At 45.2% G+C, this 130,295-nt stretch overlaps 1 protein-coding gene across 1 annotated transcript; it reads left to right on the top strand.

The window, feature by feature from the left end:
- Window positions 1–30,046: 30,046 nt before the first annotated feature.
- Window positions 30,047–110,731, top strand: LOC148522898 (growth/differentiation factor 2-like). Its single transcript, XM_088473555.1, has 2 exons — window positions 30,047–30,365; window positions 109,577–110,731. Exons 1-2 carry the CDS (start codon window positions 30,047–30,049, stop codon window positions 110,479–110,481), a joined length of 1,224 nt encoding a protein of 407 aa, XP_088329681.1. The 3' UTR covers window positions 110,482–110,731.
- Window positions 110,732–130,295: the final 19,564 nt, after the last annotated feature.

Genomic DNA, 130,295 nt, shown 5'->3' with positions numbered 1-130,295 from the left:
CATCATCACTTCATTTTTACAAAAGTAGGTGAAAATGTTGATTTTAATTGTAAAAAGTTATCGGGCCATTCATCAGGAAGGTAAAGCAGGCGATATCACAAATATCTCCTGCTTACCTTTCTCGGGCGGAATGGCCCGCTGTCCCCATACACTAGTATCACAGATATCTCCTGCTTACCTTCCTCTGGCGGAATGGCCCGCTGTCCCCATACACTAGTATCACAGATATCTCCTGCTTACCTTCCTCTCGCAGTATGGCCCGCTGTCCCCATACACTAGTATCACAGATATCTCCTGCCTACCTTCCTCTGGCGGAATAGCCCACTGTCCCCATACACTATTATCACAGATATCTCCTGCTTACCTTCCTCTGGCGGAATGGCCCGCTGTCCCCACACACTAGTATCACAGATATCTCCAGCTTACCTTCCTCTGGCGGAAATGCTTCATTGTCCCCATACACTAGTATCACAGATATCTCCTGCTTACCTTCCTCTGGCAGAATGGCCCGCTGTCCCCATACACTAGTATCACAGATATCTCCTGCTTACCTTCCTCTCGCAGTATGGCCCGCTGTCCCCATACACTAGTATCACAGATATCTCCTGCCTACCTTCCTCTGGCGGAATGGCCCTCTGTCCCCATACACTATTATCACAGATATCTCCTGCTTACCTTCCTCTGAAGAAGTGGGATCACCATTCAAATATCCACTCCCAGGGGTAAATTTACTAAGAATCGAGTTTGGGTGAGTTTATACTCCCTAACACATTATACCACACAGTAATGCCCTTTGCAGATTATGCCACATAGTAGTAATGCCCCATATAACACATTCCACACAATAGTAGTGCCCCTCACACATTATTCCCCCCCAGCAACTCACCTCTCGTGTCCCTTCAGCAGCCACTTGCCTGCCCCTATGTGCCATCAGCAGCCAGCAGGTGTGGATTTAGGGCCGGGTTGTCAGGTAATTACAGCTGGCACAGCGACAGACATGGACAGCGTGCAAATTTTTTTATCTGGCTCTGCTCAGGAGCCAATCAGAACTCGCGGACTGGCAGCCAATCTGGAGCCACCACTGCTGATTGGCTGCAGGTCCTCGAGCTATGATTGCCTTGCGAGCCAGTGCTCTGTGCCTCTATGATTGCCTGCCAGTGCGCTAGCTGTAATCAGCTGTCGGGCCGGCACCACAACATCATCGCTGACACCCAGGGCCCCCTCGGTTGACCTGACTGGACCTGCCCACTTTATGTGCGTGACTGGGTGCAGGAGGAGCGGCGGACCACAGAGGCAGCTCGGGCACCATAGCAGCCGCAGCCCTTACACCCACAGTAGTTACGCCACTGTTTGCATGCATATTAGCAAAACAGTGGGGTCCTTATCACAGATATCTCCTGCTTACCTTCCTCTGGCGGAATGGCCCGCTGTCCCCATACACTAGTATCACATATCTCCTACTTATCTTCCTCTGGCGGAATGGCCCGCTGTCCCCATACACTAATATCACAGATATCTCCTGCTTACCTTCCTCTGGTGGAATGGCCCGCTGCCCCCATACAGTAGTATCACAGATATCTCCTGCTTACCTTCCTCTGGCAGAATGGCCCACTGCCCCCATACACTAGTATCACAGATATCTCCTGTTTACCTACCTCTGGCAGAATGGCCCGCTGTCCCCATACACTAGTATCACAGATATCTCCTGCTTACCTTCCTCTGGCGGAATGGCCCGCTGTCCCCATACACTAGTATCACATATATCTCCTACTTACCTTCCTCTGGCGGAATGGCCCGCTGTCCCCATACACTAATATCTCCTGCTTACCTTCCTCTGGTGGAATGGCCCGCTGCCCCCATACACTAGTATCACAGATATCTCCTGCTTACCTTCCTCTGGCAGAATGGCCCGCTGCCCCCATACACTAGTATCACATATATCTCCTACTTACCTTCTTCTGGCGGAATGGCCCGCTGTCCCCATACACTAATATCACAGATATCTCCTGCTTACCTTCCTCTGGCGGAATGGCCCGCTGTCCCCATACACTAGTATCACAGATATCTCCTGCTTACCTTCCTCTGAAGACGTGGGATCACCATTCAAATATCCACTCCCAGGGGTAAATTTACTAAGAATCGAGTTTGGGTGAGTTTGCAATCTCACGTGAGTTTAGGCATGTTTTTCATCTCGCAAATTAACTGAAGACAAACTCGAGTGAGTTTGGAAGTGAGTTCTCTCTTTCCTTGTTAAAACTCATGTGAGATTGCAAACTCGAAAAAACTCACCATCGGCCAAACTAGGAAGTACTTTACATGAAAAAGATGCAATTCGCAAATTTACTAAGAATCGAGTTTCCAATCTCGTGTGAGATTGTAGCAAACTCACTGTGAAATTTAAATTTCAAATAAACCACCTCCTGAGCTGCAAGTTTGTCAGAAACATACACAGATCAGTGTGATTTGTGTATGTTTCTGCCTGTATACCTAATATAAAGTGTTTTTATAGAAAAAAATGACATAGGCCCCCCCCCCTTCCCCAAAGCCTAACCAGCCCCGGACTTGCCAGCCAGTCCTGGTTCCTAACATTATGGGGAAAAAACTGAGTAGAGTTCCACCATAATTTAGGTACCAGCACCAGGCTGCAGGGCCAGTCCTGGTTTTAGTTATAGGGGGGAAAAAATGCGTAGGGGTCCCCTTATAATTAAAACTAGCACCGGACCCAAAACGACCGAGGTGTAATGCCACAGCCCGGAGACCCTATTACCAGGTCTCCAGGGCCAAAGCATTCTCACCCCAAGTCGCTCAGGCCAAGCCGGGGATCTCAGGGGAGGTGGGGACCCCCAAGAAAGGGGTCCTCCCTCTCCTGAAACCCCAGGCTTGGCCTAAAACACGGGTCTCTTCCCCACACCCCTGTGCTGTGGGTACAGGGGTAATAAAGTGCAAAACCAAAGTAAACTATTGTATACATACACCGCTAACCGGCTCCCGACTGTTCAGTGAGAACTGTCAGGAGCCGCCAGCCAATCATTATGCTAAAACCTCTATTTATTTATTGCAAACTTTTATTGCAAAGTGTAATATATATAATTAGTAATGTTGGAGTAGTGCACTTGTACTTTTTCTTTCTGTGTCTGCAACATAAGTCTCAGCAGGTAGCACCTCCCATTATATATATTCAGGGTGTGCAGTCTAGGGCTCTATTTACTACAATCCGCATAGTGAATGCAGATTGTAGTGTGATATTAACGGCTGAATTCGCATTGCAAATTCAGGCAATATCACAGGGATTTACTACAAATCCCTTGCAGGGACAGGGCTTGCGATAAAGCTCTGTCCCTGCGAATCACCCCGCACACTAGTCACGGTATTTTCGGAAAAAATACCATGACAAAGTGCCCGCGCATGCGCCGACCGTCCGCCGCTGCTACCCCTCCCAACACTAAGCCCCAGCCCCCGCGATTGCGGACCCCCACGACCCCCCCTCCCTTAATTATACTTACCTGCGTGATCCGGGCCTCCGGTGATGTCCTCCATGCCTCCGGTCAGGTGATATCCCATACTGCACTGGGACCCGATCACCTGATGACCGGGCCGCACTGCAGCATGGGAGACCAGCTGACCAGAGGGAGGACATCACCCAGAGCCCCGACCACCGGTCCCTGGAGTCAGGTAAGTTAATTTTTTTTTACTATTTTTTTTTTGCAGTGAATCAGCTTGCAGTCTGTTTAGACCACACAGCTGATTACTGGTACCGACTCCCGGCTCTGCTCTCCCCGTTAGAGCAGAGTAGGAGACCCTGGATAACTCCACCTCTAGATGGCGTTATTATCACAGGGCCTCCCTAGGTATTGTTTTCACAATTTATTTTTAGTAACTACCAGCCAGATCACATTTCCCATTACAATTATGGGAAATGCGATCTGATTACTAAAAATAAGTGATACTTAGGGGTTGGAGTAGAAGTTTACGAATTCTACTCCAATTGCCCTGTAATAACTATAGGTGATACTAAAATTATGTGAAAAGGGTGTGAAAACACCCTTTTTCACTTTATTTTAGTCAAAATAATGTTAATAAATAGAGCCCAAAGGCCCTTCTCCACACGCCTCTCCATATCAAACTGGGTTTAATTAAACAATTTGTAAAAAGCATTGGACAAGTCATGCGATTATTTCACGTATATTTGTCGAACATTTCCATCTCTCAAATTAAAGGCAGGAATTTCTGACGGCCCACAGATACGGAAACTGGTGAAGGATCCAAATTTTACCACATCTATGACTGAAACCGAATCTGACGCATGGCTGAGTTATGTGTCTGTCATTCAATATTTTTAGGCAATCACAAGGCAGACAACTAACATAAATTAGTCCACAACATGCTAAAATGTTTTGAGAAAGTAGGTGCCAACATGAGTATTAAAGTACATTTTTGTATAGCCATTTAGATCACTTCCCGTCCAATCTAGGAAATTTAAGTGAAGAACAGGGTGAACGGTTCCACCAGGATATTCAGGTAATGGAAGAAAGATCGTCACATGATGGCCGATTACTGTTGAAGTCTGCAGAGGGACTGCCCGCAACAAGAATACAAAAGAAAATCCTACAAAAAACAGTTCTCATAGTATCCTAACACTTGTTGTCTATGTAATTATCCTGTGTGTTTTTATAACATTTTACGAATCAAATTTAATCAGAGTAAATTTTTAACTATTCTTAACATTGTTTTATTTAATTTTTCATAAATAAAAACATATGCATATCTCAAAAACTAAAGCCAATTGAAAAATAAGCATGGCATATTCATGATCAGGACCACAAAATTAATCCAGCAATTGGTGAGGGAGCCCACTCGGAAAGACGCAATATTAGACTTAATACTTACAAATGGAGACAGAATATCTGATATAAGAGGGTGAAAACCTGGGATCCAGTGATCATCAAGCAGTATGGTTCAGAATAAAGACAGAAACTGACTCGCCCCATACAAAAACAAAGGTGTTAAATTTTAGGAAGGCTGATTTTGCAGGGATGGGAAGATGTGTAAGCGAATCTTTGGCAGAGTGGAGGAACTTGAAAGGAGTGCAGGAGAGGTGGGGAAATTTAAAAAGTGCAATAGTAAAGGCAATAGACCTTTGTATCAAAAGGGTGTCGAAGCCGGATAATTGGCTGAGACAGGATCAGTTTAAAATTAGATCTGCGCAAAGCCATTTTGCGACTGGCCGGGCTGGCCGCCCAGCGTCATTTTAGTGAAACTCGCCACTATAAATACATACGGCGATGCTATTTAGTGTCGTGCGATTCCCACGCAATAGAAAGAAGTTAAAAGTCCTCACCACATAAATACAGACCGTCACTAAAACATATAAACTAAGTATCCCTGCAAGACACGCACCATAATGTACTCCACAAAACACATAGTCGCACAACGCTAATTAGCGTCTTTTGCCAATTCCCAAATACTTACACACTGCACACTTACATGAAAGGTTCCCTAGCATTAAAGTGTAATATTCAAGGTTTATTCAGTGATTATTAATGTTGTGTAATAAAGGTTATTTGATATCTAAGGTTTAGTACATGGTGAGCAGACCGTGTCTGGTGTTGTACTGATCCACTGTGTCTCCACAGATTTCCGGTACCATTGATGAGAAGATCGGAACAGACCTCTGCAAACTATGGACTATAGAGAGTTAAAACATTAAAATGTACTCTGTAATATTAGCAGCCTAGATTTGCATGCAGCGGGAAAAAGGATACAAAGGGCGGTTGGAGGCCGTTTGTGTCCATTTGAAATTGTCCAATAAACGATCCTGTAACCGAGACACCTTTAAGAAGAACCAATGGAATCATGCCAAACTTGCCTATTGTATTTCCAATTCCTGAAAGAGTATATAAGTGCGTTCTCTGAACCCAGTCTTGAGTCTTCTTGCTGTGCTGTTGACGGAGGTTTCTATTGCTGATGCCGGTATCTGGGCCCAGAGCGCGTGCGTATATAACAACTGTACCTTTGGGTCTGTATGATTTATTTGCACTAATTGTCTTTAGATCACAGTGTGTAACCATCTGTTTTTTGTGGAATAATAACTTTTTGTGCTTTGGAACCACATTAAAAATCTGAAGGCATTTATTTACTGTGCGACTCATTACGCTAAATTGCAACAATTCTAGACGGTATAGGCAGGATCGCATAGAGGTTTAAATTAGGTGTCGATAGTTGGGGTGGAGTGTGAATCACGCCACTGGTCACTTGGTAACACTCGGTAGCGATCTCTCAGCAAAAGGGTGGAGGCGCCTAACAGGAGAACGCATTGTGCCTTCGAAATCTGTTGCCACTGTTGTTGCTGAGAGTGCGCTACCTGTTATTGTGACTTTAGGAGCGCTGATTGAGAATCCAGGGACGAGGGAGGAAAAAGTTTGTGTTCCTTCATCGATAGATTTTTTTTGTATTTTGTTTTGTGTGTTAAAAAGGGGAAGTCGCATTATTGTGTATGCGGCTAAGTCGCATTATAGCGTAAAAGTCATAATACGTGTTGTGTAGTAGTCGCATTATTGTGTATGCGACTAGTTGCACAATAGCGTATACGTATTTCCGGTATTGCTGCCACGTTTTTTAAACAAAGCCGTTGAGATTGCATTATCAAGTGTTGCCAATAACTGTGTGAACGTGTATTTTTCTGCGCCGGAAAAAAGTGTGTAACAGTGAGCATTTGTTGGTTTAGGGTGTAACACGGTTCCTAAATGTTAAGGGTATCATAGGACCCTTAAGTGCTAGGTGTAAAAAGCGGCCTAGTGACTCGGTAGTAGCTTACCATTTACTATACACAGAGCAGGTGTATGGGTTGTCATTTTTGTTAGGGTTCGGCTCTCAGTGTGATTACAGTATTCAGTAATCGGTTAGGCTTATTTGAGCACTGGAATTGAATCGCATAGTTTTGGCTAAACTGTGATTGTGAACTGATGAGAGGGTGGACGAAATCAACTGGAACACAAAGGGTAAGTATTACCCCCTAGCAGTTGAAAGGTAGTCAAAATGGATTCTGCGTGGAAGCAGCTTCTTCCATAGGTGCGTGGAGGTATCTAAATATTCTTCCATAGGGTTTGTGGATACGCCCTTTTTCCAAGACGTCCACAGGTAAGTGAAAGTATCTTGAGTGTCTTTCACCAGTTTAAATCTTTATTGAAAAACGTAGGGGTTTTCCCAGGATGGGAGCCACGCAAACAGTAGAGATGTTAGACAATGATGTGCTGCTAATGGAAGCGCCGCTTGGGTCGGCACGCCGTATTATGCATACTAAGTACGGTGCTTATGCAATTAGGTACTGTGATGTATGGTTTAAGATGACGATGAAGAGTGTTAAACCGTTTCCCAGAATTGGTAGCTTTGATAAGGATGTATTGAACAATGTCCGAGATAACATCAGTATGGTGCGTTCTCGAGTGAAAAAGGTAAAATATAACGAATGTTTAAAATTATGGCAGCATGAAGGGGATGCGTGGCTTAAAGGTGTGCAAGCGACGCAAATTAGCCTCATGAGCACGTTACTGGAAAGTACACCCGCAGCGCTAAATTGCGGTGCGTGCGCGCCACGAGATAGCGCGCACGTGCAGCAAGGTAGCGTTGTGGAAGGTGCTGCCAATGGTTCACGCGCACCACCGCCGCCCTATGCGAATGGGGGTGCAGGTACAGTTGTTGAAAAAACCCATGAAAATGTAAGAAGTAATTTGTACCTGCTCTTAAAAATGTTTATGATGCGGATGATGAGCCTATTGTTATGTCTGCCATTTCCCATGCTGTACACATGTTAGATGCTCCACCACGACAAGCACAAGTGGTGCCGCCATCTTCATCAGTGATAGTACAGGAAGTGTTAACATCCACTGCACCCGTAGAGGAAGTTGTTAACCCTATACGTAGCAGTAGTAGACTAAACCCCCAGCCAGGTAATAAGGTCAAAAGTAGCAGTGCGGCCGGTCTGCATCTCATCCGGACAATAACTGTTCCGAATGGGAATGCGGATGCGAACGGTGTAGTTCCCACAAGGGAGGTAGCAATGCATTGTCCTTGGACAAGAGCGGAGACAAATTCCATAATGAATGATTTCCTCGATTCTAAAAAAGAATTAGCCAAATGTCAAAGATTTTTGAAAAATTTGGGTAGTTCTCACGAGCCAACCAATAAAGATTGGCGAGTGGTGTTAAGGGCTTGTCTTCCACGCAATACCGACGTGACAAAATTTATCACGGATTGTGTATTGGATGGAGATGTTCCCTTAACAGACGAAGTTAACCAGGGTAACATTTCCCGCATTGTAACTCAATTGGGTGAATATTTTCCAGTAGTAGTTAACTGGAGCAAAATTTTCGCCATAAAACAAAAAAAGAGCGAATCTGCAGAAGATTATTGTAACCGAGCTCTGCAGGCTATCACCCAGTACACTGGGTTAGAAGATATTAAAGATAGCACTCACCACAGGGGAATGATTGTCACTGTACTTATGGATGGTCTAAAAGAGAACCTAAAGACCCGAGTTCAGACCTCACAGCCTGGCTGGAGGGGAGTCACTCTAGACACCCTCATAGAATCCGCTATTGAACATGATAAGAACATCTCTAAAAAGAGAGAAATCCAGAGCGAGAAACTAATGGCTGTTAGTATTCAAGCTCTAGAAGGAATGACGATAAAATCACAGCCAGCAGACACACCCGCACCTGCACAGCTACACATCCTCACTAATCCTACACCACCGCAAACATAGCCCTACCCCACTTATCACACACAACCACAACACCCAGACTACCCTCAACCACCATATCTCCCTCAATATTCTTACCCACACCCACCGCCTTTCCCTCCCGCTTAACCCACACAGCAATCCTTTCATCCACCCCACTCACGGAAGTGCTTTAATTGCAACCAACTGGGACATGTGAGTAGGAACTGTACGGTGAAGAGGGTAGGACCCCCTAACCAGGGAGTACCTGGATATGCCCATAAGGGATATACACAGAGACCAATAAATGATCAACAGACACCAGCTCCAATTGTGGCCGTTAATGCTTTATTGGAGAGTGGGAGTCAACGCTAGGGGTCAGGTCACACCTGTAGTCTAGAGAGAGTCGGGAAGTACTAGGGAAGAACCAGTAATGATGGTTGATGTAGCTGGTACTAAATATCCTTTTCTTGTAGACACAGGGGCAACCAGGTCAGTGATAAAATCTCCAGGTTAATTTACAGGTAACCAACGAGACAGTACCAGCAATGGGCATAACGGGTAAAGTGCAACATTATCCTTTAACAAAATCCACAGAGGTCACTATCGGGCCATTGCATACCAGGCATTCTTTCCTCCTGGCAGCAGCGGCTCCTACTAACCTACTGGGAAGGGATTTGTTATTTATTTTTATTTTATTTATTACCAGTTATTTATATAGTTACTTATATAGCGCACACATATTCTGCAACGCTTTACAGAGAATATTTGGCCATTCACATCAGTCCCTGCCCCAGTGGATCTTACACTCTATATTCCCTATCACATGCGCGCACACATATACACTAGGGTTAATTTTGTGTTGGGAGTCAATTAACCTACCGGTATATTTTTGGAGTGTGGGAGGAAACTGGAGTGCCCAGAGGAAACCCACGCAAGCACAGGGAGAATATACAAACTCCGCACAGGTAGGGCCGTGGTGGGAATCAAACCCACGACCTCAGTGCTGTGAGGCAGTAATGCTAACCATTACACCGTCTGTGCTGTCCGGTCCTCGCGCATGCGCACAACAGAGCCAGCTCCATCGTGCACATGCCCAGTGTGCAAACATAGACCCGGTTGCGAGTGCTCAGCGCTTGCGACCGGGTCTGAATGAGGCCCTTAGTCTTTTCCTCAAAGCCCGATCGTGTCATACACACAGAGGAATCAGAGCAGGCTTTCCTTAATCTTAAGGATAGTCTGACAAAAGCACCTGCATTGGGAATACCTGATTATGAAAAACCTTTTGCTTTGTATTGTACGGAAGCTGAGGGGTGTGCAGCAGGTGTCCTCACACATAAACATGGTGATGCCAGTAGACCCGTAGCATACTACAGTGCACAATTGGACACTGTGGCTAGATCACTCCCAACGTGTTTAAGAAGTGTAGCAGCAACTGCTCTATTGGTCAGTGAGAGTGAGGATTTGGTACTAGGCCATGATATGATTGTCTATACTCCCCATGCTGTATCTGCTTTGCTAAATTCTGCCCAAACCAGACATGTCTTCCTCAGCTAGGTTCACAAACTGGGAACTAGCCTTAATAGCACCTGCAAACATCACCATCAAAAGGTGCAGTACGTTAAACCCAGCTACGTATTTACAATATGTGCAACATGATGCACAAAGGGTGGAGAGGGGTGGAGAGAGGTGAGCCGCTGGCAACAGGTGAGTTCTGCAGGTATATTGATGCACATGATTGTATGGAATATCTGAATCAGACCTTTACTGCAAGACCTGACATACGGGATACACCTTTAGAAAATGTAGATGTGACATTTTACACGGATGGGAGTTGTCATAGACAAACTGACACTGTAGAGTTATGTACAGGTTATGCTGTTGTAAATGACGAAGACATCATAGAAGCCGAACCTTTAGGACCACAGCACTCAGCCCAAGTGGCGGAACTGGTGGCACTAAAGAGAGCGTGTGAATTAGCGAAAGGTAAATCTGCTAATATCTATACTGACTCTAGGTACGCCTTTGGAGTAGTACACAATTTTGGTGCCTTATGGTGTCTGAGAAAATTTATGACAGCAGCAGGCACACCAATTGCACATTCCAAACATATAAAAGGACTATTAACAGCAATCCAATTGCCAAAGGCAGTGGCAGTAATAAAGTGTAAATCCCATACATGTGAAGATGACCCGGTGTCACTGAGCAACAACAGGGCAGACGAAGCTGCAAAATGGGCAGAGGATTAAAAATGAATGTACCAACTGAACAAATCATGACTTTCCAAACAATTGATATGCTGAAATTAATTGAGATGCAAAATTTGTGTTCTCTCCAGGAAAAGTCAGTCTGGAAGTCCAAGGGATGTGGGCAAGAGTCCTCTGGACTCTGGAGAGATGGACAAGGTAAGCCAGTAGCTCCGAAGGCATATTACCCAAGCCTGGCTGAGGCAGCACACGGTCTGACTCATCTGGGAAAGCAAGGTATGTGTAAATTGGTGAGAGCATACTGGTGCACACCGGGTTTTTCTTCCCAAGCGGAAAAGAGAGCAATGTCCTGTCTGACCTGCTTGAGGAAAAACATTGGGAAAACGATCCCTACCGAACCATCCCACATTCCCCCAACTGATAGACCTTTCCAGGTAATACAAATTGATTTCATCCAATTACCACCCTGCAGGAATCTCAAGTATGTATTAGTGTGCACTGATGTGTTTTCCAATTGGGTTGAGGCATACCCAGCTGCCACTAATACTGCTGCGTTTACTGCCAAGAAAATTCTTCAGGAGTTTGTATGCAGATACGGTATCTCTAAAATTATCGAGAGTGATAGGGGTACTCATTTCACAGGTGATGTTTTTCAAAATATGTGTAAGCTGATGGGTATTAATAGTCAACTTCATACCCCCTACCGACCGCAAGCCAGTGCCAAGGAGGAGAGGATGAACGGAACTATTAAAAACAAACTAAGTAAAATTATGGCAGAGACTGGACTAGGATGGCCAGAAGCACTACCGTTGGTCCTACATAGCATAAGGACCACTCCTAGACCCCCTCTAAATCTGTCCCCCTTTGAAATACTGTTTGGTAGACAACCTCATTTGATTATAAGTCCGCAGAAAGATTTGAAAGGTAACAACGAGGTAACTGTAAGGTATCTTATATCAATGAGTAAGCAGTTAAAACAGCAACAGCAGAAACTGAAATTGTTGTCACATGATATGCCAGAAACAAACTGTCATGATGTTGAACCTGGAGAATATGTTATGATCAAAGATTTCTTGCGTTCAGGTTGTTTGACTGATCGTTGGGAAGGTCCGTACCAGGTGTTGCTGACGAGTACCACATCTCTAAAGGTGGCCGAGAGAGATACCTGGGTCCATTCTACTCACTGCAAGAAGGTCAACCAACCGGTGGAGAAACAAGGTGGAAACGAGGCTGATAACATGGACCTGTCGATCACGAGCTTGTTCCGGGAGGGTTAAAAGATTGCAGTGAGATATCTGAGCTAAAGAAATTTTGCAGGTCCTTGCTGCGGCGATGGACTGGTCTGCTGTGTTCATTTTTATATTCTCTACCAGAGTTTCCATCATCCTGATTTGTTCGGGGATATCTGGTGTCTGTGACGGGGGACCAATAGAGGAGATGGGAGCTGATGGCAGTATTGATGGAGTGGAGTCGGAAGGAGGAGTGCTATGCCAATCAGAGGAGTGTTTGACCAATCTTAGTACTGTAATTGTTAAGAGAGCTGCTATATTGGATACTCGGGGACAGTGTGAAGGTCTATCATCTGAGGATTATTGTATGTGTGAGTTCTGTGGGTCCGTAATTGATGAAAGATGCATCCAACGTTGTCAACCTAAGTATAATCAGTATTGGGGTGGGTATCCTCTAGAATATCACACCAATGGTGGGCAAAATTTTGAACCAAACTGACTGTTGGGTGTGCTCTCACCTGCCCCAAGGAGAGCATCATGTAGGATTAGTGCCCTTCCCGTTAAATATCTCTGAAATTTTAGAATTGCCAACAGGGAAGACACTGGATGGAAAATTTCTTAACACCAAACCACCCCATTTTAAGCTCCACCAGTACCAGGCAGATAAAACACTTTTATGTTTAAACATCACCAACTCCAATAATCCAGGAAGTTGGGAGGTGACTGGAAATAATCAGACGATGACCTTCTCAGAAAGAGCTGACCGTGAGCCTATGAATTATGAACTATTACGCAAAATTAGGTCAGGTGGAAGACACTTCCGGTATAAATATACACTAAGTAACACCAAAGAAATGGTTGGTAGAATACCAGAAGGGTACTGTGCTAATATTATACAACCAGAAACATGTATTTGCCAGATGGGAGAACCTGAGATAGGATTATTCGTGAGGGAAATGTGTTTAATGATCATGATGCATACTATTCCTTATGCTCTCCCCGAGGATGTATATTTTATATGTGGAAGGAAAGCGTATAAGTGGCTCTCTCCGAGTTCCGAAGGTTTGTGTTATCTGGGAAGAGTAGTCCCAGAGGTTATGACCCTCACACATGATGAAATGCTTGGTATTCATAAAAACACACCATCACCATATCTTCACACACAGTATGAACACAGAGGCAAAAGAAATTACCTGGTGATGTGCATAAAGTCACACAGTTAATTAGTGAGACAACTGGCTTTCAAGTTTTAGTAGCACTGGATCCCACCAGGATCGCTCGGGGTACACAAAATTTTAGATATATCCAAGATCTTGCTAAATTGATAGATAATATCACCGAGATGTATGACGACACATTCAGGTATACAGGTAGGGAGTTGCAAGCGTACAAGAAAGAATTGGTGCAACACAGACTAGTGTTAAATTATTTAACAGCTGTCACTGGAGGGTATTGCGTAACTTTGGCCACCCAATTTGGAGTAAAGTGTTGCACTTATGTCACAAATGATACCAGCGACCCCAAGGAGGTGATAGACCAGAAGATGGATGAAATTCTGCAGCTAAAATGGGAATTTCGAAAGAACCATAATGCTTCAGTGGCTGAAGTAGAGGAGAAGGTTGAGGAATGGGTTTCATGGTTGAACCCAGGGAAATGGTTCTCAAGTCTAGGGGAATGGGTTCAGGAAATGATTGCAAGTATAGGTAAACTCCTGATCCTCATACTGGTTGTCATCATAGTAATTGGCATATGTTTCAGGTGTATTTCTACTGTGTTGAAGTGTGGAAAATGTAAAGATAAGGTAAACCGGAAGAATGAAATTATGATGGTGGTCAGTAGTGACAATATGAATACTGAGGTAAATGTAGAACTGCATTACAACCCTGAACTAGGAAATACCATCGTATAATGTATTATATTTAGACATGCATAAATGTATTAATAAAAATGTTATTTTAAAACACCATAAATAATGTTAGTCCCTATTCCCCACTCAAGACTTCCTTTATAGGATTGATGCATCCCCATATCTTTTCCATGATCTCCCAGGATCCACGGTGTGCATATAAGGGTAGTTTTATGTTCCCTCCTAGAGACACATTATTTATGGATTAAGAACCACCTTGTGCCATCCCATAATATAACATTAAATAATATGTCATAATGTAAGCCTAAAATTAATTGTTAAATCAGAGTTTGATAGCATGTTGTTTGCTATCAAAGGGTGGACTGTCGAAGCCGGATAATTTGCTGAGACAGGATCAGTTTAAAATTAGATCTGCGCAAAGCCATTTTGCGAATGGCAATGAGACGCCATTTTGCGACTGGCTGCCTAGCGCCACTATAAGTACATACAGCGATGCTATTTAGCGTTGTGCGATTCCCACGCAATAGAAAGAAGTTAAAAGTCCTCACCACATAAATACAGACAGTCGCTAAAACATATAAACTAAGTATCCCTGCAAGACACACACCATAATGTACTCCACAAAACACATAGTCGCACAACGCTAACTAGCGTCTTTTCCCAATTCCCCAGTACTTCCACACTGCACACTTACATGAAAGGTTCCTTAGTATTAAAGTGTAATATTCAAGGTTTATTCAGTGATTATTAATGTTGTGTAATAAAGGTTATTTGATATCTAAGGTTTATTACATGGTAAGCAGACAGAGTCTGGTGTTGTACTGATCCACTGTGTCTCCACAGATTTCCGGTACCATCGGTGAGAAGATCGGAACAGATGTCTGCAAACTATGGACTATAGAGAGTTAAAACATTAAAATGTACTCAGTAATGTTAGCAGCTTAGATTTGCATGCAGCGGGAAAAAGGATACAAAGAGCGGTTGGAGACCGTTTGTGTCCATTTGAAATTGTCCAATAAACAATCCTGTAACCGAGACAGCTTTAAGAAGAACCAATGGAATCATGCCAAACTTGCCTATTGTATTTCCAATCCCTGAAAGAGTATATAAGTGCATTCTCTGACCCCAGTCTTGAGTCTTCTTGCTGTGCTATTGATGGAGGCTTCTATTGCTGATGCCGGTATCTGGGCCCAGAGCGCGTGCGTATATAACAACTGTACCTTGGGTCTGTATGATTTATTTGCGCTAATTGTCTTTAGATCACAGCGTGAAACCATCTGTTTTTATGTTGAATAATAACTTTTTGTGCTTTGGAACCACATTCAAAGTCTGAAGGCATTTATTTACTGTGCGACTCATTACGCTAAATTGCGACAATTCTAGAAGGTATAGGTAGGATCACATAGAGGTTTAAATTAGGTATCGATAAGGGTTAGGAAAACCACAAGGAAAAGGAAGCCAGTGTGGTTTGGGAAAGAGGTAGCAAGTATTGTGAAAGCAAACAAAATGGCCTTTAGGAAATACAAGCAGATGCAAAGTAATGAAGACAAAGAGTTGTATCTTATAATACAGAAGGAGTCTAAGAAAGTAATCAGATGTGCAAAGGCAAAAGCTGAGGAGAAAATGGCAGTCAGTGGGTAAAGACGGCAAAACTTTATTTAAGTGTATAAGCGAAAGATGCAATAAAAAGACTAAAGACAGAAAGAGGGAGTCTTGTTGAGGGAGACAATGTAATAGCTGATCATCTTAATAATTATTTTTGTTCAGTATTCACTACTGAGAGAGAGGGGAAGGGACCAAAAGTTGCAGATGTGATCAGAAAAATGAGGTAGGAACAAGCACATTTAAAGAGAAGAAGATCCTAACAGAACTCTCAAAACTGAAAGTGGATAAATCAATGGGGCCAGATGGGATACATCCAAGGATACTAAAAGAGCTTAAAGGGGTGCTGCTAACACCATTAACAGAATTATTCAACCAGTCACTAGCTACTGGAGTAATTCCAGAGGACTGGAAAAAAGCTAACATTGTCCCACTGCACAAAAGTGGAAGCAAGGAAGAGGCCAGTGGCATAACTATACTTTTTGCTCCCCCCTGCCAAAAACATTTCTGACACCCCCCCCCCATGGCATTTTGGTAAAATAATTACAGGGCCATTTATACGCAATTTGGCTCCCAGTGCTAAAGTTAAAAATGTGGCCCACCCCCCTAGACAGTTTGCAGTATTTTTCCTCCTTGTAGTAATGCCCCTTACACATTATTCTACACACCATAATGCCCATTACACATTATGCCGCACACTGTAATGCCTATTACCAAAGTGCCACTTACATATTTGCCCCCTGACACCATTTCTACCCCACAGTAAGGCTTCTAATTACTTTTACATTACCTGCTAGTTGTCAGGGGTCTTATACAGTGCCCCCAGTAGTGGCCCCCTATGCAGTGCCCCTTATATAGTGCCCCAGGTAGTGGTCCCCCTTTCCATGTCCCTTATATAATTTCCCCAGTAGTAATCCCACCAGTGCAGTACCCCCAGTAGTAGCCCCCCCCAGCAATGCCCCCAGAAGTAGTCATCTCCCCCTCAGCAATGCCCCCAGGAGCAGTCCCTCCAGCAGTGCACCCAGTAGTAGTCCCCCCAGCAGTACCCCTAATAGCAGTCCCACCCAGCAGTGCACCCAGTAGTAGTCCCACCCAGCAGTGCCCCCAATAGTCCCCCCCAGAAATGCCCCCAGTAGTCCCCCCCAGCAGTACCAGTAGTAGTAACCCCCCCAGCAATGCCCCCCAGTAGTCCCCCCCAGCAGTACCAGTAGTAGTAACCCCCCAGCAATGCCCCCAGTAGTCCCCCCCAGCAGTACCAGTAGTAGTAACCCCCCCCAGTAATGCCCCCAGTAGTCCCCCCCAGCAGTACGAGTAGTAACCCCCCCAGCAGTAGTCCCCCCCAGAAGTACCAATAGCAGTAACCCCCCAGAAATTCCCCCCAGTAGTAGTCCCTCCCCCAGCAGTACCAGTATTTACCCCCCCAAGCAATGCCCCCCAGTAATAGTAACCCCCCCAGCCAGCCAGACACACACAAAAAAAAGACCTCCACTTACCTTGATCCCCACTCCAGCATCAGCTCCTCCGTCTGGCATCCTCCCGGGCCGACCCACTCTGCATGATGGGAGAGCCAGAAGATGTCCAGCTCCGGCAGTGGGCGCACCAGCCTATGAGTCTGTTTGACTCTCATTGGCTGCTAAAACAATCACACAGCAGCCGGCGGCGGCTGTGTGTTTGTTATGCTAATAGTGTAGTGCGGACGGCACTTATGTACTGTCCGCACTACCGCCCTGCCTGGGTGACTAACAGATGCTAGAGGTCCAGTAGGACCTCTAGCATCTGTCTCCTCCAAGGCGACGGCCATTTTTGGAGGGCCTTTTTCTGCAGATTTCATGCGGACGGCTTGTCCGCATGAAATCTGCAGCCACATTGCCCCACAAGCCCCCGCGCCCCCAAGCCACTGCGGGGTCTGTAGTTACGCCACTGGAAGAGGCAAGCAACTGCCGACCAGTGAGCCTTACATCAGTAGTTGGGAAATTGATGGAAACACTCTTAAAAGAAAGAGTCGTAGATTATCTCAAATCCAGCAATTTGCAGGACCCCAAACAAAATGGATTTACATGTCAAACAAATCTTATTGGCTTTTTTGACTGGGTTACTAAGGAAATAGATAAAGGAGGGGCCATAGATATACTGTAGCTTATCTAGACTTAGTAAGGCTTTTGACACTGTTCCACATCGCAGACTTACATAAACTGGAAAGCATGAGATTGGATACAAAGATAGTTGAATGGATAAGATCATGGCTGCAGGATATGAAACAGAGAGTTGTAGTAAATGGAGTGCAGTCTCAAGAGGGAAATGTTACCAGTGGAGTACCTCAGGGATCTGTACTTGGACCAGTGCTTTGTAATATCTTTATTTGTGACATTGTAAATGGTATTGAAGGGAAACTATGCCTTTTTGCAGATGATACAAAGGTATACAACAGGGTAGACACACCAGGAGGGGTAAAACAAATGATTGATGATCTCGGTAGACTAGAGGAATGGTCAAGAATGTGGCAACTACAGTTTAATGCCAAAAAATGCAAGATCATGCACTTGGGTCTCATAAATCCAAAGGCTAAATATAGTATTAATGGCATTATACTGGAAACTACTGAAGAGGAAAGGGATCTAAGAGTCACTATTTCAGGTTACTTAAAGGCAAGCAAACATTGTAACAAAGCAATGAGGAAGGCAAGTCAGATGCTTGGTTGCATAGGGAGAGGAATCAGTAGCAGAAAGAAAAGAAGTGATAATACCACCGTATAGGTCATTGGTATGTCCTCATCTCGAATACTGTGTTCAGTTCTGGAGGCCATATCTCCAGAAGGATATTAATACATTAGAGACTGTACAAAGAAGGGCAACTAAAATGATGCGGGGTCTACACCACAAATCGTACCAGGAAAGACTAAATGATATTAATATGTATAGTTTGGAGCAGAGAAGGGAAAGGGGGGGACATGATAGAAACGTTCAAATATATAAAGGGTTTTAACAAGGTAAAGGAAGGAGACATTCTTCAAAGAAAGAGAAGTATTAGAACAAGAGGACATGTTCTGAAACTGGAGGGTGGTAGGTTCAGGGGAAATTTGAGGAAATATTACTTCACAGAAAGGGTAGTGGGCAAGTGGAATAGTCTCTCATCAGAGGTGGTAGAGGCTAAGACAGTAGAGCAATTTAAACATGCATGGGATAGACAGGAGGATATCGTTCAGAAGTAAGGATCAATAAGGGTTCAGGTAACAGTATGTTTAAAAATGAGGCAGACTAGATGGGCCAAGTGGTTCTTATCTGCCGTCAAATTCTATGTTTCTATGAAATCGTCTCTTAAATTCCTGGGAACAGATTGACTGTTCCCCAGTGTTATTCAAATCCTGCTTTATCACAAGTGTGACAAGTAGTCTAAAAAACTATCAGAAGATCTTACATGTCTCATGAGTGTCCAAAGTCAACATATCAATTCCAGACTTGGGGGTATATTTACTAAAGTGTGGGTTTTTAGAAGTGGAGTTGTTTCCCATAGAAAGTTAGCAACCAATCATATTCTAGCTATTATCTTCTAGAAGGTGCTAGATAAATGTTAAGTGAATCTGATTTGTTGCTATGGGCAACATCTCCACTTCTAAAAACATGAATTTTAGTAAATATCCCCCTTGCTGTCTATTTGACAGACACACCCAGCATGATGGATGCAGAGTTTGATCAAATGGAATCCTTGTGTATGATGTAGATACGTTCATAGGAAAAATTCAGAAGGTGGATGCACAGTTGGTCGTGTGCATCAGAAGGTTATCAAGATAGCACATAGGAAATAAAGATATACATGTCAATAAAATGTTTGTAAATAAATATAGAAGCAAAACAAACAGAAATACAGCTCCAGTTTGTTGGTAATGGGACTAGGCAATAACGTTAACTGGTGTATTTCAATGTAAAATCCGTACTTTAACAGCCAAACATCTGCTCTTATTTCTGTTTTCATGGTTGTATGTATGTGTGTTATGTACCCTTGCTGGGAATTTTTTTATATATGGCTTACTGATTGATGAACGGCTGTAAGATTGGTTCTAGGTTGCAAAAGCGTGTACAGCATACATACCGACTTTTTAGGAATCCTTCCCGGGAGCAGCCCGGAGAGGACCTACTGCTTTCAGCTTCACGGGGGGGCAGACTATAGCCGTAAGTAAGCATAACCTAACCCCTAACCCTACTCCTCCCTCCCCGCAGCCTAAACCTAAGCTCCCCCGCAGCCTAAACCTAACCCTCCCCATAGTGCCTAACCCTAAACATAATCCTAACCCTCCCCCTAGTGCCTAACCCTAACCTTAATCCTAACCCTCCACCTAGTGCCTAACCCTAACCCTAATCCTAAACCTCTCCCTATCCTCAGTGCTTATCTTTCAGGATCCCTGCGGTCGGGATGCCGGTGCCGTTATTACTAATAAGTGTCCAGTTTCCGGCATCGGTATTCTGAATGCCGGAATCCCAGCGGTCAGGATTATGACTACATCCCCTGGTTCTCCTGTCTCTGTCCAAGGCCCTTTACTGGCTCCTTCTACATTGCTGGCTTTTGCAGGCGGAGCCCTGAGGAGTGACTCACAAGCTTCAGGATACAGTGTGTTCTGCCTTTTACGTAAAGTACACATACACGGTACGATAAATAAGCCGATCCAACAGATTGGTGCGATTTGGCTGCTTTATCGTACCATGTATGGGCATGATATCGGATAGTGCGCGCACCCGTGGGGTCGTACATCGCATCCCCTGATCTTACTGCAGGTTCAGTCGATCAGGGGATGCGATGTGCGATCCCATGCAGCGTTGTGCAGGTGGGGGAGCCAGCAGTCGGTGGGGACTGCCCGATATGTCGGACGTCGGATCCCCTGTCACGTCACATGTTGCATTTCGCACCGCGTATGGCCGGCTTAAGTCTCTTGACAAATTCCAGGCATACAGTATAACCACTTTTACTTTTCAATAATTCCAGTCAGATGTGATGATCTGAAGAATGGTGTTTTTATTATACAATAGAGGAAATTGGTAAAACTGTGAAAATAAATGATAGAATGCAATTACAACATGCACTGATGAGATACTGCAATGCAAACATGCAGGATGCATACACATGAACACAGCAAACATGCAGGATGCATACACATGAACACAGCAAACATGCAGGATGCATACACATGAACACAGTATACAAATATTAATGAGTCACATTAGCAAGAGTATGCTGGATTACATACTCCCTGTCATTAGATCTATGGGCCTGATTCAGACCCACTCGCAAGCGGGCGCACGTACGTTAGGCGTACGTACAAAAATATTTAAATTCAAGGGCTCGCTCGTATTTTCGTTCGCATCTAAAAATCCTCCCCAAACTCAGACGACCCCTCCTCTAACTAACGAGCGTGCGAAATAGCGAGCGTACATCCCCGAAATGGCTTGAAGGGAACGCACGCACAAGTATAAACCGGAAGTGGCCATGTCAGATGTCGATTACCTGCTCCTTTATTCTGCCTACCTCCCTCAATCGTATCATGCCAATCAATGTATCAATTAGCTTAATTGTTTTTTTTTTTTCAACACAATGCAAGAAACTTTACTCTTGTCCGTGTTTGTGTTTACCCGCAGAATACGTACGGCTTAAACATTCGCTTTTATTGCTCAAAAAACATGTTAGCCACAATGAAACAATTGTTCTATTGCTGTGGATCCCCGCATATTTCCCGGGGTTCATTTCTTTATTTAAATTTGCTTACGCATGTCACTGCATCAAGCCTATCATAACTCTCCAGAGATTTCTGGCCCTGTCGAACACATGACTCATACACTAACCAATAAAATTGCTCCTGTTAATTTCCAAGATACATTAGCCAATCAGAAATTTTTTGCACACTTTATCAAAAATGATTTGTAAGAAAAACACCATTGCCATCATGAGAGCCTCCGCATTCACCAGGCGCGAGCTGCTGGTGCTAACGGAGGTGATGGATCGGCGTATCACCAGCCAGCCTCCACCCATCACCAACCGGCAGAAGCGTTCCGCGTATGCGGAGGCACGGGCCCGCCTGCGCTCCTTCGGCTCACGCCGCAACATCGGCCAGCTGGAGCGCAGGTGGTCTGACCTGCAACGGCGAACGCCCCGCTTGCTGGCATGCTTTCGCATGCAGATAGTGGAAAGTAAGTGTTATGTATTGTGGTTTTCATGTTTGTCTTTGTGGGGCAAACTGCGTGTGCATGTTTTCATGTCTGTCCTATTTTTTCATTCTCCTCATATCTGCGTGTGCATGTTTTCATGTCTGTCCTATTTATTCATTCTCCTCATATCTGCATGGCCATGTTTTCCCTCTATTTCTGATATATTCATTCTACTCATATTTGCATGTTTTTTGTTGATGGTGGGTGATTTTAAAATGTTATTTGGTCAGGATTTGGCCAGAAACTAACCACAATTTGTTTGACATCTTTTAGGGGGACAGCCAAGACTACGCCGTCACCGTCCGGCCAGACGGCGTTCCCGCCCACTCTAACCAACCCCCAGCCAACACTCCACCCCAAATAATTCCCCTATTCCCCCCTCCTCCCAAGCCTTCCAAGACCCTCTCCCGGAACTGTCGGGCCTCCTTCCCCTCCGTCCCCCTTCCCCCTCTCCTCCAACCACCCCTCTTCCAATTACCCCCTCCCCGGAGTCCGTGATAACCCCGCCCCGTTCTTTGGGGAATGAAGGCTCCTCCGAGGATGAAGATGGAGGGACTTCCGGATCTGCCGTTTTGGCTACCGGTATGTTTTTCTTTCGCGTTTTTTGTAACCACAAACTGTTTGTATGTAATCATGTGTCGTTCCTTTATTCGTGATTTTTGGGTTGTTTTTTTGGTGATTTAGCAGTTTGCCTTTACCTCTTCCTGCTGATTTCAACATACACATATCACACCTGTGGGTATTTCGACATAGGCCTTGTAATTTTTGCAGCACCCCTTTTTTTTTCATTTTTGGTTTTGGAGTGATTTCGTTGTGTTTTTGTTTTTTTAATGTGGATTCCCTATTGTTTTATTAATCCACACACTTTTCTCACCCACAGAGGAACAGAGGCGTCGGCAAGAGGTCGAAGAATGTGTGGCACACATGCGCCAAAATGTAATTGGGGTGCTTGTGGCCCTTGACCGGCTGTCTGGCATCCTTCGGCAGTAGTTTTTTTTTTTTTTTTATCTTTTTCAAAATAAATTGTTTATTTCTAATATACGTTCAGCCTCATTCGTTTTTTCAAAACCAAAGATAGTTAACCCTGACATAAGTAGACTGTTCCTGCAAGGTTTTGCATTTTTTTAAAATTAGATTGGGTTTTGTATTTGTATGTAAAACACCCTCAAGAAACACATAACAGTAACAATGTCATTTCCCTTTTTGTGTGTAGTGTCAATTAGATATTTCTACATTTTACAGGTTCCTAGTTGGTGGGCAAGCTGCTTAGGCGAATCTTACAAAGCCAAATGATTTGACAGGCTTCCTTTTGGTGTGGGTTGGGAACCTGAAAACATATTTCATTTTTGCTCAACTGGCGTCAGTACTGGATTACCCCTTAGTCAAATGTAAGGTGTGTTAACCTGGTTAAACGTGCTGGTAACATCCAAAAAAAGGAAGAACATTTAACTCTCCAAACATTTATTCACAACATAACTGAGAAATCAAAGTGGTCACTCACAAAAAAAACACACAGTGATAATCTCAAATACAACACATACCAATAAAAAAAAAAAAAAAATCAACAAATCAAGAACTGGTTGAGGAAGGACCATGCCAAAATGATTCCACAAACATGGCGTTACGATATGGGTTCCAGAATATATTCCCAAAATGACCAGATCCAGGTTTGGTAAGGGTAGCATGAAGTAGTGAGCGTTGTAGTGCCAAAGATTATGTGAACAAACCGAAGATGGTGAAAAAAAGAAAACAAAATTAGATGTTCGCAAACAAACACAAACACATTAGGTATAAACACTGTTTTGTTAAAACTTACCTAAAAAATCTGGCCACCACATCATCGCGTATGGCCCCCCCACATACTGACCTCCGACCAACCTCAGGGGGGCCATCCTCAGGTAAGGCATCCTCTGGCTGCATTGGGACACCACTCCTTATGGCGATGTTGTGAAATATCCCACACAGGACCACAATTTTCCACACCATATCCGGCAAATACATGAGCTCGCCACCAAAGCGGTGGAGGCATCGGAATCGGCCTTTTAAAAGGCCGATACAGCGCTCCACCACTTGCCTGGTGGCTGTAAGTGCGGAATTAAATGCACTTTATGGGCCTGGTGTGGGAGCCAAATAAGGAGTGAGCAGCCAGGACATGCAAGGATATCCACTGTCTCCTATGAAAAAGAATTGACAACATCAGGAACACTGTGTATCAAGCTTAACATTGTTATGTACTAAAGGTCTCCACTTACCCAGAAGCCACGCATCACCAGCTTGTAGGTTGGTTAATTTGTGCCATATCCCTGATTGCCGGATGACGAAGGAGTCATGTGCACTTCCGGGTAATTTAGCATTCAGGGACAGGATCTGGAGGGAGGCATCACATACCACCATTACATTCAGGGAGTAATAGTGTTTCCTGTTTCGAAATATGGCCTCCAGCCGTGCTGGAGGCTGAAGTGGTATGTGAGTACCATCCACAACCCCTATGATGTGTGGGAAGCCAGCTATTTGGTAAAAATTGGCCTTGGCCACACTAAGGGCACCCATATCCAAAGGCATTTGAATAAAATGATGGAGGTGCTTGAAAAGTGCCTCCATCACTGCCCTCAGGATCCGGGAAAAGGAGGATTGGGAGATGCCCGCCACTATTCCCACCATTGTTTGAAACGATCCTGAGGCACAGAAATGTAACACCGCCATAAATTGCGTAAGTGGTGGTATTGCTGTTGGACTGTCAATTTGCCGCTCAAGATCACTTCCTATTAATGAGAGAGTGTCTATGATGATTTTGGGAGGTAGATGGTAACGTCTTAAAAACTCATCATCGGGCATTCCAAAAAGGGTGACACGTGTTCGAAATATCTGGGGCCTTGCATGCCTACGATGCCTACGCCTGGGACGAGATTGAGGTTGGTCGGCTTCCGGGAGCATGGCCAGAACAATCCGCCCCAGATCAACCTGAAATTCAAAGATTTCAAAGTAAGGCTTTTGACCCACCCCAAAACTATATTAAAACAACTTAGCTTGATGATACCATCCATTGCTGCTTACATGCCGGGGTATTGTCATGATACGTCCAAACTGAAAATAAACACCAAAATTATTTGACACATTTCACTCTGTGCATTTTTGTTTATAAATTTTGTGCTAGACCAAAATTAAAATATGCCAAACACCCATTTAGCAAAACAGCAAAGCGACATTTAACACAGTACATCAAAATGGGTCGAAATGTTGGCACAAAAAGCGAAAGAGAAACCACCCAAAAGTTAGAATGATTATTAAGCAGTTAAAAATGCGCAAATTAGTTCGCTAATACAAGTCACAAGAGTAACTACTAAAAATGTGCTAATTAGTTAGCTAATACAAGTCACAAGAGTAACTACTAAAAATGCGCAAATTAGTTCGCTAATACAAGTCACAAGAGTAACTACTAAAAATGCGCTAATTAGTTCGCTAATACAAGTCACAAGAGTAACTACTAAAAATGCGCTAATTAGTTCGCTAATACAAGTCACAAGAGTAACTACTAAAAATGCGCTAATTAGTTAGCTAATACAAGTCACAAGAGTAACTACTAAAAATGCACTAATTAGTTCGCTATTACAAGTCACAAGAGTAACTACTAAAAATGCGCTAATTAGTTCGCTAATACAAGTCACAAGAGTAACTACTAAAAATGCACTAATTAGTTAGCAAATACAAGATAAAAAATGGACTTACCAAGAGCAAATATATAAGAGTCAAAATCAAAAGGTCTTTTGGGTCGAAAATAATCAAAATCTAAAATAGAAGAAATTATGGATCCAAAAATTACAAAAAATAAGAAACACAATGAAACAACAATTGAACAAAAGTTAGACTTCACAAAACTTACCAAATCAAGAAACGAGGTCCCAAAAATATAAACCAACAAAGATAACGGAAAATAAAAACGTAAATCTAACCAACAAACGAATCTCCAACCGCCAACTCCTTTCTACGCAATCAATAAACTCCAGCCAGGATAACCTCCAACAATCCAAAAACGCCACCTCGACTTGAGACACACCAAGCCATAAATAGTGTTTCGTTTCCCGCACAAATTAAGGAGGGATCACATAGGGCCGCACAATCAATGATGCGGCCGCAAAATAAGGACGCATGTATAAATACGTCACGAAAACACATTCAAATTCTGGTGTATTTCTTGTTTGGACCTCAGACATGGCGACAGACCAGGGAAAAAATGCCAAAGAGTCAGGCGGTAAGTCTTTCATGCATTTTGGATCAATGATTAATTTGAAACATAAGATTAGGCAAGTTGTGATTTTGTGAGTTCTGTAAATTTACACAAATAGGTGAGGAGGATGACATGGAAGAGGCTGCTGCGCCCAGTATTCCGGCCAAAGCGGCCAAAAAAAAAAGGCAGCCACATTTCACAAGAAAGGAGATGGAGGTTTTGATCCAGAAGTGTGTGGACATCCTGCCACAGGCAGACAGGAATATGAGTCTAAGCCAGAAGTGGAGAATGTGGGAAGAGGTAGCCGTTGCTGTGAATAGGGTGGGTGATTATGTCCGTCTAGCCCGGGATGTCAAACGGCGGTAAGTAAACCCTTGCCCCCCCTAAAAACAAACCCCATTTTAAACCAAAGGATAATGGCTTCCATTTTTACCCACAGATGGGCCGACTTCAAATATCGCCTAAAACAAAAACTCGCGGACAGGGCTAGGCATGCAAGGGGGACAGGTGGGGGTCCCACCCCTGTGTCATTGGAGTTGACGGATTTAGAAGAGCTGGCACAGGGGTGTGTGCAGCCTGTGGAGGTGTTTGGCGTGTCCAACATGGATACGGACATGCCAGACTTTGCGGCTCCTCATGTTGTCCCAGGTAAATCTTTGGATGTCATCAACTCTGAAATGTTATTGTGCCAATATGTAGATTGTAATGTGAGGCTTTTCTCTTTTTTCCTAACAGAGACACAGGCGGATGAGTCTGCTCCAGAGGGGAGCCTTGGCCGCCGAATTTCTGCTGGCTCTGCAGGGGAGGAACCAGTACATCCGGCTGAGGACCCTGCAGAAGCCAGTCCAGGGCAATCCCCCTCGCAGGCAGTGGCCCTCCTCACAGAACTCAATTTCAAATCGGATTCCCATACGGAGATTCTGCAGAGGATGGACGCCAGTCTGCTACGGGTGGCTGAGGCCCTGGAGCAAAATGCTGCGGCCAACGTGACCATTGGTCAGGCCCTGGCGGAAAATACCAGGGCCAACATCCGCATCACCAATGCCCTGGAGCAGCTCGTTCGTCAGCACATGGTGGAGCCGACCTCCCTTCCTGCCGGAACATCAGGATCCTCCACCTCTGGCACAACATCAGCCAATCCTCCAAATGTGCCTAGCCCTGTGCCTAGTCCAGAGGCCACAACATCTGCCTCTGGACAGGCCAGTCCGATGACATCCCGGACCCGGTCTGGCGCCCTCCCTCCCCCATCCAAACGGGTGAAAAAACGGTGACAGCAATGGTGACTTTTCCCACAATCCTTCTGTGCTTGGCTCATATTCCTTTCTGGGCCAAACTTCCCTCTCCTTTCTTGTGAAATGTTTTTATTTTTTTGTTGTATGTTTATGTCAACAGTTATGTTGGGCCAATTTGTTTGAGTTTGGAACATATCTTTGGGCAAAAAAGATGTCCCCAAAATTTTAAAATTAAGTTTTTTTGTTTGAGCAATAAATTGGAAATTAAAAAATGACATTGGATTGTGAAATTATTGTACAAATGGGTTACATTTAATCCTGGGCCAAAAGGCAAAAACTCGCCCAAAAAAAAAAAAAAAAAAAAAGGGCTCTTTAAGGAACGTTTAAAAATTCATATAATTAGGCAAATTCAAGAGGCACAAATAAAATGGTGCAAAACTGAAAACATGATGACATTATTGTTACAATAGGCCCTAACCACCAAATTGCTGCCCAAATAAACCCCCACAAATGTACGCAAATTGATTGTGTCATCCTGACATTAGCAGCTCTGAGTTCCACCTGCGTACGGTTTTGTGCTATCCCAAAAAACTGATTTCAAAACACATACCAAGCCGGTTCTCAATCCAACACTAATTGCTTTTCTGCCCTCCCGCGATTAATCGCAACAACATCGTGGAGTCCCGGGACGGAGGAGAAGGCCATCGCCAATGTGGTCGAGTAATCCAGACCCTAAGCTGTGCGAGCATTTGGAAGGGAAAGAGGATCATCCAGTGACGTAGGAGTCGGTCCGTACACATTTTACGCTCGCATCTGCTAATGTATGTACGCCCCAAAAACGCCTCGCCACGCCTGCGTTTTTCCATCTCCACCCTCGTCAACACCCTAAAACGCCCTGTTCTGTCAATCACATTTGACATGTCACTTCCTGTACGCTATTTTAGGAACGAGTCCAAAAAAACTCGCAAACTGCAGTACGCACATGCGCAGTGTTACACCGACGCATGCGCGGTTAGTCAACATCGGAACGCAACGAGCGTACTGCTGTTAACGAGTGGCTCTGAATGAGGGCCTATAATGGCAAATTAAGGGATGAGAAACTCACCATCGGATGCTGGATAAGAGGAGCACATGTATGTAAGTATGGACATCGGTGGTTGATGTTTGCCGACCATTGATGTTTTTCTTGTGATGGTAGTGTTTTTACCATTCGATGGCAGCATTATTTGATGGTGTTGTGATGTTTTTTCTTTTTAACGCTGAGCTGCACTGTCCCTGTCTGCAGCTCTCAGCATCAGGCATCTTGCCCCGCCCCCAATTCCACCCCCTCCAGGTTTCTATGGAAATATTGTGAACAGGAATGCAGCCTCAATATGTCCGTGGCGTCCAGAAGTCTTGACTGCGCATGTGCAAGCTCTTTTGAAGTCTTTGAAGTTTAACCATGTTAAATACATGACCCGGAGAAACAAACAGCACGGCGAGTGAAAACGCTAATTAGCATAGCACAGCAAGATGTTTGATAAATGGGGCCCTAAGAGATGTAAAGGGACAGAGCCGGATTAAGACTTGTGGGGGCCCCGGGACAACTAAGTTGTGGGGGCCCCCTCCAATAAATTGTCCCTTTACCTTGTCCCCTCCAATATGGCCACAGTGCCGCCCCTCGTGACCTCCTCACAGGCCCCTATTGTCTCTCCAGCCCAGTGTTCCCCAACCACAGTGTCTCCCCAGCACCCAGCCCCCACACTTACCTTTTTCAGCTGCTCGCCGCGGCTGCTCTGTCTGCCTTTCAGTGGGTGCAGCGCTGCGTGACGTCACGATGTCAAGAGCGCTGTGCAGATTAAACAAAATAAACTTTATTGCCCCGAGGGTGGTCAGTGCAATAAAGTTACAGCGGCTCCCCGGACGGTATACCTGTGCCTCTAGTCCCTCCTTCGTCGGGCCTGTGTATATATACAGGTCACTAAAACCAGTGGTTTAGGCAGGAGCAGGGTACTGAATATGGAAAGCCTAAGGGCCCATTTATCAATAAGTTTTATCATACGCAACGAGTAATAAAACTTGTGTGTATGATAATGGTGCTCCAGCCAATCACCTCCCAACTGTCTTCTGTTTGAAAAATTACATTTGGGAGCTGATTTGCTTGAGCACCATTTATCATACACAATGAATTTTAGAAATGGCTGTATATGATAAAACTCGTTCATAAATGAGGCCCTTAGTTACAGTGAGGAGTAAATCCAGCTACTGTAGGTGCAAAAGTGCCAACGGAAGTGGCAAAACTTATAGCCATTATAAATAACACAGTGTGTGTTTATATCCGGCCACTATCCTTTGTAACAAAAATAGAAAGTCAGGCTGTTTTATGCTTTTTTTGGGGGGTGGGGATGGAACGGGTACAGTAAATAATGATTTGGGATATTTCACAAATCAAGAATGTGCATGTTTTCTCAGAACAGTTAATTAAGCAGTCGCCCCATCTGTACAATATATGGAGGCCCTCCCTCAAAGCCCTACACAAGCTTACCATGTTTACAAAATCATCATTAACTAAGGACTTCAATGTGATAAGCTTAGTTGATACATTGCAATCCAAGACCTAGATAAGAGGCCATGAATATTTTGGTCTGGTTCATAACTGACAGGCTAGTCGCTTAAAAAAAAAAAAAAAACTCAAAAGGAGAAGCCCTTGCTTTCTTATTCCTGCCAAATTTGTGCACAGGGCTTACAAGAACCTTTCATATCTTAGTGTTATTCCTTAGGCACCTCCAGGAAAATAAATGACAATGTGGTACTCTAGAATACCAGTGTCCTGTACTCTATTTGTTTTGCTAGCTAGGCTCGCTCTCACCAAACCTTTGCCGGATTGGAAACAAAAAGAATTTCTTAAGAATTATGAAGAAGCAGAACTGGTTCTGAACTCCTTGACGGGAAGGATGAGAGAGGAAATTATCCAGAGTCTGAACTTATCTGCTGTATGGCTCCCAGAGAAACCTACAATGAATCTTTCTCAGTATATGATTGATCTTTATAACCAATATGCAGATGACAGATCATCCTTTCCAATGTCCAACGTAATACGCAGTTTTATTGCTCAAGGTAGGACACTGAACATTATTAAATGCTTTCAAGGCATCTACATTCTTTTTGCGTGGTTAGGTAATTACTACATTGCCATTCTATACACACACACACACACACACACACACACACACACACACACACACACACACACACACACATATATATATATAATGTACCTCAACAATGTTGTCTTGTGAATTCAGAGAGATCTTATTACTATTGTATTTATGTACTGGTTTGGGTGCTACAGCGGATCATGCTTCTATGAATTTGAAGGAACTTACTTGAATACATATTATGGTTGCCATATCCTATGGCTAGTGTTGGGTAAATCAAAAATGTAATGCGACAGTGTACAAATATTTTCATAATCATATTTTTTTTATAGGTTATGAACGACCTACAAATTACAATTACTATTGTATCTGCTGTATAGTCGTCTTATATAAATATATATATATAATGTAAACTTCAGCTTTAAATATGATTCATTTTTCTTAAATTTGCCATTTTATTATATTAAAAGAAACACTTAAAAATATATAACGTGAGGATCTTTTTTTTTGTTTGTTTTACTTTAAAACTTTTATTCAATTGAATAATTTTGGTTATATTTATCATATTTGTCACCATGTCCAAGAACGGTCAGGGTCATAGATATTCATATAAACATCTTACTGTTGTTGTTCTAGTGCAAAAGCCAACTTTTTAAGTGACAGTCTAATGCTTCAGCTCACTAATTAATTATCTTACATAATAGATAACATGACATATATAATTGTATAGTCAACATCATTATTTAGATTTAGCCTTTCCTCATGACATGTTCTTGTCAGTTTATCCAAAGTAAAGCAAAAAAAATTAAATAAAAGATTCCATTGTCCTGAAAAGATCAATTATTTCTTGTCTTTATATAATTTTATGTGTTTATTAATGCCAGTCAGAGCTGGGACAAGGTGTTATGGCCCTAAGTCAAGAATGTTAACCTGGCCCTCGGGTCCCACCCAACTCACAATGCAGACATTCCCATGCATGCTCATAGACCATGAAGCTCATGCTGCATATAAGTCGCATACGGTATGTCCAGGATATGGATTTAGGCATTTCAACTTGCAATCCACCAGTGCATAAACAGAAAACACATTTGCTATTAGATTTGATTTAAAAACAGATGTAGGCCTGCATATTTGGTTGGTGAGAATGCGCAGTACAAACTTCAGCCCAACTCAGAATGATCCCTCATGACTCAAAAGCATTACAGACATTAAATGAGGTGTGTAACATAGTAAGGTACTATGGGGCCTATATATCATTGGTGGCAGTGCAGGTACTGAAATGTATCAGTACTAAACACCACACAACACAGCAATAAGAAAATTCATTTTGTGGCTATATATCACTGCTCTTGTCTACTACGCAGATCCCTCTCTTTCCGATTATCCCATTCCGGAAAAAATTGCAATTATGTAGCCTATAGGCAGGTGTTTCCCAACCTCAGTTCTCAAGGCACACTAACAGTCCAGGTTAGCCATACTTAAGCACAAGTGACTTAATTATTTTAATTTAAACATAAGTGCTCAAACATGGATATCCTTAAAGCCTGGACTGTTAGTGTGCCTTGAGCATACCTCCCAACTTTTGTAGTCCGTGAAGAGGAACCCTTCGCACGTGCGTGCGCCCAAAAAGGGGGCGTAGCTTCCCAAAAAGCGGCGGGTCATCTGGAAAACGGGACAGGGCCTTGCGGTAACCCCCGTTTATGTCACTATAGGGGGCGTGCCCAGCACTCCCCGAGATGCTGGGCAGCTCCCCTGGCTCTCCCTACACTAGTGAACAGATGCCGTGCGCATGCACACGGCATCTGTTCACCTTCTGCACACCCGCTGCTCTGCTATGCAGAGCAGCGGTATGTGCTCTCCCCAACTTCCCCCGCACTGCGGGACACTGTGGCCCACGGGTGGGACAGCGGGACAGTATTTAGCTTTTGGTAAATAGCAGTGATAATTAATGTGGAAACAGCAGGGGTGATATGTTTAATAATTAGGCCACAGTGAGACACCTCGTCATATTGTGGATGCCTGAACCACTAAGGTAATTTACGGAAATGTAGTGGGAAAAACAATAAAGGAATGTAAAAAGTGCTGTGAACCATAGACCAATTATAGATGGACCAATTTGACCCTTATCTGATGTCAATATCCCATGTTTCCATATATTAATAGAATTAATACCTAGAAAGTTAAGTGATTTGTTCCTATGAAGTACAGTATGCCAATCAAATTTCCACAAGTGTTTATTGATGTTACATTTTTCACACTGTATTTTGGGCTGCTGTGCCGGCAGTCGGTGTCCCGACAAGGTTAACATAATGACACTTGTTGTTCGGTATGCTAACCCTCACCCTCTCCTAACATTAACCCTCCCTCTTTGGTGCCTAACCCTAACCTCTCCCCTAGTGCCTAAACCTAACCTCCCCCTCCCCGCACCTTAAACCTTACCCTCCTCCCTTAGTGCTTGAGCCTAGCCCTCCCCCTAGTGCCTCACCCCTATACCTAACCCTCCCCCAAACCCGGCTACTTACCTTCAGCATCCCGGCGGTCAGGATGCCGGGCCGGTAATGTTTTGCCAAACGCATCACCTCCTTACCTGTTGTTTTCATAGCTTCAAATTGCCTGTTTTCCCCCCACTGTCTGGTTCTGTGGAGCACTGTGGCTAATTAAAGATCCATAATAATAATACTAATAACTTGTAAAATGGACCAACCACCATTTAGCTCCGGCCCTGCTAAAATTACCCCCATTGGCAGTGCAACAATCTTCCTTTCTACTCCTGATGGTCTTTCCATATTTGCCTACTCTCCCGAAATGGTTGGGAGGCTCCCGAAAATCCGGTGGATCTCCCGGCTACCCAGAAGAGTAGGTAAGTCTCCCGGAACCGTCCGCTGATGGCCCGCATCACTCCTGTTCCTGCCCACACCCCCTGTGGCTTCCCACTTCCTGAGCAAAAGTGGGCAGTGCGGGGGGGCGCTGACATGATTCACACTGAATTGCATCATCATAGCCCCGCCCCCTGCTGTACAGTGCCTATAATATGGGCTCTGTACAACAGGGGGCGGGGCCACGATGACGCGATTGAGCCACCACGCCTCCCGCAGCCAGAAAGTAGGTAAGTGTGGGTCTGTCCCATCTCTATCGATGCAGGACGAGCTGTTGGATGGGACACCTTACCTGTGTATATGTAGGATGGGACAGATCACCGTTAACTTTGTTTTACTGATTAATAGTGATTATGTAAATGCCATATTTTTTAATCCACACTGTACATTGATTATGTTGGAAATTATGTGTTTACAGGTGTTGATATTGTAGGGTTATGTAGGGACACTCCAGCAGATGACTCAAACTATGAACAGCAAATTTATTTAACCAATGGTGTTGGTTTATTGATAGATAGCAGGTGCAGCCGTACTCACTGTTACATGCACACTGGTGATGGAGCTGAGCTTGAGCAGAGAGGAGTTTCATAGAGCACACCAGCCGGTGAATGTACGTTGCTTGCAGAATGCTGGAACAATGTTATATGCAGGTATTAACCGGGCCAGTCATAGGAGCTACAGTAAGTAGGAAACTTCTGTCTTCCACATAATAAAGACAAGATGGACTCTGCACATACTCAGTAGTGACCTCTGCGGCCATCTTGGAACAGGTTATGTAGCCTCCTTGGAGGGTCAGGAAGACTGGAGTCTGCGCAGTAGCACACTAGTTTCAACGGGTTAATTTTTCCATTAATTCAAATTTCAAACTGAGGGCAGACACATTCTGCCGTCAGACTTACAGTAACACTGGACATCTAGTGAAGGTTCCGCGGGGATTGCTAGGATGACAATGCGCGCACCCCAGTTAGACTTGGTCGACTGTCTAGTTGCACTGCACAAATTTAACTAATACTGTATATCTACATTGTCTACAAGTAACAGTTATTTTCTGAGTGTATACTAAAGTTTAACTGCTGTGACTTATCATAACCCTTGTCACAGGATGACCTTGTGTGCTTTGTGAGGACCACATACTGAACAAGTCACAGGAAGGTGTTTTACTGTCTTTACTTGTTTTCATATACAGGACTCATACCATTTTGCAGTGCATGGTATATACCATTCGTTATCGCTTCCGCTCACAGTGCTAGTTAATAGCACACCACTGGTATTTACTAGGGATGTGCAGGCTCGGATAGGTTTGAGCTTGCACGCTGAGTTCGGATTTTTCCCTCCAAAAAAATGGAAATCAGAAAGAGGCAAAACGTCATCTTGCATGGACAAACATCATCATTCCTGGACAAAAGTCTATAGATGTTGTTGTGATTTCAACTGAGGCAGGGATTCGTGCTTACTGCTGATAGAAACCCGAGTATGGGTAAGCGAGAATTCCCACCAAGGGGCGAATTTAATTAGAGGAAAAAAGTCGCGTCCAGCGAAATGCATTCGCAGTGTGGAAAAATGATCTAAAGCAATTTCTTTTGTGAAAAAGAATTGCTGTAGTTAAATTGGGGGTACATTTAAATGGGTGCTAGTATACTTTTGGGGCTTTGAAGTGCTTTTTAAAAAACTTAAAAAAATACACCTGCTGTAGCATCCTGCAATCCTAAAAACACCTGTCCCATCCATACAGCACCCAGTACTTTAGCCCCAGTTTCAAACACTTTTTCACCCCAATAATGACATGACTTTTTTAGGTGCAATTAAGATCTTTTTTTTATTGTTTTTGCCTAATTAGTCATCAGGGGGTGTCCAAAAGGTTCTGAACCAAGGACCTCATTCAGAGCCGTTCGCTCTGAATGAGGGCGGCCGCTTTTCTTTTGAAAGGCGGCCTCCTGGCCGCTCGCTAAGCTGTGGGTTACTACCCACAGCTTTGGCGAGTGACTAGGTGTTGGTCGCGATGGTCGAGACCATCGGGGCTTGCGGTAGACAAGACTCTACCGCAAGGGTCTCCTCGCAAGCCCCGATCTATCAGAGCAGGAAGCTCCCTACTGACATTCCTTCAGGAACGCCTCCGTTTGTCCGGCCACCCCCCCACCCTGCCTACAAAACGGGGCAAGCTGTCGATCAACATCGACAGCCACCCCTTTTGCAGCGAGCCCCGCAGCGAGTGCATTTGTCATTCATTCCGGGGCTTGCGCAGGCCCTCACCATCGACCCGCTTGTGAGCGCACAGCGCTTGCGAGTGGGTCTGAATGAGGTCCCAAGTCCCCACATTCTTAGCCCAAAATAGAGATTTTGCACAACTTTTCTCCTGCCTCTGGGTGGAGAAACTTTTACGCATGTTTTTGCCTATGGACTTTTCATACATGTGAAAACGTCATGGAATTGAATAGGGCGATACGCAGAAATGTGGCGAAAACATCGCAGCAGGCGAGCGCTTTTCGCCGATCGTGGCTTTTCGCCTCTAATTGAATCCGGCCATAAGTAGGGGGACCACCTGAGATATCTCAGCGGAAACACCCTTGATAAATTACACTAATCCAGTGGTTCCCAAACTGTGCGCCGTGGCACCCTGGGGTGCGTTGGGACACTTGCAGGGGTGCCTCAAGTTGGTGGTCCAGCACCAAATCAAATTATTTATGGTGAAAGTAATGTAAATATGTGGACAAACAGAAGCATAAACCTGTCCATTACCACATAACTGAACCTAAGGATGACAGGTAAGCACAATTTGCTTCACTTTACTACTTCACTACAATTTCCCTGAATTTCTCAATAATACATTTTTGGCTTAGGGGCGCCATAAAAACATTGCTGATGCACTAGGGTGCCGTGATTCAAAAAAGTTTGGGAACCACTGCCCTAATCTGTGATATTGTGAAAAATAGGGGTTATCCCGGGATAAATAGACCCGACAGTGATCATACTGTATTTCCCTAAGGCAGCAAGTTAACCAAGTATCTGACATGTATGTACAGCTGTGCATCACTGAGCTGAATAATAGTAGTACAATGACGTGTTTATATCTAATTAAGAATTATCAACATTTTCTGTTTCACTTCGCTGCAACAGGAAATGCAGATGGTAAATGGTATCATCAGTTCTCATTAAGTCTAGTTATATCAGTGTTCCGCAATGGGTCGGGTGGGTAATAGCGTAAACAGAAGTTTGAAACAATGTTTGGTTACATGTATTTTACCGTTTCAATTTATATATGAACATTCCAATTTTGTGTTGTACTTTTCCTTTAAATGTTGTTTATCTAGGCTAAATAAATCTAGCTTAGGCAGTCTTTCTTCATAACTGGGATCCTCCACAACCTAGAAAATTTTGTAACCAATTTGAGTACATACTTTTTGTACATTTATGCCTAAACAGTTATGCACATTCAAAACAAAATTTTGATAGTGTAGTGCAGAGCTTCCCAAACTCGGGGCCTGATTCAGAGCCGGATGCTCTTTGAGAGCGCTCGCTCTGAATCAGGGCGTCCCTTTTTTTTTTTTTTTAAAGACGGCCTCCTGGCCGCTCGCATAGCTGTCGGTGACCACCCACAGCTTATGCAAGCAGCCAGGTGATGGTCCATCGGGCTTGCGACGAGACCCTTGTGGTAGGGTCTCGTGGCCGCAAGACCCAGTGGACTTCCTGCTCTAATAGAGCAGGAAGTCCACCTACTGACATCACAAGTGATGTCAGCAGGGCCGCCCACAAATGGCAGGCATTCCTGCAGGAACGCCTCTGTTTGCCCAGCCACCCCCCCTGCCCGCCCCCAAAATGGGGCAAGCTGTCAATCACCATCGACAGCTGCCCCGCTTTGGTGCGAGACCCATAGCGACGGAGCACCTGTCGCTGGCCGGGTCTCGCGCATGCGTACGCCGGCTCCAGCGTGCACAGTGGGGGAACATCGACCCGCTTGCGAGCGGGTCTGAATCAGGCCCTCCTTCCTCAAGCCAACCTAAAGGTCCAGGTTTTAAGGATATCCATGTTGACCACAGGTGACTTAGGGGTCCATATACAAAGCCTTGGACAGAGATAAAGTGAAAGTACCAACCAATCAGCTCCTGTCATTTTTCAAACACAGCCTATAGAGTGACAGTTAGGAGCTGATTGGTTGGTACTTTACCTCCGTCCACTTTATCTCTCTCCAAGGTTTAGCACATAGGGCCTGATTCAGACCTGGACCCTAAGCCGCGGACGTATGCTATGGGCGATTGTCGGCCGTCTGCGCATGCGTATGCATCGCAGTGCGCGAACCAGTCATTGCGATCGGGAATCGTGCGCTCTTAGCACAAAGACTGAGTCCATTCCACGGACTTTTGTCCAGAAATGATGATGTTTGTCCATGAAAGATGACGTTTTGCCTCTTTCTGAGACTCGATTTTTGGAGGGAAAAATCCAAACTCGGCGTGCAAATTCGAACCTATCCGAGCCTGCACATCCCTAGTTCTCGATGGTTCTAATTAATCATACACTTCCTGGAGATGATGTGTGCTAAGAAAGTAAAGTGGGCGTCTTTACACCGCAGTGCGCTCACTCTGCTGTCGCTCTCTAAGACATAGAGGGCATCCTTACACCAGACAGTGCGTTCTCGGAATTTGCATACCCGGCCCCTTATGGCAGTGAGAGAGCGCAGCTTAGCGTCCATGTCTGAATCGACCCCATAGTACCTCAGTCAATTTTATATAACCACTTGTGCTCAACCATGGATATCTCTCAAACCTGAACTGTTGGGGTGCCTTGGGGACTGTGGGCCTGATTTAGCAAGGATCGTAGTTGCAAAGACGGACGCAATCGGTCCATTAATTCACATTGCGCATGCATCGCCGTGTACGTGCGCAAACTAGCAATTGTGATGGGGAATGTGTTTGCAGAGGCTACGCAGACCCCGAGAAATTATCCACTGCAATACCATACGCAGCCTGAGGCCTCATTGCGAGACCTGAAGTTAGCAATTCCTGAGTGAGGTCTGACCTGCCTTAACTGTGCGTATGGGTCCGATGTTACTCAATGTTACCGATTATTTTACTATGTTGCCCAAGTATATGGATGTGTGTAAGGGGAATCTTCAGGCTGTGTCCCATTTAACACAACATAATATTCTGGTAGGGCGAGATGCTGCAGGCTGATATTGCATGCTAGTGCCATGTCTTTGAGCTATGACTATATATAAATTTATTTTCAGTATGGAATCACTTTGGGGCACATGCTTAAATTAGATATAATGGGGGAAATGTATTAAAGCTTGGAAAGAGATAAAGTGGGGATAAAGTACTAACCAATCAGATCCTAACTGTCACTTTACAGGATGAGTTTGAAAAATGACAGTTAGGAGCCGATTGGTTGGTACTTTATCTCTCTCTGAGGCTTAGGACATATAGGGTCTATTTACTAAGCATTGGATGGATACAATGTGAACGAAGATAAAATACCAGCCAATTAGCTCCTAACTGAAATGTCACATGCAGTGTTTGAAAAATTACAATTAGGAGCTGGTTGGCTAGTACATTATCTCTGTCCACTTTATCTCCACCCAAGGCTTAGTAAATAGACCCTGAAGTGACAACCATTCAGCTCCTGTCATTTTTCAAACACAGCCTGTACAATGACAGTAAGGAGTTGATAGGTTGGTACTTTATCTCTCTCCACTTTATTGCTCTCCAAGTTTTGATAAATATCCCCCAAAATATACTAACTATAAGAAAACGCAATTATGCACATATGCTAATTTGGACTAATTGCAACTGCACAAGAGAAACGCAAGTGTAGGATGCGTCTAAACTAACATATGGTTGTTCTACACTAAACAAAGAGACATACTGTATGCCCACCTCAGCAACAGCTGCCTATGGTCCAATTTATTGTTATTATTTCTTATAATAATAATTAGCTAATCAACCGAACATGGGCATTATTAATCATAGTGGCCTTTTTTACCATCACGGTACTGCAGCAGATTCATAGACATCTCCAATCACATACAGCTCTATGGGGACTGCGAAAAATAAGAGATATGGTAAGAACTTACCCTTGTTATCTCTATTTCTACGAAGTCCATAGCGTTCCACAGGATACCTTGGGGTATAGGCGATGGCGGCAGACATCCGGGCACCACAGAGTTAAGTTTTTCAGCCTCCCAGGATGCACTGGGGTCCCTTTCCTATACCCCGCCCCTGAGCCTCAGGCACTCAGTTACGTCACAAGCCATAGGCCGGAGGAGGAGAAAAGAAAGAGAAGAAAGTCTGGAACACACAAGAAATCACATTCTCACCAGAAGGAGACGGAAAAACCGGTGACCAGAGCAAAGCCCATCTGCAGTACAGGTGCGACAGGGCGGGAGTCCTGTGGAACCCTATGGACTTCGTAGAAATAGAGATAACAAGGGTAAGTTCTTACCCATACTTGCCGACATTCAGCTCCCTCCTTCCGGGAGGGGGCTGAATGTCAGCTTACAGCAGGGGGCGTGGCCGCACAATAACGCCGTTGTGGGGGCGTGGCCAGTGCGGGCCGGGGGTGTGGCCGCTAGATCGCGTCATCGCGGCTCCGCCCCCTCATCATAATGCCGGAGTAAACGGCATTGTAAAGCAGGGGGCGGGGCCACGATGACGCGATTCAGCGCGAATCGCGTCACCGGGCCTCCCCGCTGCGGGGGTTTCCCTAGTAACTCTGCAGGGGGGTAGGGAGGGATGGCGGCTTGCGGGAGGCTTGCCTGCCTTCACGGGGGGCCGGGAGCGGCACCCGAAAATCGGGAGGCTCCCGGCCAAATCGGCAGGGTAGGCAAGCCTGTTCTTACCATATCTCTTATTTTCTACTGCAGGGTCCATAGGGTATCCACAGGATACCTTGGGGATGTCCCAAAGCAGTATCCTTTAAGGGTGGGGACGCTCCTGTGCTGAAAGGAGAATCCACCACCCGAAGGAAGCATCCTGAGAGGCATAGGTATCAAAAGCATAATACCGGACGAAAGTATGGACAGATGACCACGTGGCTGCCTTGCAAGGCTGTACCGCCGAGGCACCATGTCAAGCTGCCCACGAAGGACCCACAGATCTAGTGGAATGAGCCCTAACAGAAGATGGAACAGGAAGGCCTTCATGAACATAAGCTTCAGAAATAGCCAGGCGAATCCATCCTGCCAACGTTTGCTTAGTGGCAGGCCAACCCTTCTTTCGGAAGCCATAAAGGACAAACAAAGAGTCGGACTTCCTAAAAGAAGCAGCGCGGTCAACATAAACTTTTAAGGCCCGCACCACATCCAAGGTGGCCTCACCAACCGAAAGGTGCGGAGAATTAAAGGCCGGCACAATAATTTCCTCGTTGATATGGAAACTAGCCACCACTTTCGGAAGAAAAATAGGACGAGTGCGAAGCACCACCCTGTTTCTATGAAAAATGAGAAATGGAGGGCGACATGACAGGGCCCCAATTCCGAAACCCTCCTGGCCGATGCAATTTCCAAAAGGAAAACTGTCTTAAGCGTAAGCCATTTCAAGTCCACTGAACCCAGTGGTTCAAATGGCGGTCCTTGAAGAGATCTTAGGACCACAGCCAGATCCCAAGGCGCCACAGATGGAACAAAGGGAGGCTGAATATGCAGTACACCTTGCATAAAGGAATCGTAGCAATCCTACGATGAAACCATGCAGACAGTGCCGACACCTGCACCTTCAGAGAGGCAAGGCGAAGACCTTGATCTAATCCTGCCTGTAGGAAAGCCAGCACCCTGGATAACCGAAAAACCCGAGGAGCATTACCTCTAGGGCGACACAACTGAAAGAAAGCAAACCATACTCGTTGGTAGATGCTGGCAGGTGAAGGTTTCCTAGCTCGTAGCATGGTGCTGAGCACCGAGCTGGAAAAACCCCTGGACCTCAAGAGGGCAGTCTCAATAGCCACGCTGTCAAAGACAGCCGACCCAGGTCCGGATGATGACAAGGACCCTGAGATAACAGGTCCAGACGTTGAGGCAACAGCATCGGAGTGTCTACTGAGAGACTCCGAAGATCTGAGTACCAGTGGCGTCTGGGCCACGCTGGAGCTATCAGTAGGAGCGTGCCTCCTTCTTGCTTGAATTTGCGTATCACTCGAGGAAGAAGGGAGAATGGGAAGAGGTACGCATACTGGAAGGTCCAACTGACCAACAGAGCGTCCACCAGATAAGCTTTTGCGTCTCTTGTTCTTGACCCGAACACTGGCAGTTTGTTGTTGTGTCAAGAGGCCATGAGATCTATCTCTGGTAGGCCCCACTTGTTCACCAGTAGCTGAAACACCTCCTGGTGAAGAGACCATTCTCCTGGATGGGTCTTCCGTGCAGGACCTGTCTTGCCTGCTGGAGAGCCTTGAACACTGCTCGAAGCTCCAATATGTTTATTGGAAGAGCAGCTTCTGCTGGTGTCCCTGGAAGAAGTGAGGACCAGTCAGAAGGACCCAATCCGCAATCCAAAAGGGGAGCCCCTTTTTCAGGTGAGTAGTCTGCAGCCACCAGGCCAGAGACAGATGTACCTCCGGGGAAAGCAACATTGTCTGTGTCTTTATCCGCTGGGGCAACCCATTCCATCTGGAGAGGATCAACTTCTGCAGAGGTCTGGAGTGGAACTGGGCAAACTCCACCATGTCAAACATCGACACCATGGAACCCAGTAACCTCATCGCCGAGTGAATAGACACCCTGCGACTCCGCAGGCAAAGGCAAACCTTTGCCTGTAATGCAGAGATCTTTTCCTCCGTCACAAAGATCCTCTGATGTTGGGAGTCCAACAGAGCTCCTAGATGGAGCATCCCCTGTCATGGTACCAGGGAGGACTTTTTCCAATTTATCAGCCAGCCGTGAGTCTGCAATACAGAGACTATCAGTTGCAGATGGCGCTGAAGGTTCTCTGGAGACCCCTCCAACAACAGGAGGTCGTCGAGATAGGGTAACAAGCTAACTCCCTGCGTCCGCAGGTGAGCTGCCATAACTTTGGTAAACACTCGAGGCGCTGTGGCCAGACCAAAAGGCAGTGCCTGAAATTGAAAGTGGTCTTGGACCACTGCAAACCGGAGGAAACTCTGGTGCGCCGAGACAATAGGGATATGCAGGTAAGCATTCTGAATATCCAGCAACACCATGAAATCCCCAGGCTACATCGCTAAAATGATGGCACACAGGGTCTCCATCCTGAACCGAGGAACCCTCAAAAATTTGTTGAGGGATTTGAGGTTGAGTATTGGCCGGTAGGACCCATTGGGTTTCTGTACCAGAAAAATATTAGAGTAATACCCCAATCCCCTCTGAGACAAAGGAACCGGCACTATGACCCCATCCTGGAGCATACCCTCTTGAATTCCAGGTCCTTGTCCTGATTGGACTGAAGACCCATGGTGAAAAACCTGCTGGGAGGCCTCCTGCGGAAGGAGAGGGCATATCCCTGAGAAACCACTTCTCTTACCCACGTGTCTGAGGTGGTCAGACACCAGCTCTGGGCAAATTGCAGAAGTCGGCCTCCCACTTTGGGGTCTCCCAAAGAGAGGCCCGTCCCGTCAGGCCGAAGGCTTGTCGTTGGACTTGGTAGCAGGATGTCTGGTACTCCAAGCCTGCTTCTTTGGTTTTGTAGGTTTCTTAGCGGCAGGCCACCTCGGAAAGGACTGCACCCTGGGCTTACTCTGGGTTCTATAGGGCCGAAAGGAAGAAGAACCCGACCCTGATGAGACAGTAGCCGATGGCAGGCACGCAGACTTAGCAGTCGCCAGTGTAGCCACAATTTTGTCCACATCAGGGCCAAAAAGGACTTCTCCAGTAAAGGGTAAACCCTCTAAACACTTCTTGGAATCAGCATCCGCTTTCCAAGAATGCAACCACAGGGTGCGATGAGCTGCCACAGCTGCCGAGGAGATCCTAGAAGCAAGAAGGCCTATATACAAGGCCGCCTCATTAATTTAAGTGGCTGAGTCCTGGTCAGGTGATGAGTCCGGGTCCAGAGACTCCTCCAAAGTATCAGCCCAACGCTCCATGGCTCTAGCCACTCAGCACACGGCCATAGCCGGTCTGGATACCCCTCCGGCAAGGGAATACATGGATTTGAGACATATTTCAACCTTGCGATCCGTAGGATCTTTTAAGGAGGACATGGAGGGCATAGGCAATGTAGCACTCTTCACCAGACGTGTGAAATGAGAATCCACTTGTGGAGAGGTTTCCCATTTGGAGAAATAATTTTCCGCAAAGGGATATGCCACTGCCAAACGCCTTTGAGGATTTACCTGGAGTTTTCCACGCCTCCTCTAAATGATCCAATAGCTGACCAGATAGGGGAAATACCATAGCGTCACCTTTTATATCCTTGAAAAAGGCATATTTGGATTTGGCCACGGGGGGTTCGTCATCTTCAATAACCAAGGCTGTGCGGACCGCACGTATATGGCCCAGTATATAGACCCTAGACTTAGATTCCATCTCCTTAGTATGGAAAGTCTCCTGGTCAGAGAGGTCAAGCATCTCTCCGTCATCAGACGACATATCATCCTGATCTGAGACCTGCTGAGATTGCAGCTGTCGCTTATGCTGCTGCAATGATGGCTCTCCCTGTAAAACGTCCGACAGGTGTTGCACCATAGTGGACAAGGAACTAACCCACGCAGGCTCTTGTGTGACCTGAGGGGGCGAGAGCGGGAGACTCTGGGGTACCACTAACTGTCTGGGGAACCCCTGTATGGGAGATGACACCATAGACTGCTGTGAGAACCCCATTTGGGAAAACGCACGGGGCGTCGCTAGCTGGCCCACTAGGGTTATAAGTGCCTTAGCAAAACAAGCCCAGGGCGGCTCCTGCACAGGTGCAGTGACAGAAATCGGGCGTGCTTGTCTAAAACACGCCTTACATAACCCCTCAGAGTTGCCATCACCCTCCACCAGTGGTACAAGACATATAGTACACTTTGGCTGAAGAGGGAAATCGCGTTCACTGTCAGACATGATGAGTGAACCGGAGCTGTATGTGACACACCACACTGACAAATACTTGTATAGTGAGGCAATAACACCCTGCAACACCGCACCGCAAGGGCTTTAGCAGAGAAGATAGGGATAGGTAAAATGGCTGACAGAGAAGTGAAAGTACAGACAGCAGCACTAGCATTAAGTCACATACAATGCAGAATAAACCCTGCACTATCAGCGCTGTGATCAACTACACAGACATCAGCCTGGTAGGAAACAACGCTGCATACTCTGACCTTGCACCGGAGGAGAGGTATGCAGGGGGACCCAGACCGCGATGCCGCCATTATCAGCATCCAGCAGCGCTTGCCAAGTCCTTAGAAAATGGCCGCCGAGGAGCAGAAATGAGGCGGGCCCGGGGGAGGAGGGCTTGCAGATGCCAGACCGCAGTGGAAAGGCCGTGTGCAGCGGGGGAGGCGCCGGCTGCTGTGCAGGGAAGGCGCGCTCCCCAGGCATGCATTTAACCCCCAGGACGCCGGACGTGATCTGATATCGTCACGGCCCGCTGTCCCAGGGGGCAGTGGAAGCACAGGTTTATGGGGCCTGGCTCCACGCTGCAGCCAGTCCCCAGGGAGCCCCCTGCCTGGGGACTTTGGACTGTGTTGTTCAGCGGGGACCCGCTGCGGGACCCCGCGCTTACCATGTCCCTTACCATGGTATTTTCGGATCCCAACCCAACACCCTTGCTAAAGACCTGGTATGTTCAGTAGACAAGCCTGGATATAAACGTTTCACTATTCCCCGGTATGGGCACTTATTGGAGTTACTGTCCTGGCAGGAGAGTTTTGATAAATAGTCACTGATAAAGATTCCTTATCACCGCAATTCCTGGCTTTTGGATATTAGAATTAACAGGGAAATTTGGAGAAAATGTACAAATAGGCCTCTTAGGAGTGATTCAAGGGTAAACGTACAGTAGATGCAGTTGTATATATTGGCGGTCGCCCCCAACGTTATGCAAATGCCGCTACAAAGCCCTTCCCTGGTCTACATCAGTACATCTGAATGTGCAAGGACTGAGATGCCCACTGTTAGCGCCCGTGGGCACTGAAATACAGATTGGTGCGTCTTTAGACGGATAATCGGTCGCACCATGAAAACTTGCACCAGCGATACGGCAGGTGCGGTTTCTCCGACTGAGTGGCTGATCGTCTGTGTACGCATCCACTTTCACCTTCACTCCCGCAACACTCCCATAAAATGCCCATAAGACGGACCATTCCCAGTAACCGCCCAGGAACGCACATCACTTTTCTGATATTGTGCGTCTTGATTGCACGCATGCACCGTAGGAGTTTTCAGGGATTTTCATGCATGTGCACACTGCTTAGTAAATAGACCCCTCGGAGACTGATTCACAGCCACAGGCAATGATGATATTCACGTAGTTGGGTGATTATTTGCAACTGCACATGCATGAAAATCCCTGAAAACTCCTATGGTGCATGCGTTACACAGAGTGTACACACATTGCTGCTGCACTCAAGACGCACAATATCAGAAAAGTGATGGGCGTTCCTGGGCGATTACTGGGAATGGTCCGTCTTATGGGCGTTTTATGGGAGTGTTGCGGGAGTGAAGGTGAAAGTAGATGCGTACACAGCCTTAATGTCTTAGCTTACAGTAGGTGTAATATGTAACACATCATTTTAGGACAAAAATTCTTAACCTAAAACTGAACCTTAACTGCTATGTAGCTGCATAATATCACATCACAATTTGCTTAGGTTATATTTTAATGACTACACATCTATGACTGCAAACACAGGCGACCATGTTTAGATGCCATTGGGTAGGTGCAATATTTGAAGTTGCTACCAATGTTGCTACAATGGTACGATGTTAGGGAATAGTGCTGCTGACACTGGGCGTCTCAGTAGGCTGAGAATTGGTTGCAGCATTAGCATAAAGACGCAGACGCTGTTGCGGAAAAAATCCCGGAGACTTGCCCTCTCTTGTGGGCGGCTGGTAGTGCCATCCAATTTTTCGGGAGCCTCCCGGCTGTTCCGGGAGAGTAGGCAAGTATGGGCTGGATACTTGTATAGGGGCAGGTGAGCGCCACAAAAGTTTTAGGTTGGGGGGCAGGATATAATTTAATTTTGGTGCCAATATATATGTATGTACACTATATGGACAAAAGTATTTGGACGCCTGACCATTACACCAACAGGGACTGTAATGATATTGTATTCAAATACATATACTTTAATATGGAGTTAATCCCCCTTTTTCCACTTTTCTTCGAGAAGGCCTGGCTCGCTATCTCCGTTCCAGTTCATTCCAAAGATGCTCGATGTGGTTGAGGCTCTGTGTGGGCCAGTCAAGTTCTTCCACACAAACTCATCAAACCATATCTTTATAGTCCTTGCTTTGTGCACTGGAACAGTCATGTTGGAATAGAAAAGGACCTTCCAAACTGTTGCCACAAAGTTGGAAGTATAGCAATGTACAAAATATCTTGGTTTGCTGAAGCAATAAGATTGCCCTTCACTGGAGATATGGGGCCTATCCCAAACCCTGAAAATTAGACTTGGTAATGTGAGGCTTGCATGCAGCTGCTTGGCCATGGTAACCCATTCCATTAAGCTCCCGCCGCACAGTTTTTGTGCTTACATTAATGTCAGCTATGGATTCAGCAGAGCATTGGCGACTTTTGGGCACCATGCGCCTTAGCAGTCATTGACCCCTACCCTATGATTTTACGTGGTCTTCCGCTTCTTGGCTGAGTTGCTGTTGTTCCTAAACACTTCCACTTTCTAATAATATCACTTACAGCTGACCGTGGACTATCCAGTAAGGAAATTTCACGCACCGTCTTATTGTAAAGGTGGCATCCTATCACAGTCACTGAGCTCTTCAGACCCATTTTGTATCCCAAATGTTTGCAAATGGAGACTGAATGGCTTGATTTTATACAGCTGTGGCAACGGGTCTGATTGAAACACCTTAATTCAATAATTAACTTGTGTGGCCAGGGCTGCCATCAGAAATTGTGGGGCCCGGGACTGACAAAATAGGCAGGACACCCATAACTCCCCCCTATTGACGTCACACCGGTGCCGGCTCAGAAGCAACACTTTATTGCGGCATATGTAGGAGGTGGAGCGGGAGGGTGGCCCTGGGCGGCTGGGTTAGAAGTGACTCACTCTATTGGGCTGCAGAAAAGGGGGGATAGTGAAGGACTAGCTGGCAATTTTCAGATGGGGAGGTAAACACAAGCCCTGGCTTTGCTACGTGCCCCTGCGTGCCCAGGGAATAAGGCTGGTGATCTAGGGTGGTAATGAGGAAGGGTTGTCCCACTGGGACCTCACTTGCTCTGCCGACCTTGGCGGGCACAGAGGGTTACCCTCTGCGGCAGCCCTTCCCCGCAAGGGTCAGTGCCGCTCCTCAGCTTGCCAAGCGCTGGATCCTCACTTGCCTCTGGGTGGTAGCTTTAATTCGCCATCTACTTGACTCCTGGCGGACTTAATTTGAACAGCAAAGAAGCCGTTACAAAATATATTGTCTTGTCCTTTCATATATCTGCCTTCCCTTCTCTGTTTCCCACTGTGCTCCACATCCCGCATTGTGCTTCACTTTCCCTATCCCGCACTGTGATCCCCCTTCCCTCATCTCACCCACACCGTGCTCCCCCCTTCCCTCATCTCACCCACACTGTGCTCCCCTTCCCTCATTTCACCCACACTGTGCTCCCCCTTCCCTCATCTCACCCACACTGTGCTCCCCCGTCCCTCATCTCACCCACACTGTGCTCCCCCTTCCCTCATCTCACACACACTGTACTCCCCTTCCCTCATCTTACCCACACTGTACTCCCCTTCCCTCATCTTATCCACACTGTGCTCCCCCTTCCCTCATCTCACCCACACTGTGCTCCCCCTTCCCTCATCTCACCCACACTGTGCTCCCCCTTTCCTCATCTCACCCACACTGTGCTCCCCCCTTCCCTCATCTCACCCACACTGTGCTCTCCCCTTCCCTCATCTCACCCACACTATGCTCCCCCTTCCGTCATCTTACCTACACTGTGCTCCCCCTTCCTTCATCTCACCCACACTGTGCTCCCCCTTCCCTCATCTCACCCACACTGTGCTCCCCTTCCCTCATCTCACCCACACTGTGCTCTCCCCTTCCCTCATCTCACCCACACTATGCTCCCCCTTCCGTCATCTTACCTACACTGTGCTCCCCCTTCCTTCATCTCACCCACACTGTGCTCCCCCTTCCCTCATCTCACCCACACTGTGCTCCCCTTCCCTCATCTCACCCACACTGTGCTCCCCCTTCCCTCATCTCACCCACACTGTGCTCCCCCTTCCCTCATCTCACCCACACTGTGCTCCCCTTCCCTCATCTCACCCACACTGTGCTCCCCCTTCCCTCATCTCACCCACACTGTGCTCCCCTTCCCTCATCTCACCCACGCTGTGCTCCCCCTTCCCTCATCTCACCCACACTGTGCTCCCCTTCCCTCATCTCACCCACACTGTGCTCCCCCTTCCCTCATCTCACCCACACTGTGCTCCCCCTTCCCTCATCTTACCCACACTGTGCCCCCCTTCCCTCATCTCACAGACACTGTGCTCCCCCTTCCCTCATCTCATCCACACTTTGCCCCCTCATATCACCCACATTGTACCCCCTCATGTCACCCACACTGTGCTCCCCCTTTCCTCATCTCACCAACACTGTGCTCTCGCTTTCCCTCATCTAATCCACACTGTGCCCCCTCATGTCACCCACACTGTGCTCCCACTTGCCCTCATCTCACCCACACTGTGCTCCACTTCCCTCATCTCACTAACACTCTGCCGCTTCATTTCAACCACACTGTGCCCGCCCTTTCCTCATCTCACCCACACTGTGCCCCCTCATGTCACCCACACTGTGCTCCCCCTTTCCTCATCTCATCCACACTGTACTCCCCCTTCCCTCATCTCACCCACACTGTGCTCCCCCTTTCCTCATCTCACCAACACTGTGCTCCCGCTTTCCCTCATCTAACCCACACTGCGCCCCCTCATGTCACCCACACTGTGCTCCCACTTTCCCTCATCTCACTAACACTCTGCCCCTTCATCTCACCCACACTGTGCCCTTTCCATCATCTCACCAACACTCTGCCCCTTCATCTCACCTACACTGTGGCCCCTTTCCCTCATCTCACTAACACTCTACCCCCTCACCTCACCCACACTGTGCCACCCCTCCAACACTTACCTATAACAAGACTGGCCATCTTTATCCTTCTGCTTCTTCCCAGACCTGTTATCTGGTATTTGGCTCCTCTGCATGCAGCTGCTGCTGAATACTAAGCCTGCTGTGCGGTCATGCTGGCTGTCGGGGTCCCTGTACACCACACTAACTGGGGTGGGGGCGGAGCTTCCTGATGACTCACCGGCTCTCTCAGCCAGTGATCAGAGGAGTCTGAGCAGACAGCTCAACTTGCTTAAGAGACTCCTCGGATCACTGGCTTAAATATCCGAGGGGTCATCAGACCCCAGTGCTGCTCTGCTCCTCGCCTTCTCCAGGCCACGGCGGCAGATGCTAATGGGGGGTGCGGGGGTGGGACAGGTGGCACCATTTTCTCCAGCCCAGCCAGGCAGCCTCTTGGAGTAGTGGTGGGCGGCCGCAGAATGTTGGTAGGAGTGGGCCCTGGCAGGACCTGTAACGCACTTTTTTAAGGGGATAGTAGTAGCGGGCAGGCCGAACAAATGTGTTCGGCCGCGATGTAGGTAGGTGGAGCGGGAGGGTAGGCTTTGGGCTGGCCCGTCACTAAGTCACTTTTACAGTGCGGTAGCAGGGGGTAGGAACGGGCCACCCGAGTGTCGGGGCCTGGGACTCCAGTCCTGGCAGTCCCCCCCTGATGGAGGCTCTGGGTGTGGCCAAATACTTTTGCCATATAGGGCGGTATTCAATTAGTTTCGCATCCGTAGAAAAGTTTCACCTGCTCGACTTTTCGCTGACATCTTGTGTGTTGGATGCGGAAACTTATGGTGCGCGCCCCGCTATTCGCCGTATTCAATTACAAACCACGCGAAAACGGCAAGCGGCGAATTCAGAACAGGCGGAAAGTGCTGTCAGAATTGGGGAAATCAGCCTGAACCCCCCAAAAAGATGTATGTAGATGTGCCCGAATAGCCCTAATAAAACTGTGGTGAAGAATGGCATTAAGCAGTATTTTTTGGTGAAAATAAGTAGTCCTGTCAAATTTGGGGTACTTGAAAATGGGTGCTAGCATATTTTAAAGTCTCTAAAGTGAAGTTTTAAAAAATTTGAAAAACGCACCTGTTGCAAGCACCTGTAATCTTAAAAACACCTGACCCATCCTTGCAGACCCCCAAGAAGTCTATTTCACTAGTCTTTACGCTTGTCCCCCCCACTTTGTGCTTTTTCGCCCCCAAAATGAAAGTATTTTTCTGGGGTGTCCTCAAGTATTTCCCCGGGATTTTTTGACACAGTTGTCCTTTGGGGGGCTGTCCCAAGGGTTCTGAGTGGTTTCCTCACCTTTGCACCCCAAAATAAAAATGTTGCACTTCTTTTCTCCTGCTATTCTTAGGCGAATCTTTTTCGCCTATTGCATTGACTTTCCGCATAGGCGAAAACCGGCTGGAATTGAATATGGAGATAATTTCCGACTACGCGAAAGCCCCGATCCGCGATACTTTCCCACGGAAAACAGCTTTTCTCTTCTAATTGAATACGGCCCATAGTGTATATATGTGCCCTTATATTAAGGCTGAATCGGAAAAAAACGGAATTCTCCCATAGAGAACACCCGTGGGGGGGGGGGGGAGCATGGTGTATAAGGGGCTATACCTCAAAAAATGTTGGAGATATCAAGCTGAAATTTGGCATGGCCGGGTAGATCTGTCGCTCAGTGCTACATGCCAAATTTCTGGGCAAAAAATTTAAAATGTGGATTTGGGAGTAATCTACAGTTCTGTCAGTTTTTTCGACCATTCTCGATTAGGACCACTTTTGTGCTGTTCTCTACAGGGAATATTTTGGAAGGCATAACTCAGGGTAGGGGGCGAATTTCGGACACGGTGAAAGAGATCCCCTGGCTGTGACATTACCCCCCCTCCCCCCCACTAGAAATGGTTCATTGCTGGTTATGGTAAATACAGGGGAACCCTACAAATTTTTTTACCCTGTATTTTCAGAACTAGTAGCGGCTCAGAGCCCAGTGCTGGTTGCGTTAAATACAGGGGACCCCTACGTTGTTTGTTCCCTGTATTTAGAAAAACCAGCAGTAGGGCACCAAAGCCCAGTGCTGGTTGTGCTGTGGGGGCAGGTCTTTTTTTTTTTTTTATATTACACATATTCATTTTTTAACAGATGCGTGGATGGATCTCACTGATATGCATCTGTGTCTTATTGATTTGATTTTCTCAGGTGCATGCCCTGCGCCAGTGAGTTCTTCTGAACCTCCTGTGCACGACCCTGCTGCTGCCATTGCTCCGCAACCCCCTGCTACCACTGCCCCACACACCTGCAGCCTGCCCCCGCAGCTGTCGCTCCCTCTGCACCCCCAAAACACCTCCTGTGTGCTGTCCGCTCCTCCACCGCTAGTGTACCATTTTGTTGCCCTTCTCCCCCCTGCAGGTGGCCCAATTTGCTCCTCCAAACCCTGATGGTTAATAAATTATAAAACAGCAATGAAATTCCATAGACAAAAAACCTTACAGTTTCACATGTACCATTAAGGCTTCTTAGACATGATCTGAAATTTCACAAAACCTACTGAATTTTTGCCACTCAAACTTAAAAAAGCAATGAAATTCTGATCATTGAGGCTGAAACCTTAATGGACGTGTTCCTTGCGCAATACAGATATGGTTTGCCACCACACCGTGGTTAACTGCAGATTCAGCACTCTCACAGAGCGAGATTGCTGTCACTCACAAAGTGGTGGGGCTTCTAATTTACAGAATTGTGTGAAACCGTGAGGTTTTTTGTCTACGGAATATATATATATTGTATATATACACACATATATATATATATATATATATATATATATATACACACACACACGTGCGCAAAAACACATATATATCTTGAAATATGGTGTGCACTCACCAGACTTTAAACAAGCAGCCGGGTGTATTGGTAATGAAGCCTCATACACTGGATCAACGTATTGGTTCCTCATAAGAAGTTTGTCAAGATAACACCATACGTGTACCAAACTATAATGGGGGTGCTGTGGGGAGTTAGGGTTGCTGTGTGGGGTGGAGGTCGGGTGTTCCGTAATGGGGGGATTTGGGGGATGTCGCAGGGAGGGGGGTATGGTTGGGTGTGCCTCGTTTGAGTGCAAGGCTTGAGAGAGAGAAAGGGGGAGCTGAGGGAAAAAAGGGGAGGACTATATAATGTGGGAGGGGAGAAGGGTGCTGGGCTGGTCCCAGAGGAGGGGACAGCCTGCAGTTACCAGCCCCTGTAGGGGTCAGTTCTAGGTGGAGGAGGCAGGCAGAGAAGGGCTGTGGGGAGGGAGGAGGTGGAGCAGCTGGAAATGGGAATAACTCCGTGCCCAGCCCCATAGTAACCCTGCTTCCTGCATCCCTGGCCAGTACATATACTGGCGCCTCTGTATATGGGTATGAGGAATGTGAAGGTGTTTCTTTTTTTTAAATAAAAGACCTATAGTAATGTATTTAAGCTAAAGTCAGATTTAAATTTTGCTTTTATTTGTAGCTGAAGTTGCAGTTTCCAATACCTTCCTAAACTATGCCCCCATGTGACCTATGTACCCCAGTACCTTCCTATGCTATGCACCCATGTGACTTATGTACCCCCATACATTCAACCCCTACTGCAGGTTTAGTTTAATAACTGATCTGAGTATCTCAGAAATGTCTTCCCTAGCACACTTCCTTCTATTCAGGTACAAGACATCTCTAACGTGGGATGTAGTTATGGGACCGGTGGCCGCCATGCCGCCGGTCTAAATCCCGACGGGGGAAGCCCGACAAGGGACTTAAGATTGGTGACGAAATACTGATGCCTATCTTAATACCGGCTCCGGAATACAGAAGGACGCACACGCATGCCTGAACAAGGAAAGTCCGGGGCGCCCTTGCTGTTAGCGGGGAGGGTTAGGTTTAGGCAGTGTAGTGGGGTTAATGTTAGGTTTTTTGGGGGGAGGTTAGGGTTAGGCACCCCTAGAGGGGAGGGTTAAGGTTAGGCTCCACTGGGGGGGGGTTAGCGTTAGGCACAAAGGGGAAGACTTAGGTTTAGGCACTAACAGGGAGGGTTAGGGTGCGGGGTGGGGAGGGTTAGGCTACAAAAAGGGAGGGTTAGGGGGAGAAGGTAAGTATACTTGCCCGACACCAACCATCAGGATGCAGCTGTCGGTATTGTGACAGGAGGCATCCCGACAGCCAGGGCTGCCATCAGGAATTGTGGGGACCGGGACTAACAAAATAGGCAGGGCCCTCCCCCCCCTCAAGCCTCCCTTCCACTGCCCCCCCCACCCCCCATTCCCCTACTGGCTGCAACATCTGACATGCTGCAATAATGCAAGAAGAATCACTTACCTTACTAACCTCGCTCCTTCTTCTGTTCTGGCTGCTTTGGCTCTTCTGTCCTCACACCACATGCACACACAGCGTCCCGGCTCCTCTCTCAATCAGCGGTGTGACATCATGACGTCACGCTGCGTCGGCTTACTCACAAGCAAAACTTTATTGCTGCTTACGTAGGAGGCAGAGCGGGACGGCGGCTGGGTACTTCTTGTATGGTGGCGGGCGTTAGTGGAAGCTGGTGGGCCCCCCGAGTGTCCAGTCCTGGCAGTCCACCCCTGATGGCGGCCCTGCCGACAGCCGGCATTACATACCGATTCCCTCTACCGTAAATAATGAACTTCAATGTAAAATCAAAATATACTGTAATTCATGATTGTGCATTATTCTCTTGGTAACAGCTGAATATTGCCAAAAGAGCACAGTCTGGAGGATGGCGAGATATGACGATGGAGGAGGCGTGAGGGTTTCATTGTTAAAAAAAAATTATCTGTGCAAGCTGCTGGTGGGAACACTATAACCTATTATCATGCAGTCTTGGCACAGAGAAGAAAACGGATGGATCCAATGTATATGTTTACTGTCGTCAACTATACAGCACACAATGTGCTGCCCTGAGTGCACAGTATTGCATCACTACAGTACAATATAATACTGTAGTAGCCTTTCATTTACATTTGGGCTGTTTGTGCCATCAAAGTTATTGCAGTTACAGAAATGATGTAATAGGGAAATTAGTATGGTATCATCAAGGAGTAATGCAATTATGTTTGTAATGTTATATGCAAGATCATTTGTGGCAATCATTTTGGCATGTGATTCTATGACTTATTGACTCTTATTTTTTCTTCTCAATTTAGTATGGTAATTATGAGAATGTACTCTAAATGACAACTGGGGCCTATTCATGTTGTTAATTATCGGGCTCCGAACGGACCCCGATAACTAACATTCTACTCGCCACGGCTGCTGGAGCAATTCATCATTGCTCCAGCACGGTGACAGCTGATGCGAAATCAGATGTCCCCGCGAGCGGATTCACTGCTTCTTTTTGGAGCAGTGAATCTTTTCACTGGAGCAGTGACGTGACTGCGCATGCACACAAGAGCCCCGACATTCGGCAGAAGGAGCCGGACAGGGGCGGAGGGATCCGAAAGGATCTCTGGCCCTGATTCAGAGCCGGACGCTCTGACCAGACAGCGGGCCATTCCGCCATAGGAAGGTAAGCAGGAGACCCCGAGCGACGCATTTCTCGTCACTTGCCGGGTCGTGCGCATGCGCAGTCTCACAACATCGACCCGCTAGCGAGCAAACTTTGCTCGTGAGCGGGTCTGAATGACCCCCTCTCTTCGCAACCCGGACCTTCTTCCCATAGGGAAGGAGTGGGTTGTGAGCCCGGTACAGGAGCACTCACCATCTGAAGATGGCAAATGCTCCCACAGTCAAGCTCTGAAAATATTGTCTTTTCGGAGCTTGATGAATTCTGTCCCCATACTAGTGTATGGGGACAGCAGGCCATTCCACAAGAAAAAGGTAAGCAGGAGATATCTGTGATACTAGTGTGTGGGGAGAGCAAGCCATTCCGCCAAAGGAAGGTAAGCAGGAGATATCTGTGATGCTAGTGTATGGGGACAGCGGGCCATTCCGCCAGAGGAAGGTAAGTAGGACATATCTGTGATACTAGTGTATGGGGACAGCGGGCCATTCCACAAGAAAAAGGTAAGCAGGAGATATCTGTGATACTAGTGTATGGGGACAGCGGGCCATTCCACAAGAAAAAGGTAAGCAGGAGATATCTGTGATACTAGTATATGGGGACAGAGAGCCATTCCGCAAAAGGAAGGTAAGTAGGAGATATCTGTGATACTAGTGTATGGGGACAGCAGGCCATTCCACAAGAAAAAGGTAAGCAGGAGATATCTGTGATACTAGTGTATGGGGACAGCGGGCCATTCTGCCAGAGGAAGATAAGCAGGAGATATCTGTGATTATAGTGTATGGGGACAGTGGGCCATTCATCAAGAAAAAGGTAAGCAGGAGATATCTGTGATTCTAGTGTATGGGGACAGCGGGCCATTCCGCCATAGGAAGGTAAGCAGGAGATATCTGTGATACTAGTAAATGGGGAAAGCGGGCCATTCTGCCAGAGGAAAGTAAGCAGGAGATATCTGTGATAATAGTGTATGGGGACAGTGGGCCATTCCACAAGAAAAAGGTAAGCAGGAGATATCTGTGATTCTAGTGTATGGGGACAGCGGGCCATTCTGCCAGAGGAAGGTAAGCAGGAGATATCTGTGATGCTAGTGTATTGGGACAGCGGGCCATTCCGCCATAGGAAGGTAAGCAGGAGATATCTGTGATACTAGTATATGGGGAAAGCGGGCCATTCTGCCAGAGGAAAGTAAGCAGGAGATATCTGTGATAATAGTGTATGGGGACAGTGGGGATTCCACAAGAAATAGGTAAGCAGGAGATATATGTGATACTAGTGTATGTGGACAGCGGGCCATTCCACCAGAGGAAGGTAAGTAGGAGATATCTGTGATACTAGTGTAGGGAGACAGCAGGCCATTCCACAAGAAAAGGGAAAAGCGGTATTAATGGAAACGCCGACGTGCGTTTCGCATAGGGCTGCTTTGTCAAGGCAAAATCTTTTGCCTTAAAATTGATTTGCCTTAAAATCTTTTGCCTTAAAATTGATTTTGCCTTGACAAAGCAGCCCTATGCGAAACGCGCGTCGGCTTTTCCATTAATACCGCTGCCTCATGCATTACAGCATGTAAAGTGTGAAGCTAACCTAAGCTTCACTAAGTATTAGAGAATATATTACTGTATGTGCGTGATGTTAATAAGGGGAAGATTTGTTTGCCGGTAATGCACGGATGTAACACGTGCAATAACAAACAGAAGTGCAGTGTCCCTATACCAGTATTGTGGCTTATGATACTAGGAACAAGACTGCATGTACTCTACAGGGTTTATAAAGACTGAGGAACATATGCCTGTGATAGGGTGATTTAAATATATCTTTTATTTCCTCGAGTACATGGGGTGATGCAATCAATTGATTGAATAGTATCAGAGTATGATATGAACGGAGAGAACCAGGATTATAAATGGTTACTTTACTCTCTGACAGTGTATTGTAAGAGGATAAGAAAACTGTTACTTTGGCAACAGTGTGTAGCAACAGGAAAGGAATATCAGCACATATCGATAGATTAATATCAATACCCGATTAAGGAAACACATCAGTGGCAATAGTAATATAATAATAAAAAGACAGCGGTATTTGAAAAAAAAATTATTTCACATTTATTTTTGACATCATTCACTCCTTATTAATTTTGTTTATTTCTTTAATTATGAGTTATTGATTTTATATTTCGCAACATGGTACCCCAATATATATTCTTTTAAAAAATTAGACTAATAAAGATTTAATATTTTAATATATACATTATACTCTATATAAGGTGGTACACTACAATGTATTAGAGTGCACCGTATAAAAACTCTATCTTTTTTCTTTTTGTTCCATAGTTTTTAAACCTTTGTCAGATGTTACTATGGTACACTGAGGTAAAATTACAAGCATTTCATAAGTGTCAAAGGCTTTTATTGACAATGACATTAAGTTTATGCAAAGAGACAATATTTGCAGTGTTGACACTTCTTTTTCAAGACCTCTGCAATTCGCCCTGGCATGCTCTCAATCAACTTCTGGGCCACGTACTGACTGATGACCGCCCATTCTTGCCTAATCAATGCTTGGAGTTTGTCAGAATTTGTGGGTTTTTGTTTGTCCACCCGCCTCTTGAGGATTGACCACAAGTTCTCAATGGGATTAAAGTCTGGGGAGTTTCCTGGCCATGGACTCAAAATTTTTAAAGTTTTGTTCTCCGAGTCACTTAGTTATCTTTTTTGCCTTATGACAAGGTGCTCCATCATGCTGGAAAAGGCATTGTTCGTCACCAAACTGTTCTTGCATGGTTGGGAGAAGTTGCTCTTGGATGATGTTTTGGTACCATTCTTTATTCATGGCTGTGTTCTTAGGCAAAATTGTGAGTGATCCCACTCCCTTGGCTGAGAAGCAACCCCACACAAATGGTCTCAGGATGCTTTACTGTTGGCATGACACAGGACTGATGGTAGCGCTCACCTTTCCTTCTCTGGACAAGCGTTTTTCCAGATGCCCCAAACAATCTGAAAGGGGATACATTAGAGAAAATAACTAACCCCAGTCCTCAACAGTCCAATCCCTGTACCTTTTGCAGAATATCAGTCTGTCCCTGATGTTTTTCCTGGAGAGAAGTGGCTTCTTTGTTGACCTTCTTGACACCAGGCCATCCTCCAAAAGTCTTTGCCTCAGTGTGCGTGAAGATGCACTCACACCTGCCTGCTGCCATTTCTGAGCAAGCTCTGTACTGGTGGTGCCCTGATCCCGCAGCTGAATCAACTTTAGGAGGACGGTCCTGGTGCTTGCTGGACATTCATGGGCACCCAGAAGCCTTCTTTACAACTATTGAACCTCTCTCCACGAAGTTCTTGATGATCTGATAAATGGTTGATTTAGGTGCAATCTTACTAGCAGCAATATCCTTTCCTGTGAAGCCCTTTTTGTGCAAAGCAATGATGACTGCACGTGTTTCCTAGCAGGTAACCATGGTTAACAGAGGAAGATCAATGATTTAAAGCTCCACCCTCCTTTTAAAGCTTCCAGTCTGTTATTCTAACTCAATCAGCATGACAGAGTAATCTCCAGCCTTGTCATAGTCAACACTCTCACCTGTGTTAACGAGAGAATCACTGACCTGTCAGCTGGTGCTTTTGTGGCAGGGCTGAAATGCAGTGGAAATGTTGTTTTTGGGATTAAGTTCATTGTCATTGGCAAATAGGGACTTTGCAATTAACTGCAATTCATCTGATCACTCCTCATGACATTCTGGAGTATATGCAAATTGCCATCATAACAACTGAAGCAGCAGACTTTGTGAAAACCAATACTTGTGACATTCTCAAAACCTTTGGCCATGGCTAGCTATATATATATATATATATATATATATATATAGTGACACATTCAGGATAGGGGTCCCTCTCCTGGGTAGATGGGCTCCCTCCTTCACACACAGCGGCCAGTGGAACAGGACACGATTCTGGGGTTCTCATACAAGCTGGTCGGAGCCAGTTTTTATTGTACAGAGCACATAAATAAAACAAAACACAAACAAAATCCTAGCCCGTCTGGGCTCTAACTAGACAGTAGGTTCCCTCACTAACAGAACACTAAAATAAGTTCACGTCCACAGTACCTTCAGGTTTGTAGCAAACAGTGTCTCAGAGCAAGCTAACCTGCGGGCCTGCTCTCCCAGGTGTGAGACACTGCACCAAGACATTACACAGCTCTTATGAGCCACTTCCAGGTGTAATCACTCATTAGCCTGCTCTCAGGCTGAAAGGCCTAACACCTGAAACGGCCCTGTGGATGGAGCCCTCCCTGCTCTCTCATATCCACACCCTGGGGGCTAAAAGCACATAGGACAGGAACCTGGGACACACATAGAAGCCATTCCACACTTCTCCAGTGCTTCTATCACATATCCCCCCCTTTGTTTTGACCTGTGGAGCGGAACAACTGCAGTCCCCACACAATGGACACGTGACAAAGCATCTGCTTTGGCCAGCTGGCCTGTGTTCTACTGTGAACTTAAAGGTTTGTAATGCCAAGAACCACCTCATTATTCTCGCATTGCTGTCCTTGTTATCGGACATCCACTTCAAAGGGGTATGGTCAGTGATCAATCTGAACTTCCTTCCCACCAAGTAGTACCTGAGAGTTTCTAACGCCCACTTTATGGCCAACGCTTCTTTCTCGACCGTAGCATAGTTTCTCTCATGTACATTTAATTTTCGGCTTAAGAAAACAATCGGGTGTTCTTCACCCTCTTTGTTTTGGGACAGGACCGCTCCTATGCCTACCTCTGATGCATCAGTTTGCACAACAAACTCTCTGTCAAAATCAGGGGTCATCAGAACTGGTTGGGTACATAATGCTATTTTTAACTCCTGAAAAGCCTTCTCTGCTTCAGGACTCCATTCCACCATGACTTTCTGTTTGCCTTTGGTAAGGTCAGTCAGTGGGACCGAAATGGTGGCAAAATTGGGTATAAACCTCCTATAATACCCAGTAATCCCTAAGAAGGCTCTCACCTGCTTCTTATTCAGGGGTCGTGGCCAGTTTTGTATTGCCTCAATCTTATTAGGCTGTGGCTTTATCAAATCTCTGCCAAGATACTTTACTTCTTCCATCCCCAGACAACACTTTTTTGGGTTGGCTGTCAAACCTGCCTTATAGATGGAGTCCAACACTGCTTGTACTCTGGGCAAGTGAGACTGCCAATCAGGACTATGAATGACCACATCATCCAGATAAGCAGCAGCATACTGTCTATGGGGCTTGGGAATCCTGTCCATCATTCTTTGAAAGGTAGCAGGTGCCCCATGTAGCCCAAAGGGCAACATCTTGTATTGAAACAACCCCTCTGGTGCAGAAAAAGCGGTCTTTTCTTTGATGTTCTCAGTTAACGGCACTTGCCAATACCCTTTGGTTATGTCAAGAGTGGTTAAATATCTGGCTGTTCCCAGCTTTTCAATTAGTTCATCCACCCTAGGCATAGGGTAGGCATCAAATTTTGACACACTGTTCAATTTCCGGAAGTCATTGCAGAAACACACACTCCCGTCGGGCTTTGGAATAAACACAATGGGACTTGACCACTCACTATGCGATTCTTCAATTACATCTAACTAACATTTTCTTTATTTTCTTCGACACTGATTCTCTTTGGGCTTCTGGTAACCTATAGGGCTTTAGATTAACCTTAACCCCTGGGTCAGTGATTATGTCATGTTTAATGACCATGGTTTTCCCTGGTATGTCAGAAAACAGCACTCTATTTCTGTTCAGAAATTCCTTAACTTCCTGCTGTTGACTTGCTGACAGGGATTTTGCCACTGTCACTTCGGGAACCAAGGGCCCTGGGTTTACTGGAGGGGCTCAGATGGCTGACATTGCTGCTCTATCCTTCCAGGGTTTTATAATATTTACATGGTATATCTGTTCTGGCTTTCTTTACCTCGGCTGGTAAACTTTATAATTGACCTGCCCCACTTTTTCTAAAATTTCAAAGGGTCCATGCCATTTAGCCAAAAGTTTACTTTCTACTGTGGGAACCAACACCAACACTCTGTCCCCAGGAGCAAAGATGCATAACCGAGCATTGCAGTTGTATACCCTCTGCTGTGCCTGTTGGGCCTGTTCCAAGTGCTCTTTCACTATCGGCACCACAGCAGCAATTCCTTCTTGCATTTGGGAAACATGCTCAATAACTGTTTTATACGGACTGGACTGCCCCTCCCATGTCTCTTGGGCAATGTCCAGTAATCCCCTTGGGTGTCTCCCATATAACAAATCGAAAGGTGAAAACCCGGTGGAGGATTGAGGAACCTCTCTTATGGCCAACAACAAAGAAGGCAACAAGTAATCCCAATCTCTACCATCCTTGTTGACTACTTTTCTTAGCATATGTTTTAACGTCTTGTTAAACCTCTCCACTAACCCATCGGTTTGGGGGTGATAGACCGAAGTTCTTAACTGTTCAATTTTGAACAGGCGGCATAACTCTTTCATGACTTTAGACATAAATGGGGTACCCTGGTCAGTCAGTATTTCCTTAGGTATTCCTAACCTGCTAAAGACATGGACTAACTCTCTAAGCAATGGACTTGGTTGACGTATTGCGCAATGGTATCGCTTCCGGGTACCTGGTAGCATAATCCATTATTACCAGAATATATTGATGGCCCCGGGCAGACTTCATTAAGGGTCCAACCAAAACCATAGCTATTCTTTCAAACGGCACCTCAATAATGGGTAATGGGACTAGGGGACTTTTAAAATGTGGTCTTGGAGCATGATACTGACATTCAGGGCAGGATGCACAAAAGTCAGATACCTCTTTATGGACCCTGGGCCAGAAAAACCTCTGCAAAATTCGCTCAGTGGTTTTCTCTACCCCCAGGTGGCCTGCCGTTATATGATCATGAGCCAGATCTAACACTGTTCTTCTGTATGCTTTGGGAACTATTAATTGTTCCACAATATCTTCCCCTTTCTTAGTCACCTGATACAAAAAATCCTGACATACTGCCATGTGAGGATATGACAAAGGACTATTGGGGTCTATGGGTTTACCATCGATCACTTTGACATTCTCCCTGGCTTTTACCAGAGTAGGGTCATTTAACTGCTCCACGGCAAAGACCGCTCTTCTGACCTCTAAATCAGGCAGACGATCAACTGGCTCAATAACACTTCCCACCTAAGTGGGAGGCACATCACTTGGCGAGCCACCATCACGCTCCGCATTCTCTAGTTCGCCAATCTTACTAGAAAAAGGGAGCATCTCTGACCCTGATGAAACTTCTGCTGCTACTACATCAGTAACCTTCTCAAACGGGTCAGGGTGATTTACCTCTGTGCAAACTAGGCTTTCCCACAACTTCCAGAAGTGAGCAAAGTCTCTCCCCAATATTGCATCATACATTAAGCTACGTACCAAACCCACAGAGACTAGCGCGGAACCACATGGTGTCTCGATGTTCACTTCTGCAGTAATAAAATACCGAATATCCCCATGTATGCAGGTCACACCAACAATTTTCCCCTTATGCTTCAAGGGGTTCACCAGTTCAGCTTTCATAAGTGTAACTAGGTTGCCTTCTACAGTGAGTACACACATGTGCTTATCTGGTCAGCAGTACAGGCTGACTGTGCAAAGAAAGACCCCCTGCGGTTGACATGAGCAGTATCACATTGCATAGGTTCAGAGGTAAGTGAACAATTAGTAGCAATATGGGCGAAACCACGACATCAGAAACACTGAATCACATTAATATCTAGTCTTTTACGGGGAATGAACCTTCCTGGCCTGGCTGGCCTGTCTCCAGGTTCCACACCCTCAGTCTTAAGTACATCCCATCGCCCAGCACCCTTCTCCCCTGGAACAGTCTTACCAGTGTCTATGGGAGTTCGCTGATGCGCCATCGGTGCTCGGTGGGGCAGACTCAACAGCTCCTCAGCCGCCACGTACCTCTCCACCAGTTCGACTAACTGGTCTGCGGACTTAGGGTCTGCATGGCTCACCCACTTGCGCAGAGATGCAGGTAGCGATCGCAGATACCGGTCCATCACGACTCTTTCCGCGATCTGTGGTCCTGTTAGCGTCTCGGGCTGTAGCCATTTTGTGGTTAGATGGACGAGGTCATGCATCTGTGAGCGTAGAGGCTTTTCCATTTGGAACTCCCAGCGGTGGACTCGTTGGGCCCGAACAAATGAAGTGACTCCCAAGCGAGTTAGGCTCTCCCATTTTAGCTTTGCATAGTCCTTGACATCAGCCAGGCACAAATCATAGTAGGCCTTTTGTGGTTCTCCAGACTGGAAGGGTGCCACAAGACTTGCCCACTGTTCCTTGGGCCAACTCTCCCTTTCTGCGGTTCTCTCAAATGCCGTGAGATGCGCCTCCACATCATCACTTGAAGTCATTTTCTGTAAAAAATGACTGGTGCGTATGGATCAAGTGTGGGTTGGAGGGTCAGTGGATGCATCTCTAGACCGGGCTACCAAGTGTTGTACTACCTCTTTTAAGGCCTGGCAGGTTTCCTCGATAGTGACTTGTTGTTGCCTCTGGGCTGTCTCCAAGGCCAACAGTTGCACATTGGTGGATTCCTGCTGAGCTCTGGTAGCTTCCTGCTGAAGTTTGTTCGTTTCCTGCTGAGCTGCCGTAGCTTGGAGCAAGGCCTTAACAATGTCCTCCATGTTATCTTTAGGTGCAGGTTGGAAGCTGAATCTGGCTTCTCTAAGCATCTGCCGACGCCACCTTCATGGATTCCACAATTTTGTACCTGTCCCTTTAAATTTTAAAGGACAAATTTTTCCTTGCTGCAATTTCAGTGTGTGCATGCCTGCATTCTCTACCACTTGTGACACAGTCGGGATAGTGAAACAGGACACGATTCTGGGGTTCTCATACAAGCTGGTCGGAGCCAGTTTTTATTGTACAGAGCACATAAATAAAACAAAACACAAACAAAATCCTAGCCCGTCTGGGCTCTAACTAGACAGTAGGTTCCCTCACTAACAGAACACTAAAATAAGTTCACGTCCACAGTACCTTCAGGTTTGTAGCAAACAGTGTCTCAGAGCAAGCTAACCTGCGGGCCTGCTCTCCCAGGTGTGAGACACTGCACCAAGACATTACACAGCTCTTATGAGCCACTTCCAGGTGTAATCACTCATTAGCCTGCTCTCAGGCTGAAAGGCCTAACACCTGAAACGGCCCTGTGGATGGAGCCCACCCTTCTCTCTCACATCCACACCCCCAGGACCCATTCTCCGGCATTTACCAAAAGCCGGCAACTCAAACCTGTTTGTAAAACAGACTTCTCCTGGGTGCTAAAACACATAGGACAGGAACCTGGGACACACATAGAAGCCATTCCACACTTCTCCAGTGCTTCTATCACAATATATATATATATATATATATATATATATAAAATCCAATGGAAAAACCGCACTCACAAGCCTCCAAACATTCCAACTGCTGGGGTGCCACATCACACATCTCTTTTGCCACCCACATAGTGCAAGAAAGGTCTATCTGCACAAGCGCTTGACCTGTCAGTTGGACCATGTTATATACTTCCTGACGTGTCCATGAGGATTGATGTAAGTCGGCAAGACAGTGAGGTTTTTCTGTGAAAGGATGAACCAACATCGGTCGTCAATCCGTTTGGCTTATTCCACTGGAACTTCCGACAAGCCTGTGGCAGTACATTTTGTAAAGAATGGATACCAGATTTCTTCTCTTAGGTGCATGATAATTAACTGGATTCCATCCCTGTTAATCTGTATTTTTTTTTTTAAAAAGCATAAAAACAGCTAAAATCACAGAATTTGTGGGTTTTTCTGCTCCTATGCTATTATTAACCTCAATAACCTTAATTTCCACTCATTTCCAGTCTATTCTGAACACCTCACAATAGTGTTTTTATGTCCAAAAGGTTGCACCGAGGTAGCTGGATGACTATGCTAAGCGATACGGGTGGGCGGCACAAACACGTGGCCCATCTAGGAGTGGCACTGCAGTGGCAGACAGGATGGCAGTTTGAAAAACTAGGCCCCAAACTGTACATAATGCAAATGCAAAGAAAAAAAAAAAAGAGGTGCAAGATGGAATTGTCCTTGGGCCCTCCCACCCATCCTTATGTTGTATAAACAGGACATGCACACTTTAACAAACCAATCATTACAGCGCCAGGGTCTGCCACACGACTGTGGCTGAAATGATTGGTTTGTTTGGGCCCCCACAAAACAAGCTGGCAATTAATCTGTCCCTGCACAAACTGGCTCTATGGAGGCAAGATGTCGTCCTCATCCTCCTCATCCACCGATTCCTCACCCTCTTCAGTGTTGTGTACATCCTCACAGAGTATTAACTCGTCCCTGCTGGAATCCACCACCACAGGTCTCTCTGTACGTTCTGGAGGCTGGTCTCCCTGGAAGAGTTGATAATTAATTTTTATGAACATCATCTTCTCCACATTTTGTGGAAGCAACCTCCTACGTCTTTCGCTGACAAGGTTCCCGGCTGCACTAAACACTCTTTCGGAGTACACACTGGAGGGGGGGCAACTCAGGTAAAATAGAGCCAGTTTGTACAGGGGCCTCCAAATTGCCTCTTTTTCCTGCCAGTACAGGTACGGACTGTCTGACATGCCTACTTGGATGCTGTCACCAATGTAATCTTCCACCATTCTGTCAATGGTGACAGTATCATATGCAGTGACAGTAGACATGTCAGAAATTGTTGCCAGGTCCTTCAGTCCTGACCAGATGTCCAAACTTGGTCCTGCCTGCCCTGCATCACCGCCAGCGGGTTGCTTAGGATACCTAAGTTTTTTCCTGGCAGCCCCAGTTGCGGGAGAAAATGAAGAAGGAGCTGTTGACGTGTCACGTTCCGCTTCAGCTGACAGTGTTTTCACCAGCAGGTCTTTGCACCTCTGCAGGCTTGTGTCGGCCGGAAAGAGAGACACCACATAGGCTTTAAACCTAGGATCGAGCACGGTGGCCAAAATGTAGTGGTCTCATTTCAACAGATTGACCACCCTGGAATCCTGGCAAAGCGAATGAAGGGCTTCATCCACAAGTCCCACATGCCGAGCGGAATCGCTCCATCTTAGCTCCTCCTTCACTTTCTCCAGCTGCTTCTGCAAAAGCCTGATGAGGGGAATGACCTGACTCAAGCTGGCAGTGTCTGAACTGACTTCACGTGTGGCAAGTTCGAAGGGCTGGAGAACCTTGCACAACATGGAAATCATTCTCCACTGCGCTTGAGTCAGGTGCATACCCCCTCCTTTGCCTATGTCATAGGTGGATGTATAGGCTTGAATGACCTTTTGCTTCTCCTCCATCCTCTGAAGCATATAGAGGGTTGAGTTCCACCGTGTCACAACCTCTTGCTTCAGGTGATGGCGGGGCAGGTTCAAGAGTGTTTGCTGGCGCTCCAGTCTTCGGCACGCAGTCGCTGAATGGCGAAAGAGGCCAGAAATTTTTTGGGCCACCCAAAGCGTCTCCTGCACGCCCCTGTCGCTTTTCAGAAAATTCTGCACCACCAATTTTATTGTGTGAGCAAAACATGGGACGTGCTGGAATTTGCCCAGATGTAATGCCCGCACAATATTGGTGGCGTTGTCAGATATCACAAATCCCCAGGAGAGTCTAAGTGGGGTAAGCCACTGGGCGATGATTTCCCTCAGTTTCTCTAAGATGTTGTCGGCGGTGTGCCTCTTACTGAAACCGGTGATACACAGCGTAGCCTGCCTCGGAACGAGCTGGCGTTTCTGAGATGCTGCTACTGGTGACGCTGCTGCTGTTGCTGCGTAAGGTGATACATCTACCCAGTGGGCTGTCACAGTCATATAGTCCTTAGTCTGCCCTGTTCCACTTGTCCACATGTCCGTGGTTAAGTGGACATTGGGTACAACCGCATTTTTCAGGACAATGAGGACACTTTTTCTGACGTTTCTGTACAGTCTCGGTATCACTTGCCTAGTGAAGTGGAATCTAGACGGGATTTGGAACCGGGGACACACTACCTCCATCAATTGTCTAAATCCCACTGCACTAATGGCGGATACCGGACGCACGTCTAACACCAACATAGCAGTCAAGGCCTCAGTTATACGTTTTGCTTCAGGATGACTGCTGTCGTACTTCATCCTCCTCGCTAAGGACTGTTGGAGGGTCAATTGTTTAGTAAAAGTAGTGGTGTTCCTACTTCCTCTCTGGGATGATGAACGACTCCCAGCAGCAGCAACATCAGCAGCAGCAGCAGGAGGCGTACCAATGCAGGATCCTCCGGAAGAATCCCGGATAGGAGAGTCAGTCATGCCAGTGACATGGCCTGCAGGACTACTTCCGATCCTGACTAAGGAGGAAATTGACGAGGAGGGAGTTGACGGTGTGGCTTGCATGTGCTTGGATACAACAGGACAACGGGATTTAGGTGTCCCTGGACTGCTTATGGTCTTAGCCAAAGTTTCTGAACTTGACAGTAAATTTTTATGAACACGCTGCAGGTGCCGTATAAGGGAGGATGTTCCTAGGTGGTTAACGTCCTAACCCTACTTATTTCACCTTTACATATGGTACATATGGCAAGACAGTTGTTGTCCGGATTTGGATAGAAATATTGCCAGACCAAAGAGTTGGAATGTTTGGTCTTCTGCCCAGGCATGACCGTGATGGGCTTTTTCATCCCACGGACAACAACTGTCTCCCCCGGAGCCTGATTTAAACAAACCACATCACCATCAGAATCCTCCTCGCCAACTTCCTCCTCAGCGCCAGCTACACCAGTATCCTCATCCTGTTGTACTTCAACAGTGACATCTTCAATTTGCATATCAGCAAGTGGACTGTGGGTGCTCCTTTCAGCACTTGCAGGGGGCGTACAAATGGTGGAAAGAGCCACCTCTTCCCGTTCAGTGCTGGGAAGGTCAGGCATCGCAACCACCACCACACTTGGACTCTCCTTGGGGATTTGTGATATCTTCTTAGAACGCACAGTTCTTCGCTGTGCTTTTGCCAGCTTAACTCATTTGATTTTTTTAGTGGGAGGAGGGCTTCCATCGTCATGTGAAGCTAAACCACTAGTCATGAACATAGGGAAAGACCTTAGCCATTCCTTGCCACTCCGTGTAGTAAATGGCATATTGGCAAGTTTACGTTTCTCTTCAGATGATTTAAATGTTTTTTTCAAGGTCATTTTCCTGAACTTTGTCATTTGGGATTGTATGTGCCCTCTACTATGACATTGGGCATCGGCCTTGGCAGACGACGTTGATGGCATGTTATCGTCTATGTCATGACTAGTGGCAGCAGCTTCAGCACTAGGAGGAAGTGGTTCTTGATCTTTCCCTATTTTATTTTTATCGGAGAAAGTTTGGTCCTCCATTTATGTTATATTGATATATACGTGCGGCTAAGGCGCACACAAACACAGAAATTTATTTTTTATTTTTGTTGGAGACTAGTACACTTTGTGGGTTACACCACCCTTTAAGAAATGAGCCAGCCGGCCCTTAACTTATGGGACACAGGCGCTCGCTTGGCGCTGCTCCTTTGTTGATGCACGTGCAGCTACAGCCCACACAATTCACAAACACAGAAAATATTTTTTTATTTTGTTTGGAGTGCCCTTTTTTGGGTTACAGCACCCTTTAGCGGTCAATCCAGCCGGCCCTTTATTTATGGGACACAGGCGCAAGCTTGGCACTACTTTGTTGATGCACGTGCGGCTACTGCGCACACAAGTCACAAACACAAAAAAATATATTTTTTTATTTTGTTTGGAGTGCTGTTTGGGGGTTACAGCACCCTTTAGCGGTCAAGCCAGCCGGACCTTTACCTATGGGACACAGGCGCACGCTTGGTGCTGCTCCTTTATTGATGCACGTGCAGCCCCAGTGCACACAATTCACAAACACAGAAAAAATATTTTTTTTTTGCACTTGGGGGGAGCACCCCTGATGGACAGAGCACCCCCTGGACAACACTACAGCACTCCTTTAGGACTGGGACACTGCACAGGACTTTGGAGTGGACACAGCCCCTATGGACAACTGACTGCACAACACAGTCCAGCCAGCCCCTATGGACTTTGAAGGAGTGGACACAGCCCCTATGGACAACAGCAGCACAGCGCAACACTACAATGCACTACACTACACTACACAGCCCAGCCAGCCCTAACTCCTACCCTCCCTCTTCACTGTCCACCGCCGAGTGAGAAAATGGCGCCGACGCGGGTACCTTATATAGGATCCAAAACCTGCGAGACCCGGAAGGCGGGGAGATGACGCTTTGCCTCTATTTCAGAGCCGAGTAAGGCGGGAAAAGTCGAGCCTGACTCGGATCGGCCTCGGATCGGCCTCGGATCGGGGGGGCTCCGATTTCAGAAATCCGAACCCGCTCACCCCTATGTACAATATATATCCCCTATGTGACTGCAGCACCTATGTTCATTCTATTAGTGTGTGCGATTTTTTCTTATATATATATATATATATACACACACCATGCAAAAAAACGCGGCACTCACAGGGCTGAATAAGAAAGACTCACGCCTCCAATATGTCTCTGTTCGACGTTTCAGTCAGGACAACTTTTAGCAAGATATTAGTTGTCCTGACTGAAACGTCGAACAGAGATATATTGGAGTGTGAGTCTTTCTTATTCAGCCCTGTGAGTGCCGCGGTTTTTTGCATGTTTTATATTGGTTCCTTGATCATCTGAGGGCAACCAGGCAAGTGGGTTCTATACAGTGGATAGCCGGCGTCATTGTTGTGTATATATATATATATATATATATATATAAACATACAGGGCCGTAGTTAGGGTAGTGCGGCATCGCACAGGGCACAACAGGTCAGGGGGCGCTGTTTGGGCCTGTCAAATTTCTGTTTATTGTCATTCTTGCTTGTAGCTTCCTCTTATTTCATCCGCAGCATCTCCTGGCCTCTCCTATCTCTTCCCTGATCCTTCCCCATGAAGCCATGGCCCTTTTTTGGGTGCATTATGGGGGTCATTCAGAGTCGGTCGCAAGCGCTGAGCGCTTGCAACCGACTTGATGTTGCCCCACTGGGCATGCGCACTACGGAGCCGGCTCCGTCGTGCGCATGCGCGAGACCCGGCTAGCGACGGACGCTCCGTCGCTAGGGGTCTCGCAGCAGACGGGGCGAGCTGTCGATGGTGAGTGACATCTCTCCCCGTTTGGGAGGTGGGCAGGGGGCGTGCCTGCCCAAACGGAGACGTTCCCGCCGGAACGCTTGCTGTTTGGGGGCGGCCCCACTGACATCATTGCTGATCAGCTCAGAGCAGGAAGCTCCCTGGGGCTTACGAGTGCCCAGACCCAACCTTAGGGTCTGGTCGTAAGCCCCGATGGTCACGATGGTGTTGACCATTGCGACCATCACCCATATCGGTCGCTAGAGCTGTGGGTGTTAACCCATAGCTTAGCGATCGACAAGGAGGCGGTCGTTCAGGATGCAAGAGGCCGCCCTGATTCAGTGCGACCGCTTGCAACTAACGACCGCATCTGAATGAGGTCCTATGTCCCTTAGAAAAATGAGGGGGGCACCAATGCTCTTTCTGGCACAGGGCACCACACAGTCTAGTTACGGCTCTGTATATACTGTATATATAAAATTGGCTTAATGGATTTCCCTACCAACCCCCGATAATTAAGTATCCAACTTGCCGCAAGTTGTGGCAGTGGAATACATAATTAACGGAGCACTTGAATATTGCGGTCACAGCCAAAGGTCATGCTGTGCGGAGGCGGCGGAGGGATACCTCTTGGCCAGCCCAGAACTCCATTCCATAGGAAGGAGCAGGGACGCAGAGAATCAGCACCATCCAAAGATTCCGTTTGCTGAATATTAGGCGCCCCTATCGGGTCCCTAATAATGAATAGGCCCGTTACATAAAATGTGTAACGTGCCCTTAAGTTATAATACATAGACCACTATGTTTCCACACAAGTTTCAACTTTAACTTTACTACTGGCTACCACAATTTGCATGATAATATGCAAAGTCATTAAGACTAGACATGTCACCACTGTCATTCCAGATATTATTAATAAACTATACTGCAAAACATGACATCACAGTAAGCCTTGTGCAAATCTACTTTACAGATGACATATGGAATATATAGACATATTTATTTAAGTCAGTGATTTCTTCCTATAGACATATATATGCAGCATATTGCCGGGATTTAAACTACATCCCATTTAAAATACCATCACCTTCTATAATATTTTTTGGAGGCTACTACAGACATTTTTTGGCTCAGGATATAAAGCAATTATTTGTTCAGGAAAGCTGTCAGTTGCATGCTTTGTGTCTGTGACTTTTAGCAAGCATTACAAGAAAATAATAATATTACAGTATACAACACATTTCTCTCTTAGGGCTCTATTTACTACAATCATCATTTTGAATGCATATTGTAGTGTGATATTACCGACTGAATTCACATTGCGAATTCAGGCAATGTCACAGGGATTTAATAAAAAACCCTTGCAGGGACAGAGCTTGCGATAAAGCTCTGTCCCTGCGAATACAGTGACAAGTGCCCGAACATGCGCCGACCGGCTACCACTAAGCCCCACCCCACTGCTAAGCCCCGCCCCCGCGACCACCCTTCCCTTAATTACACTTACCTCCGGTGATCGGTGCTCCAGGATGTCCTCTGTGGCTCCGGTCAGCTGACATCCCATCCTGCACTTGGACCCGGTCAGGTGTCAGGTCAGGTGATGATCGGGCCCCAGTGCAGGATGGGAGACCAGCTGACCGGAGGGAGAACATCACCGGAGCACCGATCTTCGGTCCCTTTACTCTGGTAAGTTTTTTTTAAATTAATTTGTTTTTCTTTTTTTTACAGTGTATCAGCGTGTGGTCTGTTCAGAACACACAGCTGATCACTGGGGCTGGCTCCGGGCTCTGCTCTGGCTGTTAGAGCAGAGCAGGAGTCCGGTAACCCGGGGAAGACCCTGGATAATGGTTATTATCACAGGGCTTTTCCAGGAATTTTTTCACAATTTTTTTTTAGTAACTTTGGCCAGATCACATTCCCCATTACAATTATGGGAAATGCGATCTTCTTACTAAATTAAGTGATACTTAGGGGTTGGAGTAGAATTTTACGAATTCTACTCCAATTGCCCTTAAGTAACTTTATGTGATACTAAAATAGGGGGAGATGTATTAACGACGACATCGCCGTTGCGGTACATCCCCCCCGACTTCGAGTACATACCGCGGTTCATTACCGCGGTATGTACTAAGGATTTCGCAAAGGACAGCCCTCTCGATGAGAGCTGTCCTTTGCGATGCGGCCGGGCAGAGGGACTTCCGGGTTGAACACCCAGAAGTCCTTCTGCGCATGCGCAGAAGGACGCGGGCCGCGGGGGCTCATGGGAGGGATCCGATCGGATCCCTCCCGGCCCCGAGCGTCGCGCTAAGAAGCCCATAGGCTTCTATTGGGTAACGCCTCCTGAAGGTGACGTTACCTAGCGACGCGAAGCAGCAGAATGCAGCGCATTCTGCTGCTTAATACATACGGGGAATACGGTGAAACCCCCGAAAACTGCATTTTCGGGGGTTTTACCGCATTTTGCCGTTAATACATCTCCCCCTTAATGTGAAAAGGGTGTGTAAAAATAATGTTAATAAATAGAGCCCTTAATGACCAAACTGGTATACTGAGAATGAACAGAACCGAGATAATTGTACAGGATTAAGGAGCATGATTTTTCCATGATTTTGGTATTGGAGCACTCTACCAAATACAGATTTATGGGCCTATTCATCATTGCTAATTACCGGAGGAATTCATCATTCCTCCTCTCCATAACTACAGTATCTATTCCGAAAAGCTGTAATTTTTGCGATGACAGCTTTTCAGGAAATAGATAGTTTTCCCTATCTGCTGTAACTTACCGCAGCAGTAATCAGTGCTGCACATGCGCTGTTACATTCACAAAGGCGGCGCATGCGCAGCACTTATTACAGCTGTGGTAATTCTGTGTCCGTCCGTCCCCCTCCCTCCGCTCCCCTCCCCCACCTAACTGGTCGCCTGTCACAGGCTGCAGCCGCAGACCCTGACCTCCCGCCCGGTCCCGGTCTGCAGTAGACAGTACGGCCAGGCAGAGGGGGCGGGCTGAAGATTTTTCTTTTCTTTTTTTAAACTTTACTGATTTTTTTTGTATTTTTTAAACTTTACTGTGTTCTTCCAGGAGAACACAGGACCTCATTCAGAGTCGGTCGTAGCGGCCGCACGGTCGTAAGGGAAAAGGGGCCGGATATGCAAATGATGCACTCGCAAGTTGCGTCCTTAAGATTGGATCGTTAGCTGGCCGACCAAGGGGAGGATGCAGCCGTAAGACAAAAAATACGCCCCCTTCTTGTACGCATTCCATGTCATGTCCGGGCATATAAGGATTAATGGAGACCATCGGGAACCATCGGAACTGGTCGTAGAGCTTAAGGTTGACCATACCCTCTCTTAAGCACTACGATCAGGTCAGTGTACAAACCACCCATGTCACGTGTGCCATGACACTACTTTGTTAATTATGCACTCCCATAAAACGCTGTTCACATAATTAGGCACGCCTGCGTTCGGATCTCCACTCCCCCGTTTTCAAGCACCTTCCCCTGTTACCACCCACAAACGCCTCAATCTGTCACTCAAACTACCGACCTGGCTGTGTTCAAGGAGAGAGAAATTTATGATCGTAGCAGCTAGTTTACGCATGCGCAGTTTAGCGAACATCGGTGGCGTACCACCGTGCGGCCGCTACGACCGACTCTGAATGAGGTCCACAGTCTGTGTCAGAACAGCAGCCGGTGCCAGAGGAGGGACCAGGGAGCCCCGGAGGGAGCCGAAGAGAACCTGCTCACGCTGAAAGCAGGTAAGTGTGTCCCGCTATACGCCACCTGAGAGTATAGTAACACCAAATTCCGAAAATACATAATTTTCTGAATTTTATGAATAGCCTAATTTCGAAATCATGGGGAGTGTGGAAATTAACGCAGACGGATTTAACCAGGAGATATCCAGTGATATCGCCTGTGTTACGTGTGTTGATGAACACTACAAAAATGGTAATTAAGGAAAATGTCCTTAAAACCGTTATTTTACTGTTGATGAATAGGCCCATTAGGCATTAGGGAAACTAACGCAGGATACAGCAATCCCTATTACTCACAATGGGGAGTTTTGAAAGACTTTGCCAAGCTCTGAAAGACTTTGCTTTTCAGTGCTTGGCCCAGTTAGCTAAGGCCATCTTAAGGTGCCCACACACATACCGATCTGCCCACTATCAGCCGATGTGTACGATTTGTGTACGATTTCCCTTGAAACTCTCCCCGGCAGCTCTGCACACGATCTCCACACGATTTGCATATGATTTGGTGTCCAATCTTCAAACGATCTCTCCTGCATCCAGACTTTCACAGTGCATCGTGTCCTAGATTGTCAGATCTGCCCTACTGCACGGCAGATCTGAAGATGCGATGTGCGACCAGCGGGGACGCACATCGCATCGTGATCATGAGTGGGGACTCATGATTTCCTCACGATTTGGCCATATTTTACACGATCTGTCTTTCCAATGCGTCGGAATCGGCCAGATCGTGTAAAATATCGCTGTGTGTGTGGGCACCTTTAGAACATTTCGTTGGACCCATTAGGCCAACTGGATCCGTACCCAGAAGTAAAGTGATAGCGTTGGCCATCACTTTACTTTTTAGCCTTTTTGGGGCCAATGCGCCAGCGTGTCTGAATTGCTGTTACATGCAGGAATAATGAATGATAACTGTAAGGAGCTTTCCTCAATGAATAACAAATACACCCCTGAATGTTCCAGCTTCCCTTCATTGCTCGAGGTCCGATTTTTTTTGCCATACTTCTTAGTAGGTGTGGTTGTGCACATCTGGCCAAACACTGGGATCCATAATCCCTGTCCTGCTCCAAATTAAGAGTTCTTTACATGTCTGCATCCAAATCTACAAAGTGCCAACACAATGTCAAAAATGAAGACACATTTGATATTCCATGTGATGGTTTATTTTTGAAATAAAGGCACTCCATATACTTCGGGTCACCTCTGTCGGGTTGGGTAAGGGATGCCGGCGCTCGGTCAGAATCCCAACCCTTCCCCTCCTTTCCCCGAATTCTAAACCTAACCTACCCCCCCTAGTGCCTAAACCTAACCACCCCTAGTGCCTAACCCTCCCCCTTAGTGCCTAACCCTAAACCTCCCCCTAACCCCAGTATATACAGTCGAGATGCCGGCACTGGCATTCTAAGCGTCCACATCCCGACTGTCGGATTTCTTACTACATCCCCCTCAGTTTACCTCTCTTCTCTCCCAGCTGCATCCTGCCTGCCACTGTCCCACCTCATCCCCATTGTATACTTACCCCTGCCCATTCCCGGTGCAGAGTGGTTGCACAGGCATTTATATAGACTCTGATTATTATATAGACTTGGCCTCATTGTTAGGAACTGAGTTGCATGAAGGTTGGAAGCAATTGCACTTGTATTGTGTGCACTGAACTAATTCAGTCATCTATTCATCTATTCGCAAAGATGCAGCGGTGATGCAAAATTATGCTAATGCCGCAGGAGGTGTCTTGTGTAAATAGACGCCTCCAGCCGGCTTCTGTCATCAGCTGCTGCATCCAAGGACACAGTCATTGGATCACTTATGCGAACATTGGCAATCTCTGAAGATGCCAGACACTGTCCTCCGTATACCCAGAATACGAGGCCGACAAGCCCCCATTTTCTTGGATGTTGGCCGTCACCACTCCTTCCCATCCCCAAAGGGCCACAGCATGTAAATCATACTGCAGCTTAGGGGGGCACTGCAGCCATTGTTGCAGACACAGATTGGCACATGTTCAGTACATATCCTGCCCATGGGCCGATTGGCAACCATTGGAGTTTTACGTAAACTATTGGGTTTGCATTGAATGTAAACCATTGGGTTTGCGTACAACTCTGAATCAGGCCCAAAATGTGGGTATTCGCCGCTATCCATATCTCTGGATACATAACCCTAAACATTATCACTGCCCACTTGCATCAGCCCTTTGGTGTAAGAGACCCATCTGAAATCAGATATATGCATAAACACATCTCATCGTGGTCCCCAGTTCCATCTACATGCATCATGACTCCCTCACCAAAACTTATCCTAGGCACCGTGCCCCTTTACTACCAAGTTACACACCTTTAGCCGCAAGTGGACTTTCCAGTGAGTTGCGTAAAACTCGCAGCTACAGGAGATGGTAAAATAAAATAAAGTGCCCCAGTACTTATTGCTTATACTGTATACGGTGCCAGTCCTTGCCTGTTAGCTTAGACTCCTGGAAAGAAATCTTAAGTCTTTCGATCTTCCCAGTGTGGAAGAATTATATGTTGACAGCTACTGCCATCTGCTGTTTAAATGCTAAACTTTCATCAAGTGCCATACCTAGGTTACATCCATAAAAGTCTATTAAGTAAAAGTCTTGTCATGGTGATAAATACAGTTGAATGTCGATTATCCAAAACTCCAATTATCCAAACACAAATAATCCACAGAAACTAGAAGTAATATATGATGGTATTAGCCCCAAAAAACTAAATTGTATTGTAAAATCACGAAAAAAACAACATACTAGAGATGTGCGTGTCCGGTTCACAGAGAACCGACAACAACCGAATTTAGTGGCTCCGAGTCGAACAGAGTCCATGTTCCAAATCACTTCCCGGGATCAAGTACCGGTTTGGAACTTCCCGCTGTTCGGAACGCGGATTTAAAATCTTAAGGATAGCATGCTAGCAGGTCAAAATGACATCATTTTTTTTTTTTAATTCCGATCCAAAACAAAAACACGTGAAGATGGTTTTGCAAAACCAAAACAAAAATTAATCCGGATCCAAAACCAAATACAAATCAGGGGGGTCGGCGCACATTTCTAATACATGCAATCATTTGATACAGGGGTTCCCAACCACAGTCCTCAAGCCGCACCAACAGTCCAGGTTTTAAGGATAGCCATACTTGAGCACAGGTGTCTTAATTAGTACCTGTTATTTTGATTTCACCATCTGTGCTCAAGCATGGATATCACTAAAACCTGGACTGTTAGTGTGCCTTGAGGACTGAGTTTGGGAAACACTAATTTAATATGTCTAATTATCCAAACAAACTGATTATTCGAACCACCTTCAGTCCCAATTACTTTGGATAATTGCAATTCTACTGTATAAATTTTTTAGCACTTTCTTAATTTTGTTCATTTGTGTGTTTAGTTCAACATTACTTTACAGGTGAACTTCTGGTCCCAGTGGGCCCTTAATGCCCCACATGCTGGTATTTGTGGTTCTCCAAGTACCAGCATGCGGGGGAGGCTTGCTGGGACCTGCAGTTCTACTGTAAAGACAATGTTTTACATACTCTATTTTGACACTACATTTACACAATCAATCCGCCACCCACCGCCCAGGGGTGACAGGGATAGTCCCGGGCTATCAGCCTAGGCTAGGGGTGCCCTGGAGAGGGGGACTCCTTTATTGAGGGGGTCCCCAACTCCCTGGGGATGCCTGGGCTGACTAGTGGTCAGGACTGTTGCTGCGGCTGGGGGGCCCGGTGATAGGGCTCCCCTGACTGTGGCATCAGCCCCCCACTAGAAAGGGTCCGGTGCTGGGTCTGGAGCTTACAGTGGAACCCTATGTGTTTTTTTCCCTGTAATTACAGAACCAGGACTGGTTCCCAGAGCCCAGTGCTGGTTTGTATTAAGAACAGTGGAACCCTACGCAATTTTTCCCTGTACTTAAACAACCAGGACTGGCTTTGTTTTGAGGGGGTACCTCACGTCATTTAGTTTGCTTGTAACAGTCAGATACATGCAGGCATCTCACTGATGTCTGCATGTATCTGTGTTAATTCGACCTGCTCATGCTCAAATCGAAAGCATGAAGCAGGTCTAATCATTTGGGGATTTTAATGTCGATTTGAAGGTCGATTTGGTGTGCGAATGGAAATCGACTAATAGTAGTAATTTACCAACTAGGCTTAGTACATACCGTAGACCCCAGTGTCACTGACAGACCAATGAGATGAGCCAAATGAGTCCATGTAATGTGAAGCACCATTCTGATATCGTTTAAAATCGTAATCTGTATTTCCTATATTTTAAAAAAAATCACATACTGGTCCTCTATACAAAGCGATATATTAAAAACATTGATGACAGAAGTGTATCAAAAAGAATCAAAGTGATTAATATCTGTTTGTTGTTTATCAAATTTATATTATACAACAATGCTATGATAAACATTTGAATTGAAAACAATTTAATATATATAGTATGAGTTTCATACTTAAGGCCCCATATGGGAAGAGTGCTCTCTTTGGTGGTAGGTAATATTTAATGTCATTGTAAAATAACCAGACACTGTAGGACATTGTTGGTGTTATATAGAAACATAGGGCTCTATTTACTAACGAGATTGAGGTATTTTAAACGTGTTATGAGTGAAAGCTATTGATGCTGTTATTTATCAAAATATGTTAGTGCCTTGATAATGCAGGATTTTCTTTTGTTTGTATATTTAAATCAGTAGGCTGCCTTTATTTATCAACGAGCGGGATTTGTTCATTGCTGTCCTTTGCTTTATTTGAAACTCTCCAGCCACATGCTTCAGTTAAACTGCGCTCACAGGTGATGTGGTCCCGTTGGCCAGCATCCAGGTCTCAGCAGACCCCCTTCCTACCTCCCTCCCAGAGCAGCCAACGACCCCTTCCTCCCGTTGGCCAACCCTTCCACTCTCCCTCAGCAGCCGGCGACCCCACCTTACATCCTCCCACAGCAGCATCCAGCGCCCCCCTTCCTCCCTCCCTCCCGCAGCAGCCGGCGGCCAACCCTTCCACCCTCCTGCTTTAGCAGTCACCCTCCCTCACGCCCGGAGGACCCCAGCACACAGCTAATTACCTCTCCATCCCTGTGAGGCAGCAGCAGCCTCCCTCCCAGCCCAGCAAACAACACGCTGGGCTGGGAAGAGAGGTTGCTGCCGGGCAGGGATCCGGGGGAAGCCAGGTCTCACTGCGTATGTGCCCGGAATGCACGGCACATACACCCATTACAGTAAAAAACATATAGAACTTCAATTCGTCAGCGTTGATGAGAAGAACAGCGCTGACAGGATTTTTAACACAACCGCTCGCCGGTGAGCAAACCATTAATAAATTCACGTATAGAAAACCCAAAAGCCATGGTGAGCGGTAACGCTAAATAACGTAGCAGGACTAATTCGTTAGTAAATGGAGCCCATAGAAACATCGAATTTGACGGCAGACAAAAAAATCCCATCTAGTCTGCCCCATTTTTTTTAAACATTTTAGTAACCTCAACCCTTTTTGTCCTTATGGCCTGATTCTGCAGTGCACTTGCGGTCAGGTGTAATGCTTTGGCCAGGGGACCCGGTGAAAGGCTTCTCCTGGCTGTGATATTACACCCCCGCTAGAAAGAGTCCGGTGTTGGGTATGGTAAATACAGGAGACCTCTATGTCTTTTGTTCCTACAATTTACACAACCAGAACTGGCTCTGAAAAGTCCGGGGCTGGTTGTGATTTTAGGGGGGGAAACCAAGTAATTTTTTTTTTACATTTTAAAACTTTTGAAGCTTTTTACACACAGATGAAAGCACGGATCTCACTGATCTGTGCGTGCAACTGTGTCAATCAGACCTGCTTGTGCTAAAATTGAAAGCATGAAGCAGGTCTATTCATTTGGAGATTTGAAGTTTGTTTTTGAGTAGGATTTGATGTTTGATTTGTACATGAACATGCAAAATCGAACATCAAATCACTGTTCAAAATCGAACCAAACTGAATTCGATTTAGAAAAAGTATCTAAAATCGAATTTTAGTAAATGTGGGATTTGATGAGGGATTTCTACATTCGATTTGAGGTGAGCTAAATTGAATGTAAAATCGAACTTTGATAAATGTACCACATGGTGTGTCTACTCTGTTGCCTAGCTTTGTGTCATCTGCAAAAAGGCATATGTACTTTCCCTTTAATACCATCTGCAATGTCACCAACAAAGTTATTAAAAAGCACTGGTCCAAGTACAGACCCCTGGGGTACTCCGCTGGTAACCCTTCCCTCCTATGACTGCTCTCCATTTACTACAACTCTCTGTTTCCTTCTTCCTTGTGTTTCACAGTTGTAGTGGTAACTAATATATATTTTGTCTGAATTGTTTTTGCTCTATATTCATTATGGTATCCGGTCAGATGGTTGACAGTAACCATGTAGACACTGATAATGTCGACAAAACAATGTTGACACATGGTTTAACATGTCAACAGGCACCATGTCGACAGCCTCATGTTGACATATTCAGATATGGCGTTCCAGATGGTGTTACTGTGCCCTATAGTAGCCCATGGGCTACTGATTCGCTAATTTTTCTGGAAAGCCTACGGCCCCCAGTGACTCATGCACAGGCCAATGGCCGCACACGTGCACTGGCAGCCGGGGATCCGAACCAGGAAGCAGTGTGATAGCATTACTCTATCACACTGCTTCCGGCTCTTCACCCGTGTCCTGGCAAGAGAATTTTAGTAAATTTGCATGAAAATATTTATTTTCACATTGCCAATTTGGGCAAAAATTTTTATTAAAAAGGCGGGTAGATTGACCCCATAGTGTTCATCTACATAATAAGCAAGATGCATGTGTGTCTGTCTGTCCGTCTAGTCTATTTGTCCTTTATGCATGGCCAGAGTTTTGGACCTAGCTCCACCAAATTTGGCATGGTGGTGTAGTTTGACCAGGATTACGTTTTTGCCTAGGTTTGAACTTCGTCAAGGCCACACAATTTCACACAATCCCTAAAAATGAAGACACTTAAATTACACAGGTTCTGGGACTGGCTCCAGTGGAAATTGGCAGTCTGCCAAAAACCTGTGAAAAAGCTACAAAAGTATTATTTTATATTATATATTAAATTCAGAGCCTCTGTGTTTGCATGCAAGGGCATAACTAGAACTTTGTGGGCCACATAGCAGATCTTAAAAGGGCCCCCCGCAGACGTAAAAAAGCACATACATTAGCCCCCATACTGAGCCCATTCATGTTATGCCACACAGAGCCCATTAAGGTTATGCCACACAGTAGTACCCCTTATACACATTATGCCACGCAGTAGTAGTGCCCCTTATACATCATGCCACACAGTAATGCCCCTTACACAATAATGCCCTTTACAGATTATTCCTCATAGAAGTAGTGCCCCATATAACACATTATTCCACAAAATAGTAGTGCTCCGTACACATTATGCCCCTTGCAACAACTCACCTCCCCATACCTCCAGAAGCCTCTTGCCTTCCCCTGTGTGCCATCATCAGCCAACAGGTGTGGATTTAGGGCCGGGCCTCCAGCTAATTACAACTGGCTCACAAGTAGGCGGCAGTAGCAGTGTATAATGGTGGGTTTCGTTCTGATCGAAATGAATAGTTACACACGTGACCATTTGAGTACAAATTAACACACTTTATTTACAAGTAACAAACAATTAACATACAACATACAAAGTGTACAGTATCTTTTGTCTAGGTATTCAGATGACACCGGTGATTCATCATCTTCAACATAAAACGTAGTTCATCTTCATCTTCTCTAGGGAGCCCTCGTTTAAATAATGCCCAGGTCTTTAAATTTACATTGTAGGCACCCTACTGCAGTCTCGGGTCCATACACGAGCCGAAGAGTCTTTGTCTAGGTCTTGATTAATATACCATAGCCTGGGTGTTGTCTTTCCGGATATTAAGCCCATATTAGTTACATACTGGGTATCAAGCACTGATTGGTACAGCATAGCATGGACCATTCTTATATCTTGAACATGCTCTGTAAGCACTAAGATATAATCAAACAATGAAATACAGTTATGAAGTGTCCTAAAATGTCTGGAGTTACACTCTGTTTCATAGCACCGTCGTGTAGTAAATGGACATCACTATCAGTAACCCATAATGCTTAGCATTTCTACACATCTTACAATGGTCACCCCACTGTAATGTGGCTAACTGTGTGCTAATAACACCATATAAGGTATGAATGGCTCACTAAACATCTACTAATGACAGGTACAAGTTGGCCCCTCAATTTATATCTTACCTGACACCAAAGGTGATCTGACCAGTCTATGCATAGACTAGTACTACATGAATACAAACTCCAATTCAAACCTTAATGGGGCCCAACATGGGTATATGTGTTACAACTTATATGCCTATGTAGAAATTAATTATTTAACCCACTGGTTACAAGCAGTCATGGACGAACAGCGTCGGCGCAATTTGAATCTGTAGCTGGTTGCGAGCCAATTGGAGCTTGCACACCGGCAGTCAATCAGGAGCCACCACTGCTGATTGGCTGCCGGTCCACGAGCTCTGATTGCCTTGCGACCGGTGGTGCTGTCTCTCCATGACTGCCCTCTAGGATATTGTTCATTGGATTGTAGTGTCTTCAATACTTATAATGCACTCCTAACTAGATTGCTTCCAATAAAAAAACCTATAAATGTGGACAGGTAGTAATGTTGTCAATTAACCTCATACAATAATAGAAATGAATATAGTATATCTGTACTTCGTCAGACAGTACATTCATACAAATTTCTAATATCACACTAGCCGTCTATTGGATATGGTGTGTAATTGGAACGGTATAATTTTGACTGATTTATACTGTAATAATCACAGCACCCTCTATAGGGGTAAGACGTCTCTAATTGTAGAAATGTGTCACATGGGAACATGCATCCATTTTCTATTACAAAGCACTGCGCCCCCTATTGGGTTAGAGTATGATCAGCCATATGGTTATATAAGATATAAATCATCACCCAGTATTGATGCTACAGCGCCCCCTGTACGGGTATATCATTTGGTATTGAGTATCTTATTTGCTGAAAATTGAATATCAACAAATATTGTTATTTCAGTGCCCCCTGTAGGGATATATAAGCTTTGTTAAAAATAATTGTTATGGCGCCCCCTGTAGGACTGTATTGTTAGTTAATAGATGGTATATTAAATACAAACAGCTGTTGCATTAACATTACATTGATTCATATTATTATCACTGAGTGCTCAGGTTAATCCTATCTAGATTCAAAGGGCCGTATTCAATTTGAGGCGAAAAGTCAGTTTTTGCAATACTTTTCGCCGATGACGTCATTTTCGCCTGTTTTGAGTTCCCTCCGTATTCAATTTGGAAGACTTTTCGCCTAGGCGGAAAGTCAATGCAATGTAATAGGCGAAAAAGTTTCGCCTATGAATAGCAGACGAAAAAAAGTGCAAAATTGCGGGAACCCCCGTGCAGCCTTCAGACAGTCCCCTAAAGGTAAACTGCATCAAAAAAAGTTTCAAAATATTCGGGACACCCCCAAAAAATTATGTTTAATTTTTGGGGTAAAAAAAAAAAAAAAAAAAAAAAAAAAAGGGGAACAAAGTGCCAAACTATCCAAATTAATTCAGGTCGGGTCCCCATGTATGCGGCAGGTGTTTTCTTCATTGCAGGGACAAGCGGCAGGTGCAATTTTGCAGATTTGTAAAAATAACTTTAGGGGCTTAAAAAAATGCTTACCCCCATTTTCATGTACCCCAAATTTGATAGATTATATTTTGGGGGGGAAAATAACTATTCCTAAGTGCTATTCTTTACCACTTCTTCATAGCCGCAAAATTGCACCTTGTGCGGCTATTACAAACTCCGACTTCCTTCAGCAGGCAAAAATGGGGGTACCCATAGTGATCCCCCATGTCTGGACATCTTTAGGGGGGTCCCAGGCATATTTGCCAAAAATTCCCATTTTTTTTTGTAAATGGGGTGAAAGGTCATTTAAAGAAACAGGGATAATTTTTCAATTACATAAAGAAGTGAAAAAAAGTGCAGATTTGGGGTTTAGGGGTGCAGGCTTAAAAAAAATAGCCTGCACCCTTGGGAATGCCCCCTTAAAATGAAATGTGCCAAAAGAAAAAAAAAAATTAATAAATCGGGACAACCTAAAAAAATTATTTTAAAGTAAAAAAAAAAAAAATGCCAAACTAACGAAATTAATTCTAGTGGGGTCCCCAAGTATGTGGCAGGTGTTTTTTTCATTGCGCAGAGTAGCGGCAGGTGTATTTTTGAAGAATTTTAAAAATTACCTTTAGGGTCTTAAAAATATGCTTATCCCATTATCATGTACCCCAAATTTGATGGGTCCACTTTTAAAAACGAAAAAAAAAAGTTAAGTGCTCTTCTGCATCACTTCTTCAATGTCGGGAAAAATAACCACCTGCCGCATCTATTTAAAAAGCCGACTTTCTTCTGCAGGCAAAAACGGGGGTACCCATAGTGATCCCCGAGGTCTGGACATCTTTAGGTGGGGTCCTACAATTATTTCCCGAAAATTCCCGTATTTTTTCGTCGATCCAAGTTTCGCCGGTTCCCGATTTCGCCTACTTTGGAATTGAATACAGGGAATAGCGGGCACGCACGTGATACTTTTCCACCTGGAAAACAGGCGAAAAGTCCAGCAGGCGAAAAATCTGGACTTTTCGCCTCAAATTGAATACGGTCCAAAGTATCTAGAGCAGGGGTTCCCAACCACGGTCCTCAAGGCACACTAACAGTCCAGGTTTTGAGGATAGCCATACTGGAGCACAGGTGACTTAATTAGTACCTCAGTTATTTTGATTTAACCATCTGTGCTCAAGCCTGGATATAACCAAAACCAGGACTGTTAGTGTGCCTTGAGGGCCGAGGTTGGGAATCACTGATCTAGAGGATACACAGAGTATGAAATTCACTCATTAATTGTATAATTGGATACAGCTGTATGGATGATGTGTTATACAGTAAATTCTTAGCAATAAAAATTGCTTATTATGGTGCCCCCTATAGGAGTATATGAGCTATAATTAATCAAAATAGTTGTTATAGCAACCCCTGTAGGGCTACAAAATTGTTTCACAAATTGTGTATAAGGTCTAAACAGGTGTCGTGTCAATATAGGGTTAATTGATATATTCCTCATATATTGCACAATAAGTTTATAGCAATAAGATTGCTTGTTGTGTCACCCCCTATAGGAGCACATGAGTTGTGTTAAGATAGATGTTATAGCTCCCTAGCTGCCTGCTAGTGAGCCAGCTGTAAACAGCTGGCGGGCCAGCACAAAATTAACATAGCTGACACCCTGGGCCCCCCGTCGACGGCACTGACTGGACTGGCCCACTTTGTCTGCGTGACTGGGAACACCCATGGTAGTTACACCACTGGTTGCATGCATGTTAGCAAACTGTGGGTTCTTTTCAGGATGAATGGAATGGGGTTATAGGCGAGGACAATGTAAACAAATAAAGGCTGCAGGTGTACTTCAGGGTCCAGTCTTCAACCCGGACAACGCCGGATATCCCAGCTACAACATAATACTGTAAAGGTGCGTAAACACATAACGATTTTTTGAACGATTTAACAACGTCGTTATCGTTAAATCGTTTATAAAATCGGTCATTTTTTAAGGTGAACGATGAACGAAAATCGTTCATGCGCGCTCCCGTTTGTAGTTTATCGTCCATTCTGACTGTCCATGTTGTACAGAATGAGCGATGAACGATGTCCATTCACTGTATGCATGATTAAAGAAATCGTTCATCGTCCATGAAAATCGTTCATTAATTTAGTAACCAACGATTTTTGTAAACGATTTTCGCTCACTTTTTCAAGGGGAAATCTGAACGAAAATCGTTGGTTACTAACATCGTTACATGTGTACGCAGCTTATTACATACACTATCCAGTGTATAAAGAGACCAATGTGTGCATACAGTATATGTCCTGGGTCAATGCTAGGTTCTTCTGTCGCTCCTCAAGACCTCCGAACTTGCTCCCATTCTTTGCAAAGCAGGGCATTTGGTTGGTGGAATGGTGCCCACATCTGGGAAAAATATATATTCAGCTTAGACAGGCTGGCCTTACTGCCGCATCTGATGGTTCACTGTGATCACTGACACTTTATATGTCTGAAACAGTGGCATATCTATAATGCGTGCAGTGTGTGTGGGGCACACAGGCCCCTGGATCCAGGGGGGCCCCGCGCACTGCACACATTGCACCCATATTATTACCTGTCCGTGGTCCTGCGTCGGGTGTCAGCGCTGCTCAGAACACCGGAAAATGGCCGCTGCGGCCATTTTTCCGGTGTACTGCGCATGCGCAGTAGACTCCGGGCACACTCTAGTGCCCAGAGTCTACTGCGCATACACAGAACACCAGAAAATTCCTGCCGTGGCCATTTTTCCGGTGTTCTGCGCATGCGTAATAGACTTAGAGTCTACTAGGGCTCCGGTGGCTGGCTAGCAGCGTCAATCGGCTGCCGGCCACCGGTGAGAGAGGAGGGGGCACACGTGCCCCCTCCTCTCTTAAGATGCCTCTGGTCTGAAATCTTACATCGTGTACACTATACTTTGTATGAGGCAGACTATAGCTTGTTCAGTACTAATTGTGCTCCCACCATGGGCTGGCTATACTCACTTTAAAACCAAGCATTTGGGAATTCAGTTCTTAAATGCCTGCATTTGCATCTTTAAATATGCCCATAATAAAACAGTTCAAGTATTATTAGATGCAATTTTTCTGTTGGAAATGGAATTATGATTGATTCCTAAATCATATATTACTAATGGTTATTATTAGGGGTGAGCGGGTTCGGATTTCTGAAATCCGAACCCCCCTGATCTGAGGCAGATCCGAGTCAGGCTCGACTTTTCCCGCCTGACTCGGATCTGAAATCGAGGCAAAACGTCATCATCCCGCCTTCCGAGTCTCGCGGGTTTTGGAACCTATATAAGGTACCCGCGTCGGCGCCATTTTCTCACTCGGCTGTGGACAGTGAAGAGGGAGCGTGGGAGTTAGGGCTGGCTGGGCTGTGTAGTGTAGTGTAGTGCAGAGTAGTGTTGTGCTGCGCTGTGCTGCTGTTGTCCACTACTTCAAAGTCCATAGGGGCTGGCTGTGTTGTGCTGTGCTGCTGTTGTTAATAGGGGCTGTGTCCACTACTTCAAAGTCCATAGGGGCTGGCTGGACTGTGTTGTGCAGACAGTTCTCCATAGGGGCTGTGTCCACTCCAATGTCCTGTGCAGTGTCCCAGTCCTAAAGGGGTGCTGTAGTGTTGTCCAGGGGGTGCTCTGTCCATCAGGGGTGCTCCCCCCAAGTGCTAAAAAAAATAATATTTTTTGTGTGTTTGTGAATTGTGTGCACAGTAGCCGCACGTGCATCAACAAAGTAGTGCCAAGCGTGCGCCTGTGTCATAAGTAAAGGGCCGGCTGGCTTGACCGTTAAAGGGTGCTGTAACCCCCAAAGTACACTCCAGTCCAAACCAAAAAAAAAATTATTTTCTGTGTTTGTGAATTGTGTGCGCAGTAGCCGCACGTGCATCAACAAAGTAGTGCCAAGCGTGCGCCTGTGTCATAAGTAAAGGGCCGGCTGGCTTGACCGTTAAAGGGTGCTGTAACCCCCAAAGTACACTCCAGTCCAAACCAAAAAAAAAATTATTTTCTGTGTTTGTGAATTGTGTGCGCAGTAGCCGCACGTGCATCAACAAAGTAATGCCAAGCGTGCGCCTGTGTCATAAGTAAAGGGCCGGCTGGCTTGACCGTTAAAGGGTGCTGTAACCCCCAAAGTACACTCCAGTCCAAACCAAAAAAAAAATTATTTTCTGTGTTTGTGAATTGTGTGCGCAGTAGCCGCACGTGCATCAACAAAGTAGTGCCAAGCGTGCGCCTGTGTCATAAGTAAAGGGCCGGCTGGCTTGACCGTTAAAGGGTGCTGTAACCCCCAAAGTACACTCCAGTCCAAACCAAAAAAAAAATTATTTTCTGTGTTTGTGAATTGTGTGCGCAGTAGCCGCACGTGCATCAACAAAGTAGTGCCAAGCGTGCGCCTGTGTCATAAGTAAAGGGCCGGCTGGCTTGACCGTTAAAGGGTGCTGTAACCCCCATTGTACACTCCAGTCCGACTCCAAACCAAAAAAAAAATTATTTTCTGTGTCTGTGAATTGTGTGCGCAGTAGCCGCACGTGCATCAACAAAGTAGTGCCAAGCGTGCGCCTGTGTCATAAGTAAAGGGCCGGCTGGCTGGACCGTTAAAGGGTGCTGTAACCCCCAAAGTACACTCCAGTCCAAACCAAAAAAATATGTATTTTCTGTGTTTGTGAATTGTGTGCGCAGTAGCCGCACGTGCATCAACAAAGTAGTGCCAAGCGTGCGCCTGTGTCATAAGTAAAGGGCCGGCTGGCTTGACCGTTAAAGGGTGCTGTAACCCCCAAAGTACACTCCAGTCCAAACCAAAAAAATATATATTTTCTGTGTTTGTGAATTGTGTGCGCAGTAGCCGCACGTGCATCAATAAAGTAGTGCCAAGCGTGCGCCTGTGTCATAAGTAAAGGGCCGGCTGGCTTGACCGTTAAAGGGTGCTGTAACCCCCAAAGTACACTCCAGTTCAAACCAAAAAAATAATATTTTTTGTGTGTTTGTGAATTGTGAGCGCAGTAGCCGCACGTGCATCAACAAAGTAGTGCCAAGCGTGCGCTTGTGTCATAAGTAAAGGGCCGGCTGGCTTGACCATTAAAGGGTGCTGTAACCCCCAAAGTACACTCCAGTCCAAACCAAAAAAAAATTTATTTTCTGTGTTTGTGAATTGTGTGCGCAGTAGCCGCACGTGCATCAACAAAGTAGTGCCAAGCGTGCGCCTGTGTCATAAGTAAAGGGCCGGCTGGCTTGACCGTTAAAGGGTGCTGTAACCCCCAAAGTACACTCCAGTCCGACTCCAAACCAAAAAAAAAATTATTTTCTGTGTTTGTGAATTGTGTGCGCAGCAGCCGCACGTGCATCAACAAAGTAGTGCCAAGCGTGCGCCTGTGTCATAAGTAAAGGGCCGGCTGGCTGGACCGTTAAAGGGTGCTGTAACCCCCAAAGTACACTCCAGTCCAAACCAAAAAAATATGTATTTTCTGTGTTTGTGAATTGTGTGCGCAGTAGCCGCACGTGCATCAACAAAGTAGTGCCAAGCGTGCGCCTGTGTCATAAGTAAAGGGCCGGCTGGCTGGACCGTTAAAGGGTGCTGTAACCCCCAAAGTACACTCCACTCCAAACCAAAAAAATATATATTTTCTGTGTTTGTGAATTGTGTGCGCAGTAGCCGCACGTGCATCAACAAAGTAGTGCCAAGCGTGCACCTGTGTCATAAGTAAAGGGCCGGCTGGCTGGACCGTTAAAGGGTGCTGTAACCCCCAAAGTACACTCCAGTCCAAACCAAAAAAATATATATTTTATGTGTTTGTGAATTGTGTGCGCAGTAGCCGCACGTGCATCAACAAAGTAGTGGCAAGCGTGCGCCTGTGTCATAAGTAAAGGGCCGGCTGGCTTGACCGTTAAAGGGTGCTGTAACCCCCAAAGTACACTCCAGTCCAAACCAAAAAAAAAATTATTTTCTGTGTTTGTGAATTGTGTGCGCAGTAGCCGCACGTGCATCAACAAAGGAGCAGCGCCAAGCGTGCGCCTGTGTCCCATAAGTAAAGAGCCGGCTGGCTCATTTCTTACAGGCTGGTGTAACCACACAAAGTGCACTACTCTCCAGCAAAAATAAAAAAATATTTTCTGTGTTTAGCCGCACGTATATATCAAATCGATATAACATAAATGGAGGACCAAACTTTCTCCGATAAAAATAAAATAGAGAAAGATCAAGAAACACTTCCTCCTAGTGCTGAAGCTGCTGCCACTAGTCAAGACATAGACGATAACATGCCATCAACGTCGTCTGCCAAGGCCGATGCCCAATGTCATAATAGAGGGCACATACAATCCCAAATGACAAAGTTCAGGAAAATGACCTTGAAAAAAACATTTAAATCATCTGAAGAGAAACGTAAACTTGCCAATATGCCATTTACGACACGGAGTGGCAAGGAACGGCTAAGGTCGATCCCTAGTATGTTCATGACTAGTGGTTCAGCTTCACATGACTATAGAAGCCCTCCTCCCACTAAAAAAATCAAAAGAGTTAAGCTGGCAAAAGCACAGCAAAGAACTGTGCGTTCTAAGAAGATATCACAAATCCCCAAGGAGAGTCCAAGTGTGGTGGTGGTTGCGATGCCTGACCTTCCCAGCACTGGACGGGAAGAGGTGGCTCTTTCCACCATTTGCACGCCCCCTGCAAGTGCTGAAAGGAGCACCCACAGTCCACTTGCTGATATGCAAATTGAAGATGTCACTGTTGAAGTACAACAGGATGAGGATACTGGTGTAGCTGGCGCTGAGGAGGAAGTTGGCGAGGAGGATTCTGATGGTGATGTGGTTTGTTTAAATCAGGCTCCGGGGGAGACAGTTGTTGTCCGTGGGATGAAAAAGCCCATCACGGTCATGCCTGGGCAGAAGACCAAACATTCCACCTCTTTGGTCTGGCAATATTTCTATCCAAATCCGGACAACAACTGTCTTGCCATATGTACCTTATGTAAAGGTGGAATAAGTAGGGGTAGGGACGTTAACCACCTAGGAACATCCTCCCTTATACGGCACCTGCAGCGTGTTCATATTAAGTTACTGTCAAGTTCAAAAACTTTGGCTAAGACCGTAAGCAGTCCAGGGACACCTAAATCCCGTTGTCCTGTTGTATCCAAGCACCTGCAAACCACACCGTCAACTCCCTCCTCGTCAATTTCCTCCTTAGTCAGGATTGGAAGTAGTCCTGCAGGCCATGTCACTGGCATGACTGACTCTCCTATCCGGGATTCCTCCGGAGGATCCTGCATTGCTACGCCTCCTGCTGTTGCTGCTGCTGGGAGTCGTTCATCATCCCAGAGAGGAAGTAGGAACACCACTACTTTTACTAAACAATTGACCCTCCAACAGTCCTTAGCGAGGAGGATGAAGTACGACAGCAGTCATCCTGAAGCAAAACGTATAACTGAGGCCTTGACTGCTATGTTGGTGTTAGACGTGCGTCCGGTATCCGCCATTAGTGCAGTGGGATTTAGACAATTGCTGGAGGTAGTGTGTCCCCGGTTCCAAATCCCGTCTAGATTCCACTTCACTAGGCAGGCGATACCGAGACTGTACAGAAACGTCAGAAAAAGTGTCCTCAGTGTCCTGAAAAATGCCGTTGTACCCAATGTCCACTTAACCACGGACATGTGGACAAGTGGAACAGGGCAGACTAAGGACTATATGACTGTGACAGCCCACTGGGTAGATGTATCACCTTACGCAGCAACAGCAGCAGCGTCACCAGTCGCAGCATCTCAGAAACGCCAGCTCATTCCAAGGCAGGCTACGCTGTGTATCACCGGTTTCAGTAAGAGGCACACCGCCGACAACCTCTTAGAGAAACTGAGGGAAATCATCGCCCAGTGGCTTACCCCACTTAGACTCTCCTGGGGATTTGTGATATCTGACAACGCCACCAATATTGTGCGGGCATTACATCTGGGCAAATTCCAGCACGTCCCATGTTTTGCTCACACAATAAAATTGGTGGTGCAGAATTTTCTGAAAAGCGACAGGGGCGTGCAGGAGACGCTTTGGGTGGCCCGAAAAATTTCAGGCCACTTTCGCCATTCAGCGACTGCGTGCCGAAGACTGGAGCGCCAGCAAACACTCTTGAACCTGCCCCGCCATCACCTGAAGCAAGAGGTTGTGACGCGGTGGAACTCAACCCTCTATATGCTTCAGAGGATGGAGGAGCAGCAAAAGGCCATTCAAGCCTATACATCCACCTATGACATAGGCAAAGGAGGGGGTATGCACCTGACTCAAGCGCAGTGGAGAATGATTTCCGTGTTGTGCAAGGTTCTCCAGCCCTTCGAACTTGCCACACGTGAAGTCAGTTCAGACACTGCCAGCTTGAGTCAGGTCATTCCCCTCATCAGGCTTTTGCAGAAGCAGCTGGAGAAAGTGAAGGAGGAGCTAAGACGGAGCGATTCCGCTCGGCATGTGGGACTTGTGGATGAAGCCCTTCATTCGCTTTGCCAGGATTCCAGGGTGGTCAATCTGTTGAAATCAGACCACTACATTTTGGCCACCGAGCTCGATCCTAGGTTTAAAGCCTATGTGGTGTCTCTCTTTCCGGCCGACACAAGCCTGCAGAGGTGCAAAGACCTGCTGGTGAACACACTGTCAGCTGAAGCGGAACGTGACACGTCAACAGCTCCTTCTTCATTTTCTCCCGCAACTGGGGCTGCCAGGAAAAAACTTAGGTATCCTAAGCAAACCGCTGGCGGTGATGCAGGGCAGGCAGGACCAAGTTTGGACATCTGGTCCGGACTGAAGGACCTGGCAACAATTTCTGACATGTCTACTGTCACTGCATATGATACTGTCACCATTGACAGAATGGTGGAGGATTACATCGGTGACAGCATCCAAGTAGGCATGTCAGACAGTCCATACCTGTACTGGCAGGAAAATGAGGCAATTTGGAGGCCCCTGTACAAACTGGCTCTATTTTACCTGAGTTGCCCCCCCTCCAGTGTGTACTCCGAAAGAGTGTTTAGTGCAGCCGGGAACCTTGTCAGCGAAAGGCGTAGGAGGTTGCTTCCACAGAATGTGGAGAAGATGATGTTCATCAAAATGAATTATCAGCTCTTCCAGGGAGACCAGCCTCCAGAACGTACAGAGGGACCTGTGATGGTGGATTCAAGTGGGGACGAGTTAATACTTTGTGAGGATGAGGATGTACACACTGAAGAGGGTGAGGAATCGGTGGATGAGGAGGATGAGGATGACATCTTGCCTCCGTAGAGCCAGTTTGTGCAGGGACACATTAATTGCCAGCTTGTTTTGTGGGGGCCCAAACGAACCAATCATTTCAGCCACAGTTGTGTGGCAGACCCTGGCGCTGAAATGATTGGTTTGTTAAAGTGTGCATATCCTGTTTATACAACATAAGGGTGGGTGGGAGGGCCCAAGGACAATTCCATCTTGCACCTCTTTTTTTTCTTTGCATTATGTACAGTTTGGGGCCTAGTTTTTCAAACTGCCATCCTGTCTGCCATTGCAGTATCACGCCTAGATGGGTCACGTGTTTGTGCCGCCCACTCGTGTCGCTTAGCATAGTCATCCAGCTACCTCGGTGCAACCTTTTGGACATAAAAACACTATTGTGAGGTGTGAGGTGTTCAGAATAGACTGGAAATGAGTGGAAATTAAGGTTATTGAGGTTAATAATAGCATAGGAGCAGAAAAACCTACAAATTCTGTGATTTTAGCTGTTTTTATGCTTTTTTTCAAAAAAATACAGATCCAAAACACAAAACCCAGAACCCAAAACACGGAAGGGTGGTTTTGGCAAAACCAATCCAGATCCAAAACACGAAGAAAGATCCAGATCCAAAACCAAAACACGAAAAGTGGCCGGTGCACACCCCTAGTTATTATGTGTTGCTTAATGTACAGTAGCAGCCATTTACGAATGTCACATTATTATTATTATATTACTAGGGATGAGCGGGTTTGGGTTTGGATTTTCGAAATTCAAACCCCCCCGATCCGAGCCGGGAACCGAGTCTGGCTCGGGTTTTCCCGCCAGACTTGGTTCCTGGAACGAGGCAAAACATCATAATCCTGGTGTCGGATTCTCGCGAGACCCGGACTTTGCACATTTCGCGCCTCCCGCCCCGCCATCTTCACTCCAGTCCTTGAGGAGGTAGTGAGAGGACGTGTCTAGTGTCTGTGGGAAAGTGGCTGCTGTATCAGTCTTGGGATACCTGCTCTGCTGTATCAGTCCAGTCCAGTGGTGCTGTGCTGCTGTATCAGTCAGGAGGTGACCTGCTCTGCTGTATCAGTCCAGTCCAGTGGTGCTGTGCTGCTGTATCAGTCTAGGGGTACCTGCTCTGCTGTATCAGTCCAGTCCAGTGGTGCTGTGCTGCTGTATCAGTCAGGGGGTGACCTGCTCTGCTGTATTAGTCCAGTCCAGCGGTGCTGTGCTGCTGTATCAGTCAGGAGGTGACCTGCTCTGCTGTATCAGTCCAGTCCAGTGGTGCTGTGCTGCTGTATCAGTCTAGGGGTACCTGCTCTGCTGTATCAGTCCAGTCCAGTGGTGCTGTGCTGCTGTATCAGTCAGGGGGTGACCTGCTCTGCTGTATTAGTCCAGTCCAGCGGTGCTGTGCTGCTGTATCAGTCAGGGGGTGACCTGCTCTGCTGTATCAGTCCAGTCCAGTGGTGCTGTCCTGTACTGTATATACTATACTCAGTCCAAATAATTTTTACAGGGGCTGCCCTGTGTGGTGTAGGGGTATGCTGCCCTTCATCCAAATAATTTGTACAGGTGCTGCCCTGTGTGGTGTAGGGGTACGTTGCCCTTCATACAAATAATTTTTACAGGGGCTGCCCTGTGTGGTGTAGGGGTACGCTGCCCTTCATAAAAAAAAATATATTTTTACAGGGGCTGCCCTGTGTGGTGTAGGGGTATGCTGCCCTTCATAAAAAATATATTTTTTTACAGGGGCTGCCCTGTGTGGTGTAGGTATTCTGACTCAATAACCAGGCTGTAAGTGAAAGGTCCCTGAGATAATTCCTCTGTGTTTATCTGTATTGAACCAGTACTTACACTAAGAGACTTAGGGCCTGATTTAGAGCCGGACGCTATTTGCGGTCGTTCGTTCTGAAAAAGGGGGTGGCTATTCAAATGAACCGTTCGCTCTTTGCGGTCTGTTCACGCCTCTAGGTCTGAACGAGCGAACAAAACTTGCAGTCGTTTTTTTGGAAACTACGCCCCCTGGCCGCTCGCATCCTACGTCATGTCCGCTATTTATTAGATTAATCGAGTACATCGACCAGCGTATGAACTGCTCGCTATTCTTGTGGTTGGTTTTTCCTACCGCAATCATGCGAGCAGTTCTGACTATAAAATAACCCAGTGACGTGGTCAATGACGCTGCTGTATTAATTATGCACACCCATAAAACGCCCGTTTTGACCTTTAAGCACGCCTGCGTTCGGATCTCCACTCCCCATTTTCAAGCATCTTCCCCTGTTACCACCCACATACGCCTCCTCCTGTCACTCAAAATAGCAGGCAGTCGCTATCTAGCGAACAAACGATTTTCGGCCGCACTGACTGGTTCGCGCATGCATATTACGATCCGTACGCATGCGCAGTTGGGCAAACATTGCTCGGAATGAACGAACGGCCGCTTACGAGCGGCTCTGAATCAGGCCCTTTGTCAGACAGTGTCAACTCAACTAGTAAGGCACGTACCGTATGAAGAATCCAGATGAGGGTTTATTTCAATCTGATATTCTTGTAATTATGCATAACATAGTAGGTGAAAAGATGATAGTTTAGCAGAGCTCAACAGGTGCAACTGCAAGCTAAAATAGCAGACATACACTGAGGGTTAGGTCTAGACTATACAGCGCTGATGGCCCTATGACGTCACACCCTGAAAGGGGGAGGGGTGGGGATGCTAATGGGGGACCAAAAGTGTCCCCTCGTGGGCTCGCTACGCTCCAGGCACGATGGCTCGCTGCGCTCGCCACAAATATTTATTCCCCCCCTATGCCCTCGTGGATGGTAACACAGGAGCGGTCCAGCCTCCTGCAGCGGTCACGTGGTGGATACGTCACAGAGGTCCTTTAGCCACATAGGAAATAGCAGCAACCATACACTGAGCTACAGACAGGAAGAAATGAGGGCTGATGACATCAGACCCTAGCTACAGAGAATCGATGGAGTGTATCACCCACGGAAACCCAACCAAATTAGAGTCGTTTTTTATTCCAGCGGTCATATGGTCGAACCTAGTAAGGACGGTCTTAGTAAGTTCACGGCAAACCATGTATCTTGCAAAGCCTGACAAGTCTGTTTTCTCTGACTTTGGGCAAGGAATTGCTGGCTAAGTAGTGCTGTTCATTTTATTTGTGGTGTTCTGGGTAAGAGACATAGGGAGGTACAGGGCTGCATAGACATTCAGCCTAAGAGCTGGTTTAAAGACCATAGGTCTCGCTGCATGTGGGACTGTGTGGTTGCCAGGGACCTGGTGCTTTACTGGCATATTGGTTTGCAACCAGGTGTTTGTATATTGGGATTGTTGAGGTGTTGGGCCTTGGTGCACTGTGATGTGTGAAAATGGGTCAGGATGTCGAAGTGGTTGTGCATTGTACTGACCTTGGATATGGCATATTGCATAGGGATCTGAGTGTAGAGAATCCTCTGCATCGACTTCACTTAAACTGATGCTGTCCCTTTCACTTCCACTGGAAGCTTGTTCCTAAACCTTTAACTGTACCATTGCTGTGACGTGCTCACATTATTCTCTAAAGTTTCTATTTCTGGCTTTTCACGTGCTGCACTGGCTTCCATTTCTGCCTTTTCGTGCGCTGTACTGGCTTCCATTTCTGCCTTTTTGCGCTGCTCTGGCTTTTATTTCTGCCTTTTTTTGTGCAAAGTCGGCTTGCAATTTGGTAGTCTCTGCATCTCTGCACGCGCCTTTATAAGTTGCTCGGAATATTTTGAACATCGTGTCTTAGATGATCGTTTTGAACGCCTGGTGGACACAGAAATATGTGATGATGTTTGCAGTAATTGTGCGATTCTTGCCGCTATCCTGGATTTAACTTCACGTAATAAACTGTCTCGATCCAAATTAAGATCATTAAAGCTTTGCAATTCTTCTAAAGAATCCTGAGTATTGAGTTTCCTTAGAATGCTTACTTATTCCTGGCTTTTCAGTCTATAAAGCTCATATACTGAACAAGGCTGTCCTAGGGCTCCCTCTAGTGGTGACATGTCAGAAACAGGTTGAGGGAGGGTGGACATATGATTTAGCAACTTTTGCCATAAGTTTAGGACATCGGAAGAAATTTCATGCTTCCTACCTTCAAGATTCTCTTTAACCTTCCACGTAGGCTTAGCAAGGCGTTTAGACTGCAGGTTGGGATCCAGTACTTCTCCTTGTTCTGATTGTAGATATTGTTCATCTTGAACAGGCTGTGCAGTGTTCCCTTCAGCCATGATATCACACAGGTAGAATGGATCTGAATAATACTGGAGTGAGTTTGTAGTTTGCTAGAAGAATCTATGCTATAGTGTGTAGCTGCACACACTGATGATTTCTTCTTACACTGTAGGCAAGCTTGTTATTGTCTCTGTATCTGCAGAAGCTGCCACTGGCTTACTGGTGTATATAGCAGTATTTATCAACCATCTTTTCACTATTCTGACTCAATAACCAGGCTGTAAGTGTAAGGTCCCTGAGATAATTCCTCTGTGTTTATCTGTATTGTCAACTCAACTAGTAAGGCACGTACCGTATGAAGAATCCAGATGAGGGTTTATTTCAAGCTGATATTCGTAAGCCCGAAGATTGACATTCAAGCATGAGGGACAATAAACCACAAGTGTTTTGAGTGTTGCCAGTTTAATAACGTGTTGGATATTGCCCCTTTAAGTGTAGCTGGTCTTATGCAGCCAATGAATGTCTCATGGGGAGTGGTCTAAGAGTATCTAATGGAGTGATGTATATAAATCTGCCTCTTGTTCTAGTTTTTCAGGACAGAGAAGTACATGCAGCTGTAATTCTCATATTAGCAGCGTCCTTACTCTATCTTTCATTCTTACTGCTCCTCTGCTCTCCCCCCCTTTCTCTTTCCTTCATCTACTCCATTTTTTCTTTTCTCTTCCTTTTCTCACTTTAACCTGCTCTCCCTCCCCTCCTTTGTTTTATAATCTTGCTGCTGAGCATGTCCCTTCCTATTCATGTGCCTCCCCCGCCTGGTTGGCAAGCTATATGCACCCTGGGAGCCTGATCCCTGTGGCAGCAGGCCCCCAGTGCTGTTCCCTGCCGCAGCCGCCGCACCTCGACTATCAGCATGTCGGAGGCGGTCGCTGCGCATGCGCTGTAAGGCAGAGCCGTGACTGAGGCTTTGGCTAACAGCTCTGCTTTGAATGCTGCCATGTCGGGGGAGGCCAGCAGTAGCCACCGTCCCGCACTGCACCCCCTACTTCGCCAGGCTCCTTTTAGGCCTCAGGCCGCGACCGCACATGCGGACTGCGGCGGGTCTGATGGCCATACCGATCTGTTTATGTTGAGGCAAGCAGCGCCTGCTGCTGCCTCTATGCTGCAGATGTAAGGGTCCAGTCGCAGGCAGGTCACGCCCACGATCCGGACCCGCTCAGTGGGCGGGGCTACGCCGCCAGTCACGGCCGCCATTTTGTGTTTGAGGGGCTGCTAATGCACCCTACGGGTTTTTCAGGGTCCCCTGATCCTGGTCCCTGACTCCACAGTGCCCTATGTTATAGGGGCTGCGGGGGTGGTTACCCCTATGATAGTTCTATTCCCTCGGGCTGCTGCTGCAGCTTTGTGCAAGGTGTGCCAGTGCGTAGGGCGCTCCCTCTCAGTCCTTAATGCCCCTGGTCAATGTCATCTTTGTGACTGCAGTGGCCAGCCCCATAGGCAGGAAGGGTTTATGGTTGCCCCCCCCAAGCCCACACCACGATGACCACAATAGAAATAGCCTATAATACTAAAGTTGCATGTTTTTTAGGATCCCCTCGGTGTCACAAATGAGATAACTAGCACTACAGTCCCTGTTGATCTTTAAAATGTGTCAGACAGTAGTAAAAAATTGGGAAGCCAGTAATGAATATTGTTGTGCACCGACTAGGAGATCTGGAAAACATGCATTGTTTGGGGTGCATCTATAGGATCAATTATTAATACTGAATAGTACACTATTCAGTACACAAGGCGTCCAATGTATACATCTATGTCCAGGGCAGTGCACGGTTTCTTTTTCTGCCCTCCCCCAGATTCCCTCACTTGCTCAAATGATCTGTAATGGAGCCCCCATGTGAAATAAAAGATTCAGCTCAGACTGGATGGCTCTACTTCTGCATATAATGGCTTACTGTGTTTGCTGGTCCTGTATATACCAGAATTATTTCATTCAGTACATTCGTATGATGTATATTATAGCTGGTTTAAGTGCTGATTATGCCCTCTTACTGGTAGTAAATGTTGAATTCAAGCATTTGGAATCCCCTTTGTAGAATTTCTGCATTTGCCACTGAGCCCTGTCCCTTTACGAACAAGGGCTGTTAGGATTGCCCAAGCGGGAGATGCAGGCAGGCCCCCCCACCCCACTCCCTGTACTAAACTAGGCTAGTTGGGTATGGCCAACCTGCGGGGGAATACTAGAGCAAAGAGAAGAGCAGCAAAACAGTGGCAGTTTTATGCTGTGCATTGAGGTCACATTGGGGGAATAGAACGCTTTAGTGATGCGCTATCTGACATTAAAGGGTTAGGCTGCTTTGACAATGCCTTATTTAAGTATAGTACCTAGTATCTAACCGAGATCTCTGTTGAATCATTGATATCAGTCGATAGAGGAGATGGTATTGTTTATTCTGAGCATTTAACTTACATTGACAGAATACATGTGCTACAGTGAAATTCCACAGGGTGCACAGCTTATTACTGCAATTACTGTCCCGAGCAGCTGTTACTGGAGTGAGAACACCTATGGGAAGCTCCCTTCTCAGCTATGCTCCTACTTCACAAATATACATTGCACCTATATTAATGTGAGTACTACTATTCATGTTCTGTCAACCATGTCTCATAATAAATAAATAACAATAAATAGCTGTAACTTTAAATTATAGTGCAAACTAACCGAGATAAAACTAACAGGCGGCCGTCATACTATGTAGTGCCCATTGAATTCCGGAACTCTGTATGGCGCCCTCTGTCCATTTCATGCTCCACTGGAACCACCTACACTCGTGTATTTTCACTATATTTGCGGCATGCTACCCTTTAACCCACCCTCAAGAACTTTGGGGCGTCACCCTAAAAATGCTTCCGTGCCAAATCTGGTACCGCCCCCAGCTGTCGATGGCGGATCTCCTTAGGACGGCTGCCCCTATATGCCTCGTTCATATGTGGCGCTAGTCAGAGCCGTAACTAGACTTTTTGGTGCCCTGTGCCAGAAAGAGCATTGGCACCAATTCATTTTTCAAAGGAACATAATGCACCCAAAAAAGGGCCATGGCTTCATGTGGAAGGGCCAGGGAAGAGATAGGAGAGGCCAGGAGATGCTGGGGATGAAATAAGAGGAAGCTACAAGCAAGAATGATAATAAATAGAAATTTGACAGGCCCAAACAGTGCCCCCTGACCTGTGGTGCCCTGTGCGATGGCACCGGTCGCACTACCCTAGCTACGGCCCTGGCGCTGGTTACAGCTATATCCTCATAGGGAGGTGGCTGAGTACTCCTGCAGTAACACTCAGCTCCATTTTTACTGATGCTGCTGTCGAGACTGGCTTTTTGAGCTTACCTCAACGGTTCGTGGTGCGCTTCACCTTGGGGTTCACTAAGAACATGCTGTTTGCTTGAGCTGTCCCCCATTGTGGTTGCTTTAGAACTCTGGGGGACCGCTTGGGTAATGCGAGTATGATTTTGTTGCGACACCCTGGGCGCATTGCATGCGCTTTACCGCAGAGTTCGTCCTCTTTTTCGGTTGTTCGTTTGCTAGGATTAATTGTTCTGTGTTGCCTGCTGCTTAATGTCCATTTTGCCAGGCTTGTGCCTGTTACACAGTTCAGTTGTGCCGTTCGAGAAATTAGCCCCTCAGGCCGTTTTTGGCCGGTGACCAGTGTCCTCCTTATTTTGGCAGTTTACCAGGCCGGCATTTAGGATTTAGCTTTTTGGGCCATTGCCCCCAAGGCTTTGCGCTGTTAGCAGGTGGGTTGGCTGGAATGGGAGCGTTTTTCTGGTTTCGGTGGCTCAGGCACGTAGGAGCTTGCAGGGAGTCATGATGTCTTTTATTTGGGATCTGTATTAGCCAGAGCGCTCGCTCGCTGTGTTACAGCATGTTTTAGTAGGCGTGTCTATTTTGTCTGCATTGTATGACGGGCCTGAAGGGGTTGGTCCAGGTCGACCCTTAAAAGCGATTGACTGCAGTTCCATTGATATGTCCATATTGCTTGCTTTACTTGCTGGCTACGGTCCCTTCAGTTTCTTTTTATCAGCTTTGAATGCTTGCTGTTTCGATTAGGTTTTTGCCATGACGCTTTATGCAGCGGTTTTTGGGTCTGCAAATTAGTTGCCTCCTTTAAAAGGGCTGACCCACCACTCACTATTGGGGATGTAATTTATATGCCTGGAAGCAATGCTAGGCCTTATATAGTGCTCCAGTGCGGACCAGGCTCGTAGAAGTCGCTGGCTTCACTTCGACCATATCCCATTCCTGCAGTATGTCCGGTGGTGCTGGCGTGCGCTTTTGAGCAGATGCATGACGATGGGCTGGGGCATGGTTGATGCACAAGGATGTATCCCCGGTTACGAAATACCAGTTTTGTCATGTTTTTTGCAGCGTTGTTTGGCTTTCTCAGAGCTCGAGCCGGGCAAGTTCGGTACTCGCTCATTTAGAATAGGAGCTGCTTAATCTGCGGCTTCTGCTAGCTTATCAAATGGGGATATCTAATCCCTTGGTCGGTGGTGTCCTGCTGCGTTCCAACGTGATAGTCGTCCGGATTTAGCTATTTTGCTCCAACATAGCTCACCGGAAGGCCAAACCACTCGCCGACGTACTGCGGGAGTCTATGAGAAATTTTTTATTTTCCCCCGGGGGCCCAATTGGCTTCTAAACTATATGATATGGCGTGATGGCATTTACTCCGAGGGTTTTTAGGTCTGGTTAGCTACGTTGTTCCCCTCCCCCTCTCTTTGTTACGTTGTTTGCCATGTCTGCAGGGCCGGATTAACAGGGGGGCGAGAGGGGCGATCGTCCCTGGGCCCCCACACGTTAAGGGCCCCCACACCCATCAAGGTTAAAGTGGACTGGAGGAGACGGAATCAGTTCCGCCTCCTCCGGCCAACCTAACCCCGGCGCCGCAGGGAGGTTCCATTTACCAGGCGCCCGCTGTAACCAGCGGGCGCCCGGCTCCCTCCCCGCAGCGGCAGCCGGAGTCGGAGGCTTGAGCTCATGTGAGCTCCAGCTTCCGGCTCACGCAGTGAACTATGGCAGAGACGTCATGACGTCTCTGCCATAGTGCAGAGGAGCAGCCGAGCAGACTGCAGAGGACGCGGGGCTTAGCTTAAGGTAAGTATGAGCTTTATTTTTATTTTTTTAGTGCAATCGGCCTACTGAGGGCATTACTACAGGGGACATTTACTCGGGGGTTGAGCATTACACCTGGGGCATTACTCGGGGAGGGGGGAGGCATTACTACTGGGGGCATTAATCAGGAGGCATTACTATTGGGGGCTCTACTAGAGAGGGAGCATTAGTATTGGGGGCACTAATAGAGGGGCATTACTACTGGGGGCATTTCCACAGAGGGCTCTACTAAAGGGGGAATGATTACTGGGGGCATTACTATTGGGCGCACAACTACATGGGTATTACTACTGGGGGATTTATACAGGGGGCATTACTACTAGGGCATTACTATTGGGCACACGCCCCATTACTACTGGGGGGCATTACTATTTGGGGCACAACTACAGGAGTATTACTACTGGGGGCATTACTACAGGGTGCACTACTAATGGGAGTATTGCATAGGGGGCACTACTACTGGCTGCACTACCACTGTGGGCACTGACACTACTGGGGGCTCTGCATAAGGTCCCCATTGCGCATAACCCCAGTTTGTCACATTTAATAGGGGCCCCCACAGACCTTAATCCGGCCCTGCATGTCTGTATGGTGTATCTGTGGTAAACTGCTTGGTTTGTTTTTTCTTTCCGTATTATAAGGTGCTGCATCTGTGTGTGAATGAACATATCTACTTATGCTGTGATATGTGGACATATATGTACTCCATTTAACGCAGTGCTATAATTAATGTTTGAAATAATACTGACAGAGTGGCATTTGGTTTACATAATTTAATTGCAATAGGATAAATAAATAATATATAGATATCCAGGATACTACCATATAGGTCAGAAAATATTAAAAACACATCTGTATTGTTACCGAGAATCTATTTTAATTTACACTTTTTCTTAACTATATAACACTTTAATTTCTTTATTTTAATATTTCATGGACTATATCATGATATACTGTACTTATTTTAAAGAATAATAAAAGTTCTAATTTAATTCTGTGCATCCATTGCAGACAACTCTTTCCCTCTCTACCCTTATGGGGAAGGATTTAGGTCAGCGAACTACATTGGATTGGCGCACTATTGTCATTAGATCCATTTGATAGCAGAAGCTCTGCCTTCCTGCCAGTGTTGTGGTCTTTCATTGTCCACAAGAGTGTTTGGTGGTGTGCTGGTTCTGGTGCCCGGTTGGGTGTTGCTAGGAGGAAGGAAAATACTGCTGTTTTTTGGGATGGTTGCTTGTTTTTGGGCTTATTTTTTTTTAGTAGAAAAGAGAGGGGGGTTTAACGCCCTATTGTTCCTCAGCACACTGAATTATACTAGCAACAATATATGAACACTATATGGTAATAGAATTTCAGAGATATTAGTTGCATGCATTTGCAAATACATGGGATGCTGCTAGGCCTCGTCAAGGCTTCTCTGTCACTAGCAGTCCCTACACTAAACGGTTCACGTACAGGCGCAGAGCACTCCAAAACTACGTACAGCCCAGGACCCCCCCGGGGCATCACACGAAAAATGGAAAAAGAGTGACAGTGCAGTGTAAAGTATAGTAGTGTGCAAGTAATTACTAAGTGTTAAGGGGTTAAAATATATGTGAAAAATTACATGAATAATAAACAAACATAAAAAGGTGATGTGAAAAGTAACTATGTGTATTAAGTGGTGATGCCCTCAGGAGGCCCAGCCAGAGCAGCCTCGGCGGCCCTACTCCCAAACGCTCACCCCAAATGTAATGTATGCCAATTAAAGCCTCATAATAAAGGCACATATATATTTTTGGCAAATGTAAGGCCTCATGATAAAGGCACATACATAAGTGCATCCGAATTGAGAGCCAGCTTACCTGGGAGTCACCCCTGGGAACTCCAACTAGCACTACTAGAACCAGCATGCCCTGCTAATGCTGGCTCATTTGGGTGAGCGTTTGGGCGTAGGGCCGCCGAGGCTGCTCTGGCTGGGCCTCCTGAGGGCATCACCACTTAATACACATAGTTACTTTTCACATCACCTTTTTATGTTTGTTTATTATTCATGTAATTTTTCACATATATTTTAACCCCTTAACACTTAGTAATCACTTGCACACTACTATACTTTACACTGCACTGTCACTCTTTTTCCATTTTTCGTGTGATGCCCCGGGGGGGTCCTGGGCTGTACGTAGTTTTGGGGTGCTCTGCGTCTGTACGTGAACCGTTTAGTGTAGGGACTGCTAGTGACAGAGAAGCCTTGACGAGGCCTAGCAGCATCCCATGTATTTGCAAATGCATGCAACTAATATCTCTGAAATTCTATTACCATATAGTGTTCATATATTGTTGCTAGTATAATTCAGTGTGCTGAGGAACAATAGGGCGTTAAACCCCCCTCTCTTTTCTACTTGGTATGACCCCTCCCTTTCATGCACCTGAAAAAAGTACTACCTGATTGATTGAGCAGCTGCCATTTTTTGTTTGTGGTTATTTTTTTTTAGGTAGCTTGTTTTTGGGCTTGATAGCCAGGTCCCACCACTAAGGTGAGCAAATGTTATATAGCTCCTTCACTAATCCATTTATGTTTAGCTGTCTGTCTGTATGTATGTATATCTCTCTGTATATGTAGTTCTATAGATTTTGTTAACTAGAATGACTCGTTTAAACGATCAATAGAAGTTACATTTTCCCATATGTCAGTTATTTTGTTTTGACGTGTTTGTTTAAATTGCTCTTTGTCCTGTACTTTACCACGCACAGAGGGCCTGATTCAACAGTGCACACTAGTTGCTTGGGAATCTGCGCGGAACCATTCTGTGCATGTGCAGAACAGGTCCTGCTATATCGCACAGGCATCTGTATGCATTTGCCTGATTTACAGGCAGAGGAGTTTGCGGGGTGGAGACGGCCTACGTTCCTGGAAATGGGGGCATGTTGCCCCTGTTTTCTGCATTCCCGGAAACGAGGGTATGTAGCCATTTTCTGGAATGGCAAGGCTAGGATCTGCATCCATGGACGCAGACTTCCTGGCCTTGCAGGATGACAGAACACGGCCAGCTTCAGCTACCGCAGCCTGACCAAAGGTGCAACCATCGCGATCAATGTTTGCAATGGTGATCCCAGACTGCAACCTCGGTCACAGCCTGGGATCGCAGATGCAGCAAGGAGATTTCAGACACCTTCTGCTGCATTTGCATTTTAGCAAGGACTGAATTACAAAGCTGCTTGTGGATGGCTTTGCAATTCCGTCCTATGCCGAATCAGGCCCGAGTGCTCTGCGCTTTACGTCGCACAGTGGAGTTTATTCGTAGAGCAGGGAAAAGCTGTGTTTTGCAAATATTTATATGTATTTTAATAAAATGAACAATAAACAATAATGTTTGTGGTTTTCATTAAATTACCCCCACCCCCGTACCACCATATTACGTTGGGCATGTTTTGGGCTTTATGGGATTGGGTTGGGCTTGTTCTTCACTCAAGAGTTGCTTGTTTCTCATTTCAGAGTTGGCAACAGTGTCCAAATCGTTTTCATCACTTGTAATAGTTAGGGGAAACACATGCAGTTTAATTAAGTAGTGTCTATTGTTCCACTGTCTGTGTATGAGACAGGATAATATTCTTATATTCAGCTTAACTTTACAGGCATCTAAACACTATTGTGCCACACAGGAGTCTATCACAGACTCACGCTGTCACCATAAATCAAAGCCCTCTCGGGATTGGCATAATCTGGCATAATCTAAATTAGACATTTGTATCATATTAGACATTGTAGGAACTGGCAGGGCACGCCTCATGACCGACGCAGCATTCCACTAATAGCTTTATCAAGGCAAGCAGAGGGTATACACAGACCTGCCTTATGTACCCTCAGCCCGGGTGTCCAGCCAATCGGGAGACAGTCTGTTCGTTTTGGCCAATCCTATCCTGCCACCTCAGTAAATCCCGCCCCTCCCATTGTGGATCGACGGGGATATTTTACACTAGGAGTGCATGACATATGCATTAGGGGCTTAATGGAGCCCTGATTTACTGATTGCTCCAAGACTAGAGCAATCAAGTATCGAGTTTCACTCGTAATTTGCCTGAAGATAATGATTACTGTGTACCATGTATACACTAATAAAGAACTTGGTGTGTATCTATGTAAACCCAGTCTAGAGTCTTCCTTTCTATTATGTAATGGGATTTTTAATCTCAGCCATGCAAGTCACGTGGGTATCATGTAGTACTGGGAGTCTATTCAGGTTAATAGAAACAAATTATGATAGATGGATTCCTATCAGTAATGAGGGACAGACTAGTACAATCAAATACCTATTCTCTAAATAAACATTAATAATAAGGTTGGCTGTATTTCCCCTTCGTGCTAGGGACCTGGAAGTGACGTGAGTGAGGGCGGAAGTGCAGTTCCTGCCCATGACAGCCAGCTACAAAGTTCTTTGTCCCCACTTAAATAGGTTTGTTGTCCCCTCGCGGGCTCGCTGCGCTCGCCACGCTTCGGGCACGGTGGCTCGCTACGCTCGCCACATGGTTATATTCCCCCTCTATGCCCACTTGGATGGCAGGGAATGACGCTGGACACTGGCTGATGACGTCAGGGTCCTCTCGGTGAAGGGGATTTAGACATTACCGTAATAATAAGTAGCACAAATGTACCTAGCACAGACGGTGTAATGGCAGCACAGATGGTGTAAATGGTTAGCGTTACTGCCTCACAGTACTTAGGTCATGGGTTCGATTCCCACCACGGCCCTACCTGTGCGGAGTTTGTATATTCTCCCTGTGCTTACGTGGGTTTCCTCCGGGTACTCCGGTTTCCTCCCACATTCCAAAAATATACTGGTAGGTTAATTGGCTCCCAACACAAATTAACCCTAGTGTGTATGTGTGTGCACATGTGACAGGGAATATAGATTGTAAGCTCCACTGGGGCAGGGACTGATGTGAATGGACAAATATTCTCTGTAAAGCGCTAGCGGAATATGTGTGTGCTATATAAATAACTGGTAATAAATAAATATATGTATAAATAAATATTAAACAATAATGAGTAGCACAAATATATAAGTATAAATTAATATTGAACATACATCCTGTGTTGTTCCTGTTTAATCTTTGATGGTGCCATACACATAGTATATTGGTATCCCAATAGGTATATAATCCATAATGTTAGAAAAATATAATAAATATACAACTGTAATGTTTGAAAAGATGAATAAATACAAATACCAATACATACATATCCGCAATAATTGATGCTATTATGTGATCCTGAAAATAATGATAAATACATATTATAAACCCCCCCAAAAAATTTTTTTCCAAAGATATATAAGTGTAAAATAAAATAAATTCTCATATATAAAAAAAATATAGTTTCCTGATATTACTTAGGATCTAGAGCTTGGAGAGAGATAAGTACCAACTAATCAGCATCTAACTGTCATTTTACAGGCTATGCTAGAAATATGACAGAACATTGGTTGGTACTTTATCTCTCGCTTCAATTTGATAAATCTCCCCCTGAGTGAGCGACATCATGTCACTCATTGAGTGTTTTGCTTTTTCCCAATGTTCCCGCATTAAGCACCAGTCAAACACCTTTCACTTTCCAGTTAGCTGACATTGTAGAAGAGAATGTTTAATTATTTAAATTAAATAAATGTTAACTTGCCCTGTGTGCTTCTTACCCTACTAGTGATGTCACCAGCTGCTCCTCTGTGTCAGCAATAGTTTGGGTGTGTGACGTGGATTATGAAGTCATAGCACTCAGCTTGCCTGTCCCCATTCCGTCTCTTCAGGTGTAAGATATGCTGAACTCTATATATGGACATATTTTGGCATTCATGGAAATGCCTATTGTTGCGCCCCACAAGTGGACTTATATCTACCTTTAAATAGAACCGTAAATGTTTACCAAGGTGTGTGTGTGTGGCTTGCATTGGGACATTCTGGGAACGTAAGCAAATGCAAATTCCTGCACCCAAAGCGACGTGTAATATAAGACTGGTTTTGGTTTTAAACTAAGTGCCGCTAACATCTAGTGACTATCTCGCCAAAATTGCTTTGGCTTCAACAAATCGCGGGCTATTACATTTGGCTCTGAGAGTTAGAAAGTGGAGAGAGTAGGTTCTCCCAGACAGCATAAAGTATTTATGTGAGGCTCCTATAAATTAGGCACAGATGGATTATGGTGTCAAAAGCACATACACTATATATAAAATGATCATACATCCAACTTCTACTGTACACATTTTCAAGCATGTAAACTGTGTGATTTAGCCTTGTGGGCAAAGCAAAACCATTGCCTGATGTGCCACTTATTGTATGTGGGTTGGTTATGGGATCCCGGCGGTCGAGATGCCAGTGGTCGCAATACTGACAGCGCGACATCCCGACAGTCAAAATCCTGACCCAACTAGGTGCGTAGCCTAACCCTCCGCCTAACTCCCCCGCAGCCTAACCCAAACCCTCCCTCCTGCAGCCTATCCCTAACCCTCCCCCTCCCCGCAGCCTAACCCTATTTTACCAAAGTAAAGAGTAACCCCCATGCAATGCGCATGCGCGGTTGGCGCCACCACAAGGCTTCAATTCTGAGCGCACTGACTTCCAAAGGCCACTGCAGTACAATTTAAAGGTTAACATTCAAATAGTCCTTTGGGAATAAAATCATTGGCTACAGGCAGGGATCTGTGTATACTCGACATTGTATAGATCAGGATATTCTCCTTTGTGTGAGTGGCCGGACCTTCATGAAGCCTGAGGGCCCCACCTATGATTATCCTATGCTGGATCTCCTTTGTTTTACAGTATCATGGGTGAGGGGAATATTGAGTTTCAGGGGGAGCACATCACATTGCTTAACTGGTAATAAATGGATCTAGAAACAGTACGTCTATAATATTACATTTATTTTTACAACAGAAATGCAGTATTTATCTATAAAACAATACATATCAAATGCTGATTAAAATAAGACTAAACATCGATATCTAGTTATAAAAATTCAATAGAAATAGTAAATGACACTTATAATGAAAATAATAATTATAATAACGTACAGAAAGTGTTATATTTTAGTGTACTTCATTCAGTTTTAATATTTGACCAACCCTAAGCCCCCCCTCCCCCAGCCTAAGCCCCCCACCCCCTAGTGCACCGGCATATTAAGCGCCGGGATGCTAACTACATCCTTTGTATGTGCCCTTTAGAGAAAACTATACCAGCCCTGGCCTGTCTGGCAAAGTCTAGATTTATGTTGTAGGTAACTGTGTCTACAGACACCAAGCTTAGCACCAATCAATGGTCTATAATGATGGATGTTTTTATGTACACTGTTTTCTAATGACATTGTCTATATATTGTAAGTAATAACAAGCTTTATATTCTTTTGCAGACGTTATGTTGTCATTGTCCAAGGAAAACCTAATACAGAGTCACATCTTGCTGTTTAATGTCACAATTCCGTCACATGAAGAGATAACAAAGGCTGAGCTGAAGATGAAAATATCTTTGGGCCATTGGGGTCTAGGACATCTCAGTTTATTTGATGTCATCCACATTGAGCCACTTGAGAATCTAAGAGACACAGATTCCTTTTTGGCGGCAAAAGACGTTGAGGAAGGTGAATCTGTAACCATCGATGTCACCAGGGCTGTGAAGAGATGGATGAAGTCTAAAGTGGAAAAATATAAATTGGAAATATTTTTGAAAGCAAATACAGCTATAGAGACCTGCATCAAAACCACACATGTTGGTTTATCTTCTGATGACAACCACCTACCAATATTGATAATCTTTTTAGATGATCAGGGCAATAAGATGAAAGAGACAAGGATGGATCTGTACCAAATGATTCTTCATGAGCAAGAAAGAAATGTTGGAATATTTTTGCAAAACAGCAGCACTGAGCTGGGGGAGGAGCCCAGGGAACATCATGTGACCGGGAAAACACTAGTAGGGAGTAAGACAAGGATAAAACGCTCTGCAGAAAGTCATTGCACAAAGACATCCCTAAACGTTAACTTTAAAGACATTGGCTATGATTTTATCATTTTCCCGCCAGCTTATGATGCCGGGCAATGTATAGGACAATGCACGTATCCACTAACCGATAATCTGACACCTACAAAACATGCCCTTATACAGGCATTAATGCACAGCAAGGATGAAAAAAAAGTTGCAAATCCGTGTTGTGTGCCAACTAAGCTGGAAGCTATACAAATTGTCTTACATTTAAATGGTGCCTCAGCTATAAAACATTATGAAGGCATGAAAGTGGTAGAGTGTGGCTGCAGGTAGTCAATTACACCATGTTTACAAAAGACAAAAACCTGTTAACGGCTGGAGGGCTGTACAAACAAATTGAGGACAATTAATCTGCAAATGGACTGCTGTCATGGAACAATTTGAGATTGAAACGCGATAACTTATTGAAAAATATAGAAAAAATATATTATGCCGCTGTTAAATGAAGTGCAGAGAGGAATAAGGTGGGACAGGTTGTATGTGGCCATATAACCAAGTATATGAAAGTATTATTATTATTATATTAAGGGGGTTATTTCATTTTGTTTTGTTTTTTTACCCTCCCATTGTAATAATTGATCACTGTCACGGTAACCTGACTGCACAAGATTTATATGGGTCGGTATACGACAGTATGCCATATCTCTCCATCTCCTACAGCAGAGGTCCCCAAACTCTGCCATTACAGTCCAGGTTTTAAGGATATCCATGCTTGAGCACAGGTGACTTAATTAGTACCTCAGTCAATTTGATTTAACCATCTGGATTCAAGCAATGCTATCCTTAACACTTGGAATGCAAAGGCGGAGTTTGGGAACATCTATTTATCTATCTACCTAGCTACAGTATCTATCTAGCTACAGTATCTATCTAGCTACAGTATCTATCTATCTATCTATCTATCTATCTATCTATCTATCTATCTATCTATCTATCTATCTATCTATCTATCTATCTATCTATCTATCTATCGTATCTACCTGTCTGTCTGTCTGTAGTATCTATCAATTAGATGTCTGTCTTTCTACAGTATCTGCGCAGTTTAAAAAAAAAAAAACACAGCGAACATTGTCACTGCGTCTGACTCAGAATCAAGCACCATTTGCACCCTCTGCTGTTTTGTTTATATATATATATATATATATATATACACATAGATCCACACCCCCGGCACTCCAAAAATTCGATTGTAGCAGCTCCGGTGCCATCCAGGGTTTACGCAGCCCAACACAGATACCAAAAGAGAGGCATTCACGAGACTTTACAGCAATAGTGAAACAGTCCTTTATTCCTACGTTTCGGGAACTTCAACACATCATCAGGGACATACAGCAACAAATAAACAGACAAAACCCATATATAAATACCCATAGCACTTACCCAATCAACATCCTGATGCACCACACCCGTTGAGAGCAAGCCAGGGTAGTCCCGAACAACGTGTTGACGGGTTGAAGTTCCCGAAACGTAGGAATAAAGGACCGTTTTACTATTGCTGTAAAGTTTCATGAGTACGAGATAAACTGTGCTACTGTGACTGGATACTGACGTGCTTGATTAATCAGAAAATCACATTAGCCTCTCTGAATCAAAAAATAACCAACAACATTTATTGAACATACAATAAAACAATATTCATAAATTCATAAGATGTAACTCTCGGATAAGAATATATATCACAGTGATACAGTTGTTGCAACAACTCATATGGCCATTTAAAAAGTATCCATTTAGTAAATCTTTACCCAATAAGGAATTTTTCCTTTGTTTTGAGTTCAATTTGTGAAAATAAAGGGTCAAATGCTCACCATTTTCCACATACAAATATTTTGGAATATTCGGCGAAAGCCTGATGTGAATTGGTTTCCAACTGGCACTTTTAGTGCGCCGGGCTTGCTAAGGAAAAATGTCGTTGGAGATGGAATGGTCCGCAAGGCTAGGTAGCCTTCAGCAGTGGCGGAGCCGTGAATTGACCACCTGGCATGTGAGGCGAAGTGGCGGCTGTGCTGAGGCCGGTTTCCGTCCAACACCGCAGTCTGTATACCAATCTCCCGTTGCCGACAAGCAGTGTGTAGAGCGGCTTTTGACGCTCCGTTTTAATTGGAGCTCTTGTCTCTCTGTGCCTCACGGGTGATGGTGGCAGGAAGCAGATTGTGCTGAGTTGCTGAACACTGTTCACAGTGTTAACTCCTTCGACGCATTTCGCTCCCCTCTTGGAGCTTTTTCACGATAGGGGTAGTCAGTCCATATCCTACCCTTAAATAGGGTTTTCAATTAAGCAAATAAAATCAGCTGGATTTTTAATAATTTCAATTATCTCTTATACTGATCGACAGATAATAAATATAAGATACTAATAATAACAATAATTAATATAAAATTATAAATCATATACTAATATAAATATATAACACTAATTATTAATAAATACTCATACACTAACCTAAATACCCATACATATATAAATACATATTAATACAATTGATTTGCATATTAAAAACCACTATATTCTCACATGCAAATCATTTAATATCAAAATGACACAATTTATTGATTCATTTTAATATTTCGCTGCACAGATATAAATTTCCCATTATATCATTAATCCATCTAACCTTGCTTCTTTCCTCATAAGGTACTAATTGTTCCACATTATATCCATCTTCTGAAACATAGACATATGTATATTTTATATATTTATATATTCTTTATTATTGTAGTTTTCCAACATACAGAACCCGACCCAGTTCCTACAAACCATAGATTCATAACATAATTCATCTAAAGTAACCCCGGTTAACAATCTTCATTTTTCATTTACATTAACACCTACAGAAGTACTTCAAACATCAACACAGAATATCCTATCCTATTAACACAGATCTAATATGTCAATACAGTGGAATCTTGGAGATATGAATCAATTGGTGTAATTAATAATAATACCAGAGACGGACCTGTATGGATGCAGAGCGTACAGCGACGGTCGTCTACTTGCATCACTCTACATCCCCAAGTCCCCCCTAGTAACATTATCCACTGTATAATGAATATACCCTCAAGAACTCTAAAAGGATCTCTAGGCTAGACAACAATCCCAGTAGATACAAACACGTGTAGTCTAACGCTACATTCAGATCCTTCGGGTGGAGTGTATCCAATTTGAGAATCCAGGAGGATTCTCCTAAACACAATTTTTTTAACCTATCTCCTCCTCTCCTGGTTCCTTCAAAGTGTTCAGCCCCTGTTAATTTAAGTCTTGACGGATCACCCCCATGCATCAAGGAAAAATGTCTTGATACGCTGTGACTGTGTAGTCTATTCAGGATATTACGTCTATGTTCTCTGAATCTGATCTTGATGGTCCTTGTGGTTCTTCCCACATACTGTAGAGAACATGGGCATTCGAGAACATGGACCCAATATATCGACTCACAGTTAAGAAACTGTGCAATAGGGTAGACCTGTGCAGTGGAACTAGATACTAACTGGGTGCATCTGTTTGATATAAATCTACACGTAAGGCATACCCCCCTGTTGCATTTGTAACACCCCAGTGGTCTAGATGGAAGCCAGGAGTTCTCTTTAACAGTGACTATTGATCTTAATTCACTAGGGGCCAGAATGTTCTTTATATTTTGATTCTTTTTGAATATAATATTCAGATTTTCTTGAATACATTGTCCTAATATTGAGTCCTGTTTTAGGATATTATAGTTGGCTTTAATTATCTTTTTTATTTGACCAGATTTCCTATTATATTTAGAGATAAAAGGAATAAATTCCTTTTCCCTAGACTGGGAGATTTTGGGTTTAGTTATCCTTCTCTCATCTATCTGGAAATCATCTCTATTATATTGTTTAGGGCCCTGTACTCCCAATAGTTGTGATCTGGAGAGGGACATTGCATACATTTTAGCTTCTTCCAGAAGTTTTTTTGGGTAACCTCTTCTTTCAAAGTCTTTCAACATTATTTCCATCTGCTTATAGAATTCATCTTCTCTTTCACAATTACGCCTCAGTCTTAGAAGTTGCTTTTTGTTATATTAGATATCCAAGGTCTATAATGACTACTGGTATAATGGAGATAGTTGCCCACCCCTACATTTAAAAAAAAAACAAAACTTTTTTATTGAATTCAAAGAGGTCAAAACAAAAGCAGTAATATATAGAATTACATTCACTGCAAAAATTATGATTGGTTAATACAATACAGGTGAAATATACAGTCAAAATTGTATATTTGCCTTGTTCCTCATAAATTCTATTTTTATTTATTCAAAATTTATAGTTTAACTAAACATCTTATAAGTGAGTCCAATTAAAGAAATTGGTGAGAAGGAAAGACAAAAAGAAGAAGGGAAAGGAGGGGGGGAAGGGGGGGAGTCCTCCACGTTTATAGTGCGTTCAAGGAATATTTTGTGATAGTAACCATGTGGTATTTTCAAACACCTTTGTAATCTGCTCATAAGTCTGAGTGGGTAGATAGTTGAGGTAAGTTTCCCATTTGTTATAGTATCTATAACACCTTTTTCAATATCATACATCGCCGTACGTCTGTCATAATATAGAATGTTGAGCAATTCCAATCTACGCATTTCTAAAGTAGGAGCTACCCTAGATATCCATTTCTGCAAGATTAGTTTCTTTGCTGGAGTAACCATCACAGTGAGAAAGGGTAACATTGAAGGGGAAATAAGTGTTGGCGACCAAGAGGTAAAATCAGCAAAAAGGAAAGCTTCAAAAGAAAATGGTAATCTAACTCTAGCAATTTGAGTAATAAAAGTGTGAACTTTGTACCAAAACTTCTTTATTTTAGGACACTGCCAAATATTATGTAAAAAATTTGCTGAGGTTGCATGACATTTTAGGCACTTGCTTGGTTAACCTGGGAGCATATGACTTCGCTGTCCTTGGGAAATATACGCTCTATTCAAAAACTTAACATGAGTTACCTGCAGTTTAGCCGAGCTGAGCCATTTCATAGTAGACGGGAATAAAGTCATAACACGTTCTGAAAAGTTGAAATCTGGAAAATCTTGGTGGCAAGACACCAAACTCATTTCCACAAACCCAATACATTATTAGATAGCAAATCATTGTTGCTAGAGACCAACGTGAAAAGAGAGTATAGAGGGGAAGAGATAGATGGGGCTAGTAGTGATGCATACGAACCCGAAAGTATATTACTGTTGATATAGTGTCTAGTTTGTAGGTATAAGAAAAATTGTGAATTAGGAATATCATAAATATTGGAAGGAGTAAAGATTGCCTCCAGGGTCAAAAATGTTTCTGATAGCCGCAATCTCTTTTTTGTTTCCACGACTTGTAATGGGTTATTGTAAGGGTCGGTGGAAAATCTGGGTTACCCCAGAGAGGTATGTATTTAGTAAGATGTGGGTTTGAGCCCAGACGTTTGTTTATAGCGGACCAGGCTTTATAGGTATCCATAAAGAAAATGTTGTGGGTGATTCCTATAGGAAGCTTTGTGCGAGGAATATGCAAAAGGGCCGCTGGTGAAAAGGGAAAGAACAATGCCTCCTCCAATTGAAGATTAGTAAAATGGGATTGCGTCAGGAACCAGTCGGAGATGTATCTGAACGCTGCTGCATATGAATAGGTCTGAATATCTGGTAGACCTAGGCCTCCTCTATCTTTATTGTATAGCAGTCTATTTCTGGCTATTCTTGGTTTTTTGCAATTCCAGATAAATCGCTGGAAGGCTGATGTACATTTTACTGTATCTGAACCAGTTAAGAACATGGGGAGCATCTGGAGAGGATAAGCCAGTTTTGGAAACAGTACCCCCTTAATTACTGCAACTCTTCCCAACAGTGAAAGTGGAAGGGTCATCCATTGCTGGGTTTTTTGTATAATTTTTTCAATAATTTGCAGGAAATTAGCCACGTATATACGATTTATAGAAGGCGTGATAAAGATACCCAGATATTTTAATCTGGAATTAGCAACCTGAAAGATAGTAGAAATAGTAGAGCACCGATGCAGCAGCTCGGGTCGTGTCAGTGGTAAAACCTCCGATTTTTCGATATCAATTTTATATCCTGCAAAGGAACTGAAACAGGAAATTTCTTCCAATATTGCGGTTACAGATAGTGTAGGTTGTGAGATAAACAGAAGCATATCATCAGCATACAAAGAGAGATTCAACTCCACTCTACCCACCCGTATCCCATGAAATAATGAGTTGGTTCTGAGGGTAATAGCCAGGGGTTCTAAGGCAAGAGCGAATAGTAATGGAGAAAGGGGGCAGCCTTGTCTGGTACCTCTTTGGATTAGGAATGAAGCTGATAAGAAATTGTTAGCCATGATGCGGGAGTAGGAAGATTAATTCAGTAATTGAATAAGGGTTGTAATTTGACGAGGAAAGCCAAATCTATGCAAAGACTCATACAGATGGTCCCACACTACGTGGTCAAAAGCCTTCTCTACGTCAAGTGAGAGAAGGATATTAAGAGCACTCTCATGTATTTCTTCTAATTCAGTTATGGGTTGGGTTAAAATTAATCGTTGATCATCTGTCAATTGTGGAAGGATAATTTTGTCCCAAAAAGCCTGTTTATTTGCCATATCAACATGCCCCTGAGTATATAGCTTAGAATAAAAAGAATGAAGTATATCCAAAATGGCTGGACCTTCAGTATGCAGGGAGCCCTTGTCATCAATTAAGGCCAAAATGGCAGAACTAGTTCTCTCTCCACAAAGTAAGTTAGATAAAAGTCTGCCATTCTTGTTGCCATGCATGTGAAATGTGTATTTGTTATTATGAACTTTTCGATCACCTACCTGTTGCATCAGTGCATCAAAGGTTATCTTACATTCCTCAAACCGTCGTCTATTTGGGGGCGAGGGAGTTTGTTGAAAGGTTATGTAGGCCTGAGTCAAAGCAGTCTGAGCCGACTGAGTTTTCTCCGACTGGTTCCTGTTGTTGTGTGAGACAAAAGACAGTATCCTCCCTCTAAGCACCGCTTTCGCGGATTGCCAATATAGAGAGGGGTCATCAAGATGTTGAGAATTAGAAAAGGCATAATCATTCCAAGCTGTCTGCAATATATCTTTGTATTAGATGAGGCTAAAAATGAGGGGAATCGCCATAGTCTGCAACTGCCTGAGGATATCATAGGTCGGAGCGTAAACCATATCAAGGCGTGGTCAGTCAGACTTAAAGTTTCAATACCAGAGGGTAAAAAATAATCTATTCTAGAGAATGTGGAATGTGGGGTTGAAAAAAATGTAAAGTTTTTGTCAATAGGGTGTTGAAGACGCCAGATATCAACCAATTGTAATTGTTGCATAATATGGTGAATACATATTTTTCGTTGTCTATAGGGACTGGTAGTGTTAGATTGGCGGTCCATAAGATGTGAGGCAAGAAGGTTAAAGTCTCCTATTATATAAGTTGTGTGTCTAAGTAGGGATATAGCAAGTTGACTAGAGAGGTAATAAATGAGCTGTTATAGACAGTTGGGGCATATATATTACAGAAGGTATATGACATTCCGTAAAGTTCAGCTGTGACTAAGACATACCGCCCGTTTGGGTCCGACCTCTGCTGAGCAATCTTAATAGGAGTAGTTTTTCGTACTAGTATGGCAACTCCGCGTGATTTTGAATTGAACGAGGAAAAAGCCACTATGCGTTGCCCTAACATAGAAAGTTTCTGATGTTCAGAATCAGTCAGATGCGTTTTCTGTAAAAAGGTGATGTCTGCATTTTGAATATTTAAGTAAGAAATAAGTTTGCATCTTATTGCTGGTGAGTTAACGCCCTGAACATTCCAGGAACAGATTTTAATATCCGGCATGGGGGGGGAGAGCTAGATAACACAGCAGAGATCAGACCCAAGGTAAACAAGAATCGTACATTGAAACACTTAATTTGAGAGGCATTAGAAGACATCCAATATGAATAACAAGGAGAGTGAAGGACATGTGAGTAGAAGCGGATTGTGGGAAGGGAAATAGGAGAAGATAGAAAGAAAAAGAATAAGAAAACCTGTAAAAAAGTATAGATATGGTTAAGAGTCCCCAAAAACCATTTGGGGGGAAATTTGTCCATGATGCAGAAATTTTGCACCAAAACTAAACAATTGGAGATCAGTTTAATATAAAGAGAACTGTGAAAAGAACCCCGACTCTAATAGTGAGAGTTGGCTATTATACAAACAAAACAATATAATGTATAACAGATCTACTGATAAAAATGAAACACTTCCAGAGAAGTAAATCACTTTCCACCAGAATAATAAACTGGGATCGCCCAGGAGGGGGAGCAAAATATAAATTGCAATAAACATACAGACAGTTTAAAGGGTATGTAAAAATATCGAAACATATCTGAAATTCAGTAGGCGACAATCAGGTAGTAGTTGCTGCACTCTCCATCGCCTCTTCCTCTAAGAATGCAGCTGCGTCTTCAGCATTGAGAAAGTCTTTATATTCTTTACCCTGAAAAATTCTCAGTCTGGCTGGGAACAGTAGTGCGAATTTCCTCTGTGCCTGGATTAACTTGGAGCATATTGGTGACATCTCCTTATGGGCCGGGGACACCTCTGCTGAGTAGTCTTGAAAAAGTAGCAGTCGGCAGTTTTGCCATTCAATGCGTCCCAACTTGCGGGCTACTGTCCAGATAGTCGCCTTGTGAGCAGAATTGAGGCAGCGAAAATGACCATGCGGGGTCGTTTGGAATCGCTGAACGGGCCCAGTCTATGCGCCCTTTCTATGGCAAAGTTAGGAAGTTCGTCGGCCAGATGGAGAATCTGTAGCAGATCAGTAAGGAGGAATTTGGTTAAGTCGGTGCCTTCTAAGCTTTCAGGCAGTCCAACTATTGTCAAATTATTTCTGCGGGAGCGAATCCCTAGGTCATCTACCTTGCTTAAGAGTTGGTAATTTTGCTTCTGTAATATTTGCATCTGTTGTTGTAGGTCATATAAAGCTTGCTCATGCTCCCCAATATTTGTTTCATTAGTGACCACCTGTAGATTTGTGGGGTCCAAATGTGCGTTGATGTCTTAAGTGCGTCGGCAAATTTGCTCGCTTGTTGTTCCATGATAGGGGCCATTGTATCCCTAATTGCTCTAACCATGTCATCATACATTAATGGGTATGCTGGTGAAGCAGCAGAACTGCCTTTCACTGAAGAGGGAGTGGAACCTGGCGGATTTGGTGTAATAGAACAGACAGAGGGCCTGATTCAGACCCGGTCGCAAGCGCTGAGCGCTTGCAACCGGGTCGATGGTGGCCCACAGCGCATGCGCACGACGGAGCCGGCTCCGTCGTGCGCATGCGCAAGACCCGGCTAGCGACGGGCAATCCGTCGCTCCGGGTCTCGCACCAAAAGGGGGCGAGCTGTCAATGTTGAGTGACAGCTCGCCCTGTTTGGTGGGCGGGCCGGGGGGGTGGCTGCCCAAACGGAGGCGTTCCCGAGGGATGTCAGTGGAGAGCTTCTGGCTCTGTTAGAGCCGAAAGCTCTCTGGGGCTTACGATGAATGCGACCCTACCACAAGGGTCTCGTCGCAAGCCCGATGGTCGCGATGGTCTTGACCATCGTGACCATCATCCTGGCCGCTCGCAATAGCTGTGGGTGGCAACCCACAGCTATGCGAGCGGCTAGGAGGCCGCTCCATAAAAAAAAAAAGACGCCCTGATTCAGAGCGAGCGCTCTGTCAGAGCGAGCGGCTCTGAATCAGGCCCAGAGTCTGTTGAATCCGTCTCCAAGTGATCAGGCACTACAGAATTATCCCCTTTCTTGCCAGCCTTTATACGCTGAGATCTTGCTGGGGTAGATGGCATGACAAATATATCCAAGTCACCACTAGGTGGTGCAAAAGTATTAGAAATGGAGCCGAACAAGCCAGAAAAAATAAAAATGTTGACTATATCATAGACAATTGCGAGCCATATAGTGTCATATGCCCCAAAATAGAACCGCACACTGAAGATAGCAGAATAGGTGTCGACAGATCTACAGTGATTTAATAGCCAGTTTCATGTAGATGTTATGCTAATAGAATCGGGGGTTTTCATATTAAAAGTCATTCCATCCCTCATTGATTCTCAGGGTGAGAGAGAAGATAAACGAGTGGTAGGCATGGCTAGTAGGTAAATAAATGTGTCTTGCTGATTTCCAGGTACCCAGCCTGTGCTGTGTAGGGAGGCAGCATAAGGTTGAGGAGATTGGCAGCAAGATGGTGGCAAGATGGTGGCCTCCCGCGATTCGCGGGTCTTTTTACGGGCGTGTGTGGGGGGTCCCCTGGGGCCTCACCTTGTTTCCCAGCAACCGTTCAGAGATGAATAAGGTGTGCCCTGATGGCAGATGGCGGCAAGGAGATCCGCGGTCCCCGCAGGTCAGTCCCCAATGGTGGGGGAAAGGCTGGAGCGGTGTTGCAGGGCGAGCAGGTTGCCGTCGGCGGTAGGGAGGAAGGTGCCGGGCACTCGCGAGCGCTGGCTGTAAATATAGCCCGCGGCCGCGGGGCACGATGAGGGCCTCACTGTAGAATGCCGGTTAGCGGCGCCGCGGTCACCACAGGTTGACCACCGGAGGTGGGTGAGAGATGTGAGAAGCAATGTGGGGACAGAAGGGCCAGTACATATGGTCTCTGTGCCCCTAATTTAGCCTTGGGTGAAAGAGCTCCCACGGACACGTCCTGCCAGCAGTGCAGTCAAGCCACGGCCCCCCACTCCTACATTTTTAATATGATTAGATGCTATCACAGTGTTGTCTTCTCCTATGGCGAAAGAGACATCCAGGAAGTTAGTTTGTTTTAAATCAAAAGAATGTGTGAATTTCAAATTAAAAGTGTGTGTTCAAATATTCCACAAACTCAAGTGCCAAATCACTACCCCCATTCCAAATAATAAACAAATCATCTATATAATGGCCATTTGTTCTCTTGAGCGCCTGGCATTGGCTGAGGTCGTCTGTTTTTTGGATTGACCTCAGGTGACACAGTTTGTTCTAGTTAAAGTCTTGTGAGTGCCTCTCTTTTGGTATCTGTATATATATATATTACTGTGCAAAAGTTTTAGGCAAAAAATGCTGCAAAGTAAGATTACTTTAAAAAATAGAATAGTTTATTTTTATAATTTAGCAAAATGCAAAGTGAATGTACAGCAGAGAAATCTAAATCAAATCAATATTTGGTGTGACCACCCTTTGCCCTCAATACAACATCAATTCTTCTAGGTACACTTGCACAAAGTCAGGGATTTTGTAGGATTATAGTCAGGTGTATGATTAACCAATCATACCAAATGGGTGATAATGATCATCATTTTCATATGTAGGTTGAAACACAGTCATTAACTGAAACAGAAACAGCTGTGTAGAAGGTTTAAAAGACAATCTTCAAGCAATGATGAAAAACTTCTATAGGTCGGAAACCCCTCATGGATCCAGCACAGCAATGATGGCCCAACTCAGTTACTCGCCATCACATTATCCGCCTCACCAAAGTTGGTACAGTCATGGATCCAATCATTCTCCCCCACACAAATATGATTCCTCTTCCAGCCACCGATCCAGTAGAAGCCATAGCTCTCATCCTTATCAAAAGAAAAGTTACCACAGTAGCAGAGGCGCATATGTGACACCCTTCCCCGCTATAGGGTGACACTCACCAACGATGTCCGGTGGATTGGGTAGGTTCTGAGAATCAGGTACACTGTAACAGGGATGTTTTCTCTTTTTTCCTTGGCAGAGAGGACAAACCAACCCCAGACCCAAGAATCACACAGGGTTAGAAAATCTCAGTCTATTTAACAGGCCATGGTTCTGACTCTAGATGATGGAAAAGTTAGTCCATTTTAAACAGTAAAATGAGTAACATCCAGGATACTATAGCATTTCCATAGGTTGTTAAGATAATTTACTTTTTAATAGAAAACTTAATGTAAAGAGGAAAATATACCCTGTTTTAGATAGAGATGAGCGGGTTCGGTTCTCAGAGAACTGGGCCCACCCGAATTTTGCAGATCCGAGTCGGATCCAAGCAGGGTCGGAGTTTCCCGCCTGACTCGGATCTCGAAACCGAGGCAAAACCATAGAGTCGGAAATCTCGCAGTCCGCGAGCTTACGTGTCTATGATCAATGTAGTGTATAGGGACCACGCAGCGGATGCCATTTCACTCTGGCTGTGGAGACTGAACAGGGAGGGTGGGTAGTGTAGGGCTGGGAGAGTGGTGCTGTGTCCTGGGATGGTGCACTGCTGGTCCATTCTGAGCTGGTGCTGCTGAGTGCTGATCCATTCTGGGCTGGTGCTCTGCTGTCTGCTGTGTCCTGGGGTGCTGTAGTGCTGATCCATTCTGGTCTGGTGCTCTGCTGTCTGCTGTGTCCATCTGGGCTGGTGCAGAATACATCTGGGCTGGTGCTGCGTCCATCTGGGCCCAAGTTCTGGACTCCCCCCAAAAAATATATATATATGTTGTAAAAAAAAAAAAAAGTGTCTTTTAGTGTAATATTTTTCTGTGTGTGTGTGCATGTTAGGCTTAACCGCACAAGATCCAGCCAGCAACGCAAGTTGCAACCTAGTGCTGCCCGACTCCAGTCGTGATCAATCGCTGCTCTGGGCCCAAGTTCTGGAGCATAAAAAAATAAAAATAAATTGTCTTTTTTTTTTAACTGTCTGTGTGTGTGCATGTTAGGCTTAACCGCACAAGATCCAGCCAGCAACGCAAGTTGCAACCAAGTGCTGCCCGACTCCAGTCGTGATCAATCACTGCTCTGGGCCCAAGTGCTTTAAGTATCAAACAAATTTAAATCAATTGTCTTTTTTTGTCAATTTTTTTTCTGTGTGCGCACGACTGCACGTGTGTGAATTTTGTAACCGCACCTTGGCTACACTATTGGTGCTTGTGACACTGCTTCAAGACCGCAGGAAATATGGAGGGCTGTCACATGACAGGAGAGCAAGACCAAGAACCACATGTTGTAGCTGCCGCCAGCAGTAAAAGGTCGTCAACTTCCTCGTCCTCTATGAAGGCCCATGCCCCTGGGCTTAAGTCACGCCATCGATATGGTAAAGCTACTTGTACTGAAGTTAAGAAAAAAAAATTGAAAGGAAATTTGCCTTTAGATAAACAAAAATTTGGCAATATGCCCTTCACTACATGAAGTGGCAAGGAAAGGATAAGGCCTTGGCCTTTCTTTAGGAAGACTTCTGATTCTGATAGCCCTTCAGAAAAAACAACTGTGTACCCTGAGAAATCGAAATCACAAATCCCCGAGGAGAGTGCAAGTGTGTCCGCGGTTGCCATGTGTGAGCCAGACCTAAATACTAGTGTACTGGAGGATCCTCCAAGTTCCAACATTTGTGTGCCCTCTGTAAATGTGGGCAAGGGTAGTCAACATCTTGCAGATGTAGTCAGTGAGGATGCTTCTGTGGAATTGCACATGGAGGAGGAGGACATTTTGGTAGTTGAAGGTGCTAAGGATGAAGATGATGTTGATGGTGAAGATGTTGGTGATGAGGATGTTGATGCCAAGGATGTCCTTTGTGTAAGTAAGGCAACAGCTGTTGCCCATGGATTGAAAAAGCCAAAGCCCATTGTTGTCATGCCGGGGCAAAAGACAAAAAAATCCACTTCTCACATGTGGAATTATTTACATCCCAATCGGGACAACAGTTGTCAAGCCGTATGTAACCATTGCAAAGCAAGAGTGAGTAGAGGGAGGGATCTAAACCACCTAGGAACCTCCTCCTTGTTACGTCACTTGGAGCGCATTTATCAAATATCAAAGTGTATGTCGCCAAGTTCCAAAACTCAAAACGTAAGAAGTCCAGTGTCACCTACCTGCTTCCTCTCTGTGAGATCCAAGCGCCTTCGATCTCCAACACCAACACCTGCATCATCATCAACATCCTCATTCGTGATCGGGAGTAATTTAAAAAAAAATTGACTATTAAAAAGTCCTTTGATAGAGGAAGTAAGTATAACAGCTGTCACCCAGTTTCACAGCGGATCACTGACGCCATGACGGCTGTGCTAGTATTAGATGGTGAAATAATAAAAAATGAGGATGATAGTGTGGAGGAAGTGCAAAAGGAGGATGAGGGGGAAATTTGTGTCCTATTCTGACGCTAATGTGGATGTTGTTGATAAGGATGTGGTTTGTGTAAATCAGCCACCAGTGGCAGCAGTTCTTGCTAATGATAAAAAGAAAGCCAGAAAAGCAACATTGTGAAGGCATCTGTTCCATTTGTAAAGCCAAAGTTAACAGAGGAAGGGACGTAAACCATCTAGGCACCTTCTCCCTGTTACGTCATTTGCAGCGAGTTCATGCAATTTGTTTAACAAAATTATAATTTGTAAATTAATAACAAGCAGTCCAGTATCAGCTGCCAGCAGTTTGGACCAGCACATGCAATCTCCACCACCAACACCCTCATCATCAACCTCCTCCTTAATAACTGAAGGTAGTCCTTCCAAAAAATGTTTTGTGTGGGCCCAAACAAACCAAGGAGTTCAGCCACGAAAGTGTCAGTCCTAGTGGCTAAAGTGCTTGATTTGTTAAACTGTGCATGTCCTTTTTAATATCCCACATAAGAGTGGGTGGGAGGCACAATTCCATCTTGCACCTCTTTCCTTCACATTTAGCACAATTTGGTACATTGCCGACTGACATTATTATAGTTTATTAAACTGCCATCCTGTCTGCCACTGCTGTGTGGCAATGTTTCATAGATGTCCTATATTTTTTTAAACTGCCGTGCGTTTGTGCTGCTGCTCTGTTGCTTACTTTAGCCAGCCAGGTCGCTGCAGCCTTTGGCCTGTATTGGTGAAAATCAATATTGTGAGCTGTGAGGTGGTTAAAAATGCCTAGAAATGCCTGAAAATGATTGTTATTAAGGTTAAGGTTAATAATACTGTAGGAACAAAAACAGGCCCAAATTATGTGGTTTTAGCTGTTTATATAATTTTTTGGGAAAAATACAGTTCCAAAACCAAAACCTAAAAACAAAACACCAAGGAAAAAAATCCAAAACCAGATTCAGATCCAAAACCAGGGGAGATCGAGATCCAAAACCAAAACACGTGGGCGGCGCACATCTCTAGTTTTAGAAGAACAGCACATGTCCTATTCTCCAGCAAATGACGAAAAGTTATATTAAATTAAATCTACAACTACACACATTAAAGGCATGCTATATGTGAGCTGATAGGGGCTCACCAGTTCCTAATGAATGGATCTGCTGAATGTAGGTTCCACCCACACATTTTGATCCACCTTAGTGCTTACACAATATGAGTGATCTAATCCAAATATCTGCCCAAATCACTAATCAAAGGACAGCAGTGAAATGTTGACCTCAAAAATGATTTGTATGAGTGTACCCCTACAGCAGACAGGGCATCCCTTGTAAAAATTGTTTGTAAAGCATACCCCTACAGCAGACAGGGCAGCCCCTGTAAAAATTATTTGCATTAGCGTACCCCCACAGCAGACAGAGCAGCCCCTGTAAAAAAATATTTGTAAAAGCATACCCCTACAGCACACAGGGCAGCCCCTGTAAAAATTATTTGTAAGAGCGTACCCCTACAGCAGACAGGGAAGCCCCTGTAAACATTATTTGTATGAGTGTACTCGTACAGGAGACAGGGCAGCCAATGTAAAAATTGTTTGTATGAGCATAGCCCTACAGCAGACAGGGCAGCCCCTGTAAAAATGATTTGTATGAGTGCACCCCTACAGCAGGCAGGGCAGGCCCTGTAAAAAATATTTGTAAAAGCGTACCCCTACAGCAGACAGAGCATCCCCTGTAAAAATTGTTTCTAAAAGTGTACCCCTACAGCAAACAGGGCAGCCCCTGTAAAAAATTATTTGTATGAGCATACCCCTACAGCAGACAGGGAAGCCCCTGTAAACATTATTTGTATGAGCATACCCCTACAGGAGACAGGGCAGCCCCTGTAAAAATTGTTTGTAAAGCGTACCCCTACAGCAGACAGGGCAGCCCCTGTAAAAATTATTTGTATGTGCGTACCCCTAAAGCAGACACGGCACCCCCTGTAAAAATTATTTATATGAGTGTACCCCTACAGCAGACAGGGCAGCCCCTGTAAAAATTATTTGTATGAGCGTAACCCTACAGCAGACAGGGCACCCCCTGTAAAAATTATTTGTATGAGCATACCCCTACAGCAGACAGGGCAGCCCCTGTAAAAATTATTTGTATGAGCGTACCCCTAAAGCAGACACGGCACCCCCTGTAAAAATTATTTGTATGAGCGTACCCCTACAGCAGACAGGGCAGCCCCTGTAAAAATTATTTGTATGAGCGTAACCCTACAGCAGACAGGGCACCCCCTGTAAAAATTATTTGTGAGAGCGTACTCCTACAGCTGACAGGGCAGCCCCTGTATAAATTATTTGTATGAGTGTACCCCTACAGCAGACAGGGCACCCCCTGGACAACACAGCACTACAACCAGCCAGCCCCTATGGGCAGGACAACAGCCAGCCAATATATGGACAAGGACATACTGCATAATTACAGCATATGTATAAGCTGAGAGCTGACTCACCTAGGAGGTACCCCAGAAACCTCCAAATGGCACTATATGGACCAGCACATCCTCCCAATGCTGGCTCCCTTCATGCCTCTCAGAACTGCAAATAGAAAGTATGATGGTCGCTCACATCAGCTTAATGATATTGCCCATGTGCTGTTATTATACAATACATTAATTGTGATTATAATACCCAGAGTGGGTGCTACTATTTGGTAGCAATAATTATTTTGGGATGAGCGTTTTGGGCGTGGGGCCCCCAGAGTTGCTCTGGCTGGACCTTTTTCAGGGCATCACTACTTAATTCACAAAGATACTTTTTTATCAACTTTCTATTTGTTTGTTTATTATTTATGTAATTTTAATTATTTCTTATTATATTAACACTTATTGATTATCATGACACATCAATACTTTACACTTCACTATCACTTTTCTTCCATTTTTCGTGTGATGCCCTGAGAATGGTCCTTGGCTGGATTCTTTTGGGCTGCCCTGCGCCTCGGACGTGAATCCCTTAATGTTAGGGATGCCGATATAGAGGAGCCTTGACGCTGTCCCGACGCTTAATCATATATTTGCAAATGTATGTAACTGTATTTTTGCTAATATTGCTGCAGTGTGCTGGAGGAAATATCCCCTTTTTTCTACAAAAAATAGTTATCAGAATGAGTATTTTTGTATATGTATGTAATTTTTATTGCCCAGACATTCTTATGAACTGAATAAAGAATCTTGTTATATTAATTTTGAATGATTAAATAAGTAATTTTGTTAAAATATATATGCAAAGTGAATTTTTTGGTTGTTGTGGTAAGCATAATATGTGTATAACCCAGAGGGACCTCCAGTGTGTCACATGGGCGCTAAATATCAAAATTCACATCAACTGTCTCATTTAGACCATTGGGGTATAGTGTAGTTTATGAATCCCTCTTTTTTAATTATTTCAATTTCTATGATTGTCATGCAATTGATGTCACCTTGATGGATGCAATGACATGGGGCACTGTGGTCTTGTTTTTTTTATTTAAGGTGTTCCTGCGATGCTCCAGCAATCTGTCTCGTAGTCTACAAGTTGTCCTGCCTATGTATTGTACGCCGCATATGCATTGTAATAAATAAATGACATATGTGGAGTTGCAATTGATGAAGGAATCAATTTGGTAACCTTATTTGGTTATATTAGAAGTAAACATATTCCTTATTTTATTCAATGCCATATTATAACGGGAAATACATTTTAATGAATTTGGAAATTCAATATTAGTTCTGTTTTAGAATCAATTTTATTTGTATCAGAAAGAAGTGTATTTCTGTCCAATTGGGAGACCTTATTATAAGAATTGCTTGATTATGGAAATCACTTTTGTTTGAGCTATTTCTATAGATTCACCGCAGTTGTCCAGATGGTATATTTTTTATGGTAACTGTGAAAGTGTAAGTTGTTGGTATCAACTTATTTTTGACAAGTGCATGAAACAATATGGTTGTTCTGAATGGAGACGATGATATCCAGCAAATTTACTGTACTGGGGCTCTAGGTGCTAGTGAAGGAGAGGATGTGCCGGTTCAACCTCGCAGTTATTCAAGTGGCCGCCCATCTTTGGTGGTTCCTGACTTCACAGTACACCTGTCAGCAAAATACAAAAATACTCATCTTCCAGCGCTGCTTATCTACGGATGGTGCCTGGCACCTTGGTGCTCCACATAGGATTTTCTACCAAAATATATATGCCGATACCCAGCTACCACTGCTGCAGCACCGTTACCCTAAGATTGATGCAGATCACTCTAAATAGATCACTGGATCGATTGGAACATTGCTCCCACAATGGAGATTTATCTACATCTCCATGGATCACATTCCTTATTTAGGTGAGACCCTTCATACATATACTTCCTATCTGGTGGGGTCCAGATATTGATATAACTGTGACATATATACTGGAGTATATTCAAGGACCCTTTGCTATCATATAGAAACATCGTAGTTAGTATTCATACAATGTTTTGATACTTTTATTACATACTATGACAAAACATATTTAAGAATACAATATTGCAGTGGTTCTCAAATTGGGTGCCGTGACACCCTGGGGGCAGCGCAGGGTACAGGTTAGTGGTCCAGGACCAAATTAAATATTTTATGGTTAATGTGATAGGCAAAACCAGTACTGGTGGCTGTCAATCATAATATGTGAATAAACAGAAGCACAGCTCTCTCAATCACCACATACAGTGAACCTAAGGATGACGTATAAGCACAATGTACTTAATTTAATCATTTTTGCAGAATTTCTCATTAAAAACATTTGGCCTAGGGGTGCTGTGAAATAAATTCTGATACTTTGGGGCGCCGCGTTTCGAGCAAGTTTGGGAACCACTACAATACTGGAATAAGTGCAATTTTTATATTTTATGTAATTTGTTATTTGGACTTGTTTTCATGATGTGTTTTTTTTTATTGTGTGTACTAATGATGTATTGTTTACAATAAAAATATTAATTAATTTTAGACCAAGACACTTGTCTTAATAATTGGAGACTGCTCATCCTTTTTATAATATATTAATTTGAAGGAATTGCATATATCTTCTTGGTAAGGAAGCTGCGTCTTATTATTGTTACATATAGTGCCACGTGTTACATATATACTTCCCTATTTGTTAGTAAATCTGGTTCTTTCCAGCTCCTTCTCTCTCTAGATCTCTCCTGCTCCTTCTCCACCTGGTTCCCTCTAGACTTGTGGTTCTCTCCAGCCCCTTCTCCATCTGGTTACCTTCAGGCTCTTCTCCCCCTGGTTCCCACTAGCCTTTCCCTTCTGGTTCTCTCCAGCCCCTTCTCTCTCTGGTTACTTTCAGGCTCTTCTCCCTCTGGTTCCCACTAGCCTTTCCCTTCTGGTTCTCTCCAGCCCCTTCTCTCTCTGGTTCCTTTCAGGCTCTTCTCCCTCTGGTTTTCTCCAGTCACCACTGTGGCCGGAGGCCAGCCCCATGTGTATAATGGCGGTCGTGGAACTGAAGGGGTTAACCCCCGTGCTGCGGCACCATTTTAAAAGGACAAAAGACGCCAGGCGCCCATTGTAAATGTGTACTCTGCGCTATGCGCCGAGTGTTTAAAAAATAAAAACTTATTTAAAATGGTATGTGCAGCACTGAGCCAGGACGGCAGGTCCTGGGCTACAGTGCTGCAGGGTGCAAAGCCTGATGCTGTGCACACACATGAAATGTGAATGTATTTAAAATGTATGATTTTAAATGTATATTTTGTAAGGAAAATGCACTTCTTGAATATTCCTGTATAAGACATAACCAGCTTATGACTGCAGGAAATTAAATGTTGATTGTCATTTGCTAGCAGTCTGATGAATAGAAAGACCTGTTGTGGTCAGTAAAGTCCAGGTGAGACCTGGATGGGAGCTTGCTGTGTGAGGGTGTGAATAGTGTCATATGGCCAAACCTTTCGTTTACATCACTTTCATTGAAATGCGGGCTAGGAAGGCTCCTCTGTGTCTCTGTGTACAATACCCAGCAATTGTGGAAAAAACTATTTTTTTTTTTT

The sequence above is a fragment of the Taudactylus pleione genome, unplaced genomic scaffold (genome assembly GCF_031769625.1).
Source record: "Taudactylus pleione unplaced genomic scaffold, aTauple2 ptg000136l, whole genome shotgun sequence".
NCBI lineage: Eukaryota > Metazoa > Chordata > Amphibia > Anura > Myobatrachidae > Taudactylus > Taudactylus pleione.
Note: the sequence above shows the minus strand (reverse complement) of the source record. Positions and strands in the feature narration are given on the sequence as shown.

What these genes read in the sequence shown, in the direction of transcription:
- LOC148522898 (XM_088473555.1), top strand. Translation starts at nt 30,047, where the DNA reads ATGACAATGTGGTACTCTAGAATACCAGTGTCCTGTACTCTATTTGTT. An exon ending in ACGCAGTTTTATTGCTCAAG is followed by an intron (nt 30,366 to 109,576) that starts GTAGGACACTGA and finishes ATTCTTTTGCAG; the next exon opens with ACGTTATGTTGTCATTGTCC.